General features: G+C 35.3%; 1 protein-coding gene across 1 annotated transcript; it reads right to left on the reverse strand.

Annotated features, from left to right (window-relative positions):
* Positions 1-21485: 21485 nt before the first annotated feature.
* On the reverse strand, positions 21486-79129 carry LOC149574761 (RING/U-box superfamily protein). The gene is made up of 6 exons (XM_089814577.1): positions 78105-79129; positions 73760-74866; positions 73491-73673; positions 73230-73384; positions 72475-72585; positions 21486-21835 (listed from the first exon to the last, which is right to left on the reverse strand). The coding sequence occupies exons 1-6, from the start codon at positions 78240-78242 to the stop codon at positions 21772-21774; spliced, it is 1758 nt and encodes a 585-aa protein (XP_089670703.1). The 5' UTR covers positions 78243-79129; the 3' UTR covers positions 21486-21771.
* Positions 79130-144179: the final 65050 nt, after the last annotated feature.

The raw sequence follows: 144179 nt of genomic DNA on the forward strand, positions 1-144179 counted from the left end.
AGGGATTTGCAATATCGGGTGGGAGATATGGTGGTGATTCATCACAAGAAAGAGAGGTTGCCTAAGGAGAAGTACACAAAGTTAAAGATGAAGAAGATTGGCCCATTCAAGATTTTCAAGATTGATTTACCCCCTAATGTTGGATTATCCCCAATTTACAATGTATCTGATATTTATGGATATAAAGGAAATGTTAGTAATGTTTGTAATATAGGTTAACAAATCTCAGAACATATGGACTTGACAAAGGATTCTCCACAATAGTCCAAGCCTAAAATTGAATCTATTTTGGGGAAAAGAGAAGGACATAAGACAAGGAGGACAACTTACTTTGAGTTATTGATTAAATGAAAAGATAATCCCCTAGAAGATGCCACATGGATGACAAAGGAAGAAATTGAGAAGACTAGAACAAAACTAGTAGAAAAATCCCAACTCAAGAAACTTGAACTCATTTTGGACAGAGGAGTATGATGCAGAGAAACCAATGTAGTTTTGGTATCTTATAGGATCAATAAGTTGTAGTAAAGGGTTGGATCCTTTGGATCAACCCATAGAAGTGATTTGGTCCAATTTGTAAGGCTAAGAGCCCAAAGGTACTTAATAAACCTTATGTTTCATTAGACTAATATGTGTGGGATTTGAGCAATACAAATCCACAGAACTCGAAGAACACCTACATGCAAGAACCTATCACAAAGAAGAAAAGACAAAGAAGAGGCAATGGTTTTGCTCTCAAAATATGAAAAATATATTATCAGACTAAAAAGATAAAATGAAATTTACAATTGATCAATCCTTATAGAAGGAGATCAAAAACCTAAAAAGGAAACCCTAAGAGGTTAATGACATTTAATATTTACTAGTTAATTATTAAATGGAAATGTAAGTGCATAAAGGGAAATCTTAAGAAGAGAGCAAAGGTAATTTAATAAATTAAATTAAATTAACCATTTACTCTAACACCCTCCCCTTAAGATGAGAAATAATGCAGCTACAAATAATGCATGAAAAAGCAACAAAACTACAATGTTAAAAGAAAAATTTGGGTTCTAGCACCAAGGCTTGATGAGGTACCCAATCACAACCAAATCTCTAATAAAATAGAGAAATAAAGAAAACCCAATGGGAAAAACCCTACTCCAAAAAGAGATAGAAAAGGATAGACAAATAATATATCTCAAGAGACTCTCTCAAGACCATAAGTACAATGAAACCCCCCATGATAGAGGCTTGAGACTCCATAGCACCCCCTAGAATGGAAAAACTCTTGTTTTGATGAACATACCAATATGGCTCCAATCTAAAAGAAACAAAGAAAGTGGACAAGAAGGGTGAAACCCTTGAATATAAGGTGAAGCTAGAAGTCCTAGCTGATGCTCAAAGGAGAATCCATGAGAATCCTGAAATGGAATCTCCAATGGAGGTGGGATAATAGGTGTGTTGAATTTGTCATTTGAGAGGAGATGTGTGTCCTCTACTATATCCTCAACAACTACAGTATGTGGCTCGATGACTAGAGCTACAATGGTAGGCAATGTTGAAGAGTAATTATGTGTAATAGATGGACTTTGAATAGGAGGTAGAGGTGTAGAGTCACAACACTGGTCTCAAGAACAACACATAAGTTCAAGTGACCTGACTTCACCTCAGTAGTATCTTATGAAGAAGGAGAGTGAGTCTATGATAGTGGAGATGGTGGACCAAAATGAGAGAAAGAGTATAATCAGGAAGAATGATCAATAGTCCATGTAGTAACAATATTGCATGTCTCACTATCTTTAATGTGCATTGAATCTTGTACAAACTCAAATGTCTTCCCTGTCCCACTGTATGTGATCTAATACATAGAGAGAATGTTAGAGGATAAAGATGGAAGACATAGTACATCATGAAATTTACCATCATCAATGCCAATAGAACCCTTTCCTCATACATTCATAATAATGTTATTCCCCATCAAAATGTTTGGAGTAGGAGAAGCCTTAAAAGAAAAGAACAAGTCCTAAGAAGATGTCATGTGGTGTGAAGCACCTGAATCCAGTAACCATATAGAAGAATATGGAGTAGTAGTTGCTCATAATGCATGACCCTTTCCTATACCTTTACCATCTGATTGAAAAGATGATGATGAAGAAGATCTATGAGAGGTAGAAGGAATATTAATGTTTATCTTCTAAAGGAGAGCTATCAAATCTGAAACATGATTGGCATACCCATCTAACTTCTTCTCATAAAAATGTGACTCATCATGATTGGGCTTATTACAATAAGCACAGTTCAGTCTTTTTGGCTTTGGTTTATCTCCCATAGGAGGAGGTGTGCCTGATGTGATGTGAGGGATAGAACCAATCTGAAACTCTGTAGGATGTGACTTTTGTTTCTTCTCCTTTGTCCCAGAAGATGGTCGAGCTACCAATGCATAAGTTTGTGAGCTTGTGAGAGAATCCAACTAAGAGATCTTAGCTTGTTCTCAAGTCAAATGATCACAAAAATATCAAAGGATGGCATGATAAATATAGTACCCAAAGTATCTTTTGTAGAATAGAAGGTAGAAGCAAAAATTTGAAAGTTTCCACAAAGCTTAGAAAGAATCAGGTAAATGCACTCAGTGTCAGTCTTGGTTTTCCCATAACCTTGAAATAAAGATCTATGTTGTTTGAACTTCATAAAAAAGTACTCAATAGAAGGAAAAGAATCTAGTACAAGAGAGGTAAGCTCTTCCTCAATTTGAAGTGCCTTGAACTCATTCACTACACCAAACAAGTTTTCAAGCTTGGTCCACATAGCTAGAGGGGTATTGCACCCTTCAAGATGAAACTATAGATTGTTGGATACCTATAAAGTAATCAACCCCATTACCTCATCCACCTTGTTCCTATGATGCATGACCTCAAAGGGCCTCTATAAAATTGGTTGAACTACATCTAAACAAGACCACAACCCTTTTGACTGGAGAAGCCTTGTCAATAGGGTCTTCCATGTATGATAGTTATGAGGGGTCAGAAGTTCTAGACAAGAAGAGGTCTTGGCCATTGCTTTTAGAAGGTGATAGATTTTTTTTTGAAAAATTTCTAGTTTACTAATGTAAATAACAAAAATAATATTACAAAACACCCCCACAATGCAAAAACTTGAATCCCAACTGCTAGAAGGAATGCGTATACAAGAAAAGAGAAAAATAAATTTAGTTTGAGAATCACATGTACCTTTAAAAATTACTAATGAAAATAATAGAGAATCTAGATAATGCATGAGAAGAGATCTCCAATGCTACTTTCAAATCAGAAAATGAGCTAAAACAAGCAAGTTACGCCCCTTGAAAGATAGAAAGTATCATCTAACTTTGAGCGAAACAAAAAGTACCAAACAAAAAAAAAATCCAAAAAATAAATTCACTAGCATGTCCATCTATGAATCATCTTTTCGATGCTTCTTTCAAATCTAGAAAACACCTCTGTATGCTCAAGTTAGAGCCAAAAATTGATAGGGCTTTCGTAGCAAAGAAAAAATTTCAAACCCCCTCAAAAAAATTGAAAAAAGACTAAAAATATAGCCCCCAGCCCCCCATATGACCACGGATTGGGCGGGGAAGGAAGAGGTGGCCCAATGGCAATGCGCTAGGTAGAGGAGGAGCGAAGGTGGCATTTCAATGGTGGGCTAGTGACGGGTCGGTAGAGCCCCGTTGCAGTCAGGAAAGTTATGGACAATGACCATTGAGGGTTAACAAGACCACCAGTGGTTACCTTAACTATTGTGGTAAACAATAAACCACCAGCACTTTAAAAGGCACTTTTTATATATTTCTTTTCAATTTTTCAATGTTTTTTGCACCTCAAAATGTGTGCTAGAGGTCGTACAACCCTAGTATGCAAAAAATATTGCTTCAGAATGCAAAGTTGGCCAAAATAAACATATTTTATATGAAAATGGAGGTTTTAATGTCTTATAAAGCCAACCATGAGGTCTTTTTGGCCTCAAAGTGCTTTGCATTTCAAAGACCCCCTATTTTCACAAAAATTACCTGAAAATAGCCAAATATGTTTTGTCAAACCCTCGTTCTTTTTCTCCAAATAAGAACAAGCTACAATAGGTCAGGCTCTGATACCATGTGGGATTTGAGAAATAAAAATCCACAAAACCCAAAGAACACCTACATGCAAGAACCTTCCACAAAGAAGAAAAGACAAAGAAGAGGCAAGGGTTTTGCTCTGAGAATATGAAAAATATATTATCAGACTGAAAAGATAAAATGAAATTTACAATTGATCAATCTTATTGAAGGAGATTGAAAACCTTAAAGGGAAACCCTAAGAGGTAAATGACATTTAATAATTACTAATTAATTATTAAATAGAAATTTAAGTGCATAAAGGGAAATCTTAAGAAGGGAGTAAAGGTAATTTAATAAATTAAATTAAATTAACCCTTTACTCTAACAATATGACCTTAGAATAGATGGATATAGGGTCTTTAGTTTTTTTTGATCAATAATGACCTTAGAAAAGGTCCCTCAACATTTTTGAGTCAATAAGTGGGTTTTAGGATTAAAATTGCAAAAAGTTGTCATGTTTTGCAAATTGCAAAATTGTTGTCAAAGCAACTTTTTGAAAAGTTGCTCAGTATGTTGCAAATTCTTCCCAAACAGTCATAACTTTTCAAAAGTTTAATGTAATCATTGGTAAGATAATATATATGCATATTTGAAAAATCCATGGGGTCATAGGTTGGGGATTGTATGGATTTCATGGTGAATGAATAAAATAGCACTGATTTTTGTCCAATCTACTATGTTTTCAGAACTATACGACTTTGTATGGATAGGGACATCAGATCACTTGGCATGGTAAGATAGGTTATTGAGTTACCTTTCATATGCATTTTGTATGATCCCAATTGGTGAAATTTGAAGGGAGTTGCATTGATGTTTGTGTTGGTTGGTCTAAAACACTCAAATAATTAGGGTTTTGCAAGATGGAAGCCTAACTTTTTATTTTATTGGTCGATTTTCATGATCGCTTGGGAAATGAAAGTTAGGAACATTTATTTTACTATTCCAAATGTTTTAGACAAGAAGTGTTGGTTTTCCACTTTTACCAGTGTTCCCTTGGCTAAATATCCTTATTATTTAGCTTGAGAAGGTAGATTTTGTGTGACAAATCAAGCCAAAAGGGAAAAGTGAATAGGTAGAAAGTGGATTGGAGGTATTTGGAGTTTGGTGGACCTCTTTGAGGTGTTAGATAAATTATATGTACCCTTTTGTTAGGTATTTCTTTGTAAACCAAGCCTAATTTGACATATTAGGTATGTGTACATTGTGAGGGTTAAGGGATATTGAAGTAGAGTTAAAGTATGATACTTTGGAATCTCATAAAAGACCCAAAAGGGTATCCCAAATTGTGAATTTTTTTCTTTCTCTCTTAGGATTTTTGTGAGTTGTGTCCAACTTTCCATTTAGAGCAACATAATTGGGGCTACTAGCCTAATCAGAGATATAGGTGTTGTAGGTGTCTTGGAACCAAAAAAGTGGTCGAATCTACATGTATTAGCCCTAAGTATAACATTCTAATTATTGGATTGAGGAAGTGAAGTGTGCAAGGTGAATTTCCATGTTTTGACCTAGTTGAGGGAAAGTGTCCATAAAGCATAAAATTGTATTAAACTTGATTCAAGCCCTAGAAGTTTGGAGGGTTGTGTAGAGGTTATAAACCATTTGGGAAGATAGTTTAACACTTGGAGAAGATGTTTGAAAGAGTAGGGGTGAATAATTGTACGTTGGAGAACACAATCAAGAAGAGGCCCATAAAGTACTCTTTTGGTTGTGTTCTCTGCATCATAAATGGTTACTTTCCATTTCTCTTGATCTATTTTCACTTAGTTGAACTTATTTATGAGGAAAATATTATTTATTTGGATATTATTTTTAGGAGAATATTATAGTCATACTTTAACTCTAACTCCTTCTTTGATGACATTGAATCCTACTTAAATTCCCACTCACCCTAAGATATGGTTGAGTCAAATTTAGACTATACTCTCATAGAGGATTTTGTTGAGTTCCACAAAAACTCTATTTCCTCCATGTTGGGATACTTGTCTCAACCTTGTTGATGCCTCCTATTAGCTCTTGACTATATAAATGAGTTAGCTTGCATGTGTTTTGCATATTAGATATTGTATTCTCTATATTGGAGATATTTTGGGCATATTGGAAATACTTGAATATTCCATGTATTGGTGATTTCTTTTGATGTTGAGCATTCACATCAAGTTTCTCTAAGTATTGGTATTCTATTTACTTCATTTTTTATTGTGATCTAACTATTTCAATTTTATTTAGGTTTTATATATATTTTGACATATCCTAACATGGTATCAAAGCATATTTTGAAAGATTAGATTCAATAATCTCTATTTTTCATATTTCTGGTTTTCTTGATATGGTTAATTACAACACCTTGAAGGATCTCGAGAGTGTTTCTAATTGTACCAATGTGTGAAAAAAGGCTCGAGAAAGTCAAGAGTGGCTTTCATTTAATCCTTCTAGGACTTTGTTTGCATAAGTTACCAATGAGGGTTCTTAGCTCCTATTTGGAGGAAAGTGTGCAAATGGAGCATTTTTAGGCTAACAAGGCCTCCCAGCGTGACCCATCTCCAATAGGGCCTATCAGCAATGGTCTCTGCAAAAGGGGCCCATCTCCAATGGATCTCACTACCAATGGGGCCCATCTTCCTACATGGCCCACCTTCGGTGACGACTACACCTCAATTGCTCCACCACACAACCACCAAGGTGTCATCACTTATGCACCATGACAACACAACCTACACTCATCTTGCTAGCCATCACCACTGATGGTGCAACCAATAAGCCTCTTGTGGTCCTTCAAGCGACTATAAAGCCTAATTTTTTTGTAAGAGGCATAACTTTTGCTCCAAGAGTCAAAAAAATTCAAAGGAGATGTCATCAAAAATCTAGAGACAAGCTCTCAGTGTTGAATGAGATTTGGATTAATGTTTTTTTCCATTTTACCCATCTTTTCGAAGGTTGAGGTCTGGTATAACTTTTCTCTTCATTTAGCTATAAATTTCACCCAGTGCCCACTTTCCAAAAATAAGATATCGTTGGAACACTAGTCAAGAGCACTGCACAATTAAAGAGATCATTTTTCCATATATTTTTCTCTAATTCATTTTGTACAATCATTTATAAAAAAATTCATCATTAGCCTATAGAGCATTTTAACTTGGAAAAAGCTCTATAAACACACTAAACTATAAAGTACCCAACTTGTAATATATGGGGGTGATTTTTTATCTAGTTAATTAGGGGGTGATATATTGATGCTTCGATTGCATTGGTTCTTGTTGTAGTGTGTTAGTACAATGGGGAAATCTCAAATTGAACTCCTAACTCCATATAATTATGAATCGTGGAAAAAATCAATATGAAATTATCTAATTAGGGGAAAAAGTTGCATAGGATATGTAAATGAATCTATTTCCATGCCCAATAATGCTAATTCTCTTTGAACATGGGAGATGAATCACGAAAGAGCTCTTGGTTACATTTGTTCACTAGTCTCTTATAATTTACAATTTCATCTTAAATCATTCAAAACACCTAAAGAGGCTTGGGACACTCTTGAAACTTTGAGTGTAATATTGAGAAGATTAAGGGTTATCAGATTGATAATGATCTGACGAATCCTGATCCAAAAAGTTTCAGCAACATCCAAGACTACATCTCCAAGATTAAAAAACTAAGAACATAGCTAAAAAATTGCAAGATAATTAAGGAAGATATGTAGATGATTCTCAATGTGTTATCTAAGCTTGGTCCTAAGTAATTTGTATTTATATCTACCTTTCACACTAATAGGGTTTCTATGAGACATACATATGTCTATCCTACTTTTAATTCATTTTTAAATCTTCTAATTCAAGAGGAAGTGAAGCTAATTCAAATGGTATTGTCAAGACATCCAAGTCACATGCATTGATTGCTAGTAAGCCTAAGGTGCATGAAGAAGCAAGGAATCTTGAATAGAAACAAAAGAAGAAAGATAATTAGGCATAAAAAGAACTTGAATCATGTTCCTCAAATAGGAAATCATCTAAAAAAGAAAATCATAAACATATTGCAAGAAATCTAGGCGTGATGAACATGAATGTTATTTAAAACAAATTGATGAGTTAAAGCATCTTTTGACACAAAATAATATCAATTCACCTGCAAAAGATTCATCATATTCATCTAACACAAAGAAACAAAAGGGGGAAACACTTGTCACAATTATAGATTCCAAGTCAGGGAGATGGATCCTTGATCCTAGAGCTTCACGTCATATGGCTTTTGTTAGATTAGGTGAAAAACTAATCTCCCAAGAACACCTGCATGCATAAACCTATCACATAGATGAAGCAAAGAACAGAAGCAAGAAAAAATTATGGAGGCCAAAAAGCCAAATCCATCTTATGGACATGCAAAGAGAAATATCTCATATAATCCAATAAGTGAATAAATAAAATACAAAGAGGTGAATCCTTATAAAGGAATCACGAAACCCGAAAAGGGAAACTAAATCCTAAAAAAGCTAGGGTTGCACAATATAATTAATAAAATATTAATTATATACACCTACAAGATAGCTTAAGCAAACTAGAGTAATAGGCAACTTAATTAATTAAATCAAAGTGATTTAATTAATAAGTTAGAACAAATAATTACTCTAACACTCCCCCTTAAGCGAAGCTCAGGAGGTAAGCTAACCTAGCACAGCTATGAAAGAGAATTGGGTCCCAGCAACAAGGCCTGAACAGGTACCCAATCACAAAAAAATCTCTATAAAGAGCAGAAATAGAAAAAACCACATGGAAAAAACCCTACTCCAAAAAGAGATAGCAAAGAATGTTCTAGAAGAAGGAACAAAGAGATCAGAAGAGAATCATTGAAGCATGAAGAACCGCAAAACTCTGTCAAAATCTTGATCTGTAGAACCTCCATGGAAATAGAAGGCACGAACCATCAACCAAAGAAGCATAGAACAACAATATAACCTCCCCTTAAGGCAGATGAGGTGACAGGCAGCTGAAAAGATGGGCCAAAAATCCCCTAAACACAGGAGCCAAACACATCGAGAGTGAGGTACAAACGCCAATAAAGGCATGTGTCATCGACATTGCATGAGAAAATAGAGAAAGAGGGCCTATAAACGGCAAACAACTATCCCCCCCATGGCACTTTATAAAATAGTGCAAGTACAACAAATCACAATGATGAAAAGGATCCCAAAATGCAAGAGTGACACTTTATCTCAGTGTGTTGCATAAAGATGCTTACAATGAATATCAACAATGATCAGAAAAAACATAAGGCTGAAACAACAGAAGGTAGAGCCCAAAACGAAGCAATTGAAGCAACAAAATCGATCTCCAAACCTGAAACAAACAGGATATCCACCAGAATGCTAAAACGCAAAAGACTGAATAGGATGTGCCTAGAACAGAATCTGGAACAACAACCAGCATCACTAGAAAGAGCACAGAAAGAGCTTGAAGCATCTCTGAAGCATGAAGCTGCAAACACTGTCAGAAGAAACTGCTGGAACCCCCACTAAAATAGTGCATGACCAAGTAGAGAAGACAAAGTCTGAAGAGCTGATCAATCGAAGAGGTGACCTCCAAAAGTAGGAATGAATGAGTGTCTATATAGTAGATGAACCATCTCACCGAAATGCATAGGTGCCTAGCCACTGCATCCGCCTAGTACATCGGAACTAAAATTGAATACGTAGATCACTCAACCGAACCAAGGAAGCAAAAGAGCCAATAGGTGAACCCCCCCCATAATGCTGAACAGGGAGAGGGGTGACAAGAACATTGAAATGTAATGCCAAAAACATCTGCAAGAAGAAGAATCAGGAACACCAACAGTGCAATAGAAGTACAAGCACAGGATAAAGGGCGGTGTCATCGACACACTGCATGGGCTAATGTCGTGGAAGAAAAATTCACTTGACAAAGGTGGATGAGCACAAAATGGAAAAACATCATGACCCCCCATGGCACTTTATAACTGAGTGGGAGTACAAACAAACACAAGGTGTACAAGATCCCAGATATGCAAAAGCAGGCACTTTATCTTAGTGCGTTTACAGAAAAAAGTATGCAACAGAATAGAAGCATACAATGCTGCGGGCTGCTGGTGGACTGCCAGCGGTAACCGCTAGCAGTCACCATCAGCGGTGAAGATTTTTATAATGTTTTTTTGTTTTTCATTATTTTTTATTAAAAAAAAATAATTTTTCATGCATTTTCAGAGGCCCTAGTGGTTTTTTCTCCGTAACTTGAGCATACGAACGTATTTTTTCGATCCAAAAAATGCGCCGGAAAGCTGGTTTCGAGACGAAGATGCTGGTACAGGTATTTTTGGGTTTTGATGCAGTTTGGTTTCCTATTTTGGCAGTCAAAGCTGGATGTTCTATTTTGCACTCTGGGATGCGTATCTTGAGCTTCCAATCTCCGATTTTGGACTTCTTTATATCGCTAGAAAGCTTTGATGCCATGTTAGATTAGGTGAAAAACTAATCTCCCAATAACACCTACACGCATAAACCTGTCACATAGATGAAGCAAAGAACAGAAGCAAGAAAAAATTATGGAGGCCAAAAAGCCAGATCCATCTTATGGACATGCAAAGAGAAATATCTCATATAATTCAATAAGTGAATAAATAAAATACAAAGAGGTGAATTCTTATAAAGGAATCACGAAACTCGAAAAGGGATACTAAATCCTAAAAAAGCTAGGGTTGCACAATATAATTAATAAAATATTAATTATATGCACCTACAAAATAGCTTAAGCAAACTAGAGTAATAGGAAACTTAATTAATTAAATCAAAGTGATTTAATTAATAAGTTAGAACAAATAATTACTCTAACAACTTTCTCACAAAATACATTTCTTTCATTTGAAATTTGTTCATAACCAAACATTTTGATGGCTAACAACACATATATTTGTTAGTAGGAAAGGGTCTATTGGCATAGACGAAAGATCATTCAATGATGTCCTCTTTGTACCTTCACTATCAGCAAATATTCTTTCCATCTATCAAATCACACATGGTGGAGGAGGAAAAAGTGTTGAGTTCGCTCCAAATCCAGATTCTATAGTTATTAGGATTTGCATAGTAGACATATACAAGTTGTTGGGGAGGCAGATCGTTAATCTCTATTGTACACCTTCTCACACTTTTCTAACATTTTTCCTTTTGGTTGATGTACACACTCAAGCATCTAGTTGTTAGGATAAACCATGGATAGAAATAAAAATTACATGCAAATATAACCAATAACAGAAAATAATAGATCACACAGAAATGAACACAAGGCACCAAGATTTAATGTGGTTCACCCAATCTCTGGGCTACGTCCACCAAACAGTAAGTCCGATCTTATTACAATCCAGTGATTACAAACTTATTACAATCTGTAATCCCTTACAGCTCAATACCACTGCAAGAACCAATTTCGCATCACAACATCATGAAAAATACCCAACCCTAAACCCTTTTATACAAGTATTAAACTGCTTTAGGGTTATAACATGTCGGCCATAATATGTCAGCTACCATGTCGGCCACAGCCCAAAAAAAAATTTGGATTGATGCCCTGAACCCCACTATTTATGAAGTATGTACAGTACTTTCTTGATCAGTCACCAAAATCTAACAATCTCCCACTTGGGGATTGATCAGGCTCCACACTAAACAACAATCTCCCACTTGGAGACTGATCTTTTAGGAAGACCACTACCACATGGGGCTCCCACTGGATCAAACCACCCTCGACTCTATTGTTCTTTTATTCATGTTCAGTCTAAAAGACCAACTGAAGCTGAAGAGGAGTTCAGCTTCTCCTGTGTGACAACCTTTGTCAACATATATGTTGGACTATCATTGGTATGTATCTTCTCCAGCTTTAACTGTCCATCCTCCAAAATTGACCGAATGAAATGGTACCGCAACTGTATGTGTTTGGTCTTAGAATGCAGAGCTGAATTCTTAGCAAGATGAATGGCACTATGACTATCAGTGAACAAATAATTATCCTTCTGAGGATGTCCCAATTCTTCCAAGAAGAATTGAAGCCATATCATCTCCTTGGCTGCCTCTGTAGCAGCAACATACTCTACCTCTGTAGTAGATAAAGCATTAGTCTTCTATAACCTAGAAACCCAGCTCACGACTGTCCCACCAACAGTAAAGACATAACCTATAGTACTCTGCCTGGTATCAATATCCCCAACCAAAGCTGAGTCAACATAGCCCTGTAAATCAGTAGTAGATCCCCAAAAGTGTAAACATTTATTGGATGTTCGTCTCAAATATCTAAGAATCCACTTGATAGCATTCCAATGCTCAAATCCTGGATGACTCATATACCGGCTAACGACTCCCACTGTATGTGCAATATCTGGCCTAGTGCATACCATAGCATACATCAAGCTTCCTACAGCTGAAGCATAGGGTACCTTGGACATCTTATCCTCCTCTGCCTGTGTCTTGGGACACATTCCCTTAGTCAATTTCAAATGACCAAGTAAAGGTGTGCTGACAACTTTAGCATTCTCCATAGAGAAACGTTGCAACACCTTCTCAACATAATCAGCTTGAGATAGCGTCAATGTTTTGTTCTTCCTATCTCTACAAATCTTCATACCAAGGATTTGCTTTGTTGCCCACAAATCCTTCATAGCAAATGCATGTGCTAACTGGCATTTTAGCCCCTTAATATGATCCATGTTAGACCCAGCTACAAGCATATCATCAACATATAAACATAAAATAATGTAGCTATCATCATCCAACCTCTTAAAATAAACACAGTAATCTGAATGACACCTGTTATATCTATGCTCATGCATAAAACTGTCAAATTTCAGATACCATTGCCGAGGTGCTTGCTTCAAGCCATATAAACTTTTCTTCAATTTGCACACTAAGTTCTCCTTACCTTTGACCTCAAAGCCCTATGGCTGAGCGATATATATTTCTTCATCCAAATCACCATGAAGAAAGGTTGTTTTAACATCCAGCTGCTCTAAATGCAAATTTTCAGTAGCCACAAGACTTAAAACAATACGGATAGAAGTCATTTTAACAATAGGAGAAAATATCTCATCAAAATCAATTTCTTTTTTCTGTGCAAATCCTTTTACAACTAACCTGGCCTTAAATCTTTTCTTACCTCCTTCCTCTTCTTTCAACCTGTAAACCCACTTATTCTGTAAAGCCTTTTACCTGCAGGCAACTTGCACAAATCCCATGTCTTATTTTTCAGCAAAGAGTCCATTTCATCTTTCATTGTAGACTCCCACTGAATCTTAGTATCCACCTGCACAGCTTCATCATAACTTTCAGGTTCACCAGCATCAGTAAGTAAAATAGAATACAAAGAGGGAGAAAACCTTTGTGGAGGTCTAATTTGCCTCCTTGATCGTCTAACATTCACTGGTGTGTGTGGTATTTGTTGTTGTAGTTGTTGCACATCATGAGGAATGGCTGGAACATTAGCTTTTGGAATATCATCCAGCACTACATAATCATCTTCTTTCTTCTCATGTTGTTGCAACAGATCTTTGTACAACACTGTCTCATTGAATATGACATCCCGACTTCTAACAATTTTAAGATTTTCAAAATCCCAAAGCCTATAACCAAATTCATTAATGCCATATCCAACAAAGACACATTTCTTTGATTTAGCTTCTAGCTTGGTTCTATTTTTAGAGTCTATATGAGCAAAAGCTTCACAACCGAAGGTCTTGAGAAAAGAATAACTCACCTTCTTACCAGTCCATGCTTCCTCTGGAATACCACAGCCCAAAGGAGTAGAGGGACCTCTATTAATCAAATATACTGCAGTATTGACAGCCTCCACCCACATGTGTAAGGGAAACCCAGCATGCAACCTCATGCTCCTTGCGTGCTCCATTATAGTCCTATTCATGCGTTCAGCCACTCCATTTTTCTGTGGAGTCCTTGGAACAATTTTCTATCTGCGAATACCATTAGTGGAGCAATAATCTTCAAATTCATGATTGCAATACTCACCACCATTATTAGATCTGAGACATTTTAATTTCTTACCAGTCTCATTTTCAACCAAGCATTTCCATTTCTTAAAAGTTTGAAATACATCAGATTTCTATCTAAGGAAATAAACCCATACTTTTCTAGTTGCATCATCAATAAATGTAACATAATAATGAGAGCCACCAAGGGAAGATACCTGAGCTGGTCCCCATACATTTGTATGCACAAGCTCTAATTTCTCCTTTTTGTTTTCCTTCCCAGTCTTTACAAAACTCACTCTCTATTGTTTTCCATACACACAACTTTCATAGAAATCCATATTAACACATTTCAGACCTGGTAAAACTTTCTTTGAATGAAGTACTTTCATACCTTTCTCACTCATGTGCCCAAGTCTATTGTGCCACAGTGTTGTATCGGAAATCTACAACAACTATTTGTTCTCCCTGCTCAACTACAGCAATTGTTCCTGAACATTCATTTTTCTCTAAAACAATCAAAGTAGTAGGAACAATATGACCTATACAAAGATATAAGGTGCCTACTTTCACACCTTTTGCTACTACAAGGGAACCTTTTGAAACCTTCCAATTTTTATCATTAAAAGTAACTACACAACCCTCATCACCGAGTTGCCCGGCTAAAATTAAATTTCTACTCAGCCTTGGAACATGTCTTACCTCATGTAGTAGCCAATGATTCCCATTCTGCAACTTAATCTTAATTTTTCCCTTTCCAACAATCTGACAGGGTTCATTATCCCCCAAATAAACAAGCCCAAAATCCCCTTGGACATAATCAATGAAATAACCTCTATGAGGTGTAGCATGAAATGAAGCACCAGAATCTAAAACCCATGAATCATCAACATTCTCTAAAGACAGAAGCAAAGCATCCTCTTCGGATTTGTTACTACCACATTTGCCTCCTTGTCTCCATCTGATTTATCTCCTTCATTTTTCTTTCGATTCCAGCAATCTTTCTTTTTGTGCCTTGGTTTCCCACAGTACCAGCAATCATTTGGTCCTCTCGATTGAGACCTCCTCCCCTTTGACTTTCCTCTTGATTTCCCATGATTTCCAAAGTTACTTCCTCTTTCAGTCATTCTGCCCCTACTTTGTGCATTCAAAGCACTTCCTGATGTAGATCCACCTGAGGATTTCCTACAAGTTTCCTCACTCAAAACAACACTGATCACATCATCATATTTTAGGGTACTAGATCCAAGAACAGAATTACTCACCGCCATTACCAAGCCATTCCAGCTTTCAAGCAAAGAACACAAAATCAAGAGAGCCCTAATTTCTTCATCAAAATTGATACCCATAGAAGATAACTGACTAGTAATAGTATTAAACTCATTTAAATGATCTGCAACAGATCCACCTTCTACCATTTTCATATTAAATAAACGCTTCATGAGAAATACCTTGTTTGAAGCGGAGAGCTTTTCATACAATGTCGCTAGGGTTTTCATCAAATCTTTTGTCGTCTTTTCTTTTGTAATATTAAATGCCACCGATGGTGCCAAGCATAACCAAATGCTTCTGAGTGCCTTTCTGTCCAAAAGATCCCATTCAGCCTCTGACATAGTTCCCTGATTCTTGGCTTTGCCTTCCAACAACTTCCATAAATCCTTCTGATATAGATAGTCTTCCATTTGCATCTTCCATAACTGGAAGTTCTGCCCATTAAACCTATCAACCCTCAGCTTACCCTCATCTGCCATCGCTCCCACTCAACCGTGAGACTCTTACTTAACCATGAGACTTTCCTGATCAGTCACCAAAATCTAACACTAGTGTGGCATTGGTTCCTCAAATTGTTGGTTGAAATCCTATGAGCTTGCCACTCAATGCTAGGACAATCACCACAATTCGGCCAACAAATGAGTTTGATCCTTCAAAAATCAAATATCCCTACTCTTTAGGCCTTGCGCAATCTAAGAGGGTGTACCTTCAATATGATCTTTCAAACTGTGTTAATGCTTTTTAATGCAAGCTTCTAAAATGATACTCTTGAAAATAGCAAGTAATCTTTCAAGGAGAAATCAAAATTTATGAACTGAATGCTTTCGAAAAATTGTTGGGAATTTATTCATTGTGGGTGAAGTATGCAGATGGATATAGTAGAGAATATCACCAACCACGAAATGATACCAATCTTGATGAATCAATAAGACAGCTTCCTTATCTGATTGGGAAATAGGGTCCAATTCAAAACAAGTTGTAAATATAAGACTGCTTGGAGACATGCACACTACTATCAATTACTAGATAGAGAACTTGAGATTACAAAACCTAGTTAATTGTTTCTAATTTCAATTTTATGAAAAGATCAATTAAACAAAGCATATACATGCTTGTGAACTTTGATAATCAAGGGTTTTCACCAATTTCAATCATCAACAACAATATGAATCCATGAGGATGATTCACAAATGACAGATATGAGGATTTAATTCTTTTTTTTGAAACAATAAATCAAGGTTTTTTTTTTAATTCAAAAGAGTAAGTACAATTTGGTCATAATCAGTTACAATACCTATCCAAAAACTACAAAACCTTTTATCCTTTGTAGTAATATATTTGTATGTCTATTTATCTAAATCTATCATTCTATATACTAAGATCTTGGTACCCTTTCTTATAGAAAACAAAAGGATGTACAAAGATTTAAACATTTTCAAATTTGTAACTAATCTATAACTAATTGCAACCAGTCACTAAAAATTACAATCAAAAAACAAAAAACCCATGAGGGCTAAAGATCTCGCATCATTTCAAGAATTTCATTGAAATGTCGATTTCCTTGCAAGTCCTCGAACTCTGCCAATAGTCGTTGTAGTTTGGCCTTGTCTTCCTCAAGCTCCAACTCATGGAAGTTGTTGGCATAGCTCATGGAGTTGGTTCTCAATTCCTAAGCAATAGCTTACATGTTCTGAAGAATGTCCAATTGATCCTCCTATTCCAAAGTTAGGTTTGGCTGCATGACTAGTTTTGGCTCCTCATCCACTGGATGCTCCTAAATTGAGAGTCTCATCGTTGCTAATTGAAAACCTACAAACACAAAATGAAAAATATGCAACTTCTACTTCAAGATTTTTGTTGTGATATTGAACCGATACACTCTTGTAATATAATAGGTGAATTTAATGATCTCCCAATTTGAATGTCACTTCAAAACATTTCACACAGTTTCTCATATATTTATGCTTTTAAAGTTTATCACATATGTTCAGTCATTTAATTTGGGTTGGTACTTCCTAAGACAAATCACCATTTTTGCTATCTTACATGCTTCTCCTACCATGGATTCTGAAATAGTGAGCAATGCCTTTGTCTTTCATGTTTTTGCTAATTCAGAGCTAAGTCTAGACACCTCCTGTGATTGTGCTAAATTTTGCCACTTAGTGACATTCCCCGACCACGGCTTGCAAAACCATGATTTCAAAAGACCAGAGCTAAGACCTTTGAGAAATTGTGATAAATCATAGTTTTGCTATGCCTTAATCATGTCTCATGCAAAATTTTGAAATTTCACATCTTCACTAAGCTGCGAACTCCCTGTCTACGAAATTGCAAAATTTTGTTGTTTCACTCGATTACTGATTTCACCCTTCTGAAAATGTGAAAAAAGTGTTTTTCATGGAGAATTTCATGAAAATTTTGATGATTCAACCATATGGAACCATTTGAGGAGATTCAATATGGTCAAGTGAATCTTGGTATTCTTTTAACTTAGGTTCAAAACACATGTATTGATATTGCATCTCCAACATCAACTGGTGTTTCGAATAAGTTTGGTACTATTATGACTCCTATTGATTTAGTACAATAGGAAATTCATTCTCTTACAAACACAACTCCTTTGGATAAGTACTTGGAAAATATTGTTGGTCTATTTTGTGAGTCCTACATTGCAAATTTGGAGGACACTATTGATGACATTCATTTTCTCTTTGATGAGGATAATCCTTTTATAATTGTTGCAAGGGAACGTGTTGACTCTCATCTTCATTCTCTAGTTGATCAATCTTTCACGATTGACATGATATTGGATAATTTGTTAATTCAGCTGGAAAAGGTTTATTTATCTTCGTAGGAGACACGTGAGTCTTTGACTCTTGTTCTACATTCATTCTTAGTTGATCCTGAGTTGTCTTTTTCAATAAAGTGGCATAATACACAAGATTTGGAGGAAAAGATTATATTCATTTTGAGATTTCTTCCTACATATTATGGAAGCTTTATTGATGCACCTCTGGTTTTGTTTCTTTTTAAGGAGATGAATGATTTTCTACATTCATGGAGCAATTTCTACATTGAGCCTAGAGCATCTACCACAGGTGTACATTCTATGTTGAGGGGGGGCTACTTGGTCTCTCTAACTCTTCTTCTCTCCTACAAGGGGACTTTTTTATTGTCTATCATAATAGGGGGCGGAGATGGGAGGGGGGGAGGGGGTGTTGATTACATCTTTCATCCATGCATCTTGCTTTATTTGTCATCTCTACTTTTGGGAGGGCTTTTCCCATGAGGTTTTCCCTCCTTTCTCTAGTTATGAGAGGTTACATTTTAGTTGTACATGGGTACCAAACATGGCCTTGTTGTCGGCACTTATAAGTTATGTATTGCATCATTGTACTCCCTAATTTGCACTTAAAGGGGGTGTTAAGAGTAAATGATACTTTTCCATTTCACTCTTGACTTAAGTTTACTTAGGTGAACTTATTTATTAGGAAGATATTATTTTTAGGAGGATATTGTGGAGTCATACTTCAACTCCAACTCCTTTAATGTAGTTGAGTACTACTTGAATTTCATCTCCTCCTAAGATATGGTTAAGTCCAATTTGAACTCTACTCTTCCAAATGATGTTGTTGAGTTCCATTACAACTCTACTTTCTCCAAGTTGAGACACTTGTCTCAACCTTGTCCATGCCTCCTATCAACTCCTCCTATCAACTCTTGCCCATATAAACAGACTAGCTTGCATGTATTTTGCATATTAGAGATTGTATTCTCTATATTGGAGTTATATTAGACATATTGAAAATACATGTGGATATTTCATGTATTGGGGATTTCTCTTGATGTTGAACATTCACATAAAGTTTCTCTAAGTAATGGTATTCTATTTGTTTCATTTCCAATTGTGATCTAACTCTTTCAATTCAATTATGGTTTATATATAACAATTAGAAATTAGAATACTCAATACCCCTAAGAGTAGAAAATTGCTCAATCCAAGTGGGGTAGGTGTTCAAGTCATATAAGTTCATTGGCAATTTTCAAGTCTCTATGTCTTGGAGATGAGTTTGAGAAACTTTGGCTCGCTAGGTAGTCAAGTCGGTTAGGGAAATGGGAGAGAGTTTGAATATGAGTGGGAGTTTGGCCAAGCTAGTCAAGGACATGGAGTTGGAGTCAAGAAATTAGAGATTAAATAAATTAGAATCCTTAGAAAATCCTTGTTCCATTATCAAAATTATTCTTGAAAGTCGTGAAAAGTTGTGGAAGATAACACTAACGGAGGTGTGTTGATTTTTTAAATTTGGCTAAGTTCAAGTTTTTTTAAGTATCTCCTAAAATATAAAATCTTCATTGTGACTTCTATGAATCTAAAATCACTCTTAAACATCCTAACAATATTAATATAGAATATAACTTAAAGTATAAGAAAGGAAAATAGTATCACTTACATGCTATATTTATATATAAAAATTGGCCCTTAAGCACCCACACCCAACACACAACCAAAGATGCACTTGAACCTGGTGCAAGGTTACAGAGTGCAAACCTAGTAATATGGGACAAGATCATTTATTAGTCTAGATAAGAACTGAGTAAAAAAAAATTATGGCAGTCATCCTTTGAATTTTAAAATTATATCATCTAAAGATAGTTCGCATGCATAAAGGAAGGTGCCTTAAAATCTACATGCATAGAACAAAGCAAGTGCTAGGGATAAAAACCATGAGATTGCAAGGAAAAAGGATGCATATCTACAAAAAGCAAGTTAATGCACACGGAAGGACATGTGTGTGCCTATCCATGAGCTATGAAAGCATATATATGTAAAATTAAGGATTGTACTTGCAGTGCATGCTTATCAAAGCAAAAGGTTAAAAATTAAAAGGAAATGCATGGCTTTTAAGACAAGATGATCATGTGTGCAAAAGCAAGGTAATTACCAAGGTTAAGAGAAGATTGTGCTTGCATGCATTTAAAAAGCGTATATGCATCAGATGAGATAAGAGTTATATTTGTTTCCTTTATTCAAATATAATCTATTTTTTAAAATTAGTGTGTTTATATATAATTTATTTACTTCAAGGGAAGAAAAAAAAGTGGAAGAGATTCATAAAGATACATAAAAAGAATATTGATATATGTGAAGATATCTCTCATACAAGTTTGATTCTAAAAGGTAATACAATAATAGTTTTTGTCCATTGTTAAAATGAAAATTGCTGTAGATTTTTATTTATTGTGAAAAGATATCTTGAATTAGAGGACTGTTAAATTAATGCCATGTGAAATTTCAAGCACATGATACTTCAGTTATACTTGGATCATAGGGGATCAAATCTACAACTAAGTGAAAATAGGCCTCATAATTTGGGCAACAAGAGTAGATCTAAAAATATGATACTTGGTCAATACTTGTATTATAGTGGAAGAAACCTTCAACTAGTGGGATATGTAATTACTTCTTCAATTACTTGAATTTTAGAGGAACAAATCTGTAACTAGTGGTGTGTGTCAATGTAATTACTTCTTCAACCTTTGTTATATTATAGAATGATAATTCAAAATAAATGTGTACGTAATTTTAAAATATGATGTCCTGTTGGTTTGATATATGAATCTTTAATCCAATTCAATAGGTAACCCCCAATTTGTTCTTCTACTGCAACAGCATACCTACCAGATGATTTTTTTTCTTGGGCAATCGTGCACAATAATAAGTGCCAGAAAAATCAATATAACAGAACACAGAAATTAACAACAAATAGATTTATACCTTATAAATATTTTATTCTGTGGGTAATAGCGACCAGGAAACATGGGACAGATGTACAGTACACCATTTTGAAATGGGCTTTAATCACAAGAAGGTTTAAGCATAAATTTTGGGGCAGTGTCCCCCATCCTGGAACCCAAGTCTCATGGTGACTATGCATATAGCTTTAATTTTAAAAATTGCTATCATGTAAATTTAAATTTTGAATCTTCTATTAAATTCACTAGGTGACCCTCGCTTTGTTCATCAAAAACATTGCATAATTAAATGTAGCATGTGATTTTATAATAACCCCAGTAGTCATGCATTATTATCAAGAAACACTGCGAAGACAGGTATAACAAAACACAGAAATTGACAATGAATGGCTATATATACCTTCAAAATACTTTGTTTGATGGGTGATAACATAGTCACCACGAGACATGGATGAAGGTACACGGCATCATTTTGAAATATGCATATTTTATAAATGACATGCATATATTACATTTTGATTTAAATATAATCACAAGAAGATTTGAGTACAGTATAGGGAAAGAGTTATCCTGGAATCCAAGTCTCTTGGTGACTATGCATGCTAGCAGAGCTGTACTAGGTGTTCAGTTAAACCCTTATCATAAAAAGTCCAATGGCATCCCTATGAGCTCCCTGCATGAGTTCTGAGACTGTCACAAACATTTCCCCTGCAAAGTGGGCAAACTCTGTACAAAAGGCAATTTATTTAATGGTAAGCATTCCTTTGCAGTCTAATCCATTTGGAAACGTAAAATTCAATTGCAACTTGCGAAATGAGAAATAAACTGTTCTTTGTGCTCAATGCATATTAAAGGCAAATTAACATGAACTTCACCACGCATGGAGAAATCTGTAATTTTTTATGCTCTACAAACAGAGAAGTTTGAATAAGAAAGAATCTGAGTTGTTAAACAGATGATCAGTAGGCATATCAGAGCATAGAGGAAAAAAAAGATGTGAGATAACTTTGATCTCATTGATACTCAAAAAAACTATCAACCTTAGAAATAGATACTCAAAAGGTCTCTTTCATAAATGATGTACTGCTATGATTGGAATCAGCCTGAAAATTTATACAGAAAAGTATATCCTCAAAAAGAGATAACCAAAAGCCACTTAAATAAGATATGCACTTCCATGATTAGCCAATAACCAATTTACTTACAGGATCGAAACATGGTCTGATTACATCTGTAAAGAAAAATTCAAGAGCAATTTGTTTGGGAAACATGGTGTGCTTGATTGTAACCAACTCATTTGATTCCATATACCTCCTCTAGTATTGTTCTAACTTGTCCCTCACAAGATTTTTATGTTATCTTCGCTAATTACTAAACTAAAACCAGAGGCAGCTAAAGTTCAAAAAAATCAAGAACCAGGCTTAATGGTTTACTAACATTTTATATAAGGCGATTCAGTCATTAATCAATACACAGAGCTATTGTCTATAATCTTCTAACATAACTTTGGTCCACAATCATCATCTCGATTGCTTGTAGACAATTTACTAATCCGAATTCACAAAAAAGAAAAAGAATAAGCACCAGTAAACTTTTTAGACATTTTTTGTAAGGATCCACCTCATTAGAATGCTTTACACTGAAAATGAGGGATAACATGCCATATACATGATTAAGATTCATGAGAAACATAGCATCCAAGCCCTGTGTGAGCTCCCTCTTGACAACAATTTCAACATTGTTAAAACTAGTCATGATCTCCCCCACATCTTAAATTTAAAAAAAAATCTCAAATGAAAATTTAGTTAAATGAGAAAACCAGTTAGCTACACAACTCAAGTAGGAAATACAATCTTATGGAATTCATCTTTGAGAAAACTGTGCCCCTCTATTGATACATACTATAGTCCATCCAATCTAAAAAAAATCACAAATTATTTGTAACAAAAATCCCAAACTCTGACGGCTGAAACATGCAATAACCTTATAGAGAATGCATAAGTTTAGCAATTTACTAAGAAAAATTTACTGAGCCATGCTCTGTAACATTGCTTTTAAACTGCATCACTTCGATAAAACATCTCTGTTTAGTAGCAGTTGCATAGGATTCAGATCAAAATTTCCCACAGATTCCTACAGGAGATATATTGCCCAAGTTCTAGAAGTGTGTATACTGGCTTGTGTGAGCTTGGGTGATATCTAACCTTTAGATCTTTATTGTTTATTAAATGTTTGTGTTTAAGTTCTGTGTATTAGGTTTAGTTGTTAGATGGTAGACCACATAGGTATATGAAAGTCGCCCAACTTGGCTGCAACTGGTATGCCTTTTTACAGCCTCCCTTGTAAATTCAATCTGAAGGGTTTCATATGTGACAAATCACATATGGTTAGGTATTTCTCTGTTGACATGTATTAAAGGTTTCATTAAAGACACTAGACCTATCAAAAGTTCAAAGAAGCCATTGAATTTTGGTTGAATTTTGGCTGTAAAGTAGCATATTTTGTTAAACATTTCAAGACTTCAAGGCTTATTTTAGTGTATGATGCCTAAATCCACAAGTTTTTTCAAAATTTCAACATAGGATTATGCCCAGTTGGTTTGAGGGGGTTTAGAGGGCGATATTTTATTTGATGAAATCTGGATGTAATCACAGAGCATGCAGAAAAATAATGGTTTGTTCCTTTTTCACTCTTGCTCTCTAGATTGTGGCTAGTGATTTTAATGCTTTTCTAAACCAGGAAAAAAACAAATGTGGTCTTGAACAGTTAAGTCATTCTTCCTCCATGCCAAAGGGCAACATAAACTTTCTTGATCTATTAGGTGTTAAGTCTAAAATAGGTCTCTTCACTTGAATTAGTAGAAGGTGCAACTAGGACTTTAACTCCAAAAGATTAGATAGATTTCTAGTTCAGTGATGCTTTAATCTCATTCTTTGAGATTGTGAACTAGAGCATCTCAATTCACTAGCCTATCAAGATTTATTCCTCTCTCTTTTCCAACTGATGTGGACTAGAAACAAAATGTGATGAAAATCATCCTAGCAAATCTTATGCCATTTCACCTCATAGCCTCAATGGCTCACAGCATGGAACTAGAGTTCAGCAACATCTTAGTCACAACAGCATTGGACCAGTCTACAAAATGCTGCCATCACCAAAAGTTGACAGTTAGGATCAATCAACCCTCAGTTCAATTACGTAAAGTTTATGAAACAAACCCTCAATTCATCAAGCAAAGATTATGAAACAACCTTCAGTTCATCAAGCAGTGTTTCCAAAACTTTTTCATACCTTGCAGCATCAAACCGGATAGATCATGGGATAGTGTAGGACGTCAAGTTTTGGGTACATTGCAACTGACACAAATCATTCTTAAAGCTTGGAGTTGATATATACAAACATCTCTTGCATTCATATAGCAGCAGTTTTTAGTTTCTGGATAAGTTTGGAGTTCGAATTATAGCTCTTAGAGGGTTAAGTAGTGTTTAAATTTCCTCATCACGTAAGCTTGTAATAAGCCTATGGTGGCTTGTGATCCAGGCTATAATCTGCATATTATAATCATTTTATTGTATCAAATCAATGAGTTCTTTTCTACTCAATGACAATTCTGCTGTGTTTAACTCTCAGATGCAAGGTTGGAAAATCCTTTCTCTAGACCCATCATCCATGACTACATCAAGTGGTATCTGAGATTTAAAATCCTTGGGTGTAAAGGCATTCCAGAAGATCCAAGGATGAACAAATTGCTGAATTGAGGCATCCTATATGTGTTCGTCAATAGAATGCTGATCATGAAGCAATTGCAAAATAGTGGCCACATCAGCAACTTGAGGCAACTGCCCTAGATCCAAGTAAAGATGCCACTAGAAGGATACCTGATATGGCCAATTTTGCTAAAGAGCAGAAGAAATGAAAATACATTATCAGAACAATGAAGATTTGACTGGATATTGTAGAAGAAGTTGATCAAATCAAGATGTTGAAAGCCATTTCTGAAATTGGGAAGAGGCCTAGAATTGAAATTTCCAAATAGACCAAATTTAAATCTCAACAAATTGGTTGACCAGATAGATGATATGGAAAACCACTTTGAATAGGAGGAAATCTATGTTACCCGGGGACGCACCCCAGCCACCCAAAAATCTGGAATTTCCAGAACGGGAAAATCCCCAGGACAGGGGCATGGGTATGGGACGTCCCCCCATGTCCCCGAAAACTCAAAAACTGCCTGAGACATTTTGGAAATGCTGGAATGTCGCAGGGAAAAAGGAGGATGGCCCAAATAGATGGGGATGAGATAGCACCAGGATTGGTTGGGGTTCCATTTGATGAGACTACACCTCCTATAGAGAATGACAGTGACGATGAGGGTTCTGATTTTGATGCCACGGTGGCAGAAGCAATCTGCTTCATTTTTCTATTTTTAATTTTTTATTGTGAACTTGAATATGATGACAAAACTTTATGGCAGCCCTCTAGCCTTTGGGCATATTTAGATTTTCAGATTTCTATGTTGTTCATTGTTAAACTTACATTTTTGTTCCCATATTGATATGCATATTGACAATTGATATTGTTTTATCATTATGAATGCATAATAAACTAGAGTTAAATTTTAATACATATTGAGTACTGAATCGGTTATTATTTCCTAGATGGCATTCAAATGGTGTATGTTAAGGTTCTATAATGTTTAAATGACATGCATTGTGCTTAGTTTCATATGAATGACGTATATTTGCAAATTCCAGTGTATATTTTAAATTTCCCCTATATTTATATTGCCACCCCCATTTGCCGTCCCCATTTCCCATTCCCCTGCCCCCCACTGTCCTTGTCGTTCCCGTCTTGGAAACTTGGGGTAACATAGAAGGAAATTGAAGATCTGAAAAGCGTTAGATTTACAAAAGCTAAGTTGAAAGGACATGTTGCTATTCGGTGGATGAAAGTTGGATTAGAGAGGAAAAGAAAGAAACACAAGTGGGGATAGTATTAGAGCCTGCCTACTAGCTCCATCATACATATATTTGCTGCATAATGCACATTTGCATATTGTTGCATTACATAATTGTGCACATGCTCATGCATAATCAAGCACATGCATGTAGACATAAGTTGACTTAAGTGAGCCTAATTTAGCCTAGTTGAGCTTTAGTTTATTTTTTCTGTTATTAGGGTTAGTGCTTTTATTAAATCACGCATTGTAATTGTAATGGTCCCTTGGAAATTCGACCTAGAATTGGTTTTAGAATCACAATTGCAACAAGTTAGGGTTAGATGTAAAAATACCTTGAAGTTTAAACAATATGTCCTTGAATTTGCATCTTGCAACCATAACCAAGGGAACATATCATGTATATATACTTCCAACATTTAGGGTTAGAAAATAACAGAATATTCATTTAATATCTTTATTGACATTCCAATTTCAAACACATTAGGGTCCGGAGGAAGAAACATGCTAGGCCCGCCCGAAGCAATCTTCACACTAAACCCAAGAGTGGACACTAATCCTCTTGGCCCTGGTGGGCAGATGACACAGACATTGCAGCATTTGACCTAGAATTGGTTTTAGAATCACAATTGCAACAAGTTAGGGTTAGATGTACAACTTTACCCAATAAAATACCTTGAAGTTTAAACAATATGTCCTTGAATTTGGATCTTGCAACCATAACCAAGGGAACATATCATGTATATATACTTCCAACAATTAGGGTTAGAAAATAACAGAATATTCATTCAATATCTATATTGACATTCCAATTTCAACCACATTACGGTCCGGAGGAAGAAACATGCTAGGTCTACCTGAAGCAATCTTCACACTAAACCCAAGAGTGGACACTAATCCTCTTGGCCCTGGTGAGCAGATGACATAGACATATACCAAGGCAGCCTACTTACTGGGTTGCTTTTACCTGCTTTCCCTATCTATGCCTCACCCCCAAGGACAATAGCCATCATTGTAGAGTCACATAGGAGGTTGTAAAGGGATTTTCTTGATTGTCCAATCTAAGCCCAAGAGCTGATCTTTTCCCTATTTGCCCTAGGGGCAGGCGACATGAACATCCCTAGGGTGGTGTACTTAGATAGCATTCTTATAAATTCCCACTTACACCTCCTACCGTCCATACAAGATGGGGGTTTCAATCATTTTCAATATCAGACATACATTCAATTATATGAATATAAGAGATTGACTAACAATGCATAAGCCAAATATATACCACAAGAGAAGTTATTGGTATTATTAAATATTGGGTAAAACAGACATGAAATAAGTATGCTGCTTTCAAGTCTGATCTAAATCTTATCCACCACTGGTAAGACATGATTTATTTACTGATGGAATTATGGGTTTTTGATCTTTTGCTTTCTTATTTGATGTGATCTTCCTTGGCCCCCGTAGCTCTCCATATATATATCTTTTATGATCTTTTGAAGGTATAGAACCTTTAGAGATACTTATCCTTTTGTAAGGGAATGTGACTGTTAGATTTTTTTTAAGTCAACTGATAAATAAAGAATAGTTTCTTTAATCGCAACCCTTGATGTTAACATTGTAATTTTATCCTTAATTAAGATTGCTGATCCTAGATGATTGTTGACCATAAATAATGATCATTGTTATGTGCATTGCTCTTGCTGTTCGTAATCAGCCCCATCCGTCTATGATAGATATCTATTTGATGGTAGCAGTATGCCAGTCTACCCCTCTCAAGATTGCTTGTCCTCAAGCAATTTCAGATTTGGATGATTTGAGATCTCTTCTCCTTCCCAACTAGCATCTCCATAGGCAGGCCTTTCCATTTGATCAACAATTCAAGAATAGTCCTATTCCTCTTCTCCCTCATAATGAGGATGGTTTAGGTTCCAAGATTAGTTTACCTTTGTCCTCAAGTGTGTAATTGCACATGTGGCGTAACATGTTGTCGTAGAACTCTTTTGAGTTGAGACATGTGAAGGACATTGTGAATTTGATTCTTTTCAGGCAACTTCAATTTGTAAGCTACTTTACTTAGCTTCCTTAACATCTTAATGGCCCATAAAATCGAGGTTTTAGTTTCTCCACTCTGCTGACCTTGACTAAAGATTGATTATACTAACATAATAGCTCAAAATATGTAGAAAATGCATGTGAAATGTGTAATCATAAACAAAGTTCGAGAACTGTTTGACACAGTACCTCGAGCCGATATCTCATAAGGCACAAAGATGATAATAGTGCAACATTGAGGATATCTTATGAAGCAACTTTCATCCCAATGCAATTGGTTGTGGCAAAGCCAAACTCCACCACCGTTTCAAATAATGAATCAGCCATTTGATAGACTGACTACGAGTTCCATGGCCTCTGACTTGCTTGATTAAATACCAAACGATCCTAGTTATTTAGAACACAATCACCATATGGAAGATCAAGGTAGGCATGTAAACTATTTGATTGGGCACCTCAACTTTTATGCTAGTGGTAGAAGAAGACAAAAACCAAAGCCTTATTGATTATTGGAAATTCAAAAAGAAGTGTTAATAGCATATGATTGAAAGGCCACAATTATGTTTTTCCCGTTAAAATGTGCCCAGTGGATTAGTTGGAAAGGCTTGAAAACTTTCAAAGCCATGCAAATGGATGATGTAAAATCCAATTTCTCACCCTTGGAGCACACCACCACAATGAAAAACTCTTTGCATTGAATTGGTTATAGAGAGATAGAGGAGGTACCGAGGTGTTTAGTGATTTGCTCCAAACTTGTGAAAGCCACCAATTATGCATAAATGATGAGTCAAGCTTGAACACCCTGATTTCTTGTCAGAATGCCTCAAGAGGAAGCTCTAAGCGATGCGTGGAAATTCATCAGAATATAATGGAAATATTTTTTTTTCAATTGAAAGATGAAGTTTCAGATGTTCCGCTAGGGCTTCAAATAAAATGCGAAGCACAAAGGTGTGCATTGCCATAATTGTAGATAGAGCATGTCAAACACTCAATGGTACTCATTGGATACAAGAAAAACGGGTCCTATCGGGCATAAAACGACATTGGATCCCACGAATCAAATAAAGGTAAGTAAAAGGATTTGGTCACATGTTTAAGACTCTTTCATATTTCGACTAAGCCTCTCTCTCTATATAGTTCTCTTTATATTAATATAATGTTTATTATATATATGATAAATATTTATTATATAATAATAACTCCATTGAATATTGGAATAGAGTTAATTCATCATGAATTAAGTATAGAATCAAATTTCTAATATTCTTATAATCAAAATACAATATTATTATTATTACGAATAATTATTAAGAGTTATTTTTTATTACAACAGCTATTTGCCTTCATCTTTTCTTCTCTCCAAGGCTGTTCTTGCAGGAAAAGGATGATTAATTTCAGATTCAAAGGGAGCTTGACACTATTTAAAAGGCAACTTTGGATGACGAGCTCCAATGATTGATATTCAAAGGGTGTTTCAAAGTCTATGTGTGTGATTGCATGATTTTGATGGGCCTGCCCCCTGTGTACATGAGGAAGTGACGACTTTCAAATAATTATCACTTGTATTTGCAGAAGTTATTGAAAGGTGATGATCTTACAATAACTTGATTTTCTATTATGATGGATAGATTATACTTTGCATGGTGGATTAAGTTCCTTAAATAGACCATGAATGTTTATGTGGTACGCATTATGGGAATGTGGGTGCACATACCTTATAAACATTTTGAGTACATGGTGAATGTTGTGCAAATTATTGTTTAAGAGGTCATTACACAGAGTGCTTGGTGAGTGTCATGCGACTTGATGTTCAGGAGACCATTACTCACAGTACTTGGTGAATATCTTGCAACACAACATTCAGGAGGCCATTACTCAAAGAATTGGTGAATGTCATGTAACTTGACATTCAGGAGGCCATTACTCTTAATATTATTGCCTTATTGAGTACTAGATGTGAATATCATGTGTTTCATATTTTGCAGACCATTACTCGGAGTATTTGGTGAATATCATATGTTGATATTTTGAATGCTAATACTCATGATATCAAATGTGATATTAAAATGGTGGATCAAAGATATCCTTAAATTTTGTCTTTTCGTATATTACCAATGGTGTAATATCTATGTGTTTATCCTCCCTAGCTAAGAGGCAGTGTTAATGTTTAGCAGCTATTGTTGGATAAACCCATGAGACTAAACTGAAGATATGTGTGTGTGTGTGTAGTTAAATAGTTAATTGTTATATTAATTAAATAATAATGAAGGGACGTGTCTCAATATGTTTTCCACAATTTAAGAAGAGAGACCGCTGCTCTTGGAAAATATATACCGAAGAGGCAAAGTTAATACATTTGCAGTGATCCCCGAAAATCAACACCAACAAGGAGAAACGTGTGCGGTACATTAATGACCTCAGAATGAACATTCAAGAAGAATAGAGTTTGGTAAAGACGACAACAGTTGAAGATGCATATCAATTTGCACTAAAAGTTGAACTAGAGATTTAAACAAACACATAAAAGTAGAGGACATAGATACCAAAGAGGTAAGCCACAATGCGGCCAAAGGAGACCATATGCATATGTAGTAAGGATGGGAGCCTATACTATAGTGATAAAATAAGTGACATCTTCTAAGAAAGGAATGATAGGAATTCCTACGATAATAACAAAGGAAGCAACAAGACCTACCACAATGATGGATATTAGAGTGACAGGGGATGTGTAAGAAGCCATTTTGAAGAACTTGTTTCAAATGTGGGGGGCATTAGGCATTTTAAGGCATTAACCATTTGAAGGTAACCAAGCGAGTGCCAAAAAAAAGAGGAGAGAATAGTGCAAGAGTAGCATATGTAGAGGAAGACCCTGTTGGAATGAAAGGATCTGTAGGAAAACTTGAGAAGTGTGAATTGTTGATCACAATGAGAGCTATGTAACAAACTAATACAACTAAGAAGTTGATGCAGAGAAAAAGTTTGTTCAAATTTCTAAGTAGGCAAGTTTTGTAAAGTTATCATTGATAGTACAAACAATTTGGTTTCTAAGATGGTAAGGAAGTTGAATTCCAATAGGATCAAACGTCCAAGATTATCACAAGATACTAGTAAGTGAACAATATTTGGTTGAGGTTCATGAAGGATCACACAATGTAGTGTATGATACTACGCCCATAAAATGCACATCATATGTTGTTGGAAGGCCTTGGCAATATGATCAAAAAACAAGTCACGATGGAAGAAAGAACACCCATACTGTGATCTTGAACAAGAAGTTTATTTTGAGACCTTTGAAGGAGAACAAGAATAAGGTGTGCAGTAATGCCAACATCTGTTTAGTGGATGTAAGAAAATTGTTTAGATAGATCAAGACGTGAAAGTATGTGTTTTGGATTAATTCCTAGAAAGTGTGAAAATCGAAGTGCAAGAAAAACAAACTCAAAGAAACGAAGTATTTGGACTCCTAATAGAATAACAAGATATTGTATGCATCGGTCATTATAGACTCAATATTTGGAGCTAGTTTAACAAAGTGACACATAGGATGACATCAATTAAAAATTGCGAAGATGAACAAACAAATGCAAGAACTGTCGAAAAAAGGACCAATCTTAGCATTTTAAGCCCATGTGTGGTACTAACAATATTAGCACCAGAGAAATATGGAGAATTTCAAAACCCAACAACAAGATCCTTATCCAATACAAGTTCCCATTACCAAGGATGGAAAACATTATGAATTTTTTTGGCGGCGGAAAAGTACTCCATTGCCAAATTTAAACCAAAGAAGGAGATTATGGAAGACTACATTCTAGACAAAAGAGGGGCTATTGAGTGGTTAGTCATGCCTTTTGGATTAACCAATGCACAAATTACATTCAAGCAATAAATCAATGAGGTCCTAAAACAATTATCGAGTAAGTGTGTTACTGTTTACTTGGATGATATTTGGACTTCTACTAGAATAAAAATTGAACATTTGCAACATATCAAACAAGTACTTCAGAAGTTGAGAGAAGTTCCTGATAAACATCATGAAGAAAAGTGTTGTTTCACAGAAAACAATGCCAGACTATTTGGGATTTATCATTTCAATAGAAGCACTAGAAATGGATCCAAATAAAATAAGAGAAATTGCAAAGTGGCCAACACTAACAAGCATTGGAGAGGTGAGATCTTTTTAACGGATTTCTATAGTAAATTCATTATGAGTTTCAATGTCATTAGTACACCAACGATGGGAGATAGGAAGAAACTCAAGTGGATATCAAAAGCACAAAATAGTTTTGAAGTATTTAAGCAAAAGGTGGAAAAATAGATAGCGCTAGCCTTATCTACTTTTGATGAAGTATTTTATATGTTGTCGATTCAGATGCAAATGCAGATGCAAAAGCGACAAATCGGGTGTGTGAATGTGCAAATATTTTTTGGGGAGGGGGATATATATATATATACAATATGTGTGTGTATGCAAAGAAATGCAAGATGTGTTCCCCAGTCCTCCTATCTCATCAATTTGGTGGGGTATAGAATATTGATTAATTGCATTGAAGTGTCCTAGGAAGCAGTCATGAAGAGCTCTAACAAATGAATCATGTCAGCTAATTTTCATGTGGCAAATATGAACAACCAAGTGGCAATTAAGAGGCATGAGACAGGGATTGAATGGCATCACCAACATTTTGTAGATCACGAGTGTGTCCAGTATCTAAAAGTAATTAGCCATTGTTGGATGAATACAGATGCTACGGGGACCCATCCACATTCTTAGCCAACTCTCACATTCTCATCAACTATTGACACAAAGCAAGGCTTGAAAATTCTTTGTTCATTAAATTCGTGAAATCCATCACATCCTCACTAACAACATTTCGCCTATGCATATTGGGAACCTTTTCTTTCCACTTTCCTTTTTCCTAGAGTGCTACCTCTCTACCTACAACTCAATTGTCAAGAAGTTTGAAGCTATGTTTGGTTGTTAAATTCTATGATGGGTCTCATATAAAGAAGCACCAACCTATTGTAAAATTACTTTTCTCATGTTTTCTATACGAAAATCTGCTTCAAACTTCATTTTGTTGCATCCCAAAATTTTCTTCTTTAGGTTTGATACTTTATTAGCTTCCATGAGCATTTGGGTGCCCAGGAAATGCATCCGGCACACATCCACAGAGCACCCCAAAGAGCATCCAGCATCCAAATGCATCAACATCCACTTCTAGGCATGCTTGCCATGTACCAGTAAGCTAGAGTATTTTAAGTTGATTATGATGGTAGAGGAAGTGCAATAGGAGCAATATTGAATCAAGAAGGGAGACCAATATCATATTTCAATGACAAGTTATATGATGCAAGAAAGAGAGATTCAGTCCATGATCAAGATTTCTTTGCCATAATTCAAGCCTTGAAGAAGAGGATACATTATGTGTCACCAATGGCATTTGTGTTCCAAATCGATCATCAAGCCCTATAGTACACATAATGTGGGTGGAATTCATGTAGAGCCATTCATTTGTGTCGAAACTCCAGAGTGGAAAGTCAAAGAAGGTAGCAAATGCATTGAGTAAAAGAGAAGTTTGTTGAAAAAAATGAAGGTAGTTGTGATCAAAACACAATTCAAGAGGATGCAAAGAATGTTGGCACAAGCAAAAATGGGAAAATACCGAAATCTATTTTTTCGGTATTTTCTATGTTCTCGTATTTTGCATTTTTAGAGGCCTCCAGGGCATTTTTGGGCTTCAGCAGTGGCGTAACTATACTGAAACCTTCGGCCACTGAATGTGGAACTTTAGAAGAGCTTTCTAGAAATTCTGATGGTTTGTTATTTCAAGCTACAAGTAGAAAGTTATGACTTCTACAAGTAAATGTAATTTTTAATATAGATTTTTGTAGTTTTCATAATTGTTAAGAGTTTATTTTGTAATTAATTAGCTTGTGGACTTTTCATTTTCATTTCCAAGGGATAGTGGTGACCCTTGGGATCCATCAGACTTGTACAAACTCTATTTTCAATTTGAATGGATCACTTTTTGGCTTGCAAAACATCTATTGTTGCATTTTAATTGCTTTCAAGTAAATTGCAATATTGCAGGTTCTACACCAGGTATTGTAATCTGAATTCTTAATTCAGATCAAGTTGTGATAGGTTTTGAAGTGCTGAAACACTTGTATGACCTAGATTTTGTGGAAGCCTAGAAATCAAGTAGAGAACCAATAGTGACATGCAAAAGCAAATGACTTAATCATTTTATATACCATGGTATGTTATTCAAGGGAAACCAAATATGAATTCCTAGGAGTGCAATGCAGGAGAGCTTGAACAAGGAGAAACATAGCTGTCAATTAGCAGGATGCTTTACAGAGGGTAGAACTTGTCAAGTCACAATGAGGAACAATCAAGACATAGGATTATCCCAATCTTTGATGGTAGGAAAACGACCTTGGGAAGATATAAGCATGGATTTCATGTTGGGTTTACCAAGGACATAGAGAGGACATGATTCCATATGTGTAGTGGTGGACTGATTTTCTGAAGTGGCACATTTCATTATGTTTGATAAGACCCAATGATCTTTATATAGGTTGCTGCCCTAATTTTTAGGGAGATTGTGAGATTGCATGGATTAATAAGGAGCATCATTTCAGTAAAGGACAATTAGTTCACAAGATATTTCTACAGGACATTATTGAAGAAGATGAAGACAAACCTCGAATTCAATTCAGCATTTCATCTACAGACTAATGGACAAATAGAGGTAGTAAATTGGAGCTTGAACAACTTGTTGAGATGCCTGCTAGGAGATAAGGAAAGAAATTGGGACACGATTCTACCACAAGAAAAGTTTCTATACAGCTCAATAATCAGTATTACGGAAGGAGACCATTACAGTTAGTGACTAGATTGCATCCTAGAGAAGTAGCCAAACTCAAAGACCTCGATAAGGAAGATAGAAGGAGTGTGGAAGCAAAGGAATTTGTAGATCACATAATACAATGCACAATTAGGTTAAGGAACACTGGGAGACAATGAACACTAAATACAAAGGTTGAACAAATGAAAAAAGGAGACTTGAGCAATTTGCAATCGGGGATGAAGTTATGAAATACCTATAATGTCCCCTGCTAGGACTTGTATTTTATATTGGACCTTTATTAAGCTTTTGTAAAACAAATCTATATATGTATTTTTTTTCTTCCATCTCTTTGTGGGTGATTTGCTATTTCTTTATATACCTTGAAATAAGAAAAGGTGTGTCTTTTCATTTAATTGATTATTTTATTTATTAACATTAATATTGTTGTGATATTGCTATCAGGATTTAACTGTGTGATTTTCGAGTCAAACTCATTGACCCATGTTTCATGAGTAGTGATTCAACATGAATCCATCTCTCATGAGAATAAATGGAAAACTTAGCACGCATTGGATCTAGGTGATGCTCACAGGGGTGAAGCACCGGGACTTCCCGAGAGGTCACCCATCCTAGTACTACTCCAGCCTGAGTGCGCTTAACTACAGAGTTTCCTCCATGGTTAAACCCAAAGCTTGCAACCCCATTTGCAAAACCTTCACGAAGTGTTGTGCCTTATGAACCATTCATTAGAAAGCCCCTTAAGCTCATCAATTGATAAGGAGATAATTTCCACAGCAAGTCAAATTGTGATATTGCTATCAGGATTTAACTATGTGATTTTCGAGTCAAACTCATTGACCCATGTTTCATGAGTAGTGATTCAACATGAATCCATCTCTCATGAGAATAAATGCAACACTTAGCACGCATTGGATCTAGGTGATACTCACAGGGGTGAAGCACCGGGACTTCCCGAGAGGTCACCCATCCCAGTACTAATCCAGCCTGAGCGCGCTTAACTACAGAGTTTCCTCCATGTTTAAACCCAAAGCTTGCAACCCCATTTGCAAAACCTTCACCAAGTGTTGTGCCTTATGAACCATTCATTAGAAAGCCCCTTAAGCTCATCAATTGATAAGTAGGAGATAATTTCCACGGCAAGTCAAATTATGATATTGCTATCAGGATTTAACTGTGTGATTTTTGAGTCAAACTCATTGACCCATGTTTCATGAGTAGTGATTCAACATGAATCCATCTCTCATGAGTATAAATGGAACACTTAGCACGCATTGGATCTAGGTGATGCTCATAGAGGTGAAGCACCGGGACTTCCTGGGAGGTCACCCATCCCAGTACTACTCCAGCCTAAGCACGCTTAACTACAGAGTTTCCTCCATGGTTAATCCCAAAGCTTGCAACCCCATTTGCAAAACCTTCACCAAGTGTTGTGCCTTATGAACCATTCATTAGAAAGCCCGTTAAGCTCATCAATTGATAAGTAGGAGATAATTTCCACAGCAAGTCAAATTGTGATATTGCTATCAAGATTTAACTGTGTGATTTTCAAGTCAAACTCATTGACCCATGTTTCATGAGTAATGATTCAACATGAATCCATCTCTCATGAGAATAAATGGAAATTATCAATTAATATTGTTGTTATGCTATGCTATATCAAAATTAAAAAATAATGGCTCGCAAGAGAGCGCAATCTACTTTTCGCCTTTGTTTTCAACGCAAACCTTCTGGTATAATCGCTGCCCCTTTGGCTCCTTCGGGCGGCTTCTCTTCATCTGCCCTTTCTGGTAGTTTTTATACCATTCCCAGGAAACCAATTCCAACTCAAAAAATTTTTTGCTATGTTGATGGAGGATTGCTCGGCTTCAACAAAGAGGAATGTTGGTTCATTTTCAATCCCCAATAATTTGAATTCTACGCCTATGGGTCACTTTTCTAAAAGGAGAACTAAGGGAGAATTTGCGTGAATAGCCAATATTTCAAACCCTAATGCTAAGCCTAGGAATGATATAATATGGGTTTTGCCCATTACTTCGTCCAACAAGGCTTATTGGGCTAATGTTGTCCCACTGGGAATTATAAATAGGGTTCTCCTGCAATTCGAAACTATTCAAGAAACCCTAGCAAGGATGAGAATCCTGGGATCGTTGATCAAATTCCAGAACCAAAGGAAGGAATTCGAACAAGGCCCCTAGGGTTTCTCAAATCTCGCTTGCAAAGGAGCCCCAAACCCTCATCATTAATGATACGTATACTAATGGGTTAAGGGGTTACTGCCATTCAAATGGCCTTTTTGTTAAATGGAGCGGCGAGGACCCATCTATAACCCTAGTATGGGACTGGCTCAAATCATCCTACGACAACTAGGTAAGATTTTCTGTTCTTAAAATGATGTCTTTTTAATATATTGTTCTTCTTTAGATTTAAGGAAGAAATTACTGCATGGAGGTCCAATCTTACTCAAGGTTTTCATATACAAATTATAAGATGGGTGTTAAAGCATGTAGCTTCGGTCTAACAATAACTATGATCAGCATATATACATATATATATATATATGTACAACAGTATGATGCATATACTGTTATATATATGCATGTCTCATTGTTGTATGTGAATCAATGCACAGTTGAAACCGATGATCATATATATATTTTCCGAGATCATTTAAGGCACAATCAAAACTTATTCTAATTCCTTCAATTTTACATCACTATCGATCTATAATTTATATCGGGTTACAATTCCCAATGATTGGTAATACATTACTAAACTTGTGTTAAGTCTATAACAAATCGAGCATGATTAGTTAACACCGAACCAATGTGATGATGAATGTTCATGTCTCCATTCGGAGACATGATCATTCACCCCCACACCCTTCCGCATGATATGTATACTTGATCAGCCCGAATAAACAAGCTATCGAAATCAATTAATGCAAGCACATTAAAGGATTGAAGGACATTTCAAGTTCAAGAACATTATATTTCTCTATTATTTATGTACTAACTTATACAGATTCTGGAGCAAATCTATCATTTGTCAACAGTGTTCATACCTGCAATAAAAGTTGTGCATCAGTCAACCACGAATTTGAAATCTGGTAAGAAACTTTACATGGTATCAGAGCCTTGTTAAGGAGAGATCTCATTAAGTTTAAGAGATCAGATTTCACATTAAATTGCAGTCTCTCATTTCTCTGCAAGATGACAAACATGTTAAGATTCAAACACCACCTTACAAGTGCTGATAACTTTGAATCCTAGAAACTTCGTAGAATGATGTTATTAGAAAAAAAACAAATTGAAATCTTTTGTAAGAGAAGAAAAAGAACCTAAAGATGATCCAAAGAAAATTGAATGGATAGAAAATAATGAAAAGACCATGAAGATAATCATGGATGCAGTTCGAGATCACATTGTGCCTATTGTGGCAAAACATGCTACATCATATTACATGTTTAAAGCTCTTGAAAATGCATTCATAGTAAATAACACTGGTAGAAAACTTGCTCTTAAAAGACAAATGAATAATATCAGCATGAATAAAGGAGAAACAGTGAATGCCTTCTTCATGAGAATCACAGAATTGAGAGATCAATTATCTTATGTTAGTTATGAGATTGACAACCAAGAGTTATCACTAATAGTGTTAGGAGGACTACCAAATTCTTGGGAGTCTTTTGTACAAGGTATAAGTGCAAGATCTAAAATCCCAAAACTAGATCGATTGAGATTTGATTGTCTTCAAGAAGAATTGAGATTAACGATTAAAGGAAAATCAGGGGTGTTTGTTTTGTTTTAAAAGTTCAAAACATCTATAGAAAACGAGTTTGGACAACATATTGTTGCTCTGAGAACTGACAATGGGGGAGAATTTTGTTCTTCTGCCTTCTCCTATATTTGTGAACAACATGGCATAAAGCGTGAATTAACAACACCATACGCCCTCAACAAAATGGTGTTATTGAGTGGAGAAACCACACAATCACCAAAATGGCCCAGTTTATGCTTGAATAGAAGAGTGTTCCAAAGAAATTTTGGGCTGAAGTAGTCAAAATTGTCATCTATCTTCTCAACAACTCTCATACAGTAGTTGTCAAGAAAAAGAGTTCAAAAGAAGCCTAGTCAAGCTATAAGCCTAGAATTAATCATCTCAAAAAATTTGGCTCCACTGCTTTTTTTTGGATCCCTCATCCTGAGCACACCAAATTGGATGCCAAGAGTTAGAACTTTTTGCTAACAAGCTATAGCAATAATCATGAGGCCTACTATCTCATTGACACTAAGACAAATACTATCATGTTCAATCAAGATGTAGTTTTTGACAAGGAATGGGGTCTATTTCAGCTCTCTCCTCCAATTGTGGATTCAAAAGATCAACCTCTCAAGGTTCAGGACTTAGTGTCCATCTTCCATTAGGTCAACTTGATTGGATGGCTTCAATTGTTCCTATTCCTACACCTATACCAATTCCTTCTCCTACAAGATAAGCTAGACATGCAATTGCACCACCTGGTTTTCCTTAGGATTCATCTTATCTTTTGTTGATGAACCTTATCCTACTGCACCTCTTGCTTCTTATGTTGGCAATTCTCCTCTCTAGCCTAAATGGCAGGCTAAGATGACTGACAATCTTAATGAAGATGAACTTATTGGGGGTAGAACTTCTCAATAAGAAGACCAAAACTTCCAGTTCTACAAATTTTTCTCTCATGGCTAACATTTACAGTATGGATGAGCCTCAAACATACACAAAGGTGAAAAGGGTACTTGAGTGGGAACAAGCTATGGCAATTGGGCACACAAATTGCTGAAAAATAATGGTTTGGTTCTATCAAACCATCCCCCAAGGAAGAAACCCATTGGATGCAAGTGGCTTTATAAGTTTAAATACAAGGTTGATGGTTCTTTAAATATGTACAAGGCTTGTCTCATTTCCAAAGGCTTCTCTCAGCATGAAGGGACCAATTCTGAGGAGACCTTTTATCCAACAACAAAGATGAGCACCATCAAATTAGTCCTAGCCATGACAACTCAATGTGGATGGAATGTCCACCAAATGGATGCAATGAGTACCTTCTTGAATGGCGAGTTATAGGAAGAGTTCTACATGACACAATCTCTTGGATTCAAGGTTTCCGTAAACAACATTAGGTACTCAAACTAGTAAAAGCACTCTATGGTCTAAAATAGGCTCCTGGGGCATGGTACATGAAAATTGATAAGTACCTCACAAATCAGGGTTTCCAGAGGAGACCTTCTAACTCAAATATGTATGTCAAAACTAATGGTGTTGAACTCATCATTCTGCATCCTTCTAGCTATATATGTTGATGATCTGAAAATCACTAGCAGCTTGCCATTTTTTATTCAAGGAATCAAACAGAATTTATGTCCAAATTCTTATTCAAGGAATCAATAAGAATTTATGTCCATTTTTTATGAAGTTTGTTGGATTCAAGGGACTTCCTGTTGTAGTAGATAGGCTAACCATTAAGAGAAGGTATTTGAATATTATCTCTGTAGATATCTTTCTATTTTTGTTTAATGGTCAATATTGTAAATCTTGTACATATTAGAATGTTTCTAATTCTTACAATTGTTTCATTATGGAAACATCATCCCTTTGTAAACTATAAATGAACATTTTGCTCATTTATTAATTTATTCAATATTTACCAATTATGTTTGTAATGTCTTAGGTTACATGAGCCATGATGCACCTGAGGATGATAAGAATACACCACATTGATTATAGAGAAATAATGAGTATATGAAACCTCTTTAACTTTTGTGTGTGGCTATTATGAAAAAGATGAAGGGTCTCTTAGCTAAATATTTTCCCATGAATGATATTTGTGGTGTGTTAACTTGGGGCGGCAAGATAAATAGTGGAATGTCTAAAATGTACATTTCCAAAGTGCTAAAGAAGGTGCCTATCGTGCAACATTTCTTGTTTGACTCAATTATTAAATCGGATTGAGCGTTTTGACCAAAGGTTGGAGGCAATAGAGACGGGAGGTATTTTATCATGTCAAGCTAGCTTCTTGCTCAAGGATTATTTATTGCACAAGAAGTGTCCTATTTGTGTCCCTAAAGAGAAGAGGGGGTTATGCATCACTTTAAGAAGCAAGGAGGATACAAGATTTTGATGATTTGTCAAGCACTCGAGGAGATATTAGACACAGTTGAAGTTGATGTAGACTTTCAGAGAAAAGGTGTCTCATGTGTACACATGTGGTTGGTGATTTGTACATCAAAAGAGGGACTGTTTTAACACAACTTGACGAGGCATTCAACAGACTTGAACGAGATACGAAACTTAGAGGAAAGGAGTCTCGTGTGCAACACTAGAGGAGGCATTAGCCTCAGTTGAAGGAAATGTGGAAATTTGGAGAAAATGTATCTCATTATGCATGGAGGTTGGGAAAACTTTTATGTTCTCCCATGTTGTGCAGATAGTTTTAACTTCTACGGTTAGGAGATCCACTAATGTAGTTAGTTTGGCGTTTCTTGGGTGAACAAAGAAGACTAGGAGGGTGCTTCATCAATGTCTCCAGAATGGTTGGGTTGAAAACCCTTGCAATGTTTTGCTCTTATTCAAATTAATGTAATAAAGGGAGGAACATTGGCATATTACATTAATATAGGTTAGTTTTAGGTTAGATAAAATAATATAATTTAGTTAGATTTTTAGTTGCTAGGAAGTTACGTTCCCATAAGGGGGTTTTAGTAGTTCATTAGGCCAATATTAGCTTTATATATCCAATGTTGATCCATATATGTTACATCCCAAATTTTGACCTAAATATAAATTTATTTATAGCCATTATATTGAATGGATTTTCTTTCATAATCATGTGAAGATGGTAGTTAAATATATCCATTGTATTCATTATGTTAATTGTTTAATGAAGATGGTCATTATCCATTATTTGTCATGTGATGATTAGCAATTGCTTGATTTTGAAATTATGGTAAATAATTAAATTATTTATCTATATTAAATGTTATTATGGAATTATTATGGAACTTGTTATTATCGTGGAAATGTTGCATGGGTGATTGTAGGAGAAGATGAAGAGGAGAAGCATTGCTAAACAGGATCAATGGAATAAGATACTAGCTTAGTCCAATTATCAGATTGACAAGTATATCCTTTAATTGCCTTGGTAAGGACCTAGGGACTTGAACATCAAGATACAATCGATGGACCCGCATGAGCTATTAAATAAACATTTAAAACTTTAATTATTTTAATTAAAAATAACGTGTACCTCAAATGGTTTTTGATTGATTTTTCCACCACATCATTATAATGTATACGTATGTACGTGCACATAGATATAGGAATAAAAGTGACACCATAATATTATTTTTTATAAAAATAAATAATATGATGCCACCTCATAAGTACATCTACGTGCAAGTAGAAAAATATATATTATAATTATCCTTGACTTATAACCTCCAAATCTTTTTCCTTAATTATTCCATTTCTTGCTTAAAACCGAAAAGCACATTTGGCATATTGGCGTTCAAGAAGCCAAGTCTTTTTTTCAGTTTCGACTTCTTGGAAGCCAAAAGGTTTTCAAATATTTCTTTATATTATGGAGTCGTGAGAGACCATGGGCATTACTACTCGCGACATATCTCTACATTTTTACAACCGAATTCCCTCTGCTTATTTCCTTTCCGCAATTTAGCAATTCATCATATATTTTCCTTGCTGAAGCATAAGATTAGTAACCGCATTAAGTCCACATTTAGAGTTTCTTCCATGAAGGGTGGGTCTGATTGATAGCGTCCAGCAAGAATTCATTATATTTCCAAATTTTACTAGGTTATGTGATTGCCCATATCTTAGAGATTGTACTATGTTTTATTTTCAGATATTACTGCATTTTGAATATTATAGCAGTAAGATACAGTTCTAGAATATCACGCAAATCATCTTTGTTTAAAATATCATCAGTTAGTCCCTCTTTAGGACAAAATTGTTTATGATGAGTAAAAGCCAAGTATCCATGACATGATATCATATCTTTATTATGCCGTTAAAAGTCAAAATCAAATGATATTTATTTTGCAAGTCTTAAAGTTACATTTCTCAGACCACGGAATGTGATAAGCTGGAAACATATAATATTCTTATATCAGTGGAGGAACAACAGACAGAGCCGACTGCTCTGAGATTCGAACACTTGGGACTCACCGGCTGTATAGCCATGGGAAAAGTGAAGAGGTGAGATGGAATTTGCAATAACATGGAAATAAAAGTCAGACATGACATAACAATTTTAAATTAATTTCATTTAATAGCTCATGCTTGTTCATACTATTGTTTCCCTGTTGTCAAGTCGAACAGTGGTGATCGAGTCATTGAACCCATCGAAAAACCTTGGCCAAGGTCATTAAAAGCATGTTTGTCATCTATGATCACTTGATGTCAGTAGTGCCAGTTATTCAGGCATGTCCATCCATAACTGTGCGGACAATCTAAACTCTGGAATGCTCAAGTGGTTGGACTAAAAGTATCCCAAGCTTGATCCCGACGTAGGGAGGGCCTTTCTGTTCAATAGATTGTGTGGGGATGAATATGGTCCGAGGTTGGGAGGTTAAGCCTAAGTCAATGCTTCTCCTCTTACCGAAAGCCGAGGCTTGCACAACCAATTAAAGACTCACTAGATACTTCTTGTATGTTCTTCCTTCCATTTCATGTTATGCATTTATTTTACTTGTATGCAAGGAAAAATAGTAAATCGGTATTTCAATTATATTAGTTGATCGTTATTACAATTCTTATAGTTGATTGTTGTTACAGTTATTTCAGTTGATCGTTATCATAGTTATTTCAGATAATCATTATTACAGTTATTTCAGTTGATCATTGTTACAGTTATTTCAGTTGATCATTATTATAGTTATTTCAGTTAATCATTATTACAATTATTTTCAGTTTGGTTTTGTTATCTCAGTTAATCGTTGGTAGTTAAAATCAGTTAATGTCTCATGAAAACGAATTCAATATATTTTGTTTCAATAATTAATTGAGGAAAACTCTTTCTAGATCACCTTTAATTTGTTATGAAAATCCGTTTGTTACATATGGTATTTAGAGCATTGGATTCGACACTAAGCCTAGGGCACACTACTTCCTAGTAAACCTGAAAATTTTTAGAATAAATGTACAGGATGCAAGTACATAAAACACCTCGCAAGAAGGCACGACATCCCATCTTCTTGTACTTAATTAAGAAAATGCCAAACTTCGACTACACTTGTTGTTCCATGCCTCAAGACAATGAAACCCTGAAACAGGCTTTGCAACAAATGAAGAAGGAAAGAGTCAGGTGGACTCCTACTAGTAAAGCAACATATAGAAACAAACTAATTCAAAATTGGAATGCTCGTCAAGGCAATTCTCTTATGCACTTCCATAGACTTTGGATTCCATAATGTAAACATCCTCAGAAGAGGAATTTTTTGTAAATAAAGGCTGCTATAAATGCAGCAACAGAAGTATTAAAGTTGATTAAATAAATTGGTTTATTCATGTGCTATATCCACTCGCAAACTCTTTTAATTTGTTGTAGGCATACTTAAAAAAAATTATAAATATGTATACAACAAATTGACATAAAAAAAGTGTAATTTCCAAGTTAAACCAGTAAACAAACAAAATGAGTAGCGATGAGAACGTTGCAAGTCATGACATGGTCCATGAAAATAACACACAATCATCCACTGATTTATTACTTCAGATTTTGCAAGAAACGCAAATGAAGTTTGATAATATGGAAAAAATAATGAATGAGATGGCAACCCAGATGGGGCAAAACTAAGAGGAAATGCAATCCTTGCCTCCTCCTAGAACGGAGACAGAAGTCTTTGAACACAACAAGAAAACTGCACAAGCTTCACCCACTCAAATTGAAAAACAAAAGAAACAAGAAATAGTGAGTGATCTATCTACAGATATTAAGAAGATCAAATCACCCAAATTTGTTGGTTCTGAATTCGGAGAGGATACAGAGGCCTGGTTAACCGAAATGGAATAGTACTTTGAAATTAAGAACTTTTCAAAAACCTCAAAAGCAGTTTGGGGGTTATATCACTTTACTGGAAAAGCTGCTACATGGTGGGGAAATACTAAGGTTGAGCTAAACATTAAAACCACTGAGATTACCTGGGAAAGATTTGTAACCATTTTTAAGAACCGTTGGTTGCCCCAAACCTTTTATGACCAAAAGTTGTTGGATTTCCAAAATCTTAAGCAAGGAGATATGACTGTACACAAGTACTGGGAGAAATTTATCCGATTACTGAAGTATGTACCACCATACCAACAAGATAGAAATATGAAAGTGAGGAAATTCATCATCGGTCTGAATAATAGAATAGGATGAGCAGTTGATGTTCTCACTCCTCGAACCATGGAAGAAGCTCTAGAAAAGGTTGTCTGACAAGAATATAAAATCAAGAGAGATGACTCCATCTGGGATAATAAAAGAAAAACAAATTGGAATACAAAAAGTATAAGTACTGGATCTCAAAAGAAACAGTTTAAGGATTATAAATTTAAAAAACCAGAAATAAAAGAGAATGGGATCAAGGATTTTAAAAGTAATTTCAGTACAAATAAGAATAATAAGGGCAACGAAAAGAAGGGACCACCTTTAGGATGTTTCACATGCGGAGGAGATTATTATGCTAATAAATGCCCTGTCAAGACCAACACCAATCAATCGCACTGACCACCCCTTCCACAACGGCAACATGTTTATCAACAAAGGATCCACACAGCCCTTGACAATAGACAAGCAGAACAATAGATAGGCTGGATCGAAACTCTGGGTAAGATCTATGGGAACCCCGTTTCTATTTTAATTGATACTGGAGCTTCTGAATGTTTTATATCACCTAAACTATTAAGTAGATTTCCAAAGAGATCTAGTTTTATGGCAAAACCATGGACAATTGAGTATGCAAACTAGTCGAGGGCTAAGGTAGAGCAGTGTTTGTTTGAGGCTCGGGTTGATTTTCCAAATTTCTCCACTAAATTGAATTTGTATGTAGCACCTCTTGGGTCTTACGATATTATTATAGGCATCAATTGGCTCAATGAACATAAGCCCAAGGTTGATTGTCTTGCTAAAATTGTAGATTGTTTGGATGACCAAGGCAAACCTGCAAACATTAAAGGGATTAAACATGAAACTAAATCAAAACAAATATCCACCATGCAACTCAAGAAATGTGAAAGAAAAGGCTATGAGATTTTTGCAGTAAAAGTTGAAGATATGAGAGATCCTATAAACACCACTTATGGAGATGACTACATTTTTGAAGATGGGGAAATTAGAGAAAAATTAAAGGAATCTTTTGGAGAAAAGTATCCCTATCTAAAGAATTATTAAGATGTGTTTCCCGAAGAACTCCCCGGTTTACCTCCATCTCGAGTCTTTGATTTTACCATAGATGTGTTACCAGGAGTAGAACCCATCTCTCGAGCACCTTATCGAATGACCACCACAAAATTAATGGAGTTGCAAATACAATTGCAGGATATGTTAAATAAGAAACTGATTCGGCCCAATGTTTCACCATGGGGAGCCCCATTATTGTTTGTTATGAAGAACGGAACTATGAGATTATGCATAAATTATAGAATGCTCAATAAGGTTACTATCAAGAACAGTATCCACTTCCTAGAATTGACGACCTCTTTGATCAAATGAAAGGCGCTACAGTATTTTTAAAGATTGATTTGAGGTCAGGATATCACCAGCTTCATATTAAGGATGAAGATATTCACAAAACTGCATTCAAAACTGGGTATGGACATTATGAATTCACAGTGTTACCTTTCGGGTTAACCAATAGTCCAGCAGCTTTCATGAATTTAATGAATAGCATATTCCAAGATTGTCTAGATAATTTTGTAGTGGTCTTTATAGACGACATCCTAATCTATTCGAAGAACGAGAAAGCACATCAAGAAAAAGTCTTATAAAGACTGAGAGAACATAAATTATATGAAAAAATGTCTAAGTGCGCTTTCTATCAAAAGGAAATCCAGTATTAGGACACATTATATCAGCTCAAGGAATAGTCGTAGATCCGTCAAAAATCAAGGCAATTAAGGAATAGCCTATACCTAAAAATGTGACAGAAGTCAAAAGTTTCATGGGATTGGCAAGGTTCTATAGGAAGTTTGTCAAAAAAATTTCCAAGAGTTTATCCAATCACATCACTTCAGAGAAAGGGAAGGAAGTTTGTATGGATTGAAAATATCAATCAGCTTTTGAATGTTTGAAAAAAAAGTTAACTATGACACCCATACTAAGAGTACCTCACCCTCAAAAGAAATTTGTCGTCATAACTGATGCATCAGGGGAAGGAGTAGGGGGTGTGTTAATGCAGGATGAGCAGGTGATTGCATACGAGTCTAGGAAATTGAAGAATTACGGGCAAAACTACGCCCCTCATGATATGGAATTAGCAGCTATTGTACATGCTCTCCAAATGTGGAGACATTATTTGATTGGAAAACCTTTTGATCTTTGATCCGACCACCATGGCCTAAAATACATTTTTACCCAACCCAACCTTAATGCTAGACAAAGGAGATGGCTGGAATTTCTAACAGACTATGAGTTTGACATAAATTACATCAAGGGCAAGGAAAACAAAGTGGCAAATGCCTTAAGTAGAAGGAGACACATATCCGCTATGGCTATTATAAATTTCAAATTAAAAGATTAGATTTTACAACATCTAGAGCATGATGAATTTTATGCAAAGATCAGCCAAGCTCTCATCAGAGGCCCACAGGATCCTAGGTATTCAGAATTTAGGATAGAAGAGGATGGATTGTTAAGATATCATGACAGGATTTATATACCCAACAAAACTGAACTTCGAAGAATGATTCTAGAAGAATCTCATTCAACTCCATATTTAGGACAACCTGGAGTGACTAAAATGTTGTCAGATATAAAACCTCTATATTTTTGGAGAGGAATGAAAAGGGAAATAATAGAATTTGTGGCAGGATGCCTAGAATGCCAAAGAGTAAAGGCAGAACATTGTTACCCAACTAGCCTTTTGCACCCAAATGAGGTACCAAAATGGAAATGACAAATAATTTCCATGGATTTTGTACAAGAGTTACCTATGACACAGAATAGACACAACACCATTCTAGTAGTAGTAGATAGATTGACAAAAGTTGCTCACTTTATACCAGGAAATCTAACCGATGGAGCACCAGAAATCGCTCATAAATTCATAAAGGAGATTTTTAGATTACATGGACTTCTAGAGAAAATTATCTCAGATAGGGATGCTAGGATAACTTCCAGATTTTGGCAAACATTATTTTCAGCATGAGGGACTAAGCTAAACATCACTTCAGCTTACCATCCCGAGAGAGAGTAAACCAGGTTTTAGAAGATCTTTTAAGAGTTTATTGTATGGATCGGCAATACCAGTGGGAAACATATTTACCCTTGGTAGAATTTGCTTATAACAAATCTTATCAATCCACCATTAAAATGGCCCCCTTTGAGGCTCTATATGGCCGCAAATGTAGAACCCCTGTGAGCTAGAATCTATTGGAGGATAGAATTATTGTTGGACCCGAAATGCTTAAGGAAATGGAAGAACAGGTAATCCAAATTCGTCAAAGATTGAAAGAAGCCAATGATAGACAGAAAAGTTATGTAGATGCAAAAAGAACACCTAGAGAATTCTCAGTGAGAGAAAAGGTGCTATTAAGAGTAAAACCTCAGAAGAGTACCATCAAGTTTGGTAAGAATGCCAAGTTAGCCCAAGGTATGTTGGATCCTTTAAAATATTGGAAATTATGAACCCGGTAGCCTACAGAATTGCCCTACCACCAGCTCTTGCAAGGATGCACGATGTCTTCCATGTGTCATCCCTTAAGAAGTACATCACTCATCATGATCATAATTGATTGGAACCTATTAAACATGCGAGAACCAAGGGTGGTGGAAATAAAACTACTCAGAATACTCAAAGTGTGTCAGCTACACTTACGAAATCGAGAGGTGGCTCAATGCAAGGTCCAGTGGGATCAGTATGTAGAGGATAATGCTACCTGGGAAGATTATCACGAATTTTTTCAAAAAATACCTTCATCTTTTCTCCAGGGCTAGAGCTTGAACTTTTTTTTTTTTGTAATGATCTAAATAGATATTAGTTTTAAGTTTTGTTGTGATATTCATCGGGGACGATGAAAAACTTAAGGGGGAGGGTATGTTTTAGAGTAAGTTTTGTTGTGATATTCATCGGGGACGATGAAAAACTTAAGGGGGAGGGTATGTTTTAGAGTAAGGTAAAAACAGGTTTTGAAGGGACCCAAAACCCCTAACAATAGAAAAAAAGATGTTCAAACAATGCATTACCAAAAAACAAGATCCTGAGACCAAAAAACAGACACAAAATCAGGTTTTACAAGGACCTGAAACCACAGAATGTAACCAAAAAATGCGACCAAGTTTTACAAGGACCTAGAACCTACAAGTTTTACAAAGCTATCAAAAAGAAAACTAAAACCAAAAACAGAAAAAACCAAACCACTACTGCAGCTCCTTGATCATCTTTGCAGCCTCCTTCCCCACTTCAGCTGTACTAAGAATGGTATCAACAGGGGAAAAGCCAGTACTAGTAGTAACCTCAGCAGCCTTCTTCCGCAAGCTCAATTTGGTCCTTTTACTTGGTCCTCCAAGAGACATAATATCCTCATTGGTCTTCTTCCCCAAACTTGTCACATCTGCACACAAACTAGAAGTCATTTGTTCCACATTATTGCCACTTTCCTTGATCATATGCCGGAGACCTCGTTCATATTCCTTCAGTTTTTCAGGTATATTTCCCACCTAGGTTTCCAGCAACACAAGTTTGGCCCAATCATTCTCTAGATCCTTCTGCACTTTACCCAATTTTTTCTTTAGTTTCATAATCTCATTGTAAGTCCAGGAATTTGCACGAAGAGAGGAGTCGACTTTAATCTTTGTAGTATTAAGGAAGGAGAGCAAAATCCCCAAACTCAGATCATCCTCCTCCTCCCTAGGGATCTCCATGCCCTTCTCTTCCTCTTTCCCTAAATCTTTCTCCCTTCCCATCTCCTCCTCCACATTTTCCTCTACAAATCTCTAGGTTTCTCCACCCTGGTTTTCTTCATTACCAGTGTTATCCGACCCTTCATTTTTATCCAGACTTTCCTCCACATCATTCTTCTCGGTCTCACTTTTACTGCCAAGATAACCCTCCAAATTAGAGCTAATATCCCCCATCTCTGTGTCTTCCTCTGTCTCCACATTTTTATCTTCATCTTTATCAGAAGAATCAGTAATATCCTCAACATTTTTTTGGGGAGTATCCCCTTTGCTCTTTCTAGATTGGGATTCACTCGTCGACCCCCTTTTCTTCTTCGAAATAGGGGAAACAATAATCGCCTTTGTCTTGCAATAATTCTCAATTAAGAGAATGAGGCCTTCATGAAGGACAGGGCGAGAGTCTTTCTTCCTATGGGCCTGGAGGCTTTGTAATAACGAAAACCTCATGTAGAAAGGAAAAGAAATCCTATCTTTATATCAAAAATGGTTCAAAAAACAAAATGGAACTTGTAGACTCTTTTGGATCTTCCATCTAAAATAAAATATTCACGAAGACAAGATAAAACATCCCTCCATATTACCTTTATCTAGTTAAGCTAGTAAAAGTCCCCATTCTTCTCCAACTTTTGCTCTTCCTCCTCAGTTTTCAAAAACTTTTTGAAGGCGGCATTAGAGATGGTCGTTTCCTTACTGTATTTCAGTCCATCCTTTGGGAGACCAATCACTTCAGCAATGAAGTCCTCTGTGAGATGAACTGTGACGCCATGCAAAGTTACCCTATCCTCGAACCAATTCTTAAAGAAAGCATCTGTAACATGCGGTTTGAAACCATGCAATCGCTCTAGGTAAGGAGTCACATTTCCTTTCTCAAGAATTTGCCAAACAGAGGCTTTATCCTTCCAATTTTTACAATTTTTAATCTCTTGTTTCCTCGACTCTCCCCCCATTTTCAAACAATGTGTGTCTCTAAGAACAAACAGAGTAGCTAATCCCAAAAAAAGAGACAAAATGAAGCAAGCCAAAATACTCACAAAAGTTAACAAGGATTTCATTAATCTTCCTTCGTACCACACCCAGATAATAATATCAATGAAGTACATCCTAGGGATTGTAACACACCCCTCCGTAGACCCTATTTCAATTGTCATTAAATTATTGATCTTGGAGGATCTTTCCCTCCATCGCATATATACCATCATACTTAATGAGCGATTTTAAATCCACGTTTTTCCTGAGGTCGTTGTGCCACCTCAACATACTATCCCCTTGCACAACCCTGCTGGCAAGCCAATCGGCAACAGTGTTACCTTCCCGATAAGAATGGGAAAAGGTGACTTTTTCAAAATTAGCCGTTAGAGCTTTAATTTCCATTATACTATCCTCAATAGTCCATGTACTTGGGGTTTTGTCATTGAGCATTTTTATAATGTTTAGGGAATCACCTTCCATCCAAAGGTACCTACTTCCAGTTTCCACAGCCAATCTCATGGTGTAAAGGGCAGCAGTGGCTTCAGCTCTATGGCTGGTTGATATGCCAATAGGAATTGCTATAGCATCAATAGTGTTACCTGTATGATCCCTTATAATTCCTCCACACCCTGCTTTTCAAGGGTTGCCCTTAGAAACCCCATCAAAATTCCCCTTAATCCATCCCCTCAGAGGAGCCTTCCATTTTACACTTGATCTTTGATCCTCCACCTTTTTAGGTCCAATATTATGCATAGGATTGTCAATCAAGAAACCATCAAGAACAATTTTCTGAGATTTGAAATTTTCTTTTATTGCTCTGATGATGTTATGACCTAGAACCCATTTAGGCATTTCTTTCTCTCTGAAAATTCTATTATTTCTTGCTTTCCAAATTCCCCACCACAAGTGAGGAAGGGTGATTTTCCATGGATATTCCACATTACTATCCTTACTCGGGCAGGTCCAGCTCTGAAAACAGTGATCAATTTTATTATGATGAACCCAAGCAATATTCCGAAAGATGAAGATGTAGCTCCACACATTTTGGCTATAATTGCAGTTTAAAAACAAGTGATCCCTGTCCTCCAAGTCTTTCTTGAATAGACAGCAACGGTTGACCACATTTATCCCTCTTTTTTGCAAGTTGTCCTGGGTCAGAATTTTATTCTGCAATAGAATCCAATAAAAAATATTGATTTTGGGAATTAGACCTTTTATCCAAGCTTTAGAGCATAATGGACCAGGTCCTTTTTCTTTAGATCTAAATATAGAAGAGACTTTGAAACTCCCGTTAGCATCATTCCTCCATAACATTCTGTCCTCCTTATAGGGATATAAGCAATAAGCATTCAACATAATCTGGATATTATTGAAGTCTTGGCTAATGTTAGTAAGACTAACCCAACTATTATTAGTCCAATAATTTTCCACATGAATACTATTTAACTGCTTGCATTGTTCAATGTAGGTCCTGTCCTCAAAATCTTCTATCAGCGGATGGTCCATAATCCAGGAATCTTCCCAAAACTGGATCTTCTGCCCATTTCCAGCTTTCCATGAACACCCTTCACTTAAGATATTCTTAGCACGTTGCACAACCCCCCATATAGCAAAAGGGGAAATAACATTGCTGTAATGTCCCCTTTCTAGCATTCATAGCATGATGTTGTCGTTAGCCTATTTCCCCACAGTCCCGTAGGCTAACTAGGACATTAAAGGGGCTTAGAGGCCATTTGGCCTAGACAGTTTCAGTTGCAGGTCTTTTTGAGGGGTTCTGAGGCAACTTTGGGCATACTTACTATTTATAGTAAGTCATCTTGGACATGACCGGACATTCAGTCACAGTGGTATGTCGATGGTAATTGTTTAAAATCGACAGGAAAACTTATTTATCATTGATAAGATTTGTTATGCATTGATAAAGCCATTTTATAAAGTTAAATTTAAATATTTAACTTTATTAATGCATAGACTATAGTTTGTGGAAAATATTTAAATTAAAAGAGTTCCCTTTATTTTTATAACACATTGGAGACATAAGGTACATAAAGGGAGTTATGTTTTATCCCACATTGAAAAAACGAAGGATTGAGCTCTTGTGAGAACACTATAAAAGAAATGGAAGAGCTTTTCTTTTGTATGTTTGGATGAAGATTAATGTTATGTTGTTGGATATCTGATTATCGGGCTTGGAGGACGGAATCCCTCTTTGCTAGCATTCTCTTCGTTGTTGGAAGACACAGTCAGGAGGATCAAGGGTGCTTTCACTTCAAGAAACACACTGGGTTTCATTTGGGGCGTTCGCATAAAGAAATTTACAAGGGTTTGAGATGCAGATCTGAAGTTAGTTATTGCTATAGTGCCGCATGAACAGTATTTTGCTACAGTCGGCATGAACAGTATTTTGCTACAGTACGGCATGAATAGTGTTGGTATCAAGTTTACTTGTTTTTCCGGCTGATTAGAAGTTTGGAGGGCTGCCGACTACATCTGCAAAATACTACGGCAACTAATTGCAGGTTTCTTCTGTCAAATTTTGATACTTTGCATAATAATTGTTGAATACAAGTCTGAATAGTTGTTGCAGCCTTTAAGGCAGCTGTAAGTGCACATCTACATTTAAAAATCACCCTTTATCAGTAGATTGAAAGAGTTTCCAGATTTTTCATATACTGTTGAATGTGTGCCAAGTGTTTGTGAAAATGTTATGATGTGTATTATGCATTTTAATGTCACTTCATAGTTGTTCGTAAATCTACTCATTGGAAAGCAATTTATTGAGGAAATCAGCTTTATGAGTTTGCATACAAAGTGTTTGACAATATTCCTTAAGTTAAATTTCTACAAGTCAAAGTTCAAATTAGGGGAGGATATTACAGTGGTATTAGAGCTATAAGTCCTGCCATCCTGTGGAGGTCTCATAGGAAATTTGGAACTGACGGATAGAGGGGAAAGTGTTTGATGAAATGTCAAAACACTAAAATCAGAGCATTTATGTTTGAGCATGCGACAGGGGCCTTATAATTTCCGCAATACCAGAGCAAGACAAAGTAGGAGTTCAGAACTGCAAAGCAAACAGTCTAGTTCATCCGTACAGGGGGGTATAGAATCCAGTCATACAGACAAAGCGGAGGTATTCTTTGATCAAGACAGCAATATGGGTGACCGAGATGACAGGAATACAAGATTAGGTGGAGGCGGGAATGCCGGTCCAGAGCCTGGAGAGGAAAGATTCTTACAGTTATTAGAGACCTTGGTACAAGGTTAGCGAGTAGCAGAACAAAGGGCACAGGAACAGAATCAGAGATTGGATCTTATGATGCAGATGATGGCTCGTCAAATGGGGTTGAATGCTAACATGGGTGGAGGAAATAATCAGAATGGTAGCAATCAGAATGGAAATGATCAGGATGGGACACATAATGGAGATGAACAAGTTGGGAACAATTTCGGTCATGCACCCCAGCGAGCTAGGACAGTGAGTTCAAGGCCCATGATTCCTACATTTCCTCCTAGAGCTCCAGAGCAGCTCATACCAGAGCCCCAGATTACTGATATACAGGACCAGTTGAGGAGAGATTGGGAAGCCGAAGGGCCAGATTTTACTGCTGCAATTACCTTTAGGGAGTATATGGATGTGCGGATGAAACATATGCCACGTGGACATGACAGGAACCAGAGCTATGAGCTACGGAAGAAAGTAGGGAGACTTGAGTTACCATATTATGATGGCTCAGGAAAGTCTACAGCAAGAGCTTGGGTTCAAAAGCTTGACACATGCTTTCAATTGAACCCTATGCCCGAAGAAGAAGCTATTAAGTACGCAGCAATTCATCTGGATGGGTTAGCACACAAGTGGTGGCATCATGGTATGGTCACTATGGGACATGCACACATTACCTCATATGTGGAGTTTACAGAGAGGCTGATTGAACGTTTTGATAGGAAGGATCCAGAACTCCATTTCAAGGAGTTAGCTCAGCTTAAACAGTGGGGATCATTGGAAACATACATTTCAGAGTTTCAGAAACTTGCAGTGTTAATAACAGATGTATCTGAACGAATGATACTAGTTCTATTTATGGATGGGTTAGCTGATCTGTTGAGAGGGTGGATTAAAGCTCTCAACCCTCCCACTTTGCAGGAAGCCATTAAGAAAGCTCGTGACATGGATTCCTCTTCATCTTCAAAAAATAAATTCCAGGCAAAGAGTTTCCCTTCAAGAAAAGATAAGGACGGGAAACCTTTTCATAAAGAGGTTCAGCCAACTAAGGAGGAAAGTAAGAGGTTGGACAATGAGACACTTAATGATCTCAGGAAGAAGAAGCTTTGTTTTCATTACAGGGAGCCTTGGGATTTGTCACATAAGTGTCCATTGAAAGAAAAAGCTAAGCAGATGGAGTACTTTTCAGCCGAAGAGTCAGTAGATGGAGATTCAGAGCAGTCATCTGAATCAGATGGAGATGATGATAATTCTTCACAGGAGGAAGCACGCGGTGATAGCACGATAGCTCAGTTGTCAAGTATACAGGAGGCCGTCACTTTCAGAGTTAGGGGAACCTTGGATGGACAGAGAGTTGTGGCACTCATTGATACAGGGGCGACTCATTAACTTCATTGATGAGAAGTTTGTGACACGCAGAGGGCTACATACAGAGGAGCATAGGGGATTTAAGGTGATGGTTGCCGATGGCTTCAAAATTGAATGTACCAAGAAAATCTCCAACTTGCAGCTTCGTTTGGGAGATTATGACATGACAGGAGATTTCTTTGTGGTCAACATTGGTGATCAGGATATGGTGTTTGGGATGAACTGGATGAAGTCTCTGGTAGAGTTTACATTTAACCTTGAGAAAATGGAAATGAGGTTTGAGGCAAATGGTAAGAAGATAGTGCTCAGAGGTTTGTCAGATGGGAGACTTCGAGTGGTGTCACTCAAGCGGATGCAGAGTTTCTTTAGACATGATCAGGTGCAGTGGGCAGCAGAGTTTAGAGTAATGCCTGAGATGACAGAGCAGCATAAACAAGAGTATCCACCTGATGTACAAAAAATAATAACCAAACATACTAAGGTGTTTGGCGAGATACCTCCAGGGAGACCCCCGGATAGGGGAATCGAGCATGTTATTGAATTAGAGGAAGGGGCTAAGCCAATTATCATCACACCTTACCGCCATCCAAAGAGATGTAAGGATGAAATAGAAAACGCAATTAAGGAGTTGATTGACATGGGGCACATACGGCCAAGCAAAAGTCCTTTCGCTTCTTCAGTAGTATTGGTGAAGAAGAAGGATGGTACAATGAGGATGTGCATTGATTATAGGGAGCTAAACAAGAAGACAATCAAGAACCGACACCCTATCCCGCGCATCGATGAGCTTATTGATGAATTGCATGGTGCATGCTACTTCTCCAAGATTGATTTGAGATCCGGCTACCATCAGATACGGGTTAGAGAGGTGGATGTGGAGAAGACAGCTTTTAGATGCCACTATGGACATTTTGAGTTCTTAGTCATGCCCTTTGGGTTGACAAATGCCCCTGCCACTTTCCAGTCTTGTATGAATAGAGTGTTCAGAGATCAGTTGAGGAAGTTTGTGTTAATATTTTTTGATGATATACTGATATACAGCCGTACTTGGGAGGAACATTTGAAGCATATTGATACAGTGCTCAGTATTCTAGAGAGGGAGTCATTATATGCCAAGATGAGTAAATGTGAGTTTGGGATGACAGAGTTGCTCTATCTAGGGCATATTATTAGTGCAGGAAGTGTTCGGGTTGACCCAGACAAGATCAGGGCCATTCTGGATTGGCCACCACCGAGGAACACTTCACAACTCAAGGGATTTCTCGGGCTTTCTAGGTTCTACCGCAGATTTGTGAAGGGATTTTCACAGATAGCAGCACCACTTACAGATTTGACATGGAAAGATAGTTTCAAGTGGTCAGAGAGGGCTCAGGATTGTTTTGATAGGTTTAAGGAGCTGATGAGTACATGTCCTGTTTTAGCCATTCCAGATTTCACTAGGCCCTTTGAGCTGCAGTGCGATGCCTCGGGAGAGGGCATAAGAGTTGTTCTCATGCAAGACAAACATCCCATCGCATATGAGAGTAGAAAATTACGAGGTGTGGAGAGAACCTACAGCATCTACGACAAAGAGATGCTAGCAATCATGCACGCGCTAGCTAAGTTCAGGCAGTACTTAGTGGGAAGCCGGTTCACAGTAAAAACAGATCATAATAGCTTGAAACATTTCCTTGGACAGAAGGACCTTAATGACAGGCAACAGAAATGGATGAGTAAATTACAGGCCTATGATTTCGACATAGCTTATGTCAAAGGGAAAAAAAATATTGTTGCAGATGCTTTATCTAGAAGGCCTCATTTGCTTGTTGTCGGGATAGTCATGGATGATTGGAGAGAGATGATCTTAGCAGAATATGCTAAGGATAGTTGGGCATCTAGCATTATTGAGGGAGCTATTCAAGATAGTCGATACACTGTCGTAAATGATCTGATCATCTACAAGGAAAGGATTTATTTAGTACCCGGGTCTGCTATGAAGCAGAAGATTTTGAGGGCATTTCATGATTCACCAATGGCAGGACATCCCGGATTCTTTAAGACATATCGGCAGGTGAGAGAGCGCTTCACTTGGAAAGGACTCAAATCAGAGGTGTTTCAGTTTGTGAGGGAATGCCCTGTGTGTCAGCAGAACAAACAGGAACATTCTTTTCCGGGTGGTTTACTACAGCCCCTACCCATACCAGAGAAGAAGTGGGATAGCATTTCCATGGATTTTATCACAGGCCTCCCCAAGGCACAGGGTCGGGATTGTATCTTTGTTGTGGTAGACAGATTGACGAAATTTGCACATTTCTTTGCAATTTCGTCTACATATTCAGCAGCACAAACAGCAGAACTATTTTTTCGAGAGGTATTCAGACTACATGGGATACCACGGAGCATAGTCAGTGACAAAGACAGCAGATTTATGAGCCACTTTTGGCAGGAGTTGTTCAGGTTATGTGGAACAGAGCTCACTCCGAGTACCAGCTACCACCCCCAAACTGATGGGCAAACAGAGATAGTGAACAAATGGGTTGAGGGGTACCTTCGAAACTACATTGCAGGAGAGCAGAAGGCTTGGGTGAAGTGGCTACATCTAGGGGAGTACTGCTATAATACCTCTTTCCATATGTCTATTCAAATGTCCCCTTTTATGGCACTGTACGGGTATGATGCTCCTAATTTTTTGGATTTGTTATTTGGGGACAGCAAGGTGCCTAAGGCCAAGGATACTTTGCAGGAGTGTCAGGACATTATGCGATCCTTGAAGGAAAATTTGCAAAAAGCACAAAATCAGCAGAAGCAATATGCTGATCAGCACAGGGTTGAGAGGTCTTTTGAGGTGGGGGATATGGTGTACCTCATGTTACAGCCGTATAGACAGTCCTCTCTCAAGAAGAGTGGAGCAGAGAAATTGAAACCACGCCACTATGGACCGTTCAAAGTAATCAGGAGAGTGGGCGAAGTAGCTTATGAGTTGGAGTTGCCTGCAGACAGTAAAGTGCATAATGTGTTCCATGTGTCACGCCTTAAGAAGGCATTGGGTCACAATGTGGTGCCTTCAGTAGTATTGCCACCTCTTGATGATGAGGGAAAGCCTATCTTGGTTCCCGAGGCCATACTTGACTCCAGGGAGAGGGTGCTTCGCAGGAGGACTATCAGGGAGTATCTAGTGAAGTGGAGGAACCTACCTGTCGAGGATGCTACTAGGGAAAATGAGCAGATATTGCAGCATCCAGAGCTGAAATTGCTTGAGGACAAGCAATTTTGGGAAGGGCGGACTGTAATGTCCCCTTTCTAGCATTCATAGCATGATGTTGTCGTTAGCCTATTTCCCCACAGTCCCGTAGGCTAACTAGGACATTAAAGGGGCACAGAGGCCATTTGGCCTAGACAGTTTCAGTTGCAGGTCTTTCTGAGGGGTTCTGAGGCAACTTTGGGCATACTTACTATTTATAGTAAGTCATTTTGGACATGGCCGGACATTCAGTCATAGTGGTATGTCGATGGTAATTGTTTAAAATCGACAAGAAAACTTATTTATCATTGATAAGATTTGTTATGCATTGATAAAGTCATTTTATAAAGTTAAATTTAAATATTTAACTTTATTAATGCATAGACTATAGTTTGTGGGAAATATTTAAATTAAAAGAGTTCCCTTTATTTTTATAACACATTGGAGACATAAGGTACATAAAGGGAGTTATGTTTTATCCCACATTGAGAAAACGAAGGATTGAGCTCTTGTGAGAACACTATAAAAGAAATGGAAGAGCTTTTTTTTTGTATGCTTGGATGAAGATTAATGTTATGTTGCTGGATATCTGATTATCGGGCTTGGAGGACGGAATCCCTCTTTGCTAGCATTCTCTTCGTTGTTGGAAGACACAGTCAAGAGGATCAAGGGTGTTTTCACTTCAGGAAACACACTGGGTTTCATTTGGGGCGTTCGCATAAAGAAATTTACAAGGGTTTGAGATGCAGATCTGAAGTTAGTTATTGCTATAGTGCCGCATGAACAGTATTTTGCTACAGTCGGCATGAACAGTATTTTGCTACAGTACGGCGTGAACAGTGTTGGTATCAAGTTTACTTGTTTTTCCGGCTGATTAGAAGTTTGGAGGGCTGCCGACTACATCTGCAAAATACTACGGCAACTAATTGCAGGTTTCTTCTGTCAAATTTTGATACTCTGCATAATAATTGTTGAATACAAGTCTGAATAGTTGTTGCAGCCTTTAAGGCAGCTGTAAGTGCACATCTACATTTAAAAATCACCCTTTATCAGCAGATTGAAAGAGTTTCCAGATTTTTCATATACTGTTGAATGTGTGCCAAGTGTTTGTGAAAATGTTATGATGTGTATTATGCATTTTAATGTCACTTCATAGTTGTTCGTAAATCTACTCATTGGAAAGCAATTTATTGAGGAAATCAGCTTTATGAGTTTGCATACAAAGTGTTTGACAATATTCCTTAAGTTAAATTTCTACAAGTCAAAGTTCAAATCAGGGGAGGATATTACAATTGCGATACGAGAAGAAATCAGAAAGAGAAGGGGCATTATACAAATATTCATGTTTCCATATAGAGCTCCACTCCTTATCATCATGGTACACTCTCCATCCTTGATTAGCAAGAAGAGCCTTGTTCATACTTCGGATAGTCCTTAATCCCAAGCCTCCATCTCTGATTAGTTTACAAATATGGTCCCAAGCAATCAGAGCCATTATCTTCTTCTCCTCAATACCAGACCAAAGAAAGTTCCTTTGGATTTTGTCAAGGGAATCAGCATATTTAGTGGGAATTTTGAAAAGGCTCAAAGCATAAGTACGTATACTTTGAAGGCAAGCTTTCAGAAGAGTGACTTTACCAATTTGGCTCAACAGGTTTCCCTTCCATCCAACAAGTTTCTTAGAAAACTTTTTTGATAATATCTTCCCAGAAGGAATCAGGGGCATTAAGCCCCAAGGGGAGGCCCAGGTAAGTACAAGGAAAGGATCCTATGGAACATCCCAGGATTTTAGCAATTTTAGTTTGTCTAGACACTGGGCTATTCACAAAGAACAAGGAACTTTTATTCCAGTTAATCAGCTGTCTTGAGGCCAAGGAGTAGAGGCTTAGAGCTTTTTTCAGATTTCTAGCTTCCCTAACACCAACTTTGCCCATAAAAATAGTGTCATCAACAAACTAAACATGGAAGCAGATAAGGGGCTGAGAAGAAGGTTGCAAGCCTTTAATATCACCATCCCGAACCAATTTCCCAATATATCTACCCAAGCAATCAGCCATTATGGTGAAAAGAATAGGAGATAAAGGGTCTCATTGGCTCAGGCCTCTAGAGGGATTAGTAGATGAGCACCCATTAACCAAAACAGCAGTCGAAGAGGTAGAGATGAGTTGAACAACAATCCTCACAATATTATTAAAACCAAAAGCCAATAACACCTTTTCAAGGAAGGTCGACTCCACTCTATCATAGGCTTTAGCAATATCAATTTTCATAATGAAGCCCTAATTGTTAGAACAAAATAAAGAATGGATATTCTCATGGACAGCCATGACAGAGTTCAGAATTTGTCTACCTGGAACGAAGTCATTCTGTTGTTCAGCAATAATATCAGGAAGCACCAAGAGCAGCCTAGAAGTGAGGACCTTAGAAATGATCTTATAAAAAGAACTGCATAAACTTATAGGCCTAAATTGGTCTAGGGAGCACCCACCTTTTTTGGAATTAGGCAAAGAAAGGTAGAATTAATCTCTTTCAACATTCTTTTAGCCCCAAAGAATTCTTTGACAGCACAACATACATCTTTCCCAACTAGATTCCACTCTTTCTGAAAAAAGAACATAGGAAATCCATCCAGGCCAGGAGATTTATCCCCACCTAAGGAGCAAACAGCCTAATAAATTTCCTTATCATTAGGAATGGATCCCAACATCTTGTTTTGATCTCTAGTAACCAAAGGGGGAATGACACTAAGGATTTCCTCTTGGCTAATAAGATCAATATTAGGATCAGCAGTCATAAGGGAAGCAAAGAAAGAAACCAATTCTTTCGAAATATCCTTTTCCTCAGTAATATTCATATCACCTATCATTAGATTAGATATGCGAGTTTTAGCCCTGTGCTTCATAGTAGAAAGGTGAAAGAACCTAGTGTTTTTATCCCCTTCCTTCAACCAAACATGTCTTGACCTTTGCTTCCAATAGATTTCCTCCTTAGTGACAATATCATGATACTCAGTCAGTTTACCATTTTCTTCTCTAACAAGATCACGAGTATACCCTTCCCTCTGTATCTTGTCCTGGATAATTTTCAACTCTTCCTTAGTTTTAGGTTTGATCTCAAAAATGTTCCCAAAACATCTTTTATTGCAGATTTTAGCCTCCTTTTTTACATTTCTGAGTTTAGTAGCCACTTTATAAAGAGCAGTCCCTTCAACTTCAATGTTCCACCATTCCTCCAATTTACTTTTAAACTGTGGGTGCTGCATCCAAAATTTTTCAATATTAAATGTTGTTCTATCATAATTTGGTAATGGTTCATGTTATTGATGATTACTTAATCTTGCCTCATCACCCATCTTTTTGGCTTCACAAGCAGGTGAGTCCCAAGGATTTAGGATTCTAAAAAATAGACGACTCCTTCATTTATTCAAGAAGATTACATACAACCACCCTCTCACATTTATATTTACATAAATTATGTTCTTTTAAAATTTCAAAATACAAACGCTTAATTACTTAATTTAATTATCACTGAATTCTCTTCCGTGTTCTTGCAGACCCTCTACACCGCCTCACCATTTCAAGCTTCCTTGCCGATAATTCCCAGGAGCTTGCGAATCATATTCACCTCTCCACCTATTATGGCATTATCGTCGATGAATTCTTTGGTGTGGATTCAATATCATCCATTATGAAAGAAAAGAATGTATTGAATTATATATTCAAGGTTGTTGTGGCTTATTCAAAGTTGATATTCTAAGTAAAAAAAAAGCAAAACATTATCAAAGAGATATTGAACAGAATATTTGATCAAGAATCTCCTCTTATCAAACCGATTCCAATCTAAAAGGAAAAAGGTGAATTCAAAACTTAACGTAGCACATTCACAATTTGGGATTTAAATATAATTTGATTCCAACTTCAGCCGGATTCCATCAGATAGAGAAGCATAACAAATGGTGCAGTTGGCATGGCAATAACAAGGAAAATGCTTACAGGCGGTTATTAAAAAAAATGTTAAAAGAATGCTTACATGCGTTATAACAAATGATAAGAGAATGCTTACTGTTGATATAGCAATGATAGTATTGATGATGCATACAGTTGGCATATGAAAGCATATTAAAAACGCACAATAGTAAGATTACCCTTTCATGATTCTTCTATATCCTATTACGGCAAGTTGTGACCTGAGCCTGGCTAGATTCGCAGTTTATAGAACCTAGAGATCATCACAGCTTGAATTTATGGGCCAATTTGAATCGTTGATGAAATATGGAGACCAAGAATCCATGGCATCTATATTCGTTTAGCCAATATATCATTGAAAACCCAAAAATGTGCCTCCTTCAGCACTAACGCCACTCCTGATCCTCGCACGGCTTTCTCAGACCCTGTAGCTTCCTTTTCTTGATTCCACACACTCATGCACAATTCTCCAATAATCCATGATTCGTACCACCATCATTGATGCTTAAAAAAAAAAAAAAAACTCTTCACCATATTCAAACACAGTTGCCTTTTTATCTGTTCTGCCAGGGCTCTTGTCTCTAACCGCGACCCTTCTACATCTCCCACGCGGAGTGAAGACTGTTACATGCCAAGAATGCACCATCTGTCCAATATCACAACTTGTGTTTGATTTTATTTATGTTCGAACTTATGCCTAATTTTGGTTCGCTTTGGAAATTTAATGACATTACAAGAACAAAGAGTTTAATTTGGCTTCCATTGGTTACAAGAAACCATATGAATTCCAATTCATTAATTTGTTGCAAAGCAAGAACATAAAGTTAAAAAGATTATAATGGATTCTATTTTCCAATTACCTAATCGATTAAAAACAAGACATAAAAGAATGGAAAGAGAGTTGAAAGATTATAACTCAAAAATGATAATTCAAATATTGTTAAAATTTGAACATTATAATCCCAATCATTTTATAGTTTTGAATATTATTGAAATCGATTATTAAATTATAGTGTTATTATATCATTTTTATGTTTAAATGCATGAGTATAAATTTTATCAAAATAATAATGATGAAAGATAATTTACAATCCTTCGAGGGATGTTTTATATTTTAACTTAATAAAAAAAATTTTAATTATTTAAATAACTCATGCGGTTCACAGATGTGTCATGTTACAATTCGCTAGGTCCTTTACCCATCTACTAGTGATGGTGATGCCCTGCCTAATTCTTTTCTGACAATGCTTCAACCCCTTCGACATGCTCCCTGCAAGGAATTTCTCTGTAATTAAATTATAAATTATAAATAATCATATCAATTAACCTTTCACTTCCATGAGTTCACAATTAACAATCAACTAACATGTCATCTTCACTTGAAATCATAACGGTTAACTATCTTACCATTTCGCCAGATTATATCAAATTAAATTGCCAACTAACTTCATGTGAACCTCAACGTCTATATTCCAAGCTAGGTCAAAAATTGGGATGTAACAATCTACCATTTTGTTCTTTGCTCTTAATATTAGATAGAGTTTTCCAAACTTTTTTCCTAGAATTCTTAGTATTAGGAGCATACATGTTGACTAAGAACCAATCAGAGTTCTGGTATAAGTTAGTCATTTTAACCACCATGAAGTGCTTACTTTCATTTATAACAAGACCAAAGAATAGGGATTTTTTCCAAAGTATTAGAGTTCCTCATGAAGCCCCTTCCGAACTACTCGCCTTTGAACAGTATTCCTTGAAAGAATTGATCTTTTCAGCTCTTTCCTTTACCATCTTTGTTTCTTGAAGCAAAAAGATATCTGGTTTTTGCTCCCTAACAAAGTTACGAACAATATCCAATTTATGATTGTTGTTCATCCCCCTAATATTCCAAGTAATGATTTTCATGATTTTTTTTAGGGGTAAAATCCAAAATAGTTGCTTGTCTTCCATCAGCAATATTTTGTAACCTTTCAATTTCTCTTGTTTTCCTTGAAGATTTTCTTCCCGATTTTTCCGGTGTCCCCACATTTGGTTTAACCTTAATCTATTGCTCCACCTTAGAGTTCTACTCCATTTTAATGCTTCGGGTCTCAATTCTCTTAGGAATTGAAGAGTTTTTCTTCTCAGTCTTTTTCTTCTAGCTCTATTTCTGTTTTAGGTCCGGCTTTTCCAGGCTTTTCTACTTTGGTTCCGATTCATTCCAAAAAGGAATTGAGTCATTACACAGAGAGGTTTCAAGAGACTGGGATTCGATATTCTGAATCTTAGCAGCTTGGACTTCCCCATTTTGTTGAATCTCAGAAGTATGATCTTCCCCATTTTGCACTTCCTCCAACAACAAATAATGGTCTTCCCCATTTTGCATTTCATCCAAAATCAAATGTCTGCTTCTCACTTCCATAATTTCTCCTTCCTCTATTTCCCCCTATTCAACAAAATCCTCCCATTTAATAGCATTCTTTTCGTATATTATAATTTGCTTCATCGAATCAGGCAAGTGGGTTTCTTGCCCAAACAAAACAAGACCATCATCCTGCTTTTCAGAATTCAAAGAATTCTTTTTTTCATTCTCAAAACCAGTTCCAGGATTAAGATTATTTGCTTTTTCATTCTGACCATTAGATTTTGGTCTCCATACTTTCTTTTGAGTCTTGTCCTCCTTGTCCTCTTTAACAACCTTAGTTTGATTTTTTCTTTTGGTTGGACAGTCTTTAACCCAATGACCCTTTTTTTTACAAGCAAAACAAGTATTTGGGAGATCCTCATAAGTTACTTCTTGAGTCCTTTTCCCTAGTTTTGAAAACAATTCCACCTTATCAGGAGGGTTGTTCAAGTTAGCCACTTTCACATATAACCTAGCGCTATTCAGTTTTGATTTCGCAGCCAGAGCTTGATGAACAGCAATAAGTTCCCCAAAGGATCCCGCTATTCCATTGAAAATGTCTTCATGCCAATATTCTAAAGGGAGGCCCGGCAATCTCACCCAGATCAGAGTAGTTAAGAAAAAAGCATCAGATAAATCCATATTAGGCTCCCATTTCTTAACCGTGAGGGTGCTTTTGCCAAACATCCATGGTCCTCCACATAGAACCATATTCATATCCTCCTTACAGTTGAAAACAAAAGATAGGAATCCATTCGCCATAGGGGCTATATCAACTTGACCGCGGATCACCCACTTCCATTTCAACATATTTTTCAAGGTATCAATATCTGGTTGAGCCCCCAAGAATTTGCCAACCACAGTATAATCCATAGAAGTAACAGAAAAATCAACAATCTGATCGGGAATATAGATTTGAAACTCACCTTTTTCCCAACAGGATTTCGACGTTACTGGAGGGAGAGAAGATTTTCCTCCAAGTTTCCTTCCAAATAACGAGACCCACGCCCTTTGATCTTCCAATCCGTTCTGCCAGTTTTTTGCTTTACTATCTCGATAAGCCTCTGCATTCGGAAAATTAGCTTGATCGGGAGCCTGACAAGCCACGTGAAGTCCAAGTGAAAGACCCAAAAGGGAATTTTGAACCCTACAAGTCCCCAAATCGTCCACCTTTGCATGCTTTGCCCGAGAATCTGCGATGCGGTCGCTTGTCCCACCTAGGTCTGTTCCCCCTGCAAGATTCTCCCCTTCCAGATTCCCGCCCATCCATGCGCCAGCCAATTCAAAAACGCTAAGCTTCTGGGGGAGGGTATGTTACATCCCAAATTTTGACCTAAATTTGAATTTATTTATAGCCGTTAGATTGAATGGATTTTCTTTCATAATCATGTGAAGAGGGTAGTTAAATATATCCATTGTATTCATTATGTTAATTGTTTAATGAAGATGGTCGTTATCCACTATTTGTCATGCGATGATTAGCAGTTGCTTGATTTTGGAATTATGGTTAATAATTAAATTCTTTATCTATATTAAATGTCATTATGAAATTATTATGGAACTTGTTATTATTGTGGAAATGTTGCACGGGTGATTGCAAGAGAAGATGAAGGGGAGAAGCATTGCTAAATGGGATCAACAGAATGGGATACTAGCTTAGTCCAATTATCAGGTTGACAGGTATGACCTTTAATTGCCTTGGTAAGGACCTAGCGACTTGAACATCAGGATACAATCAATGGACCCGCATGAGCTATTAAATAAACATTTAAAACATTAATTATTTTAATTAAAAATAATGCATACCTCAAATGATTTTTTATTGATTTTTCCACCATATAATTATAATGCCTATCTATGTACGTGCATATAAATATAGGAATAAAAGTGACACCATAATATTATTTTTATAAAATAAATAATATGATGCCACCTCATAAGTACATCTACATGCAAGTAGACAGATATATATTATAATTATCCTTGATTTATAACCTCCAAATCTTTTTCCTTATTTATTCAATTTCTTGCTTAAAACCGAAAAGCACATTTGCCATATTGGCGTTCAAGAAGCCAAGTCTTTTTTTTTTAGGTCACGGCTTCTTGGAAGCCAAAAGGTTTTCAAATATTTCCTTATATTATGGAGCCGTGAGAGACCATGGGCATTACTACTCGCGACATATCTCTACATTTTTACAACCAAATTCCCTCTGCTTATTTCCTTGCCGCGATTTAGCAATTCATCATATATCTTCCTTGCTGAAGCATAAGATTAGTAACCACATTAAGTCCGCATTTAGAGTTTCTTCCGTGAAGGGTGGGGCTAATTGATAGCATCCAGCAAGAATTCATTATATTTCCAAATTTTACTAGGTTATGTGTTTGCCCATATCCTAGAGATTGTACTATGTTTTATTTTCAGATATTACTGCATTTTGAATATTATAGCAATAAGATATAGTTCCAGAATATGACGCAAATCATCTTTGTTTAAATATCATCAGTTAGTCCCTCTTTAGGACAAAATTGTTTATGATGAGTAAAAGCCAAATATCCATGACATGATATCATATCTTTATTATGCCATTAAAAGTCAAAATCAAATGATATTTATTCTACAAGTCTTAAAGTTACATTTCTCAGACCACGGAATGTGATAAGCTGGAAACATATAATATTCTTATATCAGTGGAGGAACAACAGACAGAGCCGATTGCTCTGAGATTCGAACACTTGGGACTCACCGGCTGTATAGCCATGGAAAAGGTGAAGAGGTGAGATGGAATTTGCAATAACATGGAAATAAAAGTCAGACATGACATAACAATTTTAAATTAATTTCATTTAATAGCTCATGCTTGTTCATACTATTGTTTCCTTGTTGTCAAGTCGAACAGTGGTGATCGAGTCATTGAACCCATCAAAAAACCTTGGCCAAGGTCGTTAAAGGCATGTTTGTCATCTATGATCACTTGATGTCACTAGTGCCAGTTATTCAGGCATGTCCATCCATAACTGTGCGGACGATCTAAACTCTGGAATGCTCAAGTGGTTGGACTAAAAGTATCCCAAGCCTGATCCCGGCGTAGGGAGGGCCTTTCTATTCAATAGATTGTGTGGGGATGAATATGGTCCGAGGTTGGGAGGTTAAGCCTAAGTCAATGCTTCTCCTCTTACAAAAAGCCAAGGCTTGCACAACCAATTAAAGACTCACTAGATACTTCTTGTATGTTCTTCTTTCCATTTCATGTTATGCATTTACTTTACTTGTATGCAAGGAAAAATAGTAAATCGGTATTTCAATTATATTAGTTGATCATTATTACAGTTCTTATAGTTGATTGTTGTTACAGTTATTTCAGTTGATCGTTATCTCTACATTTTTACAACCAAATTCTCTCTGCTTATTTCCTTGCCACAATTTAGCAATAAATCATATATTTTCCTTGCTGAAGCATAAGATTAGTAACCGCGCTAAGTCCACATTTAGAGTTTCTTCCGTGAAGGGTGCGGCTGATTGATAGCGTCCAGCAAGACTCCATTATATTTCCAAATTTTACCAAGTTATGTGGTTGCCCATATCCTAGAGATCGTAATATGTTTTATTTTCAGATATTACTAAATTTTGAATATTATAGCAGTAAGATACAGTTCCAGAATATGATGCAAATCATCCTTGTTTAAAACATCATCGGTTAGTCCCTCTTTAGGAGAGAACTGTTTAGGATGAGTAAAATCCAAGTATCCACGACACAATATCATAACTTTATTATGCTGTTGAAAGTCAGAATCAAATGATATTTATTCTGCAAGTCTTAAAGTTACATTTCTTAGATCACAGAATGTGATAAGCTAGAAACATATAATATTCTTATATCAGTTGAGGATCAACAGACAGAGTCGACTGCTTTGAGATTTGAACACTTGGGACTCGCCGGCTGTATAACCATGGAAAAGGTGAAGAGGTGAGATGGAATCTGCAATAACATGGAAATAAAAGTCAAACATGACATAACAATTCTAAATTAATTTCATTTAATAGCTCATGCTTGTTCATACTATTGTTTCCCTGTTGTCAAGTCGAGCAATGGTGATCAAGTCATTGAACCCATCAGAAAACCTTGGCCAAAGTCGTTAAAGGCATGTTTGCCATCTATGATCACTTGATGTCAGTAGTGTCAGTTATTCAGACATGTCTGTCCATAACTGTGCGAACAATTTAAACACTGGAATACTCAGGTGGTTGGACTAGAAGTATCCCAAGCCTGATCCCCAGGTAGGGAGGTCCTTTCTATTCAATAGATTGTGTGAGGATGAATATGATCCGAGGTTGGGAGGTTAAGCCTAAATCAATGCTTCTCCTCTTACCGAAAGTCAAAGCTTGCACAACAATTAAAGACTCACCAGATACTTCTCGTATGTTCTTCTTTCCATTTCATGTTATGCATTTACTTCACTTGTATGCAAGGAAATATAGTAAATCATTATTTCAATTATTCAATTGATCGTTATTACAGTTATTATAGTTGATCATTGCTACAGTTATTTCAGTTGATCGGTATTATAGTTATTTCAGATTATCACTATTACAGTTATTTCAATTGATCATTGTTACAGTTATTTCAGTTGATCATTATTATAGTTATTTCAGTTAATCATTATTACAATTATTTTCAGTTGGGCTCTGTTATCTCAGTTAATTGTTGGTAGTTATCTCATGAAAGGAATTCAATATATTTTGTTTCAATAATTAATTGAGGAAAACTCTTTCTAGATCACCTTTATTTTGTTATGCAAATCCATTTGTTACAATATAAAATAATGAAGTTATATCCATGCGAATTAAATCAAGCTTCCTAATCTGCAATCATGGTTTAAGTTTTTTCTCTATTCCATCTGTCTAATTCATACATCCCAAGAATGGATTTAAGAGGTAAAGGTTTAACGATTTGGCATCTTATTAGAGAGGAAGCTTCTTTCATCAGGGCAGGACTCTTTTGGATTATTAAAATTGGAAGCAGGCTCTTTCTTGGGAAGATGTTTGGGATCTCCATCCATTGCTTCTTTCTTCATTCCCTGAATTTCAACATTCTAATTGAGTTAATCTTGAATCACTCCTACAGATGGTCAAGCTCAACATTACACTAGTAAACATTCAAGTTCTGGCCTAGGAAAAACTCATAAGGGTAGATACATTATTTTTTCTATTCTATCTGCTAGAACATGATGCTTCCAAGAAAATCAGGATATACAACTCCCTCATTAGGAACAATGCTGAGATTGACTACCCAATACAGGAGCAAGGTGGTGAACTGGTTCAACTAGCTCAATTTTAAAGCTTTTACTGATTGTTCTGTGATAACAAATGCCTCATTTGGGATAATATTAAGAAGTGAGGGTCTCACAGCCCTTCCAAATGAGTTTTATGTAACAAAGAGGCATTTGTGGCTCACCTTTTTTCCGATGTCCCTTTGTTAACTGTGTTTGATTTCTATGTTGGCAGATTTGGGGTCAGCTTACTCTTCAAGTTTTCTCTTTGCTTGACTGTTCGGATAGTGTGGCTCATTCTCTCTCCATTGTTGCTACTCTCAAAGTAGCCCAGGATCCTCCCTGGGTCCTCATCTTTTGGAAGACCCAGCTGGAATAAAACTGATGTACCTTCCAAGGACATCAAGACCTAAGTACTCAAATTTGGCCAAAGGTCTCAGATCCATTGATAGAAACCATTTTGCCTAGTGCAAAGGAACCAATCCCCATTTCCTTTTGATCAACAAACTTCTGATCGTGTTGCTTTGCATCCCCAGAGCCATTCTTCCCACCTTTCTTCCCCAACTCATTGAGGTTCAAAAAAGCGAATAGAGGTGTCAAATGGACTGCCCGTCCTGTGAGATCTATTAAAATAAATACAGATGCTTCATCTAGAGGCAACCTAAAATGCTGCCCTGGAGGTTTTGCTCAGCTGAGGATGATTCTTTATGTTTATTTTCTCTATGGTTATGGAAGTTAAAACCAATAATGCTATTGATGTTAGAATCATCCTAAGTGCTCTTCAAGAGCAGTTGAATATTTAGTCTTTATAGGGACTATCTATGTAACAGATTCTTTAATCATGGTCTCTCTGCACAAAGACGAGGCTCATGATACATATTAATGCCTTTCAATTCTTGCTGAAGAAATACAGATGCTTCATCTAGAGGCAACCTAAAATGCTGCCCTGGAGGTTTTGCTCAGCTGAGGATGATTCTTTATGTTTAATTTTCTCTATGGTTATGGAAGTTAAAACCAATAATGCTATTGATGTTAGAATCATCCTAAGTGCTCTTCAAGAGCAGTTGAATATTTAGTCTTTATAGGGACTATCTATGTAACAGATTCTTTAATCATGGTCTCTCTGCACAAAGACGAGGCTCATGATACATATTAATGCCTTTCAATTCTTGCTGAAGAAATTCGAAGGCTTACTCTTAAGTCCAACTTCATCTCCTCAGTTCATATTCCTACAGAGTGGAACATGGTAGCAGTCTGCCTTGCAAAGTGGGGTAGAATGTGTCTGGACTCTGAATTGAATTCTCTACCCCCTACTAATGTTGTTTAACTTCCCCAGTTGATTAAAATGACCATCCTAACTTTTCTTTCATTAAGATTCTGTTAGTATGGATGGTAAGTTAGTTTTTCAATATGAATTCCTGGTTTGGAACTCATCTTCTTGCTGGTACTTCCAAGATTTCTTATGGCAAATGGAGCCCTGGCAGCAGGTTACAACCTGCTATAATGCTGGTTGGATAATCTTGTGTTCTATTTTTTACTCTAGGCCAATGTTTTACTGGAATCTTCAAAACCCAGCTGGGTTTTCCCTTCAGTTATATTTGTTTATGGCAATGACTATTCAGTCTATTAGGAAATCCTTGATATGAATTTTTTATCGTGGGTTTTATTATATATTTTCTCTTTGACATAAAATTAAAAAATGACAAAATAAATGTCAGTTTACTGATTGAGATAGAAATAATTAAACAGCACAAAAATAAGATGCTGCCAAATCAGTTTTACTGCATTGTCCACAATATCCATTGCTTCAGATGATTAAAATTGTACACAGAAAAACAACAAATCAAGTCCATGCACTACAAAAAAATGCATCAAGCTATAGATTAGAACCAAATTTGGTAATAGTGTCGTTGAAGTCATTATAAATAAGTATTTAAGCATACCTGTGAACCTCTCTCAGCCATTTGTCAACACAAAGTTGATGAAACTCATGATGGCATGGTAACACTCTCACATGCTCTCCTTCTTCATATTCCACAAGACATATATAGCACCTGATAAAAAATAACTACGGTGAGAACTCCCAGCAAAGAATGACAACATGAGGAAATCAAAGGACCTAACAAGCAAAAAGGAAAAGGGGTTTTCCTAGAAACAGGTAGATGGTACAAACACTTGCAAGAAGAAGCAAATAAAAGAAAAGAATTGAAGTGAATCATGTCAATTCCAAACACCAAATCAACATGGAAGATACTATGTATCCAAGTTTGAAGGCAATTCCAAATACACATAATTCATTCTCAAGAAATGCATAGAGTTCCAAGTTATGTGTTGATACCAGGCAGTACGGTTTGCAGAAATTCAAAGATATAAACAAAGTAAATGCAAACTCCAAGATTCATGGATCTAAGATATTTAAAGAGTATAAATGAAAACAAATATAACGTTTTTTACATTTTTAGTGTTGGCAATAAATGCCTTTCAATGTGCTCAATTTATAGAAAAATTAACCAGTGAAAGATCCAAGCTTCCATTCTAAGATTTTTACATAATAGGTTGTTTTCCAGGTCCTGCAACCTCCAATATGGCATAGAATCCTTATATGGAAAAGGAATCCTATATTTCTGTTGCATTAAACATCATAACCTTCAAACTACCTAGTCAATTAAAGCCCTAAAGGCATACAATGTGAACTTACTGTGCAGCATCCTCATTAACATTTTTTCCCTTTTGGCTGTACAACCGTATTGGTATAGACTCAACAACATCATCAGGAGCAGGGAAAGATCCAAGTGAAGAAACCGATGATCGTGAGGACAAAGCCATAGACTGGTGATGAATTTCATCAAGAACCTGAGTCAAACAATTCATTTGTTACTAGTATAGTAATTATAGAGAAAGACAGATTTCAACTTATGATTTGGATTGAAAAACAACAATCTAGAGCATTGAGACAAACCTCAAACAAAGCTTCTGCCAACATTATAATTCTTGAGATGCTTGAACTGGTATTTGAATCTTGTGTCCCTCCAATATTTTGGCATGAGCAATGTGCACTTTGACTGTGGCCAGGTAAATTACATGATCTCTCATGGCCTGCTGAATTCTCAGAACTGCTACTTACACGTTGCAAAGCACGGACCTGAAATTGAATAAAATGTAGGGAAAATATGAGTCCCAGGATTATCCACTTGCAGCACAAAAAACCAAAAGATGAGCACAACAAACCTGAGATCTTGCACGCTGCCTCCGCTCATCATGGTTCAACCCTCTACTTTCCGTTATTCCATTGCCATAATTAGAGGTGTCATCATTCATTTGAATCCTCTCATCCCAGTGCCTCCGACCTGCACTCATAGATCTAAGAGTGTGAAGAAACTGATCGTTTACAACAGTTGGCGGTGTCCCAGTGTACCTACTAGAGGAAGCTCTACTTAAGGCTTCCCAAAACCTTCTCCCATTGTGTATTCTTGCTTCCCTGTCAACAGAATCTCCCCTGCTAAATGAGTCCTCGGATGATGTTGTCCTTCTAAGCACTCTATCACGGAGTCGTCCAACACTGCGTGTTCTTCTGAAATTTATATTACTTTCATAATGGTCAGGGGTCCCTCTTCTGTGAAAGTGTCTTGCATCTATTGATTCTACCAAAGTTGAACGATGAGTTGCAGAAAATGCAGTTTGATCAGAGACTGATGCATGGTTGCTGTTAAAAGTTGTGTTCCATTGTGGACCTCCATTGCTAGCAACTTGAACACTGGAAGATTCTGGGAATACATCTTCTTTTTCTAGCATACCTAAAGGATGATCTTCATATTCTTGTAATCTTACTTGCATTAGACCAACATTTTGTTGCCTAGATCTACTTCTGCATGGATTATGTGATCTGCTTCCCTGCCCTCTGTGTAGATCTGTACCATTTATTAAATGACTGTCCTCAGTTCTTGTGTTCTGCCCATTGCTTGATAGCTGATTCCTGGGTCGTCTAGCAAATAAAGAATATGATTTTGATGACCCTAAACTTGTGGCCCTGTTTAACCTAATATCAGAAGGATGTTTCTTGCAGTTAGAACCATTTGGGCAGCGATTATTAGCAGAGTTACCTTCCCCTCTACCTGAACATCTATTTGGAAAACTGCTTGAAGGTGCTGACGCCTGAGAATTGATAAATAATCTGGAGCTCCCACTTGAGTGAGAAACTGAACGAATAAGCCTCTTTTTGCTTCGTGGGTTGCATCTTACAGAAGATTCGGGTATGCATTTAATCTTTCCCCTAAGATAATTCTCTGGATTGGCATCTATAGGCAAGCTAAATGCTTCCTCGTGAGATGCAGAATTCTGGAACAGTTCAAAGCATAATAAGTAATCTAAAAATTTTGATTGAAAATACATCCTCCTATCTCCAGATACTTGACAAAGAACAATAATGATGGAAAATTAGTTTTAATTTCATGTACACAAGTTTCCCAAATCACCAGGTCTCACACTTATTTACGGAAAAAAATATTAGAAGAGAATTGTTCTCACTAGATTGAACAGTTGGCATGGTGAGTATACATATAAAAAGAGAAAAAAAAATACAGAAAGGTCAAAGGAGATAGAACCTTAATTGCATTCTGCAAACCAGATTACAGGTAAAATTAAATTTAGAAGGACCCGCATACTGAAATGGACAATTTGCTAACCATAGAATAATGTTGATAAGATGCAACTTTCAGACTCCATTTAATTCCAACGATGTCCAGAGTCTTTGAATCAGATGAAATTATTGCAGGCAATCCTTAGGATTGAGTATATTTTCTTCTGCGTTGACACCTCCTGATTTACAAGCTTCTAAAACTGGGGTTGATCTGGTGTTGCATGCAAGTCATAAATTTCTTGTTGGATTTTACATGGTTTGACAAGCATTGCATTAGACTTTCCACGGTTGAGCTGATAAATTTTTTGCAGATATTAAGAGTATCCTAAAGTGTCTCCTCAAAAATTCTAAAAAGCTTATGAACTTTAGTTTTATATCTGCTACAACTTTATTGATTTTAATCAAAAAGACCAAACTATACTAGTATACACAAAATGGCCCATGCAGCCACCATAGCCAAACACTCCTTTGTTAGTAATAGGAGATACATGTAAGCATTGTCAATTTGTCCCCCTATCGAAAACTGTTCTATGAACTTTCTCCTTTTCCAGTTGACACTATAATCTTCATTGGCAGGAAATAAATGGTAAGAAAATTGACTTTATATCATGGTATCCTGCAGCTATGCTGATGAAGCTGAAGATATTCAAAATTAGTGCCAAAGATTCTTCTAGATCTGTGAGGCCCTGCATTGCATTAAGATCAACTGGACAAAAAAAGGTAAACTATTCGAAACTTTCAGTGGTCTGGAAATTAACCACCACCTTATTGACTTTACAGTCAAGTTAGAGAGACTGCATACAGACCTGAACTAAACCAATATTTTATAATCTGCATGCCTCGCATCGGTCTGTACCAACTACTTTATACCCAAGAAAGTTTCAACCTGGTCTTTGATAGTAAATAGTCATTGCCTCCATCTCCTCTTCTCCTGGTTCCATTGATCTGCCTAACATCTCTGACATTTGCGTTGGCTAGCTGGTAGTCGCACCTATATCACTCATGTGATATACCATGCATGGGTTCATTCTCAGTTTTAGAAGGTAGTCTGCAGATGCCTTGTGCGTTTCCTGCAATATTGCACATCATTGTGCTTTGCCAGTCATAATGAATGATATCGGTTAGTTGTATTGCCTGCCAAAGTAATCAAAATAGCCACACCTCCTTTATTACTTAATTTTCTGAAATGTGTAATCTACTTACAGTCTCATCACTTGCTGCTTACAAATTGGCATCATTAGTAAGTTGTAACTATTACATGGGCATATTCCTTAGTATAGGGAAAAGTTGTAAAGTATGAAACTAACACAAACATAAAGATTATATTGATCCGCCTCTAGCTATTGTCTTTTACTTGTGTTTTAGATACATGCACTATGACCATCCTTGACTGAGATATTTGCTTCTGCATAGTTGTTTCAGCTGATCCATAAGGTTACCAGTTATCACTCAGAAATTGTATACATTAAATCATGAAGCTAGAAATTCAAAGTCTGTGATTTCAATGCATTTAGGTAAGATCTCATCCTCTTTTCCTTGCATATGAGCCAAAAACCAGACTGCAATGGGTACCATTGAATCTGTTTCTTGTTTCCATTTTTCATTACTGCTCAACAGGCAAGTTGGATGTTGAAATTTACAAATTCCAACATAACATTGTTTATCAAAATATAGAAACTCTAAAAGTTTTGTTTTTTCAGGTCCAGATAAAGGTAAGGACGAATTTCTATTTTCAGAACACAGAGAGTTTTTGCACCAAAACTATAAAAAAAAACTCTGAAATTATTATAAGACAGGTGAACGAAGAGCAGCATTGCTCTTGCCTACTATAATGATCGGCTTATTGTGAATTGCCATTTTTATTGAAAAGAATGCAGCACCACATTAGATTGAATGGCTGCAAGTTTGTTGAGCTGCTTAAAGAAAACCTCTATCTTGCATGTTTAATAAGTTAGTAGTACAGCCTTGGGCGGCTTTCATTTCATCTAGGAATCTTAGGTTACCCATTGGTGGAATACTGGTCAATCCAAATTGGTTTGTTTTTAGTGTTTACTGTCTACAAGAAAAAACATCTCTAGCAAGAATTTAAAGAATGCAAGTGCTACTCCAGATAGAAACGATGGAGGAAGATAGTTTGGAGACGCTTTTACAACATTTCTGTATAAAGATGCCAGAATAAAGGACCAATTGACAAAATAAGGAGCAACCTAATCAAGTTATCAACAGTAGCTTTAACCGGGATATCAAAAGGCGTTTTACCCTGAACGTGATAAAAATATCAAGATGAAATACCCCCTATGCAATAAAACTATTTATAAATCGTTTGTATCAACCATAAAAGAATTCCAAATCACCACCAACATGCAATGTATTTTAGGATCAAATGAAAACTATGCAGAACTTTATTTTCCGGTCAATTGTTTCAGTTGAGACAAAAGGGACCTCAAATAGCGAATTTTATTAAAGATATGTCTCTAATCGGCACTCAAGAATAAACCCTTAGCCACTAAAGACAACTCAGAAGGAGCTAGAAGTGTGCATATGACTTGAATCATAGTTCCGGATAAATAAGGAAGCAGGCTTGGCTTAATACGTAACAGATTACAATTGCGGAATAGATTAGAATAGAATCACATGAAAATATGGGATCAATATTGACAGAGGTTTTTCCCTGGCTATAAGCCTATAGCAAACAAGGGCTGGGATCACTGATTGAGTAAAGGGCTTCTCTTGGGTTCGTTTTTTCCCCTTTTAAAATTGTTAACTGAACTTCTCATCCATACCTCTACATCAGGCATTTAAATTTGCCCAGGAGGTGTAGACACTCAATTTATTTTCTTGCAGGGTGGACGAAGAGGGTATTGAAAGCATTTTACAAGAACAACTCTGAAGATAAAGAAAAGAGGCCTCCCAGGGATAACAGAACAGAATACACACCAATGTGTTATCAGGAGAATTCGGAGGAGGTCGAAAACACCCAGGATGGAACTTGCGGCGCCCCTTTGTTCTTCTTGGCTCATTTGCCTCTTGTGCTTGAGATGGTGCCATTGCGTTTCTGCTAGTGCCGGATCCCATTTCTAATCCTCTTTTAATTCAAGTACCTATATAATTAACAGACTGAAATCTTATTGATATCCCATACTTCTAAAACCAAAGAAAATCATTCGGCCTCTGGGGTTCCGCTGGCATTGTTCTGTTTCTATCTTAAAGCCAAAATGAGCATATCCTTCGGCCCTGCTGAATTGGACCATCCAAATCAATTCATATCTTTTTGGTCTAATGCGAACTTTATTTAGTTGTTTCAATCACAAACTACATGGGATATTGCTCTGGAAGTAAAATATTTCTTTTAAGAAGATCGAGCAAAGGTCCCCAAAATCTGGGATGACGGGCAGGACGTGGGATGTAATAATTTTATTTGTTAGCCGTTAGGAAGACAGGCTGTAAAAGCGTAGAACCAAAGAGTCCGAAGGAGCGCCTTGGGAAAGTTTACCCTCAACAAATGGGGAAATTTTTGAAAAAAATAATATTATTGCATAATGTTAAATAATAATTCGGCGACAGCTGCAATAGTTTATTCACGCAGTATGATGAAACATATAGTACAGTTAAGGCATCGGCATACAGGAAGTATAAGTGCGGCAGAATAACTGGGACCGAAGCATGCACGTTACAATCTTAAAGAGAAAGGGCCGTATCTGGGCATTTTCTTATGAAATCAGCTTGAAGTTTTGCGACTGTTGTGGGGAAAGACGACAATGCTGATTGCTCACGGATTCATATTCTATTTGAAATAGCAGACATGCACGGAACTCGATGGCAGACAATTGGGTGGTGGATTATTGACATTTGAATTTGGGTTAGAACTTATCATCCCCCACCATTATGGCTTACTAATCTCGATGGTTGAGAGGGCTTGATTAGGTCTTCATGGGACCCAATAACCTTTGGAATACGGTAACATCATGTGGGTGTGAGCTCCTCAGCTTTCTGGAAGCAACAGACAAACAACCGTTTGAATTTTATATTTGTACTTCGAATACACTTCATTAGCTATTCATAGGCTGGTCTTAAGCAAAGCTGTCTACTTGCAGGAACAGCTTTCCAGCTATTCTGGCTGGGCAGTTTTAGATTTGTACGATGACAGCTATGTGACATTTGTTATTATAACAACACAGTTAATGTTGTAATAAATCTTGCCTCCCTAATTAAATGTAAGCAGTCATCCCCCTTTCGGAAGAAAATTAGACGGGAAGATGATTGGGATTGATTTTAATCTTGTATGGTTATATATATTATGTTGAAGAATGGCAGCAAGAATTCTATATATATATATATATATATATATCAATCATATTTATTCAAATATAAAAGTTTTAATTAAATAATTTTTGATGATTTAAAATTTATATTATAAATTGTAGGATTTAAGTTCATTTTCAATATATTAATTACTTAAAAGAATAAAAAGACTACTTTGACTTATGAATGGGGAGTATCAAGAATATAAAACTCACTTAAGAATCTTAAAGAGAGCTCAACCTACTAAAAGAGAGCTCAAAAATCAAAGAAGACAATAAGGGATAATAATTATTGTATTTGTAAAAAACTTGGCTTCTTTTTTTAAAAATGGTGAGCAAAGTTGTCAGTAATTTAGCCAATAATCTACAGAATACGAAAAGAGAAAAACGTTCATACGAAAACTCATGGAGAGTCAAGAAGTTTGGAAACCCTAAAGAAGAAGTAACATCTGGCACTTCCCCAAGGTTGAATCGCTCATCACAATCCTCTGTCCCGAACAAAGATTGGAAAAAGCCAAGGAGTACTCTCAACACTGCTTCTCCTCTCAATTCTAACCCTCAGATCAAATATTCGGTAGCCATTACAAATTCGTTTGATATTCTTAATGGGAAAAATGAGTAGGAACAGTTGTATATAAAGCAGGCGAACCAAAATAAACCAAGGGCTATTCCAACTAAGACCTCAGGTACTCCAACAAAATTTTCAGAAAGAAGAAAAAAGGCAATTTTTTTGTGGCAGGGAATGGCAGAAAGCGAATCATGAAGATTCCTAATTAGATTACCTTGCACCATGCCCACTAGAGGGTAAATTGCATTACTTGGAATAATTGTCAATTTGATTATGTTGATACCCCCTGGTCCACAATTTCGTCGGGGATCCTCAGCTCTCACTCTATTATCTTTTCCACGACTAGCTTGACAACTAAATTAGGTTTTATAATCTCACCAAGTACTCACGATCCAATAATAATGAGTTGTTCTCTTAGCAAATAGAGTTTCTTTCATACGATTCTATGGTTCTCCCACACCTTGATAAGGCCCAACCTAGAAGGAATGAGATCCCATTTTTTCCATTTACATGCATCTCACCCAGTTCATACATTTCGCCTCATCATAGGAACTTGGTTGTTAATCCACCCGACTTCTCTAAACAACTTCCTAGATCTTCCCCTGACTCATATCCCCTATCTCAGATGACAAAACCATTATCATTAGTAACCAAGAAAGCAAAGATCGTTAGCAAGAATGCCAAAAGGTTGGCATATTTGCATTCTGGAATGGTTCAAAGTGCGAACTACTTAACCTCACTAACTGGTTACAGGATTTTTGCAAGAACCAAGTAAGTAGCTCTCATCATTCAGATAGATTACTATATATTCATTATAGAGATGAAACTGTTAAAAAAGACTTTCTTTATGTTCCTGATTTTTTTTAAAGGCTATGTTGTTAAAATTTTCGATTGGATTCCAAATTGTAAGAAAGGGATGTTAGATTTCATGATTCCTACTTGGTTTATCCTGCAATCCCTCCCTCCATAACTTCTTCATTTGGATGTTATTAAGAGATTAGGGTCATCCATGGGTGATTTGATAGGTATGGACTCTTCCTTCCACGTATGCAATAATATAAAATTGTTGATTAATTGCAAGATTAACGATATGGAATCCAATGAAATTAAAGTGATAACTAACAAAGCTATTTACAGACTAAACTTTCACAAATACAAAGGCAAAATCTCAGAAACCATAAGATTAGATAATAATAGGAAAATTATATTTAAAACATTGCAACTTATTGTGGACCTCAAAAGCACTTTTCCTATGTTGAATATAAGGAACCAAAAAGAGCACCAAAGGGACTCCTCATATAAAAAGGATCCAATACAAACTCATTAGGACACTGTGAATAATTTAGATTTAATTCATGAAAAGGGGACAACCAGAATGGATGAGATCATAAAGGCAAATCCAATAGCAAAAGATCCAAAGGAGATTCAAAAGAGAGATCTACAGAATAAGCAAGCATATAAGACAATAGATAATTAGAGAAAAGTAAAAGAGAAACATGTAGCTTCAGACTGTAGCAAAGGAAATCTTGAGGAATCAGACATGAGGGAATGTAAAGGAATCAACGCTACACCAAAATTGCATATTTCTAATGAAAAAGAAAAGTTCCAAAGATGTTGGTATGGATAATACATTCAACAACCAAGATATGATTTACACAAGGCAACAAGGATTCATCATTAACAACAATAAAAACAAGGAAAATCCAAGAAAATTCAAGAAGATCAAGAAATTAAGTATTCTAATTGCAGAAGTATAGTCATCAAAGGATATAGAGAAAAAATAAACTAAGCAACTACTATACATTGGGGGCATCAACATAGAAGAAAAAGAAAACTTCCTTTTATTTGAAAGGGAAGAAGTAGGAAACGGGGAGGTAAAGAATACTAAAGAGGACTTTGGATCGCCACAGCACCAGATTATAGATAATGGGAAACAAATTGGAACTATAGACAAAAAGTCAATCAAAAAGTTTTCTAAATTCTAGTAGACACTGTCACCTAAATCCGAACCCCTCTTCATTTTGGTAGTAATCATAAGGATGAGAGCAGGGAATAGAGCAGAGTAGAAAGACTACTGACACAAGATTTTCAGGAATTCCTTCATAGGGAACTGATAGGGGATGAAGATTTGGAAAGACTGAACCTTACCAAGTCTGAAGCGGACAATCTAGACTCTCTAACTGAGGAATTAATCCAAGTTTTTAGCTTTGAGAATATAGATAGGAGTAGTGATGCTCAGAAAGAGAATCTGATCTAGAGAGTCTTAAAATTAGGAGGAGATAACTATACCTATGAAGACTTAAAAAGAGATTTATTAAAAATAGAAATTGATGATAAAGGCAGGGAAGCTATACAGATATTCGAAGACATACCTATGATAGTGCAAGGTGAGGATTATAAGGGGAACGATACAAGGAATCTATTGTCCTTAGAGGATAAATCTTCGAAAAATCAGTTACACATAGTAGAGCAATTATTACAAGAATTGGAAAGTAAAGATATGGAAGGACAAGTAGGTAGCCAGTTTGATATCACTCTAAGTGCACAAAAGAATATTGAGCAATTGGGTATCCAGATGAATTAGGAAGGAATAAACTCTCCTAAGTATGGCAAAGTGAAATCTAAAAGAGGAAGAAAATCCCTCAAAGAACTTAGAGAAGCAGATGGATAGGCCAAAGAGCAACAAAAGATCAGTCAATTACTGAATGTTGGGAAGGGGAAGGTCCTTCCCAAGGAAGCATAAAGATCACTACTTGGAATGCTAGGGGCTTGAATGCCCCCAACAAAAAAAAATTACTAAAACAAAATTTAAAACTATTTGAATCTGAAATCATTCTATTACAAGAAACAAAGTTAAATAAGGTAGAAGGAACCAGGCTAGGAAAGAAACTAGGTAGTTGGAATATGATTTTGCAAGAATCTAAAGGAGCGTCTAGAGGTTTAGGCTTCATATGGAACCCCACGAAAGTATCCCTAGATATTTTAAACTCAAATAACAAGTGGATCAGTAATAAAGTCAAAAGCTTTAAAACCAATCTTTAGTTTATCCTAGTAAACATATATGGGCCAATATGTAATTCAAATAAAAAGATGACTTGGGACAAAATTAGTTTATTTATCAATAATCATAAAAAAAATCTCATCCTATTTGGTGGAGACTTTAATACTATATTAAACTTAAATGAAAAATTGGAGGTATCCAACATATCTCTCAAGCAACTAAAAATTTTAAAATTTGGTGTGATCTTAATAATTTGATCGACATCCCATTTAATAATGGGAATTACACATGGAATTATAAAGGAAGGATTTTGCCTTTATAGCTAAGAAATTGGATAGGTTTTTCCTTAAAAGATACCTAGGTGAAATTAATACTAATATTCAATCTTCTATTCTCCCAATTACTATGTCTGATCACTTCCCAGTTAGAGATGAATTCTCTGAACCATGTAAACTAGTAAGAAATCCTTTCAAGTGCGAAAAAATGTGGTTTTTAGACTCAATTTTTTTAGAATGTATTAAAGAGTGGTGGTCTCAAGGTAATTTTAAAGGGTCTAGAATGTTTATTTTTGTTTCAAAAATGAAAATTCTTAAAGAAAACATCCTCAAATGGAACAAGGAACACTTCAATAATATATTCAAAGAAAAATTGGAAATTGAGGAAAGATTAAAGGAACTAAATCTAGAAGTAATTAAGAAGGGTATGAATAATGATAGCTATCTTTTAGAAAAAGAACTACTGACTAAACAAGAGAATATATTATCTAAAGAAGAAGTCTTTTGGAGCAAAAAGTGAAGAGAGAAATGGCTAGATGAGGGAGACTTGAACAAAAAAAAAATCACAACTCCACCCTCCAAAATAGAGTCAAGCAAAATAACTAAAATTAAAGACCATTTGGGAAATACCACTGAAAATATAGATAAAATATTTGAGATTTTTGTGAGTCATTTTCAGAATACATTAAATAACTACAATGGTTCAAATAGGGTATCTCAATCTAATATGCTTGAATCGATTCCCAAAATAGTCTCAATAGAAGATAATAAAGCTCTAAATAAACCAATCACCTTGGAAGAAGTCAAATTGGTGTTATTCAATATGAACGCTGACAAGTCTCTAGGTCTGGATGGATTCCAGACCTTTTTTATCAAAAGTGCTAGGACATTATAGGTATTGACCTATGGAAAGCAATTGATGCATCAAGAAATGATAGTTCATTGTTATCTAAAATCAACTATACCTTTCTCTCTCTAATTCCTAGAAAGGATGATCCAATAAATCTAGGGGATTTTAGACCCTAGCATTATGTAACACTATTTATAAAATCTTATCTAAAATCTTAGGGGATTTTAGACCCTAGCAAGTATGTTGATGAAATTAGATATCCAAAAAACATATGACATGATTGATTGGAGGCTCCTATGCAAAACCTTAGAAACTTTTGGTTTTTCCCATCAATGGATCAACCTCATATTTCAATGCATCTCTACAACAAAAATTTTAGTTCTCATTAATGGGTCCCCCAAGGGCGTTTTCGAAACATCTAGAGGTATTAGACAAGGAGACCCCTTGTCCCTGTTTCTTTATGTCATTATGGCTGAAGCTTTTGAGAGAGCTCTCATCAAGGCTCACAATAATAAGAAAATTAAAGGTATAGCTGTAATAAACAATATCCCTAATATTACTCACCAACAATACGTAGATGATATTATTATGCCTAGTGAAAGTATAGCTAAAGAGACACTAAACATTAGGGCTATCATCCAACAATATATGGCAGCATCAGGTCAAAAAGTGAATGCATCCAAATCTGAGATCTTTTTTATCAATACTAAATCGAAGATGGAAAAGCAGATCTACCATATCATGGGGTACAAGAAAGGGATATTTCCATGCAAATACCTTGGTATTGAGATAGAGAAAGGTACTAAATCTAGCAAGGTGTGGCAGAATATTCTAGATAGATTTGAGGCTACGATTGGTGGTTGGAAAGATAAATGGCTCACAAAAGCTGGTAAAATCATTAAGATAAGTTCAGTTTTGTCTGCTATTCCAACTTATCCACTGTCTCGTCTTCCCCTTCACAAGTATATCAATTAGAAGCTTGAGGAAAAACTCAAAAACTTCCTTTAGAATGATTGTGAGGACTCAAAAAAATTTGGCTTTCATAAGATGGGATAACATCTACAAACCTAAGGACTCTAAAGGATTAGGAATTAAAAACTTATTTTGGCAAAATGAAGCTTTAGAGGCCAACTTAATATGGCATATCTTTGTTTAAAGAGAGAGAAAATGGGCTAAAATTGTGTATAACAAGTATATTAATGCAAAGGATCCTCTCTCGACTTTCAAGATGAAGGCCCTCCCCAAAGGATCAAGGATTAGGAATTTTATGGTTAGATGTCGTTCCCTTGTCAGCAAATATCTAACTTGGGATATTGGTAAGGGTAATGAAGCCTTATTCTAGGAAGATTCATGGGATGGGCACCCCCCAATAGATAGCATGGAGATTCTTGGGGTTCTCAAAGAGAAATTAGTCAAATTATGGGGCAGCAAGGTTAACAACTGCAAAACCAAGATATCTATGAATGGAAGTACTAGATGGGTTTGGAAACCTTTGAATGACATAGAAGTGGAACTAGCAGCAAAAAAGGCTTATGAAAAGATTATTCAAAATAGGAAAATTAAGCAGCTTGAAAGGAACAACAAGCTCATTTGGGTTGCATCTAATGATGGCAAGTATAGTGTGAAAAATGGATACAAAGCTCTTATTCATTCTCAAAGATGGGACGAAGTGGAAATTCCACTTAAACTCTACTAGGAGCCCTCTTGTCTTCTTAAGGAAGGTTTCTTTTTATGGTTGACATTTCAAAATAGGATCCTAACAATTGACAGATTCTGCAAATTGGGTTTTGAAGGCCCTTCTAGATGTGTGTTATGCAAACAAAATAGTGAGGACACTAATCACATCTTATATCGATGTCCCTATTCTCAATATTGTTGGGATTGGCTTAGACATATGTTAGCTTGGCACTCCCCCATGCCTAAATCTCTAACTAATCTCCTCAAATGCTGGCCCACATATCTCTACAAAGGTATCTATAGTAGACTTTGGAATATTTGTCCATCTATCCTCATGTGGGAAGTTTGGATTGAAAGGGATAAGAGAATATTTTGTGACTAGGATCTGCAGTCAGAAGAGCTTGTTAAAAAAATAGAAGCAAGTATAGTCAAGACATTAAACTCTCACCGTAGGAACTCTAAGAAAGAAGAAGGATCATTCTCTAGCTGGGATGGATACATTAAGAAGAAATGGACTAACCTGATTAACCCTTTGCTTACCTATATAAAGAGGAGTAAAGAGGCAAGGGAAAGTTGTAGATGGACCCCCCCTCTGAAGGGATGGGCTAAGCTAAACTTTGACAAAGTAGCTAGAGGCAACCCAGGTGTAGCAAGTATTGGTTGCATTATTACTGATGAATTAGGTAATTGGATTGCTAAAAAAGCCAAATTCATCAACCCAACAACTAATAATTTGGTGAAGCTTGAAGCATTGGAAGAAGGACTTCAGCTTTGCCTAAATTTAGGTTTATTTAACATCATCATTGAAGGTGACTCTCAAATTTTATTAAATGCAATAAGGAAAAGAGCAATGCCTAACTGGGTTCTAAACTCAAAGCTAGAAGAAGTCCTTAGTTTTCTAGATCGGTTTGTAGATATCCAGATCTATCATATCTTTTGGGAAGGTAATCAGAAGGTAGATCAGTTGGAAAATGAGGGGGCTGATGGTGGAATTTTTTTGGTTCTTAATAATCATTCATCATATATAGACCTTTAGGCCTTTCAACTCATATCATTAATTTATTAGCTTCTAAAATCAATTCTATAAAGTTTTGTATATCACCTAGTTTTGTTTTATCCATAGCCTTAGGGAGTATAGGTCTTTTAGGCTCTATTTTAAGTAATTTTGCACTATAGTAGAATGCACTTTTAGATCAGTTTGTTACATATCCCATAAAATTTATTCCACTATTATCGGATGTCATATAGTGTAGTTTTTGTGTATATTAATAGATTATGATACTGTTGGAATGCATATTGATAATTCCAAAGTGGAATAGGCATAAGATTATATTGGAAAGCTTGATAAGTGAGTGGTCTTTTATCTCCCGCATAGTCGTTAGTGGTTCTATTCCCACTACTTTAAGTCGGTTCATCCTTACTTCCCAATAATGGAGTCTTTCTTTCCAGCATCATGAAAGTTTCGAGGTGATGTCGAGGTGATGATTTAAATGATGTAGGCATTCATCTCAGTCCTTCTAAAGCCTTTGCAAGTTATGTCTTTTGCTTTTATATTCATTCTTGGACCTGTCTCTATCATTTTGTGCCTTTCCTTTTAGCTATGGATACGTTTATCCATGTTTTTCATGCTTCAGAGACTTGTACCATGGCTTTCTAAGGCAATGTGAAGCTAGAAAGGTGGAATTGTGTGCTCAAACCAATAGATAAGATGACAAGAATTACAGTTAATTGGGCCCTAGGTGAAGATTATTTCAAATATGATTTCACTTGGAGGAATAACATCGACATTATAAGATCTTTTATTAAGTGCATGGCTAGAGCTAGAATAGACAAATGGGACATGTTGAGACTCTACTTGAATTTATTCAATCCTGTTTGGTGTGGAGGCCTAAAAGAAGTTATCATGAGCCTAGAAGAGAAGCTTCGAGTCCCCCTCCTTGAAATGTATATGGATCATCCCCTGGGGAGCTTTGATCTAGCTATTGTACCAAGGCAACCTGCATTAGTAATTCATAATCTTGTAGCCTTTAACCAGGTGTGTGTTGGTATTAGATTGGTTTTGATAATTGAGTGTCAACACACTTAAGAAATGTCTATGTTGATGCTCAGTATAGTATAGATGTTGAGCTACAGCATGTACCAAGCCAAAAATTCAACAGGTGCTGAGTTATTCAAGTGTTGAGCAAGTTTCAAGTGTCGAGTGACAATTGATGCCAAGATAGTATATGTGCTGAGTAAAGTATAGGTGTTGAGAAAAACAGAGTTACTATAGGAGCCAAGCAAGATAGAAATCCTTTATGTGTTGAGCATCAACAATCAATAAGTGCCAAGTAACATAGAATCAATATAAGAGTTTGTGCCTTCACAAACTTAGACATAAACTATTTTTGAGCTGACTCAAGATGAATCTCGAAGGATCTAAAAGATAAGATCGAATCTATTACATTCCCTATGTAATCAACTTGCAACCAATCATAAAAATGGAGAAAGCATGCAACCAATCAAGAAATATTGAAAGAATTGAGCAGGAAAGATGGATGAATCTCAATCATAGATTCATACCTAACCCTAAGTCTCTACATCCTTATAAGGAGGTCGTGTGGATTGTATGGAATGAATGAGAGAATGCTAGTGAAGTTTTGAAGGAAGTAAAAGGGGTGTAAAGACTTAAAGGAAGAGCAGCATTGCAGAATCAAGTTGATCAGAATAGAGCATCAACACTACAAATAGAGTTATATCAGATCAGGAAGGATCAGATCAAATTGGACAAAACAAGGATCTGGAATTAGCAATTGAAGATTGTAAGTCATTAGGTCAACACATTCTACTATACTTTCTAGCCATTATATTAGGAGAATGAAAATCCTATGAAGATAGGTTGGCTTAACAACTATTTTGTAGAACCTTTAACAAGGTGTTAAATCCTTTAACAAGGTCACATTCCAAGTGAATATTTGTAAATCCTTTAGATAGGTCATTTTTAATGGGGCATGTCTTTCATAGGGAAAACCATTAATGGTGGTAAAAATTTGTAACCTTGACAAGTTACATATTATTGCAGTGATAAGTTGTGGGTGTCATCCCCACTCCAATTTTACCTTCTCTTTTTGGAGGGTTTCTGGGTGACCAAATCTTGTGTTATCTATTTTCATGCATGTCTTTACTTTCATGTTAATTAGATATGTTATATGTATGTGATTGATCTTAGTTAAAAATTTTAGAGGTTAAAGTTTGTTACTTCTGATTCACCCCTCCTCTTAGAAGTAAATCTTCCCACTTGTAAATTCCAACAATTGGCATCAGAGCTAAGTTCTCAAAAGGAGAAGCCTTACAGCTTGGAATTTAAAAAGATCTAGAAATAGAAGTCTACAAACTCGAGAAGATCATAGAGAACTAGGAAATTGAGATACATCTCATTCTACATTCTATGGAAGAAGTTAGGGAAGAACTAAGAAAATCCTTAAAGAGAAGAAGAGAGATTGCCATAGCTGAGAATGATACACAGTATAAGGAGATTGACACCTCAAAAGTGTTTAAAAATGGAGATTCTAAGGAGTTTGATGTAGCAATAGTAGATCTTATGGAGAAGAATAGAGCTCAAGCATAAGAGATCATAACTCTCAAGATTGAACAAGAATCTCAAGCCATGATGCTTTGTGAAGTGACTGAACAAAAGAAAAGAGCTATTGAAGATAAGGTTATGATAGAAGATGACAAGAGAAACCTTGCCAACAAATTGGAGGAAAAGTCAATTGAGCTTGGAAGAATTTCCAACATGCAACTAGACACCCTAAGCCAAATGATGAATGCACATCATGAGCTAAATTTCAAGGACATTGAGATCTCCACACTGAAGATGCAAAATGAACAACTGCAAAATGATTTAAGAAGAGAAAAGGAGATTGAAAAGAGCTTCAACAAACCTAATGAAGCTATCAAGTATTTTTAATAGCTTTTGAAATCACAAAGATCCAGTAGTGACACTTCGGGACTAGGATACACCAACATTGAAAACGGAGAGTCATCCAAGATTGTAGAAGAAAGAAGTGACAAAGGTAAGAACACTAAACCCACTTGTCATTTTTGTGGTAAAAAGGGACATACCTCTAATGTGTGCAGGAGCAAGAACAACCATCAGCATGAAAAGCCTAAGAATATGGGTCACTGTCACAAGTGCAACAAGCAAGGACATCAAGCACATGACTGCAGGACTAGAACCATCAGGACACCAAGATTTGAAGGTCACTGCTATAATTGCAAGAAGTATGGACATAGAGCTTTTGAGTGTAGATCAAAGCCTATGTGGACACCTAATCAACTGGTAAGGGAAAATAATTATGGACATCACTACAGTTGGGACTACAACACTAGGCAAAGCTGACACTGCTGTCAAGAGTATGGACATATCCCTGAAAATTGCATAAGAACATATTTTAGTGGAAACTACAGTAGATGGTTGAGCCAAACTACATGCTTCAGTTGTTTGAAGACTCGACACATCAACATAAATTGCCCAACAAGGTCAAAGGCACCCAACTTAGAGTTCAACAAAGGAAAAGGGAAGGTAGATGTTGAACACATCAGAGGAGAAATGAATAAAACATGGAAGAAGAAGATGGAAGTAGCACATCTAATGAAGGGATCACTTCACCCAAAAGGTCAAGTGGTCACACTTCATCTAACTAAGCAACAAAAAAAGGTATGTAGAATTGATATAAAAAGCTTTATCATACATCAGTTCCAAGACAAGTAAGTACTGAAAAGGAGAGATCAACATGAATAGAGATGCAAAGTTAAAATTTCAAATTTTTACAAGTGTTGCCAAGTTGCCTTTAGAAGCCAAGTAAAAACATAGTATATGTCGAGTTGTTTGCCAAAATCAATAGAAGTTGAGTGGTTAGTTGTAGCTAAGAGAGTAATAAATGTTGAGTGAAGGGAAATTCTAGTTGAAGCCGAGTAAGGGGAACTCTAGTGTATGCTAAGTGTTGGAAATACAATGGAAGCTGAGTAAAGCAGAATAGCATAAGGAGTCGAGTGGACAGCTGTAAATGCACTAAACATTAAATGCTATGAAACAAGGGTATATGATCACATTTTGAATCATTTTTCACCATCATGAGCAAATAGCAAAAGACGAGAAGAGCACAGAATGATTTCCAAGTAGAGTTTGAAGCATTTGAGCAGATTTTAAAAAAAATTCAGCACAGTTTCGACGATTCAAGGTATTTATACTTGTGCCGAGCTACATAGTTTCAAAATTTCTTTGTGTTTAAACCCTAGTTTGAAGAAATGACCTCTATCTCTAGAAAACCCCAAGAAAAAGAATTGTTTGAAGTTCAGTTAGTGTCAAATGAAGTTAAGCAACTTGATTTCAGACCTATCCCTAAAGTTGCATCTAAGAATGACCCTATCGGAGCCATATCTATAATTCCTCCTAAGGTTGTAATGGTTCAAGATGTTAGGAGATGCTATAACTACAAAATAGGTGTTATTGGAGATGTGGAAATCAGAGAGGCATATGATAGATTGTGTGAGAATGGACTCTTGAAGGAAGAATTTCAAATTGTTGAGAAGAAAGGCTTAACCGGTGCCCTAGATTTCCCTACTATTTTTAAGACTGAATGGATTAGAATTGTACTCAGTAGGATACATGATGGTAGCTTATGGTTAGAAGATGGGCCAGTTAAGATATCAAAAAGGATTATTCATAGGGTAATAGGGTATCCAACCCTAGATCAGCCCAAAACACCGAGGAGTGACTCCGATAAAGCTATTGAGAAGAATACTGGAGGCAAGTGGAACAAGAGAGGCATGGCCATTGATACCATTAAGGATCCTCTTGATTTTTCTGTCAGAGTCATTTCCCATAAATTCTACCAATCTAGCAGACTCAAAAATGTTCCCTGTATTGCAGTGGATGTTGGTTATAAACTTGTTAAAAAGGATCATACTTATGATCTAGCAGAATTGCAATTACAACATATTAATGAAAATTTGGGAGCTACAAGAAGAACAACTCAATGTAAATTTGGAGCAATTTTGATATGTATATTCTTTTATGTAGAGAATGAATTTCCTTATTTTGGAAAAGTTAGCTAGAAGACAAATAGGTCCATAATAGCCTAGGTGAATGAATACATTAAACAAATGGGGGAAAATTTTGAGACACTCATGACCAACTACTTTGAAGATTTCAAGAAATCAATGAAACAGAGACTTAGGATTCCAGTCTCACTTGTGGAGCAGCATATAAATGACATTTGTTTTCTTGTTGATATTGACTACACCTACATCCAAGCAGCCATACCAAGGGTAAGATGGCTTAGACCACTTGGTTATGAGATAAATATTGATGAAGCATCTACAACAATTACAACACTACTTGCAGAGGATGTAGATAAGAGTGCTCCACACTTTGGCACATATGATGTTGTCAGGTCACTTCTACACTAAAGAAAAAGGATAAATTAGTAAAGAAGATCAAGGCCAAGTTTAGAGAAGGCACAACAGAAGTAGAGGAAGAAGAAGATGATGAAGAGGAAGGTGAAGATGAAGAGAAACAGGGGTAGGAGCCACAAGAACTAACCCAAGGCACGGGTGAAGATGTTGAAGAACAAGAAGGTGTCAAGGAAGAAGAAGAAGAACCTAATGTAGAGCCTAAGAAGAGGAAAGCACAAAAGCAACTTGCAACACAGCCTAAAGGCAAGAAAACAACTAAGCCAAGCCCAACAAAACCCACCACAAGGGCAGATACAAGGGCTACAACAAAGGTGGCAAAAGAACAAGAAAAGAAGAAAACCACAGAACAGGGAGGACCAGTAGAGAAAAAGAGGAGAAAATATGTGGCACCTCCAAAGTTAAATGAAGAGAGGACAGAGTCAGATGATAATGGAAAATTTAGAGTGGTAAGTCACACCACTAAATCTGATCTAGAGAATATATGTGACAATATAAGAGATAATGCAGACTTGTCTGGACTGAAAATCATTGACTTAAAAAAATTAAGTAGAGAAGAACAAAACATAGTGGAAGAATTAGTATACACTATGATGGCAAAGTTCAAGAACACTCCACTTGAACTTGATAATACTATGCCTAAGGAGTTATATTCAATTGTAGAAAATAAATGGCATTATTGCCTAAACATGGAAAAAGAGATAAGAGAATCAACATTGGCTCATGTGATGCCTGAACTCACAAAAGGTCAAATAAGTAAGGCAATTAAGAAGCATGAGAGTAAATTTGCACCCAAATACAAAGCATTTAGTATTTTGCAAAATAAAATTAAAGATGTTGTGAAGACATCCACTCTCATGTGGAAAGTAATTTATGGTCTCCAGAAAGTTAAGGAAGGATAAGAAGATCCCTTTGAGGGAAGGAATGATGAAGATAATGAAGAATAAAATGACAAAGAAGAAGAAGGAGAAAAAGAAAAGGAAGAAGTTACAGTGGAGAAGGAAACACAAAAGGTTGATATGGCAACAAATGAGGAGCAGCAATAGGAACAAAGTGTGCAAGACACACAACTGCCACCACCTAGTCCTCCACATGTAACACCCACACCTATAGAGATTGTAATTGTAAAGGATGTTCTTGACATTTCAAGTCAGAACATCAACCCACTGACTGCAGAGGATCTTAGAAATATTCTTCACTAGACCACACTACAAGCACAATTGTGTACCAATCTAGTCTTGGTGAGTGTGAAGGAACTTCAAAAGGTAGTAGCTAAGATTACAAAGGAGAAGGTGAATCCACAAGAACCACCTTCACATACTCCAACAGCTACAAGTGGACAACCACAAGAGCAAACAACACAAGATGCACCAGCTAAGGTTGACGCCACAGTCACAATGACTTCAACTACCAAGGAGAAAGCAAAGGAGCAAATAGGACAAAAGGATACCTCTGTCATCATAGCATAAGGACAAGGTGCACCTCCTCAGATTGCAATCATTGATCAAGGTAGAGTTGAAGAGAACAAAGAAGAGAGCCGTAAGGAGAAAGAACAAGAGGCAATTTAAACATTAATAAATCTTCCTACTATAGGGACTCCCACTAGAACAACACAACAACTAAGCACTGATGTAGTACCTCTACAAATATTAGTACCAAGCTTGAGCACTACCAAGGTAGCAAAGGTACTTCATTATGGAGACCCTACACTTGATGAGGAGATAGTCATTCCAAGATATGACTATAAAACTATGAGTATTGATCAGATTAATGAAGTGCAAGAGGCACTAGAAAAGAAGAAAAAATAAGAGATACTCAGGAATGAGTATAAGAAAAGACAAGCATTGATAGAAATTAAGGACATCTTTCTAGATGCATTCAGCTTGCAAGCACCTGATGAGACAAAGCCCATAATGGAGCAATTATCCAAAATAGTGGACCAGGTACAAAATGAAGACCTAGACACCAATGCCAAATTGCTTGAATGGTCTAAAAAGAAATTCTAGATGAAGGTAAATGAGAAAATATTTGGTGAGATAGCACTGTCATAGGTAGAATTGGCAAAGAAGATAGAGAAGGTAAAAGTAGTACTTGAGAATATATTCTCACTATACTCCAAATTGTGTGATTCCTCATACTTCACACAAGAAACCAGCCAAAGGATTTTGATCTTGGAGAAGAACCTTAAAGTATCTACCATGCAACTACCCAAGGATCCAACTCAAAGTGAGAAGCATTTTGCTACAATGCTTCACACACAAAAGGAATTAGCTATACTCACAGCAGATGAGGCAAACACCAAGACCAAGCTAATACAAATCTAGTTTGCTATAACCCCTCACATGGAAGTTTTGCACAAGTAAATAGCCTATGCAGAGAATGTCTTGAAGAAAGATCCCAATCTTTCTACATTGGAAGGCCTAGTACACCTTGCAATAGAGACAACCATCCAACTTAAATCACTAGAAATTGCATTAGACAATTGGGATGTTGCTTTGAAGATCATTATGGAGGTAAACAAATCCTTTTTGGTTAAGTATTCAATTCATTCATAGAATTCTTTGACATAAGTGTCAAAAAGGGGGAGATAATAAATTTAGGGAGATAATACATTTTGAGGGAGATAATAATTCAAGAGACCCAAAGGAGAAGATAACCCAAAAGGGGGAGATAATAAAATTTTGAGTTTTGAGGAGATAAGGAGATAAAGCCAAAAGGATACAAGAACTGCAAGGGAAGATGTGTGAAAGGGGGAGTAAAAATAGAGTAGATAGGAACATGGCAAGGAAAAGGAATGATAAGGCAAAGCATGGAAACAACATGAGTCAAATACAACATAAGGAGTTTTGAATACAGAAATGGCACATTAGCTTAGAGGGAGTTACAAGTTTTTGAGGTATATTCTACAAAATTTTGAAGTTTTTTGAAGTTTTGTATGTATGTCAAACAAGATGTATATTATACTCATAGAGATCAGATTCATAATGTTTAGTTAAGTATTTTTAACACTCATGTCAAAGGGGAAGATTGTTGGTCTCAGATTGGTTTTGACAATTGAGTGTCAACACACTTAAGAAATTTCTAAGTTGATGCCGAGTATAATATAGATGCCGATCTATAGTATGTGCCAAGCCAAAAATTCAAGAGGTGTCGAGTTATTCAAGTGTCGATCAAGTTTCAAGTGTCGAGTGATAATTGATGTCGAGCCAATATATGTGCCGAGTAAAGTATAGGTGTCGAGCAAGACAAAGTTACTATATGAGCCAAGCAAGACATAAATCCTTTATGTGTCGAGCATCAGCAATCAGTAAGTACCAAGTAACACAAAATCAACATAAGAGTTTGTGCCTTCACAAACTCAGATGTAAACCATTTTTGAGCCGACTCAAGATGAATCTTGAAGGATCTAAAAGATAAGATCAAATCTATTACATTCCCTATGTAATCAACATGCAACCAATCATAAAAATAGAGAAAGCATGCAACCAATCAAGAAATATTGAAAGAATTGAGTGGGAAAGATGGATGAATCTCGATCATAGATTCATACCTAACCCTAAGTCTCTAAATCTTTATAAGGAGGTCAAAACCCCATAATTCGAGTGCATGTAAGAGGTCATGTGGATTGTATGGAATGCATGAGAGAATGCTAGTGAAGTTTTGAAGGAAGTAAAAGGGGTGTAAAGACTTAAAGGAAGAGCATCATTGCATAATCAAATTGATTAGAACATAGAATCATCATTATGAACAAAGTTATATTAAATCAAGAAGGATAAGATCAGATTGGATAGAACAAGGATTTGGAATCAGCAATTGAAGATTGTAAGTCATCAAGTCAACACATTCTACTATACTTTCTAGCCATTGTATTAGGAGAATGAAAATCCTATGAAGATAGGTTGGCTTAACAACTATTTTGTAAAACCTTTAACAAGGTGTTAAATCCTTTAACAAGGTGACATTCCAAGTGAATGTTTGTAAATCCTTTAGATAGGTCACTTTTAATAGGGTGTAAAGCCTTTAATAGGGCAAGCCTTTCACAAGGTAGACCATTGATGGTGGTCAAACTTTGTAACCTTGAAAAGTTACATATTGCTGTAGTGATAAGTTGTGGGTGTCATCTCCACCCCAGTTTTACCTTCTCATTTTGGAGGGTTTCTGGGTGACCAAATATTGTGTTATCTATTTTCATGAATGTCTTTACTTTCATGTTAATTAGATATGTTAGATGTATGTGATTGATCTCAGTTAAAAGTTTTAGAGGTTAAAGTTTGTTACTTCTGATTCACCCCCTTCTCAAAAGTAAATCTTCCCACTTGTAAATTCCAATAGTGTGGACAAAGATGGAATCAAGCATACAATTCCTCCTTAAATGGAGAGGGATAGTGGTGGATAATTGTAAGGAATGGCTTAGCAAATATCTCAATCTGTTCAACTCCTACATTCATCCGAGGGTAGAACTGGGAAATCTAGATGCTTTGGAGTTTTGTACCCTTAACATCAAAAGGTCAAGTAAGGAAAAGAATTGGTTTGAATTCTCTCCTCACTTCCAGTTGGAAAATCCCAATGACATTATTGAGGTCATCATAGTTTTTTGGAAATAACAGGGTGTGTTAGGTTCTTGGTTAGTGCCCTTTGGTAGAATGGTTGGGGTTTTCCCTTGTTTTGTCATTGGTTTGGTGCCCTAGTTTGTGTTTTTTTTTTTGCCCCTCTCTATTGTAGGTAGGCTATGAGGGCCATTGTCGCGTTGATGTCCATTTACATTATTACTATGTCTCTCAAATTATAGATCTTAAAGGGGAGTTTTGTATAATGCATAGATGGTAACAATCCTCTTATGTCAATTATCTCATAGGTTGGTTAGTAAGGTAATTTTTCTATATTTGAGCTCTATGTCCTTTTTTTTGTATATGTGTAATCTTATAACATCAATTAATAATTTTTTTTTTATTAGTATAAAGTATGATTTGTTCTTAGCCTTCTTTTTATGGTTGTTTTGGTTCTTTCTGTCTTCTTAAAGACGCATTTGCACATGATTCTATTTGGGTTTGTGATTGGTAGTGACCACGAAATTGAATGGTGTTTGTTTAGAGATTGATTCTAATCGAAATAAGTAGACAAGGTAGTTTTTTAGATCATTAGAAGGGTAGACCAACTCGGTTAAAATGAAATTCTGATACTATTCCATTATTAATAAGTACTCTAAGGCTAAAGGCATAAAAATAAGATCCTTTATCATATTAATTATCAATCATAAGCTTATAGCTCAGCACTTATTCTCAAGTTATCTAATAGTATATCTTGAGTGTGGACACAAATTAAGCTTCCAGATTACCATAGAAAGTAATTAAGTTACTATAATAGAGCAAACATAAGCAATTCAAATCTTCTACCTATGGTGTAATTTGGCTCTAATTAACCTTTTGCATACGCATATATTTAATAAGATGAAGTTTTTCAATATACTTTTAACGTGTTCTGGTAAGTTCCATTTTGTTGTAAAGCCCATTATTCATCTTTGATCTAGGCTTAGATAATATGATCAAATCTTATCAGTTATGGTGTCTTGCAACATTATATCCTTTGAGGATAGCTTAAACATCTGCAAATCAGTCTCTTAGAATGTCTATTTAGTTTTTGGTTTAAATGTATTTTCCTTATTTTGCTACAAGTTGTTTATCTTAGTAACAAGCTTTAAAGGGAAAGAATTTTGAATAAGGACTAGTAAAGGATCATTATGAGAGTGTCAAAGCTTTGGACTATCTATCCATTCCTGATAGTTTAAATGGAAGTTATAATTGTAATTTAAAGCTAGAATTTAGAAAAAGTTATGTATCTTGCCTTTGCATTGAGCAGGAAAGTTCTGTAATTGATAATTAGGGAATGCCCCTTTTAAAGATGTAATAAAATAGGTCTAAGGTCCTGGAAAAGACTAGAGGTTTTCTTCTCTATTCTTTTCTACTAGTGCCTATTTGAACGGAGTAACTTTGTTGTAATTTTTTTTTTAATATAATATAATCAAGGCTTCAATCGTTTATCGATCAAAAAATAAATTAAAAAATTATCATTGTATTTGCAAACACTACTATGCCCATCACCACGTATGAACAACTCATTTAGCCTTCTTTAGCCAACCCCTTTTGTCATTCTCATAGAAGGACATCCATTGTTCACCAAGTTCCTTCATCAACTGCATCACAACCTTTGATACAAAGCTTGTTTGCTTCTGAGTTTTGTGCATTATTTCTTTTGATTCAAAAGTTTAGTTTAGAGATGTTGTTGACTTTTTAGGAATTAGAAAATTTTATAATTGGAACTTCTACATTGTTTATATTTATAAAAATTGCAAAATTATCGTCATTAAAATTCCATAAAGGAGTAGGAGCTCTCAGAATCAAAACAATCAACTTTATTAACTAGTTGATTAATACCAATATCTTCTTAAGGCTAGGAGGATGGTAGCATCAAAGTAGTAGAGGTGTCACCATTGGGCCAAGAAGAGTGTGGCACTATAGGAGTAGAAGTAGTAGAAGGAATCTTGGAAATAAGATCGAGCTCTATATGGGATTCCAAGAATTTACCCTAGTTATGTTAGATAGAATATGCATATGGGATGTTGAGATTCCTAGTCCCTTTTTAAGATTGAAATTCCTTGCATCAATTTACTTGGGACATCCAACAATCTTGTGGTCAATCATGTTGTATAGAAAGCATCTCAAGGGAAGACCTTCACATGATAAAATTATGTCTAAGTTATGTGGGAAGAATGAACTATAATTTAATGATGCAATAACTTTGAAACATCAAGGATTGCACAAACCCTAGTGTATATGTAGTGAAAACCAAATCTAAGTCCAACTTCAAAAACTTTCCTTGCATCAATTTACTTGGGACATCCAACAATCTTGTGGTCAATCATGTTGTATAGAAAGCATCTCAAGGGAAGACCTTCACATGATAAAATTATGTCTAAGTTATGTGGGAAGAATGAACTATAATTTAATGATGCAATAACTTTGAAACATCAAGGATTGCACAAACCCTAGTGTATATGTAGTGGAAATCAATCTAATCAATCATATTCCTTAGGAACCTAGGATTATGCATGATCAAAGGGAGACTATACAATCTTATCCAAATGAGAATGAGGAGTTTTAATAGTTGCAAGATCAAAGAAAGCAGGTTAGGGTGAAAAGAAAAGGCCAGAGAAATTTTAGTGCTAAATATTTTCCAAGTGGAGAATGTTTCACGTCAGTGACCTGGGTTTGGAGAATAAAATTGCACATCATGGTGATCATGTCACTTGAACTTTATACATATCTCTATTACAATTTTACCAATAGAATCAAATTTTTTGATGCTGGAAATTCAAATGTTTCACTTATAATCTCTAAAGATTGTCTTAGTTGACGACCATGATTCATCAGTAGTCTTACAAAGATCTATTTAGAGGAGGACCCAAATTTGCTTGACATTTTACAAAAGTGTATATCAAGTCAATGTTATTTTTTCCAACTCTATTTTAATAATCAATTATTAGATTATCCATAATCACCTCAAAAATTATGTAAGACATGTTATTATTAAGAAGAACTCGCCAAATAGTTGTATGTCATATACAAATCTTGTTTAATTTGTCAAATAAGGATTAGTTTAAATACAATAAAAAATTAGGTTTATTTTACATAATTTGGTTGATTCTAATCTTTATATTTAGATCACTAGTGAAGTTTTAGACTAGTAACAACCATTGTTGTTGAGTCCATTGGAAACTATTAGTGATGTAAAGGTAAGCTTTTTTTGTTTTTTAAGTATTACAATATGATTATGAATTTATCTATATGTGTCTATGATTTTGAGTTTTGAGTAGTTAGCGGTCACTCAGGAAACCTCTGACATGATGACATTTAGATTCTAGATTATAGGTTATAGGGTGATGAAGGGTGCTCCCCTTAATACCACAAACACACAACATAAAATTGAGAAACAACAATAATTTGCTAGAACAAAATATGTGCTTCTTATTATCTCCACAAAAGTGGAATTACAAAATTCAGTAATATAATATCCAAACTCACATGGATGTCTTCATTACAATATTCATCGAGACAAAGCTAGAAACCACCCCCTAGAACTACCCTAGACAACCTATGGGCCTTCCTTACATAAGCATTTTCCACTACTCGAGAAGGTTCTAGACACTTAGCCCTAACTCTTGAGGCTGACCAAAATCAAATTATATTATTTTATCTAATTTATTACATAGAATCAACTCAAGATAATTCATAAAATATTTTTTTGGATGGCCCAAAATCTAGAGACCATAACTTACAAATCGTTGATTTGATTAGCTTTTATAACCCCTTTTAAAAAATGGTAGCTCCTATTCTATAGAAACTCATTATGTGAGCATCCATTAGTTGAGGTTTGACCTTGTTTCAAAGCCATTTAGGCCTTCATCATTTAGCCTAAAGTTTTTATACCAAAAATTTACAATAACTTCACTAATACATAAGATATAGCAATGAAACTTGTTTGGCAGCTTGATATATCTAAAATGAACCTCCACCTATGAAATTAGAACAATCTGAGCTCACATGACCAACTTGCTAAAAATAGAAAGATTACACAAATAACAACTATGCACTAAAATAACACTTATTGAAAACACATAAATAGAAATAGAAATATTTTTTGGTGATGCAAGATTTCCCTTACACCTAGGATGTTCTTGTATCATAAGGCCAATGAATCATATAGTCTATTATTACTTCTTCAACAAGTTGATATTTTTTTCCTCCTTTATTTTGTTGGAGATGTCAAATAGGAAGAAGATTGGGACTCATGTATGTAGGGAAAGCCAAGAGAGGTCACCGAAATGCACAACCTTATCATCATACTTTTGGTAGTGGAAAAGTATGTGGTGAGAATCAGGAAGGTACATCATCACAAGTATAAATTTATGAGTGCAAGATTCACAACCTATGCCACATATCCAAAAAGGCAATAAACTTGATATCTTATATCATGATGAACTTGAAGAAGATTTTTTTTGTAGATATGAGGGTAGTTGGAATGATAGAATTGACTTGGGTGAGAATACCACAAATGACAATGGTGCACATAAGGAGAAAAGAAAACCCAATTCAAAAAGGATAGGGAATAAAAAAAGGATCACGAGTAGGATATGGTGAGAAATTTCATATTACATGGGTATCAAAGTGTCCATGTTGGCATTATGATGGAAGATTGGTATTAAGCAATGATGATATATGGTTATCATTGATGTCAACTATGATGGTAACTGTGATGGGAACTATGATGGTAATTGCAGTGACAAAGTCATGACAAGAACATGATCAATAAAGGAAGGAACATGCTTGATGAAGGTATAATGTTCAGTGAATAAGCTTATGATCAATAACTACAATAGAGAAACTAATAGTATATAGAGCACCTTCACAATAGTCAGGTAGAAGACGAATCAAGAGATACAATTACATGTACACAATCAAAGTGATTATCCCATTGTGTATTTACAACCAAAATATTATTGGTTTATTAGTAAAAATAGTTTTATTATTCCAATTTTCAAGCAAAGGAAGAATACTCAAGGAAAGTTAGAAGATTTGAGATCATTGAAAGGTATAGTGCATGCAATCCTATTGGATGATGTGGTAATCCAAAGTGAAATTTATGAGATGATGAGTTGACATTAGCTGGTTTATTGGATCAATATAAGGAATTTTTAAAGTGCTACATTGGGAAAGGTAATATGTTTTGACTATTTCAAGTAATCAATAGGGAAATCTAGTTGAAGGTCGACACAGTTAGGATAAATCATTTTGTGATATCAAGAAATGTGAAATGCTTAAGGGTATTAAGTAGGAAGCTTAAGGTTTGAATAAATAGTTAAGATTAAGAGGAAAAAATTATGCCTAACCAAAATGATTCTTAAAGAGGTTTTTCAACAAGGAAAATTGTTGAGAATAGATTGAAGGAGATTATTAAAGAGGGAGATTGTTGAGAACAAATTGATTCAAGTACAATTAATATGTTTCAATCATTATTTTGTCACTAATGTCAAACCTGCTATTTGCTGGTAAGAAAACTGCTTACAAGATTTAAGTACTATCATTTATTTGATTAATGAAGAAGATTTGATCAAAAGATGTAACAATAGCACCTAGAGGAAAGGTTGAGTTATGATTATGCAAAGGAGTACACGAATCAGTTAAGATAGTGATAACATGATGTATTGATAATCTACTTAAGGTTACAAAGGCTAGTTACACTAAGAAAGTATAGAACAACAAGTTAAAAAAGTTTGTCTGCTAAGCTTGACTGAGTGGATAGTAGGTGCCGAGCAAAGTGAGTGCAAGCCGAGCACAAAATCAATTAGAGCCAAGTAAAACTTTATTCTAGTGTATGTTGAGAAAAATAGTGGATGCCAAGTAAAGTTTAGTTGATGCTGAGCACCATTAAACTTTAGTTCATGCTGAGTAATTTTATAGAGGATGTCGAGCAGCACAGTATGTGCTGAGCATCAGAAGCCAGATAATATTGAGAGGCTACATTATTTGAAAGATCATGAATTCGATGGATCTGAGCTGACAAGTTTGTTTTCTTGGATTGTGTAAACCAAGTGGAAGATAAGATTGATGAGATGGTGGCACAAAATTCAAGGTAAACTATTTTTAGGAAAATTCAAAGAGGATTCAAGGAGAAGTTTCTAGAAGAGATATGAGATATGGGGTAGATTCATTGTATCCTACTTGATCTATCCTAACCCTAAATTGGACAATGGAGAATGAGTAGCAAAATATCTTAATTTTCTATTTATAGGAATGGTTGGTTATAAGCAAAGGTTTTCATGTGCGCAAACCTAAGGAAGACAAGGAGTCAAGTTTTTTGCTTCATCAAGTGACCTAAGAGAAGAGTCTATGTAAGAATTTGCCTTAGGGCAAAAAACACCTAGGAACTAAGAACCCAAACACATAGGAACTAAGAACTCAAACACAAGCACTGTAAACACCTAAATCTGATTACATCACTTAAGTAATCCAATTTAGTCATCTCCTAAGGCATCATTAATTAAGTATTTAATATTTAATTAATCTATTTTCATCCCCTAGTTAATTAGTTAATTTAATTAACTATAGTCCAATTGATAAAGATCACCCAAAATCAATTTATCAATTAAATCCCTATTCCTCTATTAAATTGAATAAATCCTCAAATCTATTCAATTTAATTATATATCCCTATTTTATTAAATAAATCATTTAATAAAATATCTAAAATCCTAAGAGCCTCCCTAAACCCCATCCTAACCCCTAATCCAACCCATTCACACATACTAACCTCACTTAGCCACTTAACTAACCCATCCCATCAAATCTAAGCCACTTACCCCCTAATCCCCCCTCTAATCCAAGCCTAATCCTCTTCTAATCATGTGCAAAATAATAAACATGGGTTAAGACTTGCTTACCCAAGCCAAAGTCAACAATCTCATTCTCCCCCCAACCATCTCTATTTATGACCCAACCATCCCTACTTATGGCTCAACCTCCCTCATTACTCCTTTGACCAACCCATATCCTACCCTCTCACATCCAATCACCTTGTGACATGTGTCACCTCCTAATTGGATTCAAACAAGCACAATTCATGTGCTCCCCTTTGAGTGCATCCTAGCCCTCCCTCACCATCTTGCCATCCTTGTATCTTGACCATCCATCCCTCTACCCCTTGGCCTATAAATAGAAGCCTCTCCCTTCACAAACATCATCTACTTTTGAAGCAAACTTATAATGCTATTTTGAGAGCCTAAAAACTACCAAAATACTATTATAATGCTAAAACCCCTCCATACCTTCATTGTTGAATCATTCATCCACACCCATATTTGATTATCACTCATCCACTTGGAGCTTGAGTACATCGTGAGCATACATTTGCTATCCATTAGGGACATAACTTCGTCATCATGAGAAGCACTTGAGGAGTTTACCATCTTTGGTCCACTTTCCTCAAGTTTGTCTTCTTTGGTCCTATCTTAAGTGTTTACTTGTTTTTAGTATTGAGAATGCTTTGTATAAATTAGTGTTCATTTTACTCTACTAAAGTAGGTGATACAAACACAACTGTAGACCAAAAATGGATATGATCAATTAATCAGAGTATGTCCTAATACATTTCTCTATTCAGTATATGATATGCAAACACACTAGGAGTGCTTGTATATAAAGGCCTCTCAAGAAGCACCTAGAATGTCTCTAGAAAAAACTAGGAGATAAGATAAGCATCATGACAACTAAGCACATGCCTTATCCATCATTCTAGATGAGTGGATAAGAATGACAAGGTTGTAAACACCATGTGCTTAATTAGTGTGCTAACTCCTGTGTTGTAGACACCGTGTGCATAAAATAGGTGCGGGCTCTTGTGTTGTCAACATGACAACTCACAAGAGTACACATACTCCTAGGTGGCTAATAAATAAATAATAAAAAATATGCATTAACCTAAGTAAACTTAAGTAAGTGTAAATAGTAAATACTTATGTACACCAACACCCCCCCTTAAGTGCAACTTGGGGGAATGCCCTTAAGCTTGCAAAAACTAGGATGAAAATGCATAATGGGTCTCGGCTACTAGGCCATGTTAGGTACCCATGTACATAATGAAAATGCAAATCTCTCATAAAGTGGGGAAAGAGGGAAAACCACATGGGAAAAATCCTCCCCCAAAAAGAGAGATAAATAGGGATGCATGGATGGATGGAGTAACCAAGACCCCCCCATTACGACATACAATGGAGAATCACAAAACCCCCCCAAGAGGAAAAAGTCCCCCTCCAAAAAGGAGAAGAAGGAGACGAGGTAAGCCCCCCCCCCCCCCCCCCCTGCAAAGGTAGTGTGCTAATTAGTGAGAAATGCTCCAATGAAGAAGCTGATCCATGACCTTTGAATGGTGTTCTTCCCCTTTGGAAGAAACAAATGCAAGGGTACAAAGGAGATGCGTCGCCTGTATGGAGAAGAAATCTCTAAGGTAAATGGTGTCTCTAAATCCTGTTCAAGTGTTCATGTGTCAATGTTGATGATGGCTTCCTCCAAAATTACTGAGAAGAAGTGCAAATCGAACAAGAAGTGATATAGAACCTATTTCAAAAAATCAACAGTCTTCTCAAATGACAAAGAGACCTCTTACAGATGCTATACATAAGTATCCACAATCACATTAGCCTGGAAATACTGATCATGTAGAGAATGGACATGAGGGTCAGAGTGGGCCCTCACAACAACTATAGAAGGATCGTCCTCAGTAAAGAGAATCAGTAGATCATCAAAGAAGTCTTCAAAATTGGTTGTTGTGACTCCAAGAACAGAGATGAAATGTCAGACAAGAAGTTATCACTTGGAAGACAAAGTCTACCCTATAGTGCTGAAATACATGAATTTGTCACTGTGGCAATGAATGAAGAATTTTCCTCAAAGAGAAGACAAATATCCTCAAGAGTGTCTCCCACATCTTCAATGTGAGACTCCATGAATAGGCCTGCAAGGGTAGGAAGGAAGTCTTCACATTAAGGTAGAGTAGGAAGAAATAAAGGGTCCTACTACACTAAATCTAAAGCATCTATGGCTGAAACAATATCAGTAGGAGCAACATGATCTAGAGGTTTGATCTCAACTGAAGAGGATGTGGCTACAACTGGAGGTAAGATATCTTCTAGAAATGGAGGAATGTTTGGATCTCCATACTTCTCCCAAAGATACATCCAAGTAACATATGGATCAGATGACTTAATGTTAGACATTGTATCCAGAATGTCATCAACCATAAAGAGAAAGAGAGTATGCCAAATGATCTAACTCTGGTCAGAATTATACTCAAGATCTTGTGCATAGGGTAGTGCTTTATGCTAACTGAGATATCTGACAACAAGTTGACTCCATTCCTGATAGTTGTTTGGGGTCAAAGAAATCAAATCTGCCTCTTCCATGATGGACCAATCAAGATAACCTCCAAAGAATCAAAGAATAATGAATGAAAGGAGCCCCCAATGTATGATTTAGGCACTTGATAACCACTTGCCAATTTAGGGCCTATTTTTGAAAGCAGTATTTCTGTCTACAAAACCTGTAATCTAATTTCAGGTCTAGAAAGTAGATTAAAAAAATGCACTTTCAAAAAAATGGAACCTGATTATGTGTCCAGATGAGCCCATACTAAGCATTTTAAGTGGCAAAATTCGAGATTTGTGAATTGCAAAAAAATTTAGGAACAAAGATGTCAAACTTCCTACACCAATGTGTAGATCATGAAATCCTACCCTAAAACAAAAAAAAAAAATGCTCGCAAAAATGAGTTCATATGAGGGAGATATTCCTGTTTGAAAATTACTACTACTGTTATTTTTTCTGAATCATTGTCGCACCTCTAAAAATCAAATGGCTCTAGATTTTGCCTCAGATGTCTGATTTGGATGAAAAAAAATTCGATTTGGGAGCTTTTAGACCTTCTGAATGTGATGCAAATATCTGATTTACACCAGCAAGTTCCAATCTTCACTTACAAAAAATCTATCCTATGGCCCTATGGCCAAAAAAATTCTAAAAAATAATGCAGATCCAAAAAAAATAGCAGAGATGCAGATCTTAAAATTAAATGTATAGATCTGAAATGATCATACCAATGCTGAAATCAGTCCTTTGGGTGCCGGTTTGCAAATTTTTTTTGCCTCACAATCAACTTTGGGCCAAGGTAGCCAAGTTTATAGTCGATCTTCACCGAATTAGGGTTTTGGATGCAATGGCGAGGTTAGATCTAGTTCTAGACGCTCCCAATTTTTGCAGTATTCTAGATTTAGGTTGAGGTGCTGAAGCAACAATGGTCTCAAACAACTATGTGATGAAAAAATCTCCAAGCTCTAATACCATGTAAGAATTTGGTATAGCTTTGATACCATGTAAGAATTTTCCTTAGGGTAAAATTCACCCAAGAACTAAGAACTCAAACACAAGCACAACTATAGACCAAAAAAGGATATGATCAATTAATCAAAGTATGTCCTAATACATTGCTTTCTTCAGCATATGATATGCAAACACACTAGGAGTGTCTGTATATAAAGGCCTCTCAGGAAGCACCTAGAATGTCTCTAGAAAGAACCAGGAGATAAGATAAGCATCATGACAACTAAGCACATGCCTTATCCATCATTCTAGATGAGTGGACAAGAATGACAAGGTTGTAGACACCATGTGCTTAATTAGTGTGCTAACTCATGTGTTGTAGACACCATGTGCATAAAAGAGGTGCGGACTCCTGTTTTGTCAACATGACAACTCACAAGAGTACACATACTCCTAGGTGGCTAATAAATAAATAATAAAAATATGCATTAACCTAAGTAAACTTAAGTAAGTGTAAATACTAAATACTTATTTACACCAACAGTCTACATTGGCATGTTAAGTAAGAAGGCTTAAGGATATGAATGCTTGAAGGGTAAACAAGATATCAGAGCTAAAATGTGTAAAAGCTAAGTAGAATGGAGAATTGAAATAGAGATCTGTAATCTATAAATGGAGTTGTAAGTTGTTATTAGATCAAGCCTTATTGTTACTCTCTAATAATTGTATCAGTCTAGGGTAAATCCTTTGGATTAAGGTTGACCTAACAATCATTTGTAAATCCTTTAACTAGGTGACATTCCAAGTGAATGGTCTAAAGTCCTCTAACAAGGCTCACTCCTACCAGGGTGATTGAAATCCTTTAATAGGATCACATTTAACAATGTGTATTGTAACCTTTAATAGGGTTGGCCTTTCACAAGACATCACTTCAGAAGAGTGAAAAAGAGTAGCATGTTACTTGTGGTTTTTTTGAAATTGGGTTTTCAGGTAAATCATTGCGTCAAGTGTGTTGTTGAATCTATTATGTTTCATGTTTACATTTTTGCAAGTTGATTTAATAGTAACCTACAATATTTAAGTGATTGCATAATCTAATGGATGCATGCATGATGGAAAATATTTTATGGGTTCACTAAGCTATGACAAGTTTTATTTATACATCTAGACCTTGGATAACTAATTCACCCCCCCTAGTTATTCTAAAGTATTATAACAATTGGTATTAGGACCATCTGCTTAAGAGAACTAGTTTGAAGGTACTAGAAGCACAAAGATCAAGATGTCAAAAAGAGGTACCCAAGCTTAATAGAGATAACTTTCTTGCATGGAAAAGTTTGATGAAGCTACACATTGGAGGACTTGGAGATCATGCACAATCTACCATTACCACTAAGCATGTTGATCCTACTAGAGCCCCAACTGCTGAGGATATGAAAAAGAAGAAAGAACATAACCAAACAATGTTGGAGATTGCCTCTACCCTAAGTTATGTCAAATTTGATGATATTAAAGGCCTTGATAGTGCAAAGAAAATGTGGGATGCCTTAACTACCATAAATAAAGGAGACACTAATGTTCTAAGAGCCAAAGCTAAAAGTCTCAGAGGTATGTTTGATGATATGAGAATGGAAGAAGGTGAAAATATTGATCAATATGTTGCAAGGATAAAAGAAGTTGTTAATGCAATAATAGGAGCTACTGGAAAAATAGATGATGATGCTATACTAAGCAAAGTTTTAAGGACATTGCTGCCTATATATGCTATTAGAGTTTTTGCAATTCACGAACTAAGATGCATACCAGGAAATAATCTATCACTTGAAGGTTTGGTAAGTAGACTCACTTCTTTTGAGCTATCTAGCTTTGATAATTACAAACCTAAGAATATTGAATCTACTTTCAAAGCTAAGGTGTCATTGAAGGAACCTGATGAGAAGAAGAAAAAGATAAAGATAGAGCATGTGTTTAGTGATAGTGATACAAATGAGGAGGATGTAGAAAAAATTGAAGCACTGCTAGCAAGAAGATTCCACAAAGGTAAAGGCAAGCTCATTGGTAAATTACCTATCATTTGTTTCAATTGAAATGAGGTTGGTCATATTTTTATGAGATGTCCAGAGAAGAAGAACTACATAGGTGGTGACAAGTACAAAAGTAGGAGAGATGAAGACAACAAGGACTAAAAAGACAAAGGAAAAAAGTCTTGCTATATTGCTGAAGAGGAAACAAAAGATGAATCTAATGAACATGATGATGAAGTGGTGTATTGCAATGAAGGACAAATCTGATGAAGATGAGGCAACTACACTTGTGACTTGTATGAACAAGAATGATAGATGGATCATTGACAGTGGGTGTTCACATCACATGACTGGAGACAAAAGTAAGTTCATTACCATGAATTGTTATGATGGAAATAGTGTAAGATTTGGTAATGATGCACCATTTTTGATGAGAGTAAAAAGTTCTATCAAACTCACAGATAAGATTTTATGTCATAATACTTACTATGTTGAAGAACTTAACTATAATCTCTTGAGTGTGTCACAACTAAATAATTTAGGATGTAAGGTTGAGTTTGAGAACAAGATTGCTAAGATATATGACACAAATGGAAAACTAATTAGAAAGGGTGGTCACACTAGGAGTAATCTATTCTTTCTTGATATAGAGGATGCTACTTGTCTGGTTTTAAAATTTGATGATGTATGGCTGTGGTACAAAAGATTATGTCATGTTAATTTTGATAACCTGATTAGTATAAGTAACATGAGAAAATTGAGAGGTTTTCCTAAGTTGAAAAAGCATGATAATATAATATGAAAATAATGTCAATTAGGCAAAATGACAAAGTCAAGTTTTAAGAGTAAAACTCATACCTCTAAAGGTATACTAGAGATTGTCCATACTAGCTTGTGTGGACCAATTGAAGTGCAAAGCTACAAAGGAGATAAGTACATTATGCTATTTATTGATGACTATTCTAGAATGATGATAGTTATGTTTCTAAAACAGAAATTTGATCCTTGCCAAATGTTTATGTGGTACTTAGCAAGAGTTGGGAAGGAAACAGGTAAAAGTTTGAAGTGTTTGAGATCTCACAGAAGAGGAGAATTTACATCAAATGAGTTTAAGATGTTTTGTAGATAGAGGAATTAAAAGACAAACATCTACCCCTAGAACCCCTCCACCAAATAGAATTACTGAAAGGAGGAATATATCTATAATGGACTGTGCTAGAACACTTGTGATGGAGAAAAATGTTGCTTTAAAATACTGAAAAGAAGCAGCAAATAAAGTTGTCTATACTTTGAACCATGTACAAGTCAAGAAAGGTACACATTCAACACCTTTTGAACTATGGTATTGATACTCACTCAATGTAAAATACTTTAAGGTATTTAGAAGCAAGTGTTACATTCTTAAAGACTTTAGAAATGGTAAACTAGATACAAAAGGTGAAGAAGGTATATTCTTAGGGTATTCCACAAGAAGTAAAGCTTATAAGTGTTTAAATACTAACACTAACAAAGTTGTGGAAAGTACAAATGTAAATTTTGATGAATATACAAAAGTGCATGATGCTAAACCTATGAAAGAATTAGAAGAATACATATCATGGGTATACTCTTATGAAGGTATGCCTGTTGAAGAAGATGTTGCAAATCAAGCTACAAACAAAGAACAAATTATATTATGAATGTTGAGTTGCATTCAAGAACTGAGCTACATTCAGATGCCAAGTTATAGAATGAAGTTGAAGCACATTCTAATTCTGAGATTAGTGTAAATGAAAGAGATGTTGAGCTACCTAACATAGATGTACACAATGACTCTGAAGTCGAAAGAAAAATGAAGAAATTAGAACTGAACCAAGATTGTCCAAATATGTCAAGAGACATCATCTTAATGCACAAATTATTGGAGATAAAGATGCTAGACCAATGACAAGAAATAGACTGAGAAATGATATATGTTTACTAAGCATGAAGGAACCTAAATTTGTAAGAGATGCCTTAGAAGATGTGGATTAGAGTAAAGTGATGGAAGAAGAGATTGAACAAATTGAGAAAAATAAAACATGGACTCTAGTTTCTAGACCAGAAGAAAAAAATGTGATTGGCACCAAGTGGGTATGTAAAAACAAGCTAGATGAATATGGTGAAGTCACAAGGAATAAGGCAAGATTAGTTTGCAAAGGATATGCACAAGAAGAAGGAATTGACTATGGAGAGATATTTGCTCCTATTGCTAGATTGGAAGGAGTAAGAACTTTACTTGCTTATTCTGCATACAAAGGTTTCAAAGTTTATCAAATGGATGTTAAATCTGTATTTCTAAATGGCATATTAGAGGAAGAAGTTTACATAGAGTATCCAGAGGGATTGTTGATGATAACAATAAGAATATGGTATGTAGATTACACAAATCTCTATATGGTTTGAAACAAGCATCAAGAGCATGGTACAAGAGAATTTATAAGTATCTTGTGAAGATTGGATTTGAAAGGAATGATGATAACAAAAATCTGTACATGAAGATAGAAAAAGGCAAAGGTATTTTGTTATCTAAATTTTTTGTTGATGATATCATATTTGGCGGTCAAGATGCTTTATGTAAGGCTTTTGCAAATGAAATGAAACAAGAATGTGAGATGTCTATGTTTGGAGAGATCAAGTTTTTTGTGAGTTTGCAAGTATATCGGATGAAATATGGTATATACATCACTCAGTCAAAATATGCCAAGGAAATATTGAAAACTTTTGGATTGGAGGATTTCAAACTAGTAAGTGCATCTATGGTGACAGGACAAAAGTTGTCAAAGAATGATGATTTAGTTGAGGTGAATCAAATGCTATATAGGTCTATGATTGGAAAATTATAATATGTAGTACATAGTAGACCTAACATTGCATTATTTGTAGGGATAGTTGCAAGATTCTCTACTAATCCTAGGGAGAATCATTTGATGGTTGAAAAGATAATAATGAGATATCTGAAAGGAATAGAGGAGTATGGTCTATACTATAGGAAAAATGATAAATTGAATTAAGAGCCTATACTAATGCTGATTAGGCTGGAAACATTGATGACAAAAAGAGCACCAGTGGAGGAGCATTTTTCTTAGGCAAGGGTTTGGTTACATGGACTAGAAAAAAATAAAACTACACCTCACAATCTATTGCTGAAGCTAAATATGTTGTTGTTGCTGTAAATTGTACAAATATTATATGGATCAAATAGTTACTCAAAGGTATGGAGGAAGAGATCACAAAACAAGTGACTCTTTATTATGATAATATAATTGCTATCAATATATCAAAGAATCCTATGATGCACACAAAGACTAAGCACATTGCAATCAAGTATCATTACTTGAAAGAATTAGTTCAAGATAAAGAGGTGAAGATGGAATATGTTAACACAAAAGAGCAAATTATTGATATCTTCACAAAAGCATTACCTAAGGATGCTCATGAGTATCTAAGAGGTAAACTAGGGGTGATACCCCTATCAAAGGCTATATAAGTAACAAAAGGAGTGTCTAGTATTAGACAACCTGATTTTCACATGTTACAAATTGATGCAGTGGATCTTACTTTAGGAGCTGTCTAAAGTAATCAAAAAACTGAAATTACAAATTAGTCACAAGTAAGGTGATGGAGAAATCGCAGGAGCTTATATTTGCATGTTAAGATGCCAAGTCTTTGGCATTGTTGTCAAAGAGGGAGATAGTCACTGATCAAGGGAAATATAAGAAAGAGGGAGATAGTTATTGATTAGGAGTTATACAGGAGATTGGAGATTTAACAAAGAGGGAGAAATTCTAACATCTACCTAGTAAGAGGAAGAGTTAAGAAGTAATTCAAAGAGAGTTATAAGGAAGAGTTTTGTAACCTATTCAGAAGATGGAAGTTGCTGGTACAGGGAGAGATTTCAATACAAAGAATTATTTTTGGTATTTTGTTGGTCTTACTAATTTAACCTAGTCAGTTTGGTTGATCAATTTGGTTTTCCATCAATGCCAAAGAGAGAGATTGTTGAGAATAAATTAAAGGAGATTATTAAAGAGGGAGATTATTGAGAATAGATTGATACAAGTATGATCAATATGCTTCAATAATTGTTTTGTCATTTATGTCAAACCTAATATTTCTTGGTAAGACAACTACTTAAAATATTTAAGTACTATCACTTATTTGATTGACAAAGAGAGTTTGATCAAAATATGTAACAATAGCACCTAGAGGAAAGGTTGAGTTGTGATTATGCAAAGGAGTACAAGAATCAGTTAAGACAATGATAACATGATGTATTGATAATCTACTTAAGGATACAAAAGTTAGTTACACTAAGAAAGTATAGAAGAACAAGTTAAAAAAAGTTTTTCTACCAAGCTTGACCAAGTGGATAGTAGGTGTTGAGAAAAGTTAGTGCAAGTCAAGCATAAAATCAATTGGAGCTAAGTAAGAGTTTATTCTAGTGTATGTCAAGCAATGGATGCCGAGTCAAGCTTAGTTGATGTTGAGCACCAGTAAACTTTAGTTCACGCTGAGTAATTTTATAAAGGATGTCGAGCAATGCAGTATGTGCCAAGCATCAGAAGCCAGGTAATGCCAAGTGGCTACATTATTTGAAAGGTCATGAATTTGATGGATCTAAGTTGAAAAGTTTTTTTTCTTTGATCTGTGAACAAGTGGAAGATAAGATTGATGAGCTGGTGGCACAAAATTCAAGGTAAACCATTTTTATGCAAATTCAAAGAGGATTCAAGTAGAAGTTTCTAGAAGAGATATGAGATATGGGGTAGATTCATTTTATCCTACCTAATCTATCCTAACACTAAATTGGATGATGGAGAATGAGTGGCAAAAGATCTTAATTTCCTATTTATAGGAATGGCTGGTCAGAAGCAAAGGTTTTCATGTGTCAGAACCTAAGGAAGATGAGGAGTCAAGGGTTTTACTTCATTGAGTGACCTAAGAGAAGAGTCTGCATTGGCATGTTGAGCAAGTAAGGATATGAATGCTTGAAGGGTGAACAAGCTATCAGAGCTTAAATGTGTAAAGGCCAAGTAGAATGAAGGGCTGAAACAAAGATATGTAATCTGCAAATGGAGTTGTAAGTTGTTATCAGATCAAGCCTTACTGTTACTCTCTAATACTTGTATCAGTCTAGGGTAAATCATTTGGATTAAGGTTGACCTAACAGTCATTTGTAAATCCTTTAACCGAGTCATAACTCAAGTAAGTGGTCTAAAGTCCTCTAACGCTCACTCCTAATAGGGTGATTGAAATTCTTTAATAGGGTCACATTTAACAGTGTGTATTGTAACCTTTAACATGGTTGGCCTTTCACAAGGCATCACTTCAGAAGAGTAGCATGTTACTGGTAGTTTTTCCCAAATTGGGTTTCCACGTAAATCATTGTTCAAGTGTGTTGCTGAATTTTTTATGTTTCATGTTTACATTTTTTCAAGTTGATTTAATAGTAACCTACAGGATTTAAGTGATTGCATAATCCAATGGATGCATGCATGATGAAAAATGTTTTATGGGTTCACTAAACTGTGAATTGTGATCAAGATACATAGCATAGAATCAATTGGATCTAACAAGAAAGGAGTGTCATAGCCAAATCAATGATTTAGTTATTTCTTGATAGTTACAACAGAAAAATCCTTGAATTGATGAACCCTAACAAGTTCTAATTATAAATCCCTTAATTGGGCAACCTCTTAAAACAATGGTTGAAATCCTTTAAAAAGGTAGATCCTAACAGATATGTTTGTACCTCTAACAAGGTATGAATAACTCCTAACAAGGTGAACCCTTAGAAAGGGAATTTTTGTATTCCTAACAAGGAAACTTATTTACTACAATAGTAAGCTAGTAGGTGCACCAATAAAAAGTGGGAAACTAGATTAAAAAATTGATACTTGTGTTTGCAGTGGGCCAGTGTCCCTAGCAAGATTCACAACATGACTTGATTGCCTCCTATGGTTCTATAAGTCTAGTGGGTGTATTGTGCATTGATAGGTCAATCTTTTAGTGCAATGGCAACCTTGGCTTTTCTAACAATTGGTATTAGAGCTTGGTCATAGGTTTGAATTTCATAGACCTCGACAAGTTACACTGGGAGGGGGATTGTTGGCATTGGGCCAACATCTCTCATAGGATTTGTGAGATGACTTAATTGCCTCATGTAGTTCTATAAGTCTAGTGGTTGTATTGTGCATTGATAGGTCAATCTTTTGGTGCAACAAGAACCTTGGCCTTTCTAACAACTTGTACGTTCTTAAATTGGAAGTACTTCAATTTAATGATGATTTAACACATATTTATGATTATGATATTGCTATTAGGATTTAACTATGTAGTTTTTGAGTCAAACTCATTGACCCATGTTTCATGAGTGGTGATTCATGTGAATCCATCTCTCATGAGAATAAATGGAACACTTAGCACTCATCAAAACTAGGTGATTCTCATAGGTGAAGCACCGAGACTTCCAGGAGGTCACCCATCCTAGTACTACTCCAACTTGAGCACACTTAAATATGGAGTTTCCTCCATGATTAAACCCACTCTTCTTGTAATCTCTTTAAAAAAACATCACCAAGTGTTGTGCCTTATGAACTATTTATTAGAAATCCCCTTAAGCTCATCAATTGATAAGTAGGAGATATTTTCCATAGCAAGTCAAATTATGATATTGCTACTAGGGTTTAATTGTGTAGTTTTTGAGTCAAACTCATTGACCCATGTTTCATGAGTAGTGGTTCACATGAATCCATCTCTCATGAGAATAAATGGAAAACTTAACACTCATTGGATCTAGGTGATGCTCACAAAGGTGAAGCATTAGGACTTCCCAAGAGGTCACCCATCCCAGTACTACTTCAGCTTGAGCACACTTAACTATTGAGTTTCCTCCATGATTAAACCCACTCTTCTTGCAACCTCATTTGAAAAACCTTCACCAAGTTTTATGCCTTGTGATCCATTCATTAGAAAGCCCCTTAAACTCATGAAGTGATAAGTAGGAGATATTTTGCAAAGTGAGTCAAATTATGATATTGCTATCAAGACTTAACTATGTAGTTTTTGAGTCAAACTCATTGAACCATGTTTCATGAGAAGTGATTCACATGAATCCATCTCTCATGAGAATAAATGGAACACTTAGCACTCATTAGATCTAGGTGATGCTCATAGAGGTGAAGCACCAAGACTTCCTAGGAGGTCACCCATCCCAGTACTACTCTAGCTTGAGTGCAATAAGGTTAGTGAGCTTGATAGGAAATTGGTTCCAAATTTGATCGAATGAAAATCAACAAGTTTAATAAGGAATTGATTCCAAACTTGATTGGATGAAAATCAACAAGTTTGATAGGGAACTGATTCCAAACTTGATCAAACAAAAATTAGTTACATCAATTTTAAGCTTGATTGAACAAGAATCAATGGAGAGAAGCCTAAATGAAAAACTTAATGTTAAGAGATGAAACTAAACATTAGGACTAAGACACTATTGAACCAATATGGCACAATGAGATTGGTATACCTCTTTGTTAGACTAAGTACCTATCCTAAGAAAATTTGATGCATGAGCACCCTTGGGTTGTTGGCAATCTTGCATCACCAAAAATATTCTACTTTGTTTTATAGTTTTTAATTTGAAAGTTTGGGTTAGCAATGACTTGATTTCCCATTCCTGATTCTGTGAGCTTGGCTTCTTATTGTGGACCTATCTTGAATCATTAGATCCTATCGAGTTATAATTCATTTTCTTAAGTGTTAATTATCTATGTGGCTCTTGAAATGAGGCCTGATGTTTTTCTTTTGTAAGGTTCATCTCTTTCTGTGAGGTTTTGTGGCTTTCCATATGGTTTCTTGGATCTTGTGAGGACCTATATCTAAGGTCATAGATACTCTTGTAATGTATTATGTATTTAGTTATGTAAATTTTATGGGTGAGTCCTATATTGTATAACATGTTTCCTACCAACCTATGTGTCCAGATGGCTATATATGTAAGGTAAATGTGTCTAGTAGGGGATAGTGAGGAGATAGATAAGGGAGTGATAATAGAGGCTAAAAGAAGAGTAGTTTATAGTCTAGAATGTATTTTTCATAACCAAAAAGGCCTTATAGCTTGACATGAATGGTGTTCATTTGATATAATTCGAGATCTATTGATAATAAATTGGTTTATTTTCAATTGTATCTTGTGGTAATTTTTTTTTTAAAAAAAAAATTATAAGAGGGGTAAACACTTTGACCTGGAGCTATGAACCAGTGAGGCCACAAATGGGGGACCTCATCCCCATGAGATTTGAACCTTGATGGCAAGGATAACAACACAACAACTTAACCATCAAAACATGCCACTATTGGCGATCTTGTGGTACTTTTGTTGTGTTGTCTTTGCTTGGGTTTTTTTTCATCTCATTTAGGGGATACACCATCCATGTACTGCATCAAATTTGATGTGAAGCGATGAAATTACTGATGCAAAAGATCAAAGAATATCAACTTGATATGGTTCGATGAAGATGAGATGCCCCTAGCAATGGGATCTTGATTGCTTTGTAGATAAAATATTCCTTCCCTCTCAAGATCAAAATCAAAATGAATCCAAGGAGATGCAGAAAGGAGATATATTTGATTAATTTGCAATTAGATAGGGTTTGTGAATTGATTCTAAGATATTTGAAGAGCATTTTGACCAAGTTTGACCATTTGGTGATGAAAATATGCCCTAATTTGACCAAGTTTGACCAGAGTTGATCAAATTGACCAATGTTGACCAGAATTATGTAGAAATTATTTAGGTCCAATTGGATGATTTGGAAGAAAATTCGATCAATTTTTCATCATTAGGTGTAATTTAGAAGGGTGGTCAAATGTGTTTGACTAGAAGGATTGATTAGAGATTTTGACTAGCAGGATGATGGTAGATCTTGATTTTGATCCCCAAAATGGTTTCAGAATGTCAAAATTGGCTAGGGGTGTGAATTTTTCTCCAATTAGAGACAATTGAAAATTAAGTCACTTTTTATATAAGGGGCCCAAAGGGTCATTTTCAAATCATTTGTTTATTTGCCTTTTGTGAGATTATAGCCCTTTTAGAGAAAAGATGCAGATTCTCATCTAGTTGCAATAATTTAAGTGCTCAAGGAGGCATAATTAGCCTCATTACTATGACCCATCGATAAGTACATTAAAATCAAGCCTAATTTAATTAAATTTAAAGTATTTTGTCACATTCTAGATAGGTTTTGTGTGGTTTATTGTGCGATACATTGTTCTATCACACAAAACATAGAGTTTTATCACATGATACAAAATGGAAATTGAGTTTTATTGTACTCTTGACCTTGATTTTATCCCACTAGGAGTACCCATCTATCACATCATTTGATATGATGTATCACACAAATAGATTGTATTCTACCCCTTTATCATACGATACATGTATGTCAGTAGATGTATTGCATGGTCTTTGTAGTTTTATGCATCATCTTCCTATCAGATTCATTTCTCATATGATATAATTGCTTCATAGATATGATATGATGCTTTTGGCTTCCTTGTTTTTTGAGTTCTGATACATTTTTTGTTGTTGTTGTTGTTGTTGTTTGTTGTGGATGTAGAGACACTTTCCTAATTGGTACATTTGATGCCACTATCCAATAGGTTTGAAGCTGGAGCATCATTTAGATGACTAGGATAGAATGTTGATTGCTACCTTGGGCCTCGAGAAGCTATTGTATCTCATGAATATCTGTGTAAACCATGAATTACTAATAGTGTTGGAAAATTGCTTCCACTTTGAGCATAATGCCTTCCACTTCCCCACCAAAGAGGTGACTATCACATTGGAGGATGTGTATCACATTCTTTAGATCCCTTGCACTCGTGATTTGGTAAATAGTAGCTTTGATGCAAATTCATTGTCTTGTTATTTACATCAGGTATTGTATTGATGTTTATTTTTGTATTTGTAGGTGTACTTTGATTAGACTCCCATAGTGGGTATTGCAGTGATGAGGGAGATATTTGTCGATACGATGATCCTAGATCATCATATTACCTAGGGGTATATGATGACTCATTATGGGCCAGACTACCCACTTCCTCATGTACTATTGTCATTGATTAACTTTATTTTGGGAGTTGACTAGAGTTAGTAAGGGTTCTTGTATGGATGGGCCAAATTACTCTGTGATATGTTAGTATTGCCACATTTTTCTTGGGGTCCCAATCTTCTATGCGACCTTTACTGGGAGCTTTATGATGTATCTTATAAAGAAGGTAAGAGTTGGTCTATCAAGATCCTAGTAGCATAGATTGGTGATTGGAAGTATATCCTAGTTACATGATTGCTATTGAGTATGCCATGACCGGAGAGGATTTTATATGTATACCATCATATAGGTTACTTACACTAGCCTCACTTAGGAAAGATGTTCTATTAGAGATAATGCTTCGATGATCTCACTTCCATTGTTTGGTGATTGCATGTGCAGTGTGAGAGATTGGGAGGGGTTTGAGAGGAGGTCAAATATATGTTTTTCAACAAATCATTATTGGATTGGACATTGAGTCTACTCAAGAGATTTTGTATGACTTAGGCTTGGAGACAATTTGGCCATTAATAGGGGTTGAGCACAAAGTTTGCAAATTATACCTAGTATCCAAGGGAGGTGGATCTAAGATAGGATCCTATATATGTTATCTTTTAATGAGTTCCTTCCAAACATACAACCCATTCCATGGGATTCACTACCAGATTTCTTGGATGTTGGGATGAAAACAAAGCACTGTTGATATTTGTAAGTACATCCCTTTCCTTGATTTACAAATCCAACAGAGTGAGCTCCTTTGGTGTAGGGTTTTGTAGAGGGTAGAGGTAGTGGTGGAGGGAGAAAAATTGCACCATGATCAGGAGGGACACTTGGAGCTAACAACAATAGGGCTCTAGTGCCAAAGAGGCACAAAGAGATGGGGGCTCTAGGGTCCATGAGTATAGTTGCACCCATGGAGTGAAAAATGCAATGTTGGGTTAATAGAGATCTATGACATTACCTAGAGGGTGATCAGAACAAAGAGCATAGGAGCATCCTATGGATGACACAACAACCCAACTTTGGAAAAAGGTTTGAGCCCTCCAAATGGAACTGCATTAGGTGAGGATAATGATTGCCTTGTGTGATTAATAGATTGAGGACCTAAATCAAGAGAGAGACATGAAAGAATAGGTGATGACGCATGAGAGATAGACTGGGTTCAATAGGAGGTCAAGAATCATGATGTCTGAGAGACTTACTATTATTTTAGCTTACATTTTGTGGTGCAACAGGGACAAAGAGTTCCTAGATATTCTCGATAGGAAACACAATTGACAAGTGCAGTACTAGCACCGATGTGAGGGGAGGTATCTCCTCCTCCTATACCTCCTAAGTGTGAGGGAAGGAGCTAGTTATGAGGCTTCACTTGTAGATTACATTAGGAATGAATTTGCATCTAGATTTTGATTATGATGTACTCTTGATATATCTAAGGTACTTGAGACATTTTTTGTTGAGTCTGGACATATCCAGATTTTGAATCTCATTGTACCTTGTATTGATTTCATTCACATATATATGAGATTATTGAAGTTGCGATGACATCTTTGTATCTGTGTACTTTGTCTTTTTTTTTTATAGTTTATATTTGTATCATGGATGCATTTAATTTTAGTACTATCCTTTTCTACATATGTGATGTCGATGTATGTAGCTTCTTTCCCTTTTGAGTACTATGTGATGTATGCATGCATCTTATTACTATATTTATGATATTTAATGAGTTGTACTTAGCATTTGAGTAGATAGATGTAACAAAAATGATGAACCCCTTGATTGTAAGATGGAGATTGCATAATGATATTTGATGATTGAAAAGGATCACTAGATAAATTTCTTAGTTGACCCCTAAGGAATGATGATGATCACACTTATCTAATTATGTTGAAATAGAGGCATATCTTAGTTTATCTAGAATAAAAAGACTAAAATGGAAGCCTAGGATGAAATTTAATTTTTAGGACTAGTCTCATTATTGTTTTAATACCATCATTAAGCTTTATTGTGCGACATCATGGGATTATAGAACCTTCATTGGTGTCAATGTGACCATGAGAGTATGAATAAGATCTCTATTGAATAAGATGTAGGAAACTATAATATGTATCAAGCAATAGATGTTGAGATGACCTTTGTTAAGTTTCCAATTGATATTGGAAAATTACACCAACATCGAGGCATGCTCAGATAACCACAAGTGTGGTCTTGCTTTAGCAAACACATTGATAATAGTCAAGGAGATAGTTAAAAGTCACCTAAGTGTTGAGTGAACTAAGTAGGTATATACATAATTCCAATCATGATGAAAGCTCTTATCATAAACACCCAATGCATCAAACATGTAGGATTATTTAAACCACACTTATAAGAAGAAGTAAAAAAAATATCATGCCCCATGTCCTCAGTCCTCTAGTTGAGTGACATCCTCATATCCCTATTTTAAGATAGAAGTTTAATAATAATTAGATAATACAATTTTATTAAATAAATAATGAAAATAAAGTTATATTTAAACTAATACTAAAATAGAAAACTAGGAAATTGTTATTATTTAATCTATCTTATTAAGGAAATAATATTTTGTATGATATCTTAAATAATTAAAAAATAATAAAATTTTAATTAGTAAATAAAGAAATAAAATTGGATACAAGAGACAATATTGTAGAAAGTATGTTAACTTTCTAAATAGAACTTAATAACAAATAATAATAAACACAAATAAATAAGTAAATAAATAATATAACATAGAATAATATATATTAACTACATCTAATGAAAAGTCAAGAGATGTTTAACAAATATACATGAATCCTTAAATTAAGGTATAAAAGGGAGAAGAATTTATTTTAGAAAGGGGGAAAAAGGAGAGGGGAAGATAGGAGTTCAAAGAGGAAAAATTGAAGAGAAAAGTAATATGAAGAAAATAAGGAAGTAACTTTCTAAAAACGTATCTATGATATTGAAAGGATGTGAAACTTTGAAAGGGTCATAGTTATGAATAGTTATGACTCTTCAAAAATGTTGTAGTTATAAAGTATTGAGACATTTCCAATGCATTTCAATTATAAAGTGTTGTGATTTTTTAAAAGGATTATAACCATGAAGTGTTGTGACTTTTCAAAGGATTTGTATTATGAAAGGTTGTGACTCTTGAAAACAAAGAAACAAAAAAGTATATTTTATCCTTTCCTTATAATTAGAAAAAGAAGAATTTTAAAAAGCAAATATAGAGTAGAGATCATCTAGAAAGACAAATTCATTGAAGGGCTTACTGATGATAGAGCCACATGGACCAAGAAAATAGGAAGGTATGAAGGTATGTTTATGGATTATATTTATTTAATTGTATTTATAAATTTATTTATATTAATGAATCATACTTGTAGATAATTTATGCATATACAAATGTATATGTAAAGATGTAATTCAAAATGGATAAAACACATAACTTAATGGTTAATAGTTTAAGATCAGGAGAGTCCCTTTTTAGGGAAGATAGTGATCTTAATATAGTTAATAGCTTAAGATCAAGAGAGTCGCTTTGGGAAGAGAGTGATCGTAATGTGGTTAATAACTTAAGATCAAGAGAGTCCCTTTGGGAAGATAGTGATCTTAATATGGTTATAAGATAGGAATATTCTATAGATGTTAACATATGCATATGTATCAAGAGCCCTAGACAGAGAATGTCTCTTCTAGGAAGGACCTTAAAAGGAGAACTTCATAGAATATGGAAAAGTAACTAGGGATCTAAGGATGCTGAAGAGGGTTATTGATCCTGATGTGGAGATGTCTTTAAGGTTGGGTTAGGATAGAGGGTAGAATAGTGAAATATATTTTATTATTATATAAATTCTAACATTGTTTTTGTGCGTATTATTGTCTTTTCTAGTGGGGACATTATAGTGCTACCAAAGCATGATCTTACCATCCTATAGGGTTAAAGATGATCTAGAAATTTTTTTTATATGGAATACTAATGTAGAAAGTTAATGACTATTAGAAAGGATTCAAACATATCCATGATAGCAATCTAAGAATTTGGACTAAAAGAAATATATATTTCAACTCAACAAAAGAACTTATCTAATTGCTCAAGGATAAGAAATTATCTAATTTCTCAAGGACAAGCAATTTGAGGAAGGGTGGACTATCATATCCCCATTTTAAGATAGAATTTTAATAATAATTAGATAATGTTGGAAATATGATTGAAAAGATCATTATTGAAGAAAGAAGATTATACCTAGTATCCAAAAGTGCTACATTGTTGAAGAAGAGAATTTTGATGAAAATGATGATGAGGTAGTCTATATAGCTATGAAGGATGAGTCAGATGAAGATGAGGCAACAATGCTAGTGACATGTGTGAACAAGAATGACAAATGGATCATAGACAGTGGATGCTCACATCACATGATAGGAGACAAAAGTAAGTTTATTACCTTTACTTAGTATGATGGAAATAGTGTTAGATTTGGAAATGAGGCTCCATGTCTAATCAAAGGAAAATGTTCTATTAAACTTACAGAGAAAATTTTATGTGATAATGCATATTATGTTGAAGGATTGAACTACAATCTGCTAAGTGTGTCACAATTAGGCAATATAGGTTGTAAAGTAGAATTTGGAAATAAAACTGCCAAAATCTATGACATTGATGGAAATTTGATAGGAAAAGGAGAAAAAACTAGGAGTAATCTGTTTTATCTAGATATGGAAGATGCAACCTATCTTATTTTAAAACTTGATGATGTGTGGCTATGGCATAAAATGCTATGTCATGTTAACTTTGATAATTTGATTGACATCAGCAAAATGAAGAAAATCAAAGGTTTGCCTAAGCTAAAGAAGCCTGAAAATACAATGTGCAAACAATGTCAGCTAGGAAAGATGACCAAGTCAAGTTCAAAAGCAAAACCTACACTTCCAAAGAAGTATTAGAGCTAGTCCATACAGATTTATGTGGCCTAATAGAAGTGAAAAGCTACCAAGGAGATAGATATATAATACTGTTTGTGGATGACTACTCTAGGATGATGACTGCCATGTTCTTATAGCAAAAATTTGATGCATTTCAAATGTTTAAGTGGTATTTAGCTAGGGTTGAGAAGGAAATAGGAAGAAGTCTGAAGTGCCTAAGATTAGACGGAGGAGGAGAATTCACATCAAAAGAATTTGAGACATTTTGCAATGATAAAGGAATCAAGAGACAAACATCAACACCTAGGACTCCACCTCAGAATGACATTGCAAAAAGAAGGAATAGATCAGTAATAGACTATGCCATAACATTAATGATGAAGAAAAATGTTGCTCTGAAGTACTAGAGAAAAGCTATAAGTACGATTGTCTACACCCTGAATCAAGTACAAGTCAAGAAAGGTACAAATGCAACACCTTTTAAATTATGGTATGGTCACTCACCCAATGTAAAACATTTCAAAGTATTTGGTTGTAGATGCTATATTCTTAAAGATACTAGAAATGGCAAGTTTGATTCAAAAAGTGATGAAGGCATATTCCTTGGGTACTCCACTAGAAGTAAAGCATATAAATGTTTGAATACTAACACTAACGAGATTGTGGAGAGTGCAAATGTAAATTTTGATGAGCATGTAGAAGCTCAAATTGATGAAACAAAGAAACTAAAAGAGTACAAATCCTTTGTATATTTCTATGAAGGAGTGTCTACTAAAGATGAAGCTGCCAATCAAATTGGGAATCAACAACAAGTTTTAATATCACCCGACTCACAACCAGTGAATGATGAGCTACATTTAGAAGCCTAATTAAAGAATCAAGATAATGCACATTCTAATTCTAAAATCAGTACACATGGAAGAGATGAAGAAATACTTGAAAGAGATGTGTATAGTGACTCTGAAGCTGAAAGACCAAACTTGGAAATGAGGACAAAATCAAGGCTATCCAAGTATGTGAGAAGACATCACCCTATAGAACAAATCATTGGTGACAAGGAAGCTAGACCAATGACAAGGAATAGACTAAGGAATGAATCATGTCTGCTAAACAAGATTGAACCCAAAATAGCGAAAGATGCATTGCAAGGTGATAATTAGCATAAAGCTATCGAAGAAGAGATAGATTAGATAGAGAAGAACAAAACTTGGACTTTAGTTCCAAGATTAGCTGATAAAAATGTGATTGGTACCAAATGGGTGTTTAGGAACAAGCTAGATGAGAATGGTGAGATCACAAGAAATAAGGCCAGACTAGTCTACAAAGGTTATGCAGAAGAAGAAGGACTAGAGTATGGGGAAACATTTTCCCTTGTTGCAAGGATGGAAGGGGAAAGAACACTACTTGCATATGCTACCTACAAAGGTTTCAAGGTCTACCAAATGGATGTAAAGTCTACTTTTCTAAATGGTATACTAGAAGAGGAAGTCTATATAGAACAACCAGAGGAATTTGTTGATGACAACAGCAAGGATATGATTTGCAAACTACATAAAGCACTCTATGGTTTGAAGCAAGCACCTAGAGCATGGTATGAGAGACTGCACAAATATCTTGTGAAGATAGGATTTAAGAGAATAGATGATAACATCAACTTGTATATCAAGGCAAAAATAGGAAAAGACATTTTGATATTTGAAATCTTTGTTGATGATATAATATTTGGAGGAAAAGATGCCCTATTCAAAGACTTTGTTGATCAAATAAAATATGAGTTTGAGATGTCAATGTTTGGAGAAATCAAATTCCTTGTTCGATTGCAAGTACATCAACTAAAACATGGCATATTTGTGACCCAATCAAAATATATTAAGGAGATACTAAAGACATTTGGCATAGAAGATTAGAAACCAGTCAGTACACCAATGGTAACAGGACATAAGTTATCCAAGAATGATGAGTCAACTGGGGTAAATCAAACAATGTATAGATCAATGATTGGAAAGTTGCAGTATGTTGTGCATAGTAGTAGACCAAACATTGCATTAGTTGTTGGAATAGTGACAAGATTTTTTGCCAATCCAAGAGAAAATCACCTAATGGCAGTAAAAAGAATATTGAGGTACCTAAAAGAAATTGATGACTTTGGATTATACTATAAGAGGAGTGAAAAGTTTGAGTTGAAAGCCTACATTGATGTAGATTGGGGAGGTAATACTGATGACATAAAAAGCACCAGTGGAGGAGCACTTTTCTTAGGTAAAATATTGGTTACTTGGACTAGCAAAAAGCAAAGTTGTACCTTAGAGTCCACAACATAAGCTGAGTATGTTGCTACTGCTATCAACTGCACCAATGTTGTATGGATTAAACATCTGTTGTAAGATATGAAGGAAGAAATGACTGAACTTGTGATATTCTATTATGATAACACAAGTGCCATTAACATATCAAAAAATCCTGTGATGCATGCCAAAACAAAGCACATTGCAATTAAGTATCACTATATGAGAGAATTGGTGGAAGACAACCAAGGATGAAATATGTTAGCTCAAAGGAACAAATTGCTGACATCTTTAAAACAACATTACCTAAAGATGCATTTGAGTATCTTAGAGGTAAGTTAGGGGTGATACCCTATCTAAGGCTATTTGAGCAATAGTAAGATTGCCCTGCATCAAATGAGTTGATTGCTGAAATGTTATAAATTGATGCAGAGGATACTTACTTTAGGTTTTTTCCTAAAGTAATCAAAGTACTGAAATACCAAATAAGTCACAAGCAAGGTGACAGAGTGAGAAATTAGAAATTCCTAAAAATGCTATATTTACATGATGAGATGCTGAAGTAGTATGTCTTTGGCATTGTTGTCAAAGAGGGAGAAAGAGTAGAAATTGATCAACAAAAATATAATCAAACAAAACAAAGGGAGAAGTAGCTAAATTGATTACTGCATGCAGAAGGATAAATCATGTAAGAGGGAGAAATAACAATTAAAAGAGGGAGTCATACAAAAATTGATTAGACATGTAAAAGGAGAAATAGCAAAGAGAGGAGATAGTAGATCAAAGGGAGAAAATAGTATAGACAAGAATCAATTAGAGAGAGAGCAAAAAAAAGAGGAGAAGACAATGTAACAACAAAGAGGGAGATGTGAAAGCTGATGAAAATAATGGTAACAAAATTTCTTTTTGGAATTTGATTTACTGTTCTAACCTAGTTAGCATTTTGATAACTTGGTTGATCAGTTTAGTTTGCCATCAATGCCAAAGAGGGAGATTGTTGGAAATATAATTGAAAAGATCATTATTGAAGAAAGAAGATTGTTTGTAAAGAGGGAGATTGTTGATAAAGAATATTTTCAATCATTGTTTTGTCACTAATGTCAAACCTGCTATTTGCTGGAATGACAATTGCTTATAAGATCCAAGTACTATTACTTATTTGATTGATGAAGATGATTTAATCAACAAGATGTAACAAAAGCACCTAAGGGAAAGGTTGAGCTATGGTTTTGTAATGAAGTACAAGGATTAGTTAAGACAATGGTAAAATGATGTATTGATAGCATACTTGAAGATACATATGTTGGTCACACTTAGAAACTCTAGAAAGATAAGTTGTAACAAGGTTGTCTACAAAGCTTGACTAAGTTCATTAGTGGGTGTCGAGCAAGTTAGTTCATGTCGAGTAGATTTTTAGTAAGTATTGAGCAAATGCAAAATCTAGTATGTGTCAATTGAAATAGAAGCAGCTGAGCAAGTTCAGGTGCCCAACAAATAATAGGTGTCAAACATAAGAAAAACTCAGTTGATGTTGAGTGAATTCATAGTAGGTGTCGAGCATTAGTAAATGTAGTTGGTGCCGAGTAACACAGTATGTGTTGAGCATCAAAATTTCAATAGTGTCAAGCTGTTGCATTATTTGAAAAGTCAAAGATTCGCGAAATCTAAGCCGACAAGTTTTTTACCTTGAATTTTGTGAACCAGATGAAGGATAAGGATGATGAGTTGGAGGCACCAAATTTTAGGTAAACTATTTTTGGGCGAATTCAGAAGGATTCTTGATGATGTTTATAGAAGGAACAAGATAAGGGGTAGATTCATTAAATCCTACCTAACCCATTCGAACTAAAAGAAAGATCGAGAAGATTCAAGTGGGAAAAGCATTCCAGACTTCTATTTAAGGAGTCACAGTCCAAGAAGCAAGTGTAGCTAGGTTGAAGTTGTTGAAGAGTGTCAAGGAGAAGGCATTTAGAAGGAAGAACAGAGCACAAAGACTATGCTTTGATAAGTGGCCATATAGGAGATTGCATTGGTACATTGAGCATTAAGACTCAAGGAGACAAAGCTTGAAAGGAGGACAAGCTATTAGAGCCATAGAGATTGAAAGCCAGGAAATGTTGTGAGCTAAACAGAGATCTAAAATTTGCAAGTTAAGTTGTGAGTTGTATCAGGTCAAAAGCCCTTGTTGTTACTCTCTAACAATTGTATCAGTTAGGGTAAAATCCTATGGACTTAGGTTGGTTTAACAACCATATGTAAATCCTTTAATAGGGTGGCATTTCAAGTGAATGTTCTAAAGTCCTCTAACCAGGCCCACTTCTAACAAGGTGGTTAAATGCTTTAACTAGGTCACATTTAATAGTGTGTTGTAGCCTTTAATAGGGCAGGCCTTTCATAGGGCATCACTTTAGAAGAGTGAGAATTGAGTAGCATGTTACTGGTGGTTTTTTCTAAATTGAGTTTCCACGTAAATCATTGTGTTATGTGTTGATTCTTCATGTGTTGTCCTTGCATGTTGATTTTACAGTAACTTGCTAAGTAGGAAAGTTTAAGCTTGGATGCATGAATAGTTTAATGAGCTCACTTTACTTGGTAAAAAAGTTTTATTAGGATATTTGGACCTTGAATAACTGATTCAACCCCCCTCTCAATTATTCTAACACATTTCTAACAGATAATACAATGTTATTAAATAAAATAATGAAAATAAAGTTATATTTAAACTAATACTAAAATAGAAAACTAGGAAATAATAATGATTTAATCTATACTATTAAGGAAATAATATTTTGTATAATATTTTAAATAATATTTTAATTTTTTTTTTAATGTGTAAATAAAGAAATAAAATTGAATACAAGAGACAATATTGTAGAAAGCATGTTAACTTTCTAAGTAGAACTTAATAACAAATAATAATAAACACAAATAAGTAAGTAAACAAATAATATATTAGAATAATATAAATTAACTAAATCTAATGAAAAGTCAAGAGATTTTTTAAAAATAGACATGAATCCTTAAAATTAAGATATAAAAGGGAGGATAATTTATTTTAGAGAGGGGGAAAAAGAAGAGGGGAAGATAGGAGTTCAAAGAGGAAAAATGAAAGAGGAAAGTAATATGAAGAAAATAAGGAAGAAACTTTCTAAAAAGGTATCTATAGTATTGAAAGCATGTTAACCTTTAAAATGGTAATAATTATGAATAGTTGTGACCCATCAAAAATGGTGTAATTATAAAGTATTGGGATATTTCTAAAGGATTTCAATTATGAAGTGTTGTAACTTTTCAAAAGGATTATAACCATGAAGTGTTGTGACTTTTCAAAAGGATTATAACCATGAGGTGTTGTGACTTTTTAAAGGATTTGTATTATGAAAGGTTGCGACTCTTAAAAATGAAGAAACAAAAAGTATATTTTATCCTTTCCTTAAAATTAGAACAAGAATTTTAGAAAGAAAATATAGAGTTGAGATAATCTAGAAGGACAAATTCATTGAAGGGCTGATTAATGATAGAGCCACATGTACCAAGAAAAGAGGAAGGTAAGAAGGTATGTTTATGGATTATATTTGTTTTAATTATGTTTATAAATTTATTTATATTAATGAATCATCCTTGTGGATAATTTTTGCATATACATATGTATATGTAATTCAAAAGGGATAAAACACATAACTTAATGGTTAATGGTTTAAGATCAAGAGAGTCCCTTTTTAGGGAAGAGAGTGATCTTAATATGGTTAATAGCTTAAGATCAATAGAGTCCCTTTGGGAAGAGAGTGATCTTAATGTTGTTACTAACTTAAGATCAAGAAAGTCCCTTTGGGAAGAGAGTGGTCTTAATATGGTTATAAGAATAGAATATTATGTAGATGTTAACATATACATATGTGTCAAGAGTCCTAGATAGATAATGTCTCTTCTAGGAAGGACCTTAAAGGGAGTACTTCATAGAAGACAAAGAAGTAATCGATGATCTAAGGATCTTCAAGAGGGTTATTGATCTTGACATAGAGAAATATTTAAGGTTGAATTAGGATAGAGGGTAGAATAGTGAAATATATCTTATTATTATATAAATTCTAACATTGGTTTTGCAAGTATTATTGTCCTTGCTAGTGGGGACATTACATAACATATATGAAAATCAACAATAATAGACAACACACAAAGAAAATTCATAATCTATCCTCTTGTAAAGGAGGTATAATTAGTCATAGTGTAGTCATTTTAGTTTGAGTGTTGCGTTAAAGTCATCATTAGTGTTTTAGAAACTTGTTCTTGTGAGAGCAGGAAGATAGATATGTAGTATTAAGAGACACACTTGATTTTTTTTGCCAAAGTAAACTAGGTCATAGTCAAAGGTACAATATAATAGATGGAGTGTAAAATTTACAAGTATCTCCTATTTACTAGGTTTTCACCATTTTGAAGAACTAATATTTTTTCTACCATGTTTTTTCAACTAGGTTTTTTCCAATGCACTTTTCTCAAATTTTCATTGTTTTAACTCTTTTTCTTCTTCTTTTTTATTGTTTTTCATTTTTATTTTTGATTTTTTGATTTTTGTATTTGTATTTTTGAGCTTTTCAATTTTTTTGGATATGTCAAAATGCCTATTTTCCAGGCTTTCACAATGATGATAATCTTTTGGGGACTTTTAATGATTTTTTTGTAATTTTTTAGGATATATGTTATACGAGAACCCATGATGAGGAACGTCATGCACAAAATTTCTTCAGATTGATGGTGTTGATAGGTTCTGAGAGTTTCTCTTCCTTGTGTTGAGAGATGATATGCTCTTAAGCTAAATGTTGTCATGATTATGTAGGGACCTTGTCAGTGTAGCTCAAAATTCCCCTTTTGTTCATGGTTATGTTAATTTTTGGGATTCTCTCTTACCAGATCACACCTCAAAGAATTTATGTTGTACCTTCTTGTTGCACCCTTTGGAAATCCTCTTTTGGTAAACCCATAGGTGATCAAGCATGACTTATCTATGTTCATCTAGTAGCTCTAGTTATTATATGCAAGAGATTCAATAATCTTCATCCATTACAAGCCCTTTCAAGGAGAATTTGAGAAAAGGAATTTCTACCTCAATGGGAAAGATTGTATTGGCCTCAAAAATAAGGGGAAATGGAGTAGCTCTTATAAGTGTTCAGATGCTTATTCTATAAGCTCATAAATGAGGGTTGAGTTGGAGATGTTAATCTCTACTAGAATTACTAAGCATTTTATGTAATATCTTCAGGATGGTTTTGTTGGAAGCTTCATCTTATCTGTTATCTAGTGGGTAATAGATGGATGACCAATATTTTTTTATTTTCAAGTGCTTACATAGATCTTTGAAGTCTTTATTTTTGAATTGTCCTCCCTTGTTAGGAATTTTGGAGGAAGGTATGTCATAGAGGAAAATGATGTAGTTCAAGATAAATATTGACACTTGCTTCCTAGTTGTTGTAAAGAGTGGAACAACTTCATCCCACTTCATAAAGTACTTAGAAGTCATAATGATAAACTTGTGGCATTCAAAAGAATTAAGATAAGTTTGACCTACCTAGTCAAATGCCCATTGTTGAAAGGGTCAATGATTGATTAAAGGAATAAGCTCCCCGACTGGAGTATATATCATATTTTAATGCATTTGACATTGTTTGCAAGTTTTAGCATGCTGAGTTGCATCCTTTTCTATGTTAGGATAGTAGTAATCAAGTTTAAGCAATTTTTGAGAAAGTGTGAGACTCTTTGAGTGGGACCCACACACATCCTTATGGACTTTAGCTAACACATTCTCAAAGTCCTCTCATTTTAGAAACCTAAGGAAAGTACTATCTATACCTCTCCTAAACAAGTCGCCAAAGATGGTGGTGTATTAGGAGGTATTGTAGAGGATTTGATGTTTTTGAATCCTAGATAGGTTGTCACTAACTACTTGATCACAAAGGTAAGAATAGATCTTGATGATCCTAGGTGTCTCTTTCTTTGACCCCTTGAACACTTAGGAGATTTGGAGCATCATCCTTGACTATTTCATAATGTTTTCTCACATAAGATCACACTCGATGGTTATCATGGTATTTATGCCTTAGTATAGGTGTAATCTTGCAATATCAAACTTAGGGAATCTACCAACAAGTCATCTTGACCTTTATGTATTTGATGCTTATGCTAGTTTTCTATATTTTGGCTTGATGATAAAAAACAAGAAACTGCTTAATTTATCCTTACAAAGATGCACTTTTTCATTTTTATATTAGTTTTCATCTTTAGGGTTTCATTTTAGTTTAGTTTTCATATGAGTTTAGAGAGAGTCACCTTCATCTTTCATGGATGTATTAGTCAACTATGTTCACCTCCTTTATTCTACTCAATCATTTCTTCATCATATCACCTATCTTCCACTCATCATTTTCTTTCTTTGTCATCAAAAGGAGTTAATCTTATCATCACATCTATCTACAATTTTGGACCCCCTAATAGCATTTTGACCTTAAAAAATTAATTATCTTGGATTTCTAAAAAAATTACACCCTTACCTAATTTTGATGTCTTGGATTCATTTTCAAGATCAAAATAGGAATCTGAGTTCATATTTCTTGTCAAAATCCTATTTTAAATTCTTCCTTCTTTTGTACAATTAGTTGACTTTCTAAGGCTTAACCTTTGCATCTTTTGAGGCAACATTTATTTTCATCATTTCTACCTCTTGATCTTCTCTCTCTCATTTCATCATATTTGTTTGTGTTCAAATATACTTCTCATGATATATCTTTCTAGTCAAACTTAGTCAAAGTGGGGCATATTATCAACACTTAGTGGTCAAATTTTGATTTTGATTTATTCTTTGTCATCATGAACCTTATCTTATTTAAATTTGATCAAATCTATCTCATTTTTTCCATTTACTTTACATCATTTTGATTATGATCGTGTGGGGATGAATCTATTTGCAAATCGATCATAATTTACCTACCTATCTAATGCTTCACCTAGGGCAGACTCTTGATCTATCTACTTTTGATTCATTAGTTATCATCTTGTCATTATGGGTTCTGATTCATATCAATCTATTTATATATCTAGGACTTACTAGTTCTCATCTTATCATTATGGGTTTTGATTTGTCTTATCTATCTCTTTGTGATTTGTTCAATCAGGTTTGAAGTTAGATCTCTATTAGGTACTTTAACATCATTATTCTTTGACTTGATGTGTACCCAAATTCTTCAAAGAGGGGAAGGTAGGTTGTGATGTTGGTATTATCATTGTTCTTTATCATTATGCTTTTAGTTTCTATTATTCATGATTCTAAGTATAACAAGCTATCTTTTTATTTGACTAAGTTTGATGACTTGGTATTCTTGATGTTTAGTGTTAAAGATGTGTTTGGATTTTGTGTTGCACATATTTTGATAGCTTTTTATGATATTCATGTTGCTTGTTCATTTTCTTGTATTGTGTGATGATCATGTTGAGCTCAACATCGATTGATGGGATCAATTTTTCTATTGTTATATAATATGAATCTTTCTTTATTTAGGCCTTAACCAATTTGATTAAGTAATATGCTACAATTTTGTGTGTTGAATTGACAATGATGTAGAATGTTCGTGGTTGATGATCTAGATCCTATATAAGTTTGAATAAACTTATTTTGGATTTTATGGGTAATTGAACATAAATTTAATAAATTTTATTATGTTAGGTCAGTTATTACACCTACTTATTTTTTAGTCTTTGTAATTGATATAAATGAGAGATCGATTTGTAATTTTGAGGGTGGGTGAAAGCCTAAAAGAGATATGTATGTGAGGTTAGTATGAGAAGACTACTTCATTAGAATATATTGGTATAGGAGATTATATTTCTCATTTTAGTTGTAATGGATTTCTTGTCCATCTTGATGTAATTATTATAATGAGATTGGTGAACTCAAATAAGGGCCAAATCTAAGATTTTATGTGAGTAGTGTGATATGGGAAGTGTGCCTTGCTGAATTAATTGTACGTATTTGGGTGTATTCACAACTTTTATTCTTTATTTTTCATGCTCTTAACTAGGTATCAATTTTAGCATAATAGATCATCTTGTGGTTAAGATTCCTACCAAGATTTTCCCTAATGAGTTTTCTAAAAAATAATTTTGGTGTTCTTGTATCATGTATGGAGGATATTGTATTCACTATTATTATTTAGCAATGTATGTATTTGAGATGTTTCATGGACTTAATTATTACAAATTATTCATCCCCCTAGCTGTACTTACCTTCTTTGGGCCTAACAATAGGTATATTCTTGGTTACTCTACAAAATTAAGGCATTCAAGTTATACAAAAAGAGGTTTAAGAAGATGGTTTAGTGTATAAATGTTGAGTGGATACATAAATTAAGAATCTAACCAAATTTTTTTTATTATGATTTTGATGATAAAAAATAAAATTTATAGACAATAAAATCAAGATCAAAATAAAGTTACAAATCTCTTTATGTGTATAGAAGATTAAACTTATACAACTGACAAAGAATAACAATAGAGATCAATGATAAGGTAGAAGAAACCAAGCTACGTGAGACTAAATCACAAGGAAGATCATATTATTGGTGATAAGAACAAGGTTCTGTTGGAAATGTAATGCAAGCTAGGTAACTGGGGGGGGGGGGGGGGGGTGGGATGTGAATTAGGAACCACTTAAACTTCTTGAACCAAACCACTTTGTTAAGTTGTATAATCTACTTGCATGCATGAAACATAAAACATAAAAGTAACAAAACCATAATAGAATATTGGTAACCCAAAACCCCTCCAAGTAGAAGGTAAAACTGGGGTGGGGATGACACCCACAATGCTTCACTGCTGTAGTAATAAAGTTGGCCTGTTAAGGCTTACAAATGATCACTTCTAATGATTTTACTCTATTAAAAGTAATAAAGACTATCAGGTCTACCTTGTGATAGGATTTATATAATATAGTTAAGTATGTACTATGTTTAGGAGTTTCTACAAAAGACTGTTAGGTCCACCTAGTTAAAGGATTTGGGATTGATACACCTATTAGGATGAATTAGTGAATTGATCTGCTATGTGCAACAATGATTGCTAATGAAGATCCTTTGAAGTAAACTGATCACTTGACTATGATAGATGAGTATCTTCCTTTCCTTAGAATGCTTGTAGCCTTCAAGCAATATGCTCTTCCATATTCGATGAAGTTCTTCAATTACAATTCTTGCATCTTATTGTATTTGGATAGGAAAAAGATTTCATACTTATATACATCCAAATAATTTCATCAAAGTTTGGCTACAACATAACTAATTCCAAAAAAAATTACCAAGTTGGCTTAGTGTTGTAACTCAGGTCCAATGGCTTACTCGAGCAATGCTGAAGATACTTAGGCAACATTGTCACCTTGGCTAACTTTGGCACTCAGCTCATACTAGATGCTTGGTTCATGTTGATCACTTGGTAGACGTTGTTGACTTAGTTCACACTATTCTTCCAACTTAATTATCACCTTGGAACAAAACTGATTTGCTGACTTGGTTCACACTAGAGCATGGTAGACACTATCAACTTGGTTGACATTACAACTCGGTGTGAACTATTAACTCGGTTGACATAGCAACTCATTTGACACTACTTACTTCCTACATAGTTAACATTCTTTGCATGGTTCCTTTGTGAGTTTAGTTAACACTACAAACTAGTAAATTAGTTACTACTATCTTTCCATTATAACTAAATATTTTGATACTAATCAACAATATATCCTGCAATGAGATTAATAATCCCACCCTTTGGTATTAGTGACAAAAATACTTATCATATAGAAGATCTGGAAAAATTCTTCAATCAAACTCCCCCTTTGAGTATGCTTTATTCTGTAGCTCGGTTTGCACTGAAAACTCTATGACTTGGTTTGAAGTGAAGACTTCGTTTTGGTTTTCAAAAATTGTTTTTTAAAATTTTTTTCTTCTATTTACATATCTTTCCTGCTATACATATTTTATCCTTCCTATAAATATCTCTCTTTATATGTATAAATATGTACATTCTACTTTCTCTATATACTTTTCCCTTTTTGTACACCTTCTCCCCGCTTTGTACATCTTCTTTCCTTCTTGTTTTTGTTACAAATGCCAAAAATCTACAAGGTTATACCAAAATGAGAAAGAAAATCATTGTGTACCTTCAAAATTACAAACAATTTCTTGTTCTAGTTATCTTGTAGCATCTTCAAGATGTCTACATCAATCTGAATCTCTGCTGATAACTCATACATATGATCTACAAATGACAGATTTGTGTCTTTGACCAATGTCCTTGCATGATCCATTCTCTTTTGCATAAAGTCCATGTGAGATAGTATCATACCTTGTATATGAATCAATATTTCTCTTATTCTGGCCTCTTCCCTTAGTAGTTCTACCTGAAGATCTATCAAGAATCTAGTTTTTGCAAAATGAATGGAACTGGAGCTAGGATTAAGTGCCAACTAATTTGCACAATCTTTCAAGTCCATGTCAAATTTGACCAATTTCTCTTTTATTTCCTTGGTAAAGTTAGTGGAATCACTTAACTTTACAAATAAAGACACAACATTATTTACAACAATTTCTAATGTAGAAATTAAAGTAGATAGTTCTACTTGATCTATTTCTATCTTTTGTGCTACATTTTCTAGCACTTTACTCTCCAACTTCCTTTCAGCTTTCATAAGGAGTTTGTCCTTCCCATCATTGTCCTTAATAAATTTATGCACAATATCAATTAATTGATCAATGATAGGGACTTTATCATTTACCTCTATAGATAGAGCATCTACAAATATTTTGATGTCTTCGAAGACTTTTCTCCTATCTCTTTCAACTCTTAGCATTTGTTACTTTTCTCTTTTCTTCAATAGTTCTCCCAAAATATCCATTTCCTCAACTAATAGATTTTATTGGTCCCAATTTGGAATTAAAATTTCCTCATCAAGATAAATGCCATCAACTATGATCCCTTTTTTTTTCCTCTTGGATTCTGAAGAAGGAATAATAGCTTTTCCTTTGTCAACCAAGTCCTTCTGATGTTGCTCAGTCAAGATTGTGGGAGCCTACTGCTCAATTTCCTTTGTGAAAAAACTCAGTAAAGGTAAAACAAACTTCACTTCAAAGCTCGGTTGAACTGTATTCAACTCAACTGATTATTTCTCAAATGCCACCTTAGGTGGAGTGGAGGGGAGTGATGTCACGACTTCTGCTGCAATCTTCTCAACATCAGAATCCTCAATTGTCTGAATCTCTAGAAGAGATCTTGCTTCCTTGATGTCAAAAATATTCTTCCTTGTCTTTGTTGTGTACTGCACCACATCTTCTATATTATTTGACAAAACTTGAAAATTTTTAAATCTTGGAGTTTGTTTGGTTTCATTATTGGACATTTCCTTCTCTATCTCTTTACTAGAGAGATTAGGCATGAGACTTCGTAGGGTCTACTCTCTAATTTCCTCTATTTTTGTTGCATTGTCCCAATGGTGTGAAAAAACCTTTAGTAGATTTTCAAGAGCATGCCCTTTAATCTCAGAAGGGTCATATTTCCACTTTTCCATTTTCACAACTAATGGTTCCTCAATCTATTTCTACTCCTCTTTGCTTATGGAGTCATACTTGAAGTATTTAAATCCAACCATACCCCTTCCTTCTCTTATATTTTCCAATTGTTTCTCAAAGGTAGTAAGTTCCTTTTTCAAAGATACAATTGGGGTATTGTCTTAATCTTCATCATCTTCATCCTCATCCTATAGCTTTAGTTTCTTCCTTGGTTTTCTTGGCTTGGAGGAAGTAATCACATGACTAGACCTTGTAGATCTCCTAGGTGGCAGCTTGGATGGAGTCTTCACCTTCTTCTTGGGAGGTTCCTTTTCCTCTCTTATTCTTCTTCACTTTCCTTTTCCTCTTCCTCATCTTCTTCCTCTTCTACATCATCACCCTTGTCTTTAGTGAGCTCAAGAGAAGAATCTGATTTGGCAAGTTTCTTTCCAATGCTTTCTAGCCTCTTCTTCCCCCTTTTCAAAATTTAAGGAATCTGAATCTCAAGTGAGATTCTTATCTTAGCTTCATCATATGTTCCAAAATAAGTATCCTTGGGGCCCATAGGCTCATTAATGAGTGCCTCAACAATGTCTTTTGTATCATCGATATTCACCTCATATGCTAGAGATTTTACCCATGCAATCCTAGGTCCGACTACATGTATATGAACTCTGTCATAGTCAACTAGGAAGCATATATCTTTCTCATAATCCTCTAAAAGTTGCTTAGGGATCCTAACCATACTTTTCATCCTTTCTTTAAAATTTTCAAAGTATGCATCAATGATGCTTTTAAAGTTTTCACCGGTCTCATTTATGAATTCATTTATTTGATACAGAACTAGGGTGTCTTTCTTCGAAATAATAGTTCCTTTTGAAGGAAATAATTTTTGAATATAAAAGAAAAAATAGATTAAGAGTGAACCAAACTTACATGTGTTGTTATATGATGCCCAAATTCTCTCCATTTTCTTTCTTAGCTGAGTGCCTTGAAGCTCGAAAAGATTGAAAGATAGATTCTTCTTGACAACCTTGTATGCCGAGCCTATTGCCTCACATGGCAAGATGTTTGCATGACTTGAATTGTAGATTTTATGTATAATAACATGGATGATAAAATTGATTTCTATATTTGTTACATTGTTCAACTTCATGCCTCTGATATCCCATTCATCTATGCTTAGCTTTGTCAATCCTGCCCAACCTATGGTTTTGGTGAACTTAGATTTCTCTATCATTGGATACCCTGCTATCCTGTGAATCATCTCCTTCAAAATGGGATAGGTCTGTTCCATCTAGAATGACATATCATGAAATCCACTTAGTATAATCTTGATCCATTTGACTCAGAAGTTTGTTAGCATGTGGATGATGTGGGTCAAATCCTTGACCTCCAAATATTTTTGCTCTGGCTTCAAAACATCATTATCACACAATACACCATATGCTTGATCTAGATCAAGATTCCCTAGTTATTGAATAGAGAAATGATAAAATGACCTAATTTCATGAATGAGGAGTACCTTTGGAGGGATCAATGGGTGAGCTCCTTAAGGATCCTTCTCCTCGACAATTGCTAGATAAAACTAGAATTTTGGAGGAATGCAATCAAAACTTTTTACCAACATTTTTAAGCCCTTCTTGGCCTTTGAACTGGAAGATGATATCATGATGCTCAATTTATGAAGGTTTTGAAGCTAATGAATTTTCTTGAGAATTTCCTTCAACACACTTGTTCGTAATTTCTTTGGAAGCTTGAGGAATACTGCACTCTTTAGAAAACTCTAAATTCGCAATGAAAATGAAACTGTGCTTTCATATTTTTATCAAATTTTTGATTTAGGCCTTTATTAAATGCTCCATACCTAGTTAGGTAGAAGAAGCTTGGTTTGGTCTTCAATCCTTGAATGCTCTTCTATCACTAACCATGCTTGGTTAAGTCAGTGACTCAGTTGAGTCTACCTATGCCTGGTTAGGTTTAAAGAGTGACTTGATTTGGTCTAATAACCTAGTCTAGTTTGAGTCTTTACTTTTGTCCACGTGCATTTGATATGTTGATTTGGACTATATTGTTTGGATAACTACAACTGATGTATAATATGATTTTTTTCATAGCTCTAGTGATTCCCTTGCCTTTATAAGTGGAGATAATTGAATCACCCAATCCATTGTCTTGGGTATCAATAGCCTCACTGTTTTCACTTGAATTTTCTGGGGATTTCCTTACCCATTGCTTCTTCTTTTGAGTCCTAATATTGTCAACCTTTAATTTCTTTTCATCTTCAATTTTACCTCTATTAATGTAGTAGTACCATCCAAATATTTTTTTAGCAAGTTGTTCAGTAGGATTCCAATTCTTGGTTCTGCACTCTGAAGATTTATGGCCTTGTTTGTTGCATGTAAAACATTTTCCTTCAAACTTGGTTTTCTTAGTGTATTCACTTGCCCTATGTCCATGTTTGTTACAACTGTAATATTTTCCATTAAAATTTTGACTTTCGATTACCCCAACATTTGTTTAAAGTATGCCCTATTTTTCCAAAATGATTGCATGCATGCCTTTTATTGTTTTGAGCTCCATTCTATGATGAATCTCATTTAGTATAGCCAAATCATGCTTTTCCTTTATGTCTTTTCTAAGGTATTTTAGCTAACTCATCCATGCTTTCATGTGATCCCAATCATTCTTTCATTGGTTTCTCTTTCTATTCTAAGATCATTCCTGAGTCTTTCACTTTTTATCCTTAAATTGATGACTTCTTGATTTGTATCCTTCAACTAATTTCCATATCTGCCTAATGTAGTGAAAGCTAGTGGATTTCATTGTCCTTTTCTTCTATCTTCTTCTACCATAATTTTGTCATTTTCAACTTGGTTCTTTTGTTCCATGACTTCACATATCCTAACTAAATGAATTTCCTATTCTCTTTTCAATTTTCTAACTTCTTCTTGAAGAATAAGGTTCCTTCCAAGTATATCTTCTATAGCTGCATTCGCTTCATCTAAACTTCTCTCTTTGACAATATCTTCAATTCTTTCTTCTTTGTAGAGATTGTCATTCATATTTTCTGCAAATTCTTTTATTATTATAAGGGATTGAGAGAGTTTCTCCTTCAATTTCTTGATTTAGTCCATGGCCACATTTAGATCCAACTTTTCATTCTCACTGACTTTCTCTAGCTTGTATACTTCCATTGTCTTTGATCTTTTCTCTAAAGCTGCTAAAATTTTTGATATGAGAAGCTTGCTCCGATACCAATTATTGGAAATGTAATGCAAGCTAGGTAACTAAGAGGGGGGAGGGGGTGTGAATCAAGAACAACTTAAACTTCTTGAACTAAATCACTTTTTTAAGTTGTCTAATCTACTTGCAAGCATGAAACATAAAACAATAAAGTAACAACACCATAACAAAATATTGGTAACCCAAAAACCCTCCAAGTAGAAGGTAAAAATGGGGTGAGGATGACACTCACAATGCTTCACTACTATAGTAATAAATTTGGTTTGTTAAGGCTTACAAATGATCACTTTTGATGATCTTACTCAGTTAAGAGTAATAAGGACTATTAGGTCCACCTTGTGAAAGGATTTATACAACATAGTTAAGTATGTACTCTACTTAGGAGTTTCTACAAAGGATTGTTAGGTCCACCTAATTAAAGGATTTAGGATTGATGCACCTGTTAAGATGAATCATTGGATTGATATGTGATGTGCAAAAATGATTACTGATGAATGTCCTTTGAAGTAACATGAATACCTAATTCTGATAGATGAGTCTCTTCCTTTCCTTGGAAAGCTTGTAGCCTTCAAGAAATCTTCTCTTCCATATTTGTTGAAGTTCTTAAATTATAATTCTTGTATCTTATTGTATTTGGATAATAGAAATACTTCATACTTATATCCATTCAAATGATTTCATCAAAGGTCAGCTACATCATAACTATTTACAAAAACAATTACCAAGTCAGCTCAGTGTTGTAACTCGGGTCCAATGGCTCACTCGGGTGATGCTGAAGATGCTTAGGCAACACTGTCACCTTGGCTAACTCTAACACTTAGCTAACACTTCTAACTTGATTCACATTGTTCTGCCAGCTTGATTATCACCTTGGAACAAAACTACTTTTCTGACTTAGTTGACAATGGAGCACGATAGGCACTGTCAACTCGGTTGACTCTACAACTTGGTGTGAATTGTCAACTCGATTAACAATTCTTACTTCTGGCATAGTTAAAATTGTTTGCATGGTTCTTTTGTGAGCTTAGTTAACACTACATACTAGTAAGTCAGTTACTTCTGTCTGTCCATTATGACTAAGTTTTTTGATACTAATTGAAAATATATCTTGTAGTGAGATTAATTGGTTCTTAGATAAGGAGATGGATTTTTGGAGACAATATATATGTATGTGTGTGTGTGTGTGTGTGTGTGTGTGATATGATATGATATGATATTACAAATTGAACCAAATAATATAAATAAATTATGCAAGTATGATCATTGGATTGATGCATTGGAAGAAGAGTTATCATAGATTTAGAAGAGAAATACATGGACTCTTATTTGAAGGCCTAAGGACAATAATTTTATCAGCACTACATGAGTATTCCAAAACAAATTGAATGAAGAAAGAGAATTTGTGGGGAAAAAAGAAAGTTTGTTGTACAAAGGATATTATCAAATAAAATTTGTAGATTATGATGAAACATTTTCTCTAGTGATAATTTTAGAAGAAGTGAGACTATTCCTAGCATAGGATTCTCATAAGGACTCTAAATTCTACCAAATGGGTGTTAAGTCTATGTTCCTACAATATTATTTGGAAGAGGAAGTATGCATAGATAAATCTAATGATTTTCATCTAACCAAGAAACCAAACATGGTATGTTAGTTGAAGAAAGCATTGTATGGACTCAAATAGGATCCTAGAGCTTGGTATTCAAGGTTGGACAAGAATCTTCTAAATATTAGATTCAAAAAAATTATGCTAATAGTAATTTATATTTAAAATTATATCATTAGGAAATGTTCATAATATGATCTTTCTTTGATGATGTTATCTTTGGTGGCAATGATAACAAGAATAAGGAGTTTTCATTAAAAATACAAAATTAGTTTGATATGTCCTTGGTAGGAGAAATGAACTTTTTTCTAGGACTAGATATTACTCAATCAAAAATGGGAATTTTATATCTCAACCCAAGTATGTAAAGGAGATGTTTAAGAAGTTTAGGTTGGATATTCAAATCCAATGGGTACACATATAGTGACAAGATGCAAGTTTTTCAAGAGAGTATGATTACCCAAAGATAAATTAGTCTAAGTATAGATATATTTCTAGAGTTCTATTATATTTTACTTAGACAAGACCATATATCATGAATGTGTTGTGTCTTATAGAAATATTTCAAGTTCAATCATGATATAGAAGTGAAGCATGAATTCAAATGTCTCAAAGGGACAAAGAATTTTTGGATGTTGTGTCCTAATTAAGATGATTTCATTGTATATGCATATAAAATTGTAGATTGGGTAGGTGATATTGATGATAGGAAGAGTACAAGTAGTGGTACATTTCTCTTGGGAAGAAAATTGGTTTCTTAGATGAGTAAGAAGTAGAACTCCATTTCCTTATCTACTACTTAAGTAGAGTACATAGATTCTATTAGTAATTTCACACAAATGTTTTGGATAAATCGTATGTTATGTACTATTGGAGTTTTTTTTTGATACAACAACATCATTGAGCAATTGGAAATCTTGCATCACACAAAAATATTTCCTTTTTGTTCTTGTTTGTGCTTGCCAATTTTGGTGTTCTAGGTAGTGATAATTCTAGTTGGATCATTATCTTATATGACCCTTATAGTTTCTTCTAGAAATCATGGAGATCATATATCTAGCTTCACAACTTGATCGGTTCTTTCCTTAGCGAGTTATCTTAAGATTGGCTTAGTCTTGTTGATTCCCAAAGCTGCCCAAAGAAGCACAATAGTCTCTATGGAAGACTAACAAGTTG

Source organism: Cupressus sempervirens, chromosome 2 (genome assembly GCF_028749045.1).
Source record: "Cupressus sempervirens isolate cs-2001-9-10 chromosome 2, ASM2874904v1, whole genome shotgun sequence".
Lineage (NCBI taxonomy): Eukaryota > Viridiplantae > Streptophyta > Pinopsida > Cupressales > Cupressaceae > Cupressus > Cupressus sempervirens.

Coding starts and splice junctions, on each gene's coding strand:
- LOC149574761 (XM_089814577.1), bottom strand. CDS start 78,242: ATGGGATCCGGCACTAGCAGAAACGCAATGGCACCATCTCAAGCACAA. Junction 72,586..73,229: donor GTTAATGAGGATGCTGCACA/GTAAGTTCACAT, acceptor ATTTTTTATCAG/GTGCTATATATGTCTTGTGG. Junction 21,836..72,474: donor TGGCTGAGAGAGGTTCACAG/GTATGCTTAAAT, acceptor CCTTTTGTACAG/AGTTTGCCCACTTTGCAGGG.